Source organism: Quercus robur, chromosome 9, assembly GCF_932294415.1.
Source record: "Quercus robur chromosome 9, dhQueRobu3.1, whole genome shotgun sequence".
Taxonomy (NCBI): domain Eukaryota; kingdom Viridiplantae; phylum Streptophyta; class Magnoliopsida; order Fagales; family Fagaceae; genus Quercus; species Quercus robur.
Genome location: NC_065542.1, coordinates 12,948,721 through 13,092,528, shown reverse-complemented (window position 1 = coordinate 13,092,528; position 143,808 = coordinate 12,948,721). Strand labels below are relative to the sequence as shown.

General features: G+C 35.0%; 11 protein-coding genes and 1 long non-coding RNA gene across 21 annotated transcripts; 8 read left to right on the top strand and 4 right to left on the bottom strand.

Annotated features, from left to right (window-relative positions):
* Positions 1-26,281: 26,281 nt before the first annotated feature.
* Positions 26,282-27,038, bottom strand: LOC126699553 (uncharacterized protein PAM68-like). The gene has a single exon (XM_050397451.1). The coding sequence runs from the start codon at positions 26,992-26,994 to the stop codon at positions 26,464-26,466; it is 531 nt and encodes a 176-aa protein (XP_050253408.1). The 5' UTR covers positions 26,995-27,038; the 3' UTR covers positions 26,282-26,463.
* A 311-nt stretch (positions 27,039-27,349) lies between these two features.
* LOC126699552 (DUF21 domain-containing protein At5g52790-like) lies at positions 27,350-32,938 on the bottom strand. The gene is made up of 13 exons (XM_050397450.1): positions 32,640-32,938; positions 32,443-32,519; positions 32,283-32,366; positions 32,085-32,198; positions 31,827-31,913; positions 31,303-31,442; positions 31,131-31,218; positions 30,920-30,993; positions 29,646-29,827; positions 29,318-29,523; positions 28,667-28,713; positions 28,105-28,396; positions 27,350-27,783 (listed from the first exon to the last, which is right to left on the bottom strand). The coding sequence occupies exons 1-13, from the start codon at positions 32,818-32,820 to the stop codon at positions 27,736-27,738; spliced, it is 1,620 nt and encodes a 539-aa protein (XP_050253407.1). The 5' UTR covers positions 32,821-32,938; the 3' UTR covers positions 27,350-27,735.
* A 14,642-nt stretch (positions 32,939-47,580) lies between these two features.
* On the top strand, positions 47,581-50,944 carry LOC126699632 (DNA-directed RNA polymerase V subunit 7-like). 3 transcript variants are annotated; one of them, XM_050397573.1, is made up of 3 exons: positions 47,581-47,727; positions 49,595-49,665; positions 50,081-50,944. In XM_050397573.1, exon 3 carries the CDS (start codon positions 50,097-50,099, stop codon positions 50,625-50,627), a length of 531 nt encoding a protein of 176 aa, XP_050253530.1. In that variant the 5' UTR covers positions 47,581-47,727; positions 49,595-49,665; positions 50,081-50,096; the 3' UTR covers positions 50,628-50,944. The 3 variants fall into 3 exon arrangements, with proteins under 3 accessions (XP_050253530.1, XP_050253532.1, XP_050253531.1); XM_050397575.1 differs by having other exon boundaries at positions 47,581-47,734; positions 49,596-49,665; XM_050397574.1 differs by lacking the exon at positions 49,595-49,665 and having other exon boundaries at positions 47,581-47,734.
* Positions 50,945-52,571: 1,627 nt separating this feature from the next.
* On the top strand, positions 52,572-55,678 carry LOC126699463 (DNA-directed RNA polymerase V subunit 7-like). Its single transcript, XM_050397297.1, has 2 exons — positions 52,572-52,728; positions 54,967-55,678. Exon 2 carries the CDS (start codon positions 54,981-54,983, stop codon positions 55,509-55,511), a length of 531 nt encoding a protein of 176 aa, XP_050253254.1. The 5' UTR covers positions 52,572-52,728; positions 54,967-54,980; the 3' UTR covers positions 55,512-55,678.
* A 140-nt stretch (positions 55,679-55,818) lies between these two features.
* Positions 55,819-62,687, bottom strand: LOC126699462 (DUF21 domain-containing protein At2g14520). Its single transcript, XM_050397296.1, has 13 exons — positions 62,177-62,687; positions 61,991-62,067; positions 61,776-61,859; positions 61,560-61,673; positions 60,134-60,220; positions 59,913-60,052; positions 59,744-59,831; positions 59,319-59,392; positions 58,637-58,821; positions 58,240-58,499; positions 57,814-57,860; positions 57,446-57,701; positions 55,819-56,324 (listed from the first exon to the last, which is right to left on the bottom strand). Exons 1-13 carry the CDS (start codon positions 62,355-62,357, stop codon positions 56,277-56,279), a joined length of 1,641 nt encoding a protein of 546 aa, XP_050253253.1. The 5' UTR covers positions 62,358-62,687; the 3' UTR covers positions 55,819-56,276.
* A 9,206-nt stretch (positions 62,688-71,893) lies between these two features.
* LOC126699832 (uncharacterized) lies at positions 71,894-79,945 on the top strand. Its single transcript, XM_050397808.1, has 14 exons — positions 71,894-72,015; positions 72,955-73,106; positions 73,257-73,426; positions 73,528-73,674; positions 73,781-73,832; positions 73,950-74,124; positions 75,269-75,351; positions 75,787-75,999; positions 76,646-76,762; positions 76,987-77,143; positions 77,765-77,872; positions 78,314-78,379; positions 78,471-78,736; positions 79,503-79,945. Exons 1-14 carry the CDS (start codon positions 71,961-71,963, stop codon positions 79,596-79,598), a joined length of 1,857 nt encoding a protein of 618 aa, XP_050253765.1. The 5' UTR covers positions 71,894-71,960; the 3' UTR covers positions 79,599-79,945.
* A 1,481-nt stretch (positions 79,946-81,426) lies between these two features.
* LOC126700486 (protein SAR DEFICIENT 4-like) lies at positions 81,427-112,292 on the top strand. Its single transcript, XM_050398657.1, has 2 exons — positions 81,427-81,541; positions 111,117-112,292. The coding sequence occupies exon 2, from the start codon at positions 111,134-111,136 to the stop codon at positions 112,175-112,177; it is 1,044 nt and encodes a 347-aa protein (XP_050254614.1). The 5' UTR covers positions 81,427-81,541; positions 111,117-111,133; the 3' UTR covers positions 112,178-112,292.
* Positions 81,539-82,758, top strand: LOC126700485 (protein SAR DEFICIENT 4-like). Its single transcript, XM_050398656.1, has one exon. The coding sequence runs from the start codon at positions 81,559-81,561 to the stop codon at positions 82,600-82,602; it is 1,044 nt and encodes a 347-aa protein (XP_050254613.1). The 5' UTR covers positions 81,539-81,558; the 3' UTR covers positions 82,603-82,758.
* Positions 83,331-119,272, bottom strand: LOC126700484 (uncharacterized protein At3g49140-like). 6 transcript variants are annotated; one of them, XR_007647195.1, is made up of 12 exons: positions 119,106-119,271; positions 118,895-118,988; positions 118,500-118,725; positions 117,333-117,435; positions 117,163-117,233; positions 116,252-116,410; positions 116,010-116,135; positions 115,429-115,770; positions 114,455-114,607; positions 114,010-114,105; positions 113,029-113,206; positions 83,331-83,449 (listed from the first exon to the last, which is right to left on the bottom strand). XR_007647195.1 is itself a non-coding variant. In XM_050398654.1 (12 exons), exons 1-12 carry the CDS (start codon positions 119,179-119,181, stop codon positions 83,532-83,534), a joined length of 1,542 nt encoding a protein of 513 aa, XP_050254611.1. In that variant the 5' UTR covers positions 119,182-119,272; the 3' UTR covers positions 83,331-83,531. The 6 variants fall into 6 exon arrangements, 5 of the variants coding, with proteins under 5 accessions (XP_050254611.1, XP_050254610.1, XP_050254612.1 ...); XM_050398654.1 differs by lacking the exons at positions 113,029-113,206; positions 114,010-114,105 and adding exons at positions 84,373-84,468; positions 84,798-84,913 and having other exon boundaries at positions 83,331-83,627; positions 114,571-114,607; positions 119,106-119,272; XM_050398653.1 differs by lacking the exons at positions 113,029-113,206; positions 114,010-114,105 and adding an exon at positions 84,373-84,468 and having other exon boundaries at positions 83,331-83,627; positions 119,106-119,272.
* A 245-nt stretch (positions 119,273-119,517) lies between these two features.
* LOC126699141 (pentatricopeptide repeat-containing protein At4g21190) lies at positions 119,518-123,034 on the top strand. Of its 3 annotated transcripts, none has more exons than XM_050396777.1 (7): positions 119,518-119,694; positions 120,072-120,156; positions 120,383-120,481; positions 120,675-120,818; positions 120,911-121,123; positions 121,792-122,008; positions 122,309-123,034. In XM_050396777.1, exons 2-7 carry the CDS (start codon positions 120,073-120,075, stop codon positions 122,509-122,511), a joined length of 960 nt encoding a protein of 319 aa, XP_050252734.1. In that variant the 5' UTR covers positions 119,518-119,694; position 120,072; the 3' UTR covers positions 122,512-123,034. The 3 variants fall into 3 exon arrangements, with proteins under 3 accessions (XP_050252734.1, XP_050252732.1, XP_050252731.1); XM_050396775.1 differs by having other exon boundaries at positions 122,156-123,034; XM_050396774.1 differs by having other exon boundaries at positions 119,519-119,694; positions 121,792-123,034.
* Positions 123,035-124,783: 1,749 nt separating this feature from the next.
* LOC126700251 (uncharacterized) lies at positions 124,784-125,771 on the top strand. Its single transcript, XR_007647091.1, has 3 exons — positions 124,784-124,889; positions 125,478-125,564; positions 125,676-125,771. It is a non-coding gene; the product is annotated as an uncharacterized LOC126700251 (long non-coding RNA).
* Positions 125,772-130,681: 4,910 nt separating this feature from the next.
* LOC126698673 (uncharacterized) lies at positions 130,682-137,928 on the top strand. Its single transcript, XM_050396052.1, has 8 exons — positions 130,682-131,255; positions 131,532-131,626; positions 131,958-132,037; positions 132,710-132,751; positions 132,826-132,953; positions 133,804-133,984; positions 134,422-134,600; positions 137,070-137,928. The coding sequence occupies exons 1-8, from the start codon at positions 130,837-130,839 to the stop codon at positions 137,578-137,580; spliced, it is 1,635 nt and encodes a 544-aa protein (XP_050252009.1). The 5' UTR covers positions 130,682-130,836; the 3' UTR covers positions 137,581-137,928.
* Positions 137,929-143,808: the final 5,880 nt, after the last annotated feature.

The following is a 143,808-nucleotide window of genomic DNA, read 5'->3' as shown; positions in this document are numbered from 1 at the left end:
GGGCTACTTGATTTTGGTTGTCCGAGAACCAAAAGTTATATAAACGCTCATTTTTCGGGCCATACTTGTTTTGCATACACCCCGAGGCAACATAATTACTGTTGGAGGAGTTACACGAGGGGATCTACGGGAGTCACACCGGAGTTAGATCTTTGGCACACAGGGCCATCACTCAAGGCTACTGGTGGCCAAAAATGCAAAAGGAAGCACAAGAATATGTAAGGAAATGTGACCAATGTCAAAGGTTCGCACCAAAAATGCGCCAACCAGGAGGAGTCCTTAACCCTCTGTCCAGCCTTTGGTCGTTCGCACAATGGGGCTTAGACATTGTAGGCCCTTTCCCCAAAGCAGTAGGAAACAAGAGATACCTACTAGTTGGCACAGACTACTTCACCAAATGGGCTGAAGCTGAGCCCTTGGCAAACATCAGGGACGTGGACGCCAAGAAGTTTGTTTGGAAAAATATTGTCACCCGATTCGGAGTTGAAGTCCCTCATACCCTCATCTCAGACAACAGCCTTCAGTTTGATAGCAAATCTTTTAGGAGATACTGCTGTGACTTGGGAATTAAGAACAGATACTCTACCTCAGCTTACCCCCAAGGGAATGGACAAGCCGAGGCTGTTAACAAGGTCATAGTGAATGGACTCAAGAAGAGGTTGGATGATGCGAAGGGAAAATGGATGGAAGAGCTGTAACATGTCCTTTGGACATGCCGAACCACGCCTCGTAGATCCACTGGCGAAACCCCCTTTTCAATGACCTACGGGGCTGAAGTTGTCATTCCTTTGGAGACTGGCTTCCCAACGTTAATGACCAGCTCATTTAATCTGAGCAGCAACAATGATCTATTAGAAAAGAGCTTAGACTTCATAGAGGAAAGAAGAGAGAAAAACACCATCAAAAACTGGGAAACAGACCTGTAACAAAGCTTTAAGAGCAAATATTTAAGAATCAGTGTCCTCGAACCAATCCGAGAACGTTATTCCTTAATAAACTTCTATTATCTTTCTCTCTTTGGCATCAAAATCTATTTTTCTGTTATCTGATTCACTAAAGCCCAGTTTTCCAACCTATTCTCTACAAATTTATTGTTTTGGGCTGTTTTGGGTTTAAGTCCATATACCCATTGAGCTAGAGTCTAAACCAGGTCCTTACATTATCAATCCAGATTAATTTATCATTAAGGTTTTCCATCAATTTAAACTATAATATTCCAAATTGCTCCAACGAATTTGGATATTTATATATATATAAAAGCACAACTATTTGTTAATATTAGTCCATTATTTATAATATATTCAATCCAGATTAATTTATCATGAATTTTTTTTTTTTTTTTTTTTTAAATGAGGAAATTTATCATTAAGGTTTTCCATCAATTTAAACTATAATATTCCAAACTGCTCCAACGAATTTGGATTTCTATATATATAAAAGCATAACTATTTGTTAATATTTGTCCATCATATAATATTATCAATCCAGATTGATTTATAATTAGTTGGGTAACATTTATTATCTGATCCATTAATAATTTAATATTAATATTCTTTTATTATTTTATTATATAAAACCTAAAATGGAACATTTTGTTGATGAAATAATTATTACCTCTTATTATTTTAATGGATCATTCTATGGTAACACTTCTTTTCCCTATGTATAGTACCTATTTAATTAATTTTAAGCATTCATCTATTATATAAAATATAAATTAAATAAAACAATATTCTATATTAACAATTAGATAAGGTGAATATATATGGTACATGCTAAAAAATCTAACTCATTATTGATTTGTCAAAATAATCATCCAGTATCAAGTGACATAACATCATAAAGAATTACTCAATGTATAACTCGCATCCAACTACATTTTTTAATTAGGACAATAATATTAGAGTGAAGTTGAGAACATTGCAAATTTATTATAAATTTGTCAAAATACTCATCAAAGCATCAAGTGACATAAAGAATTAAACAAAATATTACTTACACCCAACCACATTTGTTAATTAGGACAATAATATTAGAGTGAAGTTGAGAACACTACAAATTTATTATAGATTTGTCAAAATATTTATCCAAGCATCAAGTGACATAACATCGTAAATAATTAAACAAAATATAACTCACACCCAACCACATTTGTTAATTAGGACAATAATATTAGAGTGAAGTTGAGAACACTACAAATTTATTATAGATTTGTCAAAATATTTCTCCAAGCATCAAGTGACATAACATCGTAAAGAATTAAACAAAATATAACTCACACCCAACCACATTTGTTAATTAGGACAATGATATTAGAGTGAAGTTGAGAACACTACAAATTTATTATAGATTTGTCAAAATATTTATCCAAGCATCAAGTGACATAACATCGTAAAGAATTAAACAAAATATAACTCACACCCAACCACATTTGTTAATTAGGACAATAATATTAGAGTGAAGTTGAGAATATTATCAATCAGAGATTTTACCAGTTGAGCTAATTGGAACCCACTAATAATTAGTATTTAAATTGTGAACTGTGGAGTGATTTATTTATTTATTTAAATTTTTAGGGTACTTTACTTTCAAGAAATCAATTACTGGATAATTTTATTTTTCTTTTGTAAATTTTATATTATTAACTGGATTATAAATATTTAAGATAATAATTAGTATTATTCAGCAAAAAAAAAAAAAGATAGCAATTAGTATTTAGAGTGTGGAATGTGGAGTAATTTATCTTTATCTTTATCTTTTTTTTTTCTTTTTGTATGGTACTTTACTTTTAAAAAATCAAGTATTGGGTGATTTTTTTTTTCACTTTTTTTTTTAAATTTTATATTATTATGTGGATTATAAATATTTGAGATAGTAATTAGTATTTAGAGTGTGGACTGTATAGTGATTTATTTTTATCTTTTTTTTCTTTCCTTTTCTGTTTGTATGATACTTTACTTTCAAGAAATTAAGTATTGGGTACATTTTTTTTTTTCAGTTTTTTTTTTCTTTTGTAAATTTTATATTATTAAGTAGATTATAAATATTTAAGATAATAATTAGCATTTAGAGCATGGACTGCAGAGTGATTTTTATTTTTATTTTTATTTTCTTTTTGTATGATGCTTTACTTTCAAGAAATCAAGTACTAGGTAATTTTTTTTTTCTAGTTTTTTCCTTATTTTGTAAATTTTATATTATTAAGTGAATTATAAATATTTAAGATAGTAATTAGTATTTAGATTGTGGACTGTGGAGTGATTTATCTTTTTTTTTTTTTTTTTTTTTGTATAAAACTTTACTTTCAAGAAATCAAATACTGGGTAAAAAAAACAAAATTTTTCACTTTTCTTTTTCTTTTGTAAATTTTATATTATTAAGTGTGTGGGGCCCAATAATTTATGGGTCAGGTCCACTTGCTCGTGGGGAGTCCAAAGGCCCAAGCTAAAGAAGGCTACGGCCAAAGCTCAATAACATAAAGCCCAAATGGCCCGGAGATGTTGCCGAGGACAGTTCAGTCCTCGGTAGACCCAAAATTCCACCGAGAAGAGGGGCAAAAACGGTATAGGACCAAACTGGAAAGAAGATCTAAAATATCTCGGGAAAGCTGCCCTTATTACCCTTCCTAGATAAGACTCTGCATCCAACAGAGCCGGATTCTTCGGTTTTATCAACCACCCCCAATGATTCTGGGATTAGACTGACGGGACAAATATCAGTCTTGGAAAGGTTGACCCTACACGTGGACGAAGGACAGCGAGCGTCGGCGAGTATAAAAGAGAAAGTAAGTAATCTGGCTAAGAGGGGGGGCCAAAAACAAGAAAGGAGGACCTCCCATCCTACCTCCAGGAGAAAGACTCCATGGGTGAAAACATTTTAACAACACATGACATCACAGAAAAAACCCACCGTTGGGTAACCGGGGTAAGACCTTAAGGATCCTCGGACCAAGTCCGAGGAGTTCAACCTCACAGGATGCGACGTTATAGGGCTTAAATGTTCAAACCCAACTCCCTTTTCTATATGAATTCCTTTAAAATCAAGACCGGAACATCGCCTCGTGACCAAAGGCAAGCCTTTCAAGCCCACTCTCTATAAATCATATTGTGAGGGATCTTTCATGTGCGAGCCCAACATCATTATTGGGCCGTTAAATAATCGTGTCCCTACAATTGGTGCCGTCTGTGGGAAGGCTTGCACGTTGGCACAGGTGGCGTTTGAGTCAACTCTCTAGCAAGCAGAGATTCGTGGGTTTTCCCCCATCTCCGGCGACATGCAGTTGTTGTTCCGACATAAACTTGTGCCAGGGCTTACGTCCTGTAGCGCCAACGGCACGGGCAGCTCTAGGGGCTTCCGACCTCAAGTCAGCTCTCCTCGCCATGGTCAAGGGGCTGACCTGCGAAAAAGAAAATAAGTACTCAAAAAAGTTTTGGACAGAACCAAGGCCTTGCATGGTCCTCGGACTCGAGCCTATGGGGAAACCAAGTACTCAAAAAAGTTTTAGACAGAACCAAGGCCTTGCATGGTCCTCGGACTCAAGCCTATGGGGAAACCAAGTACTCAAAAAGTTTTGGACAGAACCAAGGCCTTGCATGGTCCTCGGACTCAAGCCTATGGGGAAACCAAGTACTCAAAAAGTTTCGGACAGAACCAAGGCCTTGCATGGTCCTCGGACTCAAGCCTATGGGGAAACCAAGTACTCAAAAAAAGTTTTGGACAGAACCAAGGCCTTGCATGGTCCTCGGACTCAAGCCTATGGGGAAACCAAGTACTCAAAGAAAAAGTTTTGGACAGAACCAAGGCCTTGCATGGTCCTCGGACTCAAGCCTATAGGGAAACCAAGTACTCAAAAAGTTTTGGACAGAACTAAGGCCTTGCATGGTCCTCGGACTCAAGCCTATGGGGAAACCAAGTACTCAAAAAGTTTTGGACAGAACCAAGGCCTTGCATGGTCCTCGGACTCAAGCCTATGGGGAAACCAAGTACTTAAAAAAAAAGTTTTGGACAGAACCAAGGCTTTGCATGGTCCTCGGACTCAAGCCTATGGGGAAACCAAGTACTCAAAAAAAAAAGTTTTGGACAGAACCAAGGCCTTGCATGGTCCTCGGACTCAAGCCTATGGGGAAACCAAGTACTCAAAAAGTTTTGGAAAGAACCAAGGCCTTGCATGGTCCTCGGACTCAAGCCTATGGGGAAACCAAGTACTCAAAAAAGTTTTGGACAGAACCAAGGCCTTGCATGGTCCTCGGACTCAAGCCTATGGGGAAACCAAGTACTCAAAAAAGTTTTGGACAGAACCAAGGCCTTGCATGGTCCTCGGACTCAAGCCTATGGGGAAACCAAGTACTCAAAAGTTTTGGACAGAACCAAGGCCTTGTATGGTCCTCGGACCCAAGCCTTTGGGGAAACCAACTACTTGTAAGGAAAAACTACATTACATGGACCTTAGGATTTATCCGAGGAAAACTCTCCACTAACAATTGGGTTAGTTCCTAAATTGCGAGGATTCTCAAGTCTGCTTTCGGATCTTCAACACCAAAGGGATCGATGCAATATAGAGCAATATGTCGCCTGAAAAACAATCTGAGTGCTCTACTGCTCAGTCAACTCCTCGGATGGATTATTTAGAGATTATCATTCTCGGACGGTATTCTCGCACTTATCACAGAATATTCAATTATTACCTCGGTTAGTTTCCTAAGTTTAACTTACTATGAATTATCGCCGTAATGCCTGGTAGTGTTGGTAAATCAGAATTAGTTGGATTATGTTTCAAGATTTCCCACTCTAAGTATCATTGAAGAAACACACACATGGAGCACACCCTTTCACAAAGTAGTGTTGCAAAAAGAATAGTATTCAAAACAAGTAAATAAATTTCCCTTTTTACTAAAACAAAGAAATAGTACAGCGTACCATGAAAAGCTGGAATCAGCTTATGTCAAAGCTCACTACATAATTGAAAAGGAAGGTACAAGAGAATAAAACAAAGCCGAGGAGGCAGTACAGACGAGAGGTTGGCTTCTAAAGCTAACCACATAATCAAAAGGAAAGATACAAGAGAATAAGATAAAGCCGAGGAGGTGGCACAGAGGAGAGGTTGGCTACTGCTTCAAGACCTTGTTCTTCCTCAATGCTTTTACATGCCCATAACTCAGGCAGCAAAAGAACCCAGCTTGGGGCCTGCACCGTCGAAGAAAGGGGGCAGAAAGAGCCCAGCTTCAGGCTAGCGTAGCTGAAGAAAAGGTGCATGAAACCCAACTTGAGCCTCACACCGCTGAAAGAAAGGTGCAGGGAGTCGGAAGTTGAGGAGCCTTCACCAAAAATTTTCCTGCAACAAGGCAGAGGCGATGATGGCGAAGAATCTTTCTTCTGACACACCAAAATTCTGGCATGAACAGAACCTGCTTCGGATTTTGACTAAAAGAGGGAGAAACACCCTTTCCCCTCTGTCGAAACGGAATATTCTTTTGAATTTATGCCTCCTTTGCTCGTACCTCATTATTTTGAGTCTCAGGAGGACACGGCGCCTCTGTGGCGGAGAGAGTTCCTTTTCCCCAACCCTCGCCTCAAACATGATATACTAAGGGAGGAAACTGAAGGATTTGTGCGTAGGTAAAGCAACTTTCTCTCCTATTTATTTAAAAAGATAAGGTGGTGGCATTTAATTCATGCAGCGTCCCAAGGAACGCTACAGACAAAATGTCTCCGGCTCAATTTCCAACGCCACCTGCAACCATGAGATTAAAGGAGTCTCGTGAAGGCGCACCTCGAACACTGGGACGCCAAAAAGTACCACGTGACCAAAGACTACAGAAATACCTCTTAATTTCTGGGTCTAGTAAATTCGTGGCCCAGGCCCGTTCTGCATGGGGGCCCAGGGACTACGGCCCACGCCGAGGAGTAGCCGTTGCCGAGGACAACCTCCTGCTCGGCACCTTGTGAAATACCTGAGGAAAGGGAGAAACTGAACTATGGTCCTCGGACTCAAGCCTATGGGGAAGCCAACTACTTGGATGGCCTTGCATGGCCCTCGGACTCGAGTCTATGGGGAAACCAACTACTCAAAAAGTGTTGGACAGAACCAAGGCGTTACGAAGTCCTCGGACTCAAGCCTATTGGGACGCCAACTACTCGGATGGGGAGAGCCCTCGGCTCAAATACCGTAAAATGTTAAGGCCAATAAAAGTGTTAGGATGATGGCAGGACGCCCCACTATTCGGTAGCCTAAGGGGGCTGTTCATTTTTGCGAGTGATATGTCTTCGGATGACTACTTCCTACACCGCATAGAGCATCCAGTTCTAATCTCGGCATTGTTTCGGGTAAATATCGTTATTCACAGGTACGCATTGCTATGTCAAACAATTCTATTAAAGTTATGGTGACATCTTTTTATTAGCAAGTATTTTGGCCTTAGTTGTCATTGATTCAAATGCTATATTATTGTGCCGAGCAGCGCTTGCAAATTTGTAAAAACACAAAAATAGAACATGCGAAGTAAAATAACAACAATTTTTATTAATATGAAAAATTATTACAACGTACAAAGAGGGGCTTAAACAAGCCTATACAAAAGGTGAACTGCCGAAGTAACGATAACATCCGCAATACAAATAAGTAAACAGTCAAGTGTCTTTTAAACTCGTCTTCAAAGTCTCTCCAATCTCTGCCTCAGTATTGCTCATATTGAGAGAAGAACCTTCTTTAGAAAAAGATGAAGGAGAAGGAAGAAGAAGATGAAGGAGAAGGAAGAAGAGGATGGAGGAGATGAATGAGGAAGATGGAGGAGATGAATGAGGAAGATGGAGGACATGAATGAGGAAGATGGAGGACATGAGTAAAAGAAGGAGGAGAAGAAGAGGGAAGAGATGAAAAGAAAGAGAAATGAGCAAAAGAGGGAGAAGGAAAAGCACCAGGATGGATCTGGTGGTGGAAAGAAGAAGAAAGAGAGGCAAAAGGAGGCGCCAGTGAACGAAGAGAGGAAGAAGCAGGGGCACTTAGTCCCTGCCCCAGTCCTGACTCCTAACACACTGGTGCCATGTTAGATATGCTCATGAGAGAGTGGGTGGTACTGATGATGTGCGTCCTCGGCTCAGTCACGCCGAAAGTGTGACGTGACGAGTCCCTGCTTCGGATTTTGGCTGAAAGGAAGGCGAGACAAATCTTGAGTCTCCGCCATCCTTGCCCTGACCGAGCCATTTCGAGCTTCGTTAGAACATGGTGTTTCTGGGAGGGGAATGATTTTTTCATTGCTTACTACTATGGGGAGTGTATTTCAGGTTTAGGTATAACCAGAGAGTAAAAGTAAACTCCGGAAGGAATCTAAGGGTTTCAAATTTCGGGAGGACTAAAGGGATTCATCTGTGGGAGAAACAACTCTTGTTTCTTCTCTTTATATAGGGGACGAAGGGGAGGGTACTTAATATGTTCAGATCCCTAAGGAGATCCACCAACCAGAATATGCCCGTTCCGCTCCCCCACGCCATCAATAACCGTCAAATCCGAGAGGCCTCGTGAAGGGAAGACATTAAAGACACGCTTCGGATAACCAAACGGCATAAGCGCATCGTGAACAAATTAAGAGGAACGTCTCGTGGACCGGTACATTTCCTGGGCAGATGAAGAGTCGCCAACGTCAGTCAAAGGCTGAATTAAGTGAGCCATGATAAAGGCTCGGTATTACCAAAACCCCCCTCTCCAACCAGGAAGGCGGACAGCAGGGTTTTGAGGGGCTATTGTGGGGCCCAATAATTTATAGGTCAGGTCCACTTGCTCGTGGGGAGTCCAAAGGCCCAAGCCAAAGAAGGCTACGGCCCAAGCTCAATAACATAAAGCCCAAATGGCCCGGAGATGTTGCCGAGGATAGTTCAGTCCTCGGCAGACCCAAAATTCCACCGAGAAGAGGGGTAAAAACGGTATAGGACCAAACTGGAAAGAAGATCTAAAATATCTCGGGAAAGCTGCCCTTATTACCCTTCCCAGATAAGACTCTGCATCCAGCAGAGCCGGATTTTTCGGCTTTATTAACCACCCCCAATGATTCTGGGATTAGACTGACGGGACAAATATCAGTCTTGGAAAGGTTGACCCTACACGTGGACGAAGGACAGCGAGCGTCGGCGAGTATAAAAGAGAAAGTAAGTAATCTGGATAAGAGGGGGGGCCAAAAACAAGAAAGGAGGACCTCCCATCCTACCTCCAGGAGAAAGACTCCATGGGTGAAAACATTTTAACAACACATGACATCACAGAAAAAACCCACCGTTGGGTAACCGGGGTAAGACCTTAAGGATCCTCGGACCAAGTCCGAGGAGTTCAATCTCACAGGATGCGACGTTATAGGGCTTAAATGTTCAAACCCAACTCCCTTTTCTATATGAATTCCTTTAAAATCAAGACCGGAACATCGCCCCGTGACCAAAGGCAAGCCTTTCAAGCCCACTCTCTATAAATCATATTGTGAGGGATCTTTCATGTGTGAGCCCAACATCATTACTGGGCCGTTAAATAATCGTGTCCCTACAAAGTGGATTATAAATATTTACGATAGTAATTAGTATTTGGATTATGGACTTTGGACAATCGAGTGATGTATCTTTCTCTTTTTATTTTATTTTTTTGTATGGTACTTTAGTTTTAAGAAATTAAATACTAGGTAAATTTATTTTTTTCACTTTTTTTCTTTTGTAAATTTTATATTATTAAGTGGATTATAAATATTTAAGATAGGAATTAGTATTTATAGTGTGGAATGTGGAGTGATTTATTTTTATCTTTTTCTTTTCGTATGGTACTTTATGTTCTAGAAATCAAGTATTGGGTAAATTTTTTTTTCCACTTTTTTTTTTTCCTTTTGTAAATTTTATATTATAAAATGGATTATAAATATTTAAGATAGTAATTAGCATTTAAATTGTGGACTATAGAGTGATTTATCTTTATCTTTTTCTTTTTTTTTACAGTACTTTACTTTTAAGAAATCAAGTATTGGGTAAATTTTTTTTTTCACTTTTTTGTTTCTTTTTTTTTGTAAATTTTATATTATTAAGGGGATTATAAATATTTAAGATAGTAATTAGTATTTAGATTGTAGACTGTGGAGTGATTTATCTTTTTTTTTTTTTGTACGGTATTTTACTTTCAAGAAATCAAGTACAAGATAAATTTTGTTGTTGTTGTTTTTTTTTTTTTTTTTTTTTTTTGTAAATTTTATATTATTAAGTGGACTATAAATATTTAAAATAATAATTAGTATTTAGAGTGTGGAATGTGGAGTGATTTATCTTCATCATTTTTTTTTCTTTTTGTATAGTACTTTACTTAAAAAAAATCAAGTACTATGCAATTTTTTTTTTCACATTTTGTTTTTCATTTGTAAATTTTATATTATTATGTCGATTATAAATATTTGAGATAGTAATTAGTATTTAGAGTGGACTGTGTAGTGATTTATCTTTATCTCTATTTTTTATTATCTTTTTCTGTTTGTATGGTACTTTACTTTCAAGAAATCAAGTACTGGTTAATTTTTTTTTTTTACTTAAAAAAAAAATTATATTATTAAATGGATTATAAATATTTAAGATAATAATTAGTATTTAGAGCGTAGACTACAGAGTAATTTATCTTCTTTTTTTTTTTTTTTTGTATGGTACTTTACTTTCAAGAAATTAAGTATTGAGTATGTAAGGACTCAATTTGTAACGATCCCAAATTGGTCTTGGGTTTGTACGTTAAAGGCCCAAACAATAAAATTTGTAGAGCGTGGGCTGAAAGGCTAGGCCTTGGTCACCGGACAGTGGTTAGTCATGGTGTTCATGGTGGATGTGCAGAGGTGAACTAAGCTTGTCCGTGGATCTTGTCTGTGGATCTTGTCCATGAAGCTTAATGTTCTTATTCTTCCTTTCTTTTTCTGGCCCCCCCTTTTATGACGCATGAATCCTTACGTTATATAGCCCTTCTCAGTTGATCCTCACCTTTCATCTGTCGATCAGGCAGATACCTACTCGAGTACCTGTCCCATCAGCTGCCTCCCCCCACTTTCTGTTAGTTGCAATAACCGAAACCACACTGTTCAGGGGTCTTTTCCCATCAATGTGGCTAGGACGTTTGTTGGCGCATTCAATGCGGAGGTGACGTCTTCTCCTTGAACCAATCCCACACTGTACCCCCGTGCGTGTCCCATTCTACTTACCTTTTCTTCTGGGAGTGCTTTGGAGGCTGCCTTTGATGACATGTCGTTTTTCCCTTTTAGTCCTTGGGATGCCGAGGACATGGTCATCCTCGGCTGCATTCCTAGGTTATTTGGTATTTTAATACTTGTCCTCGGCAACTACTCTCCTCGGCGCGGGCCTTGGGCCCTAATGGAAAGTGGGCCGGGACCATAAATTCTCTGGCCCCACATTAGCCCCTCAAAATCCTGCTGTCCGGATCCTCGAACGGAGAGGAGGGTTTTGATGACATCAAGTCTCTGTCAAAGCTTGTCAATCCTTGTCATCTATCAGTTCCAGAGACTCTTCGTCTACCCGAGACACGTTCTTGGAGCCTTGGAAGGTGAAACGTGTCCTCATTAAATGCGGGCGGCCCTGTGCTTCCCACGTTTAATGGCGCGATGGTGATCTAACGGTGGAGATTTCCTTACCTTTATGGGCGGGAAAATTAATGCAGTTACTTTCGATGAAAGGTATAAATAATTTTTGGAACTGATTTGTCTCTTCACTTTTGCACTTAAGAGTTCTAGCGCACATATTCTGGGTTCAGCCAAACTTTCATCCAAATTCAAGTCTGTCTCCAGTACAAAAAGCCTGTTCGAGGAACCGTTCCTCTTTTCTGTAAGTTCTCTGCCTTCACTAACTCGTACTTTTTCTTTTCTAGGTTTATTTTTCTCTTGTTCCTCTCCTTCCCCCGTCATCCTCTGAGTTTGTTTAGTAGTTCCTAGAGATGGTTAAATTGAAAAAATTGGTTGAGACCGAAGAGGCGATGGAAAAGTTCATCGCCGACTATAAGATTCCCCCCAACGTAAGTTTGAGGCACTGCAAGGTGGGGGAGTGGCACCTTCAGAGAAGGACGGGCGAGGTAGTAATTACCATTCTCGCCTTCGTAAAGGGGGGTATGAGAATCCCCATGGGGCCGGTAATGAGGAGTTACCTTAGGCATTTCCGATTAGCTCCCACCCAGTGCGCTACCAATATGTTTAGGATTCTGGGTTGTGTGGATGCCTTGAACGAAAAAATGGGGCTAAGACTAACCCATCATGACGTAAATTGAAGCTACAATCTCCAAAATTTGAAGGGCAAATCCTACTATATGAAGACGAGAGATGATAGGGTTCGGCTAATCCAGTACCTCCCCGACTCCAACAAGGGGTTGAACAAGGACTTTCTTATCGTATCTGGGGAATGACATGATGGCCTTCCTTGCCCAATGGTGGAGGGAGAACCAGGTGGGGTATAGAGAGTAGGAGGTTACCAATCCTTTGCGCCGTTTTAGTTTGGTGTGGTTCGGTTACTAACCATGTACATGCCCCTTTTTGCAAATCCAAACGCCTTTCACCGATACTTTCATCTGGTTAACCGGGTTGATTTGGAGACTGTTCTTCAAGCGGCGGTTTTTGTAAATGACGAGGATGGTCAAGTCAGAGCTGCTCACAAAATCTTAGGATACGATCCCATCCAGAAGTCATTTGCCGACCCAAAGCACGTGATCATCGCTAACAATCCTCGGCTTCCGAAAATCACCGTAGTCGAACAAGGGTTTTTGATCTCCGAAGGATCTCTTGTCCCAGAGGGCATCCCATTGGTGGACTCTTCCCCGTCTCATCAGGCAGCGGAGGACGAAGGTGATTTGGGTCTGTCCGAGGAGGGATTTGGGGCATTTGATCAAGCTGACCCATCCGAAGATTCTTCTGGTGATCTGGGTGACCCTAACTTGTCCAAAGCGGAACTGTTGTCAGTGGGAACATCCTCCCGAGCCGAGATGGGTCTTAAGAGAAAGCCCCCGACTAGCTTATTCGACCTCATCGAGGATCAACCGGGGAAGAGTGCACAGGGAAAGCCGCAATCCAGTGCTCTAACTCCCCCACCCTAGCCCCAGTCCGTCCAGACTAGGTCCTCCTCTACTAAGTAGCAGCCACAATCTCCCCGCCCCAAACTTCCTGCTCCTCCTTAATCAGTTTTGCCTCCTCGACCGGAGCTCGTTGACTCAAAGAGAAAGAGGAGTCCCAAGGGTAAGGAACCCATGGATGGGGGAAAATCCCAATCCTCTAAGGAGAGGGACGAAACCCCGCAAGCTCAAAAACAGTTAAAGATTTGGCACCAAAGCCAGGGGAAAGGGATCGAAGCCCAATCCGCGCCAAGTGCTTGGCTTCCCGCCCCAATGCTCCACGGGGAGCCATTGCTGGAAAACGCGTCCATGAGGAACCTTGGAGACGGCGATGGCGCTTATGTGACCGACGCGTTAGGGAGGACCATGCTGCTCTATACTGATATGGAAGAGTTGAAGATTATGAGGATGTAGGAGGTTTTCCTCAGCGCGAAGAGGTACTTAGATATGGTAAGGCTCCTAAAATTTATAACTCTGTCGATTCTTGCTCCTAGATTCTTGTTCATAATGTGTTTGTTTCAATTGGCAGGCTATCCAGGCTACCTATAGGATGGAGGAAGAAGTTAAGCGGCAGAGTAAGACCGCCGAGCTTGAGCGCAGTAAACGTATAGATGCTGCGCGAACCTTCAAAATTTCTGAGTCGGACCTCGCGAAGGCTAAGGAGGACTTAAAGGAGGCAACCAGAGCCAGGGATAGTGCTGAGGCAGGCTTGACTCGTGCCCAAAAACAAGCTGAGGAACAGACGAAGCGCCTACTTGTTGCCGAGGAGATATTGGAGATTGCTAAAGAGCAGATCAACGATTTGAAAAAGAAGCTGATCGAGGCAAACAACGCTAAAGGCGTGGCGGAGTTTTTCAGGGATGAAGCCGTGAGGGCTAGGAAGAAGGCTGAATTTGCTAAAACTGAGGCCGAGACTGCTAAGGACAAGGCCGAGGAGGAGGCCAGGCCCACCTTAAAGCTCAAATCCTTGGTGTATGCAAGCTATACTACTCCCAGGTTTGGAACGAGGCCCTCAAACGAGCTGGGGTGGAGGCTTCGTCTGATTTGTGGAAGGCGGAGAGCATATTTTATCCTCCAGCCATTCGTGAGACTGCCTCCGAGGCTGTGAGCGTTCCAAAGGAGGCCGAGGCTGCTTAGTCAGAAGCTGCTCAGCCCATTGTCATTCCTGCCGAGTTGACTGAGGGAAGAGAGACTCATAAGGCGACTGAAACACCTGGAGATTTGAATCCTGAGATACCTAAAGAGGCTGCTGAGTCTACGATTAGTGCTCAGATTTCTGGTGTCAAGGAGCCAGCTATCTTTGTTCAGCCCCTACAGGCCATTCCCCTTGCTGATGTCCCCAAGAGCACCGAGACTGATCTTGCTCAGCCTTCCTAAGAAGGGGATGTCTCCCAGGCCCCTGAGGCTAGTCCTGCTCGGCCTTCCCAGGATGTGACCAAAACGAAATCGAAGAAGTAGAAGCCCTAGCCAACTTTTGTATTTATTTCTAGTTTAACTGTTAACTAGTTTCCCTTTTGTTTTGAAGACTTTAGAATTTTTTTTGTAGTTGAACTCATTGACCACATATATAAAATTCTTTTCTTCCTTTTTCCTTTAAATTACATGTTAGTTGCCCTTGCCGATATTTACTATTGTTGCGAATCTCATGGTTTTTGAACTAGTTATCTTAACATGTATGAATGGTTGTGCATATGATATATTTGGGATCACATCCCTGAATTCTAACTTACCCGCGCCCATGCGGCGTTGAACTTGTGTCTGAACATGCTCCTGGGGGGGCTAAAGGCATCATCCGAGACGCTATGTGTGTTGTTAGGCCGGGCCTGGTGTCTAGATTTTCTTTAAGTGGTTGGTTTCCCTATAGGTTTGAGTCCGAGGACCATGCAATACCTTGGTTTTGTCCAAAACTCAGATTTTCTTTAAGTAGTTGGTTTCCCTATAGGTTTGAGTCCGAGGACCATGCAATACCTTGGTTCTGTCCAAAACTTATAGTTTTTCTTTAAGTAGTTGGTTTCCCCATAGGTTTGAGTCCGAGGACCATGCAATACCTTCATTCTGTCCAAAACTTAGATTTTCTTTAAGTAGTTGGTTTCCCCATAGGTTTGAGTCCGAGGACCATGCAATACCTTGGTTCTGTCCAAAACTCAGATTTTCTTTAAGTAGTTGGTTTCCCCATAGGTTTGAGTTCGAGGACCATGCAATACCTTGGTTCTGTCCAAAACTTATAGTTTTTCTTTAAGTAGTTGGTTTCCCCATAGGTTTGAGTCCGAGGACCATGCAATACCTTAGTTCTGTCCAAAACTCAGATTTTCTTTAAGTAGTTGGTTTCCCCATAGGTTTGAGTCCGAGAACTATGCAAATCCTTGGTTCTGTCCAAAACTTATAGTTTTTCTTTGAGTAGTTGGTTTCCCCATAGGTTTGAGTCCGAGTACCATGCAATACCTTGGTTCTATCCAAAACTCAGATTTTCTTTAAGTTTCGAGGATTAGCCCCTCGGCCAAGGTGTGGGGCGTTAACCTGACATTGGAAGCCCCTGGAACTGCCAGCACTACCGGTGCTTCGAAGCATAGCCCCTAGTGGGACTTTATATCAGGGCAACAACAGTGGTCTGCTGGAAACGATGGAGGGGCTTTCGCAGACCCTTGTTTGACAGGGGCTCGATCCTACCATCGCCTGTACCAACGCACAAGCCTTTCCCACAAACGGTGCCAATTGTAAGGACTCAATTTATAACGATCCCAAATTGGTCTTGGGTTCGTACGTTAAAGGCCCAAACAATAAAATTTGTAGAGCGTGGGCTGAAAGGCTAGGCCTTGGTCACCTGACAGTGGTTAGTCATGGTGTTCATGGTGGATGCGCAGAGGTGAACTAAGCTTGTCTGTGGATCTTGTCCATGAAGCTTAATGTTCTTATTCTTCCTTTCTTTTTTTGGCCCCTTCTTTTATGGCGCATGAATCCTTACATTATATAGCCCTTCTCAGTTGATCCTCACCTTCCATCTGTCGATCAGGCAGATACCTACTCGAGTGCCTATCCCATCAGCCGCCTCCCCCCACTTTCTGTTAGTTGCAATAACCGAAACCACACTGTTTAGGGGTCTTTTCCCATCAATGTGGCTAGGACATTTGTTGGCGCATTCAATGCGGAGGTGACGTCTTCTCCTTGAACCAATCCCACACAATACCCCCGTGCGTGTCCCATTCTATTCGCCTTTTCTTCTGGGAGTGCTTTAGAGGCTGTCTTTAATGACGTGTCGTTCTTCCCTTTTAGGCTTTGGGATGCCGAGGACATGGTCATCCTCGGCTGCATTCCTAGGCTATTTGGTATTTTAATACTTGTCCTCGGCAACTACACTCCTTAGCACGGGCCTTGGGCCCTAATGGAAAGTGGGCCGGGACCACAAATTCTCTGGCCCCACAGAGTATTTTTCAATATTTTTTTTTTGTAAATTTTATATTATTAAGTGGATTATAAATATTTGAGATAGTAATTAGTATTTATATTGTAGACTGTGGAATGATTTATCTTTTTTTATATAACTTTACTTTCAAGAACTCAAGTACCAGATAATTTTTTTTTCACTTTTTTTTTTCTTTTGTAAATTTTATATTTTTAAGTGGATTATAAATATTTAAGATACTAATTAGTATTTAGAGCATGGACTGCGGAGTGATGTATTTATTTATTTATTTTTTTTGTATGGTACTTTACTTTCAAGAAATCAAGTACTAGAAATTTTTTTTTTTACTTTTTTTTTCTTTTGTAAATTTTATATTATTAAGTGAATTATAAATATTTAAGATAGTAGTTAGTATTTAGATTGTGGACTATGGAGTGATTTATCGTTTTTTTTTCTTTTTGTATAAGATTTACTTTCAAGAAATCAAGTACTGGGTAAATTTTTTTTTTTTCACTTTTCTTTTTCTTTTTAAAATTTTATATTATAAAGTGGATTATAAATATTTAAGATAATAATTAGTATTTAGATTGTGGATTGTGGACTGATTTATCTTTATCTTTTTATTTATTTTTTTGTATGGTACTTTACTTTTAAGAAATCAAATACTAGGTAAATTTTCCTTTTTTCACTTTTTTTCTTTTGTAAATTTTATATTATTAAGTGTGTAGGTTGACAATTTTTGGAGCCCAAACCCCAATCGTGTGTGAAGTTTTGATCCAAAAAGCCCAACACAATCAATATAGTAGAGTATGAGTTTAAGAACTAAGGTTAAATAAGTTAGACAAAGACTTGCATGGGATATAGGTACACATGAGCAAGAACATAAACCATTATGTTGAAAAATCTTCTAGTCCGAGGAGATTCAAAGTTATATTTATGTATACAGACCAGTACATTGGAATTTTCTTTCATGCCCCAGTCTTCTTGCCCCTCTTTTTCTATCTCCCTCTTTCTTTTGGGGGTTTCTATACATTATAAAGACCCCTCTTTGCCATCTGAGCTTTACATTTGTTAATCATCCAAGCCTCCACTTGAGCACCCATCCCATCAGACACCTCTTTCAGTTCTTTGTGAGTTGTGGTGGCCAAGGCAACACTGTTCGGGGGTCTTCTCCACATTAATACGGCCAGGCAGGTGATTGTAGTGCATTCAATGTGGTGGTGACAGTTTTGGCTGAGATATTTTGTATTTCCACCCATTTCACGTATTTAGGGGATGGGTTTCAATGGTTTGGGATGTACTTTTGCTCCGGGTTTTCAGTGTCCGAGGAGGAATTCCTCCTTGGACCTTTTTTCTTTGTCTCCCATGATAAGGCTTAAACTGTGGCTTGCTGAGCCACGTTGCCTCCTCGGACAGACCCAAGGCCCAACTCGTTATTTTGGGCCGTAACCCCCACAAAGTGGATTATAAATATTTAAGATAGTAATTAGTATTTACAGTGTGGAATGTACATTGATTTATTTTTATCCTTTTTTTTCTTTTGCTTTTTGTATAGTACTTTATGTTCCAAAAATGAAGTACGTGGTAAATTTTTTTTCCTTTTTTTTTTTTTTTTGTTGTTGTTGTTGTTAAATGTATTATAAATATTTAAGATAGTAATTAGTATTTAGATTGTGGACTATGGAGTGATTTATCTTTATCTTTATTTTTTATTTATTTTTGAACTGTACTTTACTTTCAAGAAATCAAGTATTGGGTAAATTTTTTTTTTTTCACTTTTTTTTTTCTTTTGTATATTTTATATTATTAAGTGGATTATAAATATTTAACATAATAATTAGTATTTAGATTGTGGATTGTGGAGTGATTTATCTTTATCTTTTTTTTTTAATTTTTTTTATGGTACTTTACTTTTAAGAAATCAATTACTAGGTAATTTTTTTTTCCTGTTTTTTTTCTTTTTGTAAATTTATATTATTAAGTGAATTATAAATATTTAAGATAGTAATTAGTATTTACAGAATGGAATGTGGATGGATTTATCTTCATACTTTTTTTTCTTTTTGTATGGTACTTTATGTCAAAAATCAAGTATTGGGTAAATTTTTTTTCCACATTTTTTTTTCTTTTGTAAATTTTATATTATTAAATGTATTATAAATATTTAAGATAGTAATTAGTATTTAGATTGTAGACTATAGAGTGATTTATCTTTAACTTTTTTTTATCTTTTTTTTTTTTTTTGTAGGGTACTTTACTTTCAAGAAATTAAGTACTGGATAAATTTTTTTCTTTTTTTTTTCTTTTGTATATTTATATTATTAAGTGGCTTATAAATATTTAAGATAGTAATTAGTATTTAGATTGTAGACTGTAGAGTGATTTATCTTTTTTTTTTTTTTTGTATGCTACTTTACTTTCAAGAAATCAAGTATTGAATAAATTTTGTTTTTTTTTTTTTTGTTTTATTTCCTTTGTAAATTTTATATTATTAAGTGGATTATAAATATTTAAAATAATAATTAGTATTTAGAGTGTGGAATGTAGAGTGATTTATGTTTATCATTTTTTTTCTTTTCTTTTTTATAGTACTTTACTTTCAAAAAGTCAAGAACTGTGCAATTTTTTTCACTTTTTTTTTTCTTTTGTAAATTTTATATTATTATGTTAATTATAAATATATGAGATAGTAATTAGTATTTAGAGTTTGGAAGTGATTTATCTTTTCTTTTTCTTTATTTTTCTATTTGTATGGTACTTTACTTTCAAGAAATTAAGTACTGAGTAATTTTTTTTTCACTTTTTTTTTAAAATTTTATGTTATTAAATGGATTATAAATATTTAAGATAGTAATTAGTATTTAGAGCGTGGACTGTGGAGTAATTTATCCTTTTTTTTTTCTTTTGTAAATTTTATATTATTAAGTGGATTATAAATATTTAAGATAGTAATTAGTATTTAGAATGTGGAATGTGGAGTGATTCATCTTTATCATTTTTTTTTCTATTTGTATGGTACTTTATTTTTAAGAAATAAAGTATTGGGTAATTTTTTTTTTTTCACTTTTTTTCTTTTGTAAATTTTATATTATTAAGGGGATTATAAATATGTAAGATAGTAATTAGTATTTAGAGTGTGGACTATGGAGTGATTGATCTTTTTTTTTTTTTCCTTTTCTTTTTGTATGGTACTTCACTTTCAAGAAATCAAGTACTGGGTAAATTTTTTTTTTTTCATTTTTTTTATTTGTAAATTTTATATTATTAATTGAATTATAATATTTAAGATAGTAATTAATATTTAGAGTGTGGACTGTGGAGTGATTTATTTTTTTTTTCTTTTTCTTTTTCTATGGTACTCTAGTTTCAAGAAATCAAGTACTAGGTAATTTTTTTTTTCACTTTTTTTTTTCTTTTGTAAATTTTATATTATTAAATGGATTATAAATATTTAAGTCATTTTTTAGGCCCTAAGGGTATTTCAGTCACTTTTTAGGTTACAAGGTCATTTTAGTCAAATTTTTTTTTTTTGGTTTTCAAGGTCATTTCGGTCAATTTCTAAGTTTCAAGGTCATGTGGTCATTTTTTTTGTCCTAGGGCTATTTTGGTCATTTTTTTTGGTTTCATTGTTATTTCGGTCATTTTTTAGATTTTTTAGATTTTATGGTAATTTGGTTTTTTTTTTTTTTTTTTTTTTAAGTTTCAGGGTCATTTGGTCAATTTTTTTGTTGTTGTAAGGGTATTTTGGTCATTTTTTAAGTTTCATTGTTATTTCGGTCATTTTTTGGGTTTTATAGTAATTATGGTAATTTCTTTTCTGTGTTTTAGGGCAATTCTGTTATTTTTTAGGTTCCAAGGGTATTTTAGTAAGTTTTTAGGTTACAGGGGTATTATGGTAATTGGTGAGAAAAAAAAGGGGAACGATCGAATGTGACAAAAGTACCACTGAGAGTGAGAAATGTATGGTTTAATGTGATGTTGGTATTGTTTAATGTGACAATGGAACCATCAAACGTGATAAAGTAATAAGGGGAGCACCAAATGTGACAAAAATACAGTCACATGTGATATTGGTACTGCACAATATGAGGACGACATTGTCAAATGTGAGAAGAAATTAAAGTATAACCAAATATGAAAAAAGTATGGTCAAATGTGATGTTGGTATTGCCTAATGTGAAAATAGAACCATCATTTGTGAGGAAAAAAAATTGAACCTCCAAACGTGGCAAAAGTACAGTCACATGTGATTTTGACACTGCATAATTTGAAGATGGTAACATCAAATGTTAGAAAAAAATATGAGTACAACTGAATGTGGCAAAAGTACTGTCATATGTGATGTTGGTACTGCTTAATGTGATAATGGAACCATCAAATGTGAGAAAAAAAATAAGGGAACTATTGAATGTGATAAAAATATGGTTACATGTGATGTTGGTACTACCCAAGTCCCGATATGATAATGGAACTGTCAAATGTGATTAAAAATTAAAGTACCACTGAATGTGAGAAAAGTGTGATCAAATAAGATGTTAGTACTGCTCAATGTGACATTTGAACCATTGTTGAGGGGAAAATTTTGATTGTTCCCAAATAGAATATGGGGTAGCTAAGCCGAAACTCGAAGATGGGCCCTTGAAATAAAGCTCAAAGGCTATTGGTGTGGTGTAAGTCCGCCCAAACAAGAGATAGAGACTGCATCCTAACAAGAAGACAACAATAAAACTCAATAAACACGTTAGTACTGTTAGTTTGTTATATTATTAGTCTTTTTACGGCGTCATAGTTCAAATTAGTCCTCTAGCGGTACGGTATTATCTCCAGCGGTAGGGGTGAAATTATACTTAGAGTCCAGCAGTCAATGATTAAATAAATTTAGGAAAGTGTTCACTCCTAGGGGTCCTTGTGTGTCTTGGTCAAGGGAATTTATAGTACTTTTAGCCATCATTACATCAATGTGAGAGAAAAATTCAATTGTTACAAATACATTATATCCTTCATCATAATAATAATAAACAATGATTAAAGGCTCCATAGTTACAAATAAAAGAGGAACGATAGGATGGAATGAAGGGAGAGAAAGATCCCCAGCTCAGTGCAGCAAGTATTAAACTAATATTCTGGTGAGTGTATAATAATAAGGCATGAATGAGGTGAATGTGGGCTATTTTGAGTGAGTGAGATGGGATTAACACTGAGATTGAAGTTTTTTGTGAGTAATGGGCCGTTTGTGTCTAGTTGAAGGACATTTTTGAGCTGTGGTTGTGTAGAGGGGTGAGAAGAATATCTGAAATTAGATGAGTGTAGGCTGAAGATGATTAGTGGTGAGTTTAAGAAAAGCTAAACCACGAGCAAAGTAGTAAACAAACTAAGGGTTTCAAAGGGAGGCTGTCCTGGTCAGTTATGGGACGTTTATGGAGTAGGAAGGTGTAAGCAAGGTGGTGAATGTTGGTATTATGATGACTATAGGTTGAGAAAGGTTGTGAGTGAGCTCAAGAGAGCTTGGGGAAGTTTGAAGAAAGCAAATAGGGATTGAGTTTCTGTAGAGTGTAGTCAATGATAGAAATTTTTTTAGAGAGGCTTCCTCCTCCTTGTGGGCTGAGGTGTGTTATGTTTTTATAATGAAGCTTCTGAGAAGCATTGATTGACAAGAATCCAAAAACGCATAACTCATCAGGGGTGATGAATCAAGGTTTAACTTTCTTGATCAGAAGTAGGAAAATCCATTTTAGGGGGTTGGCTTGCTTCTTTGGGTAATGATGAGATTTTAGAGTTTTTTGCATTAAATGCCAATATTTTCGGGCTGAGCTTAATTATTGTGTATCAAGAGCGAATCCTAATGCTGCAACTGAGATTTGGACTCCCAAAAAGTAAGATTTCAACACCCCAAGCCAGGTGTCAAGCTATAGTCTACTTCAGGGGGTTCCGCTGGAAATCCCTTTATGCCTTCCAAACCACATGTTCCCAATTTTTCCCCTTTAGGATTCATGGGCTTGGTACATGAATTACGTCTTGAATGTTTTTAACATTTATAGCATCAATTTGTTAAAGTTTGGTTTCAGCTCCCCTTCCGCTGGAGGTGCAGTCTTGAGGAAGATGATGGAGTCCCTTCATCCTTTTGACTTCAGCTGATATGACAGCTCTTGGGCACTGTTCACGTCTGGCAGAGGGTGACAGAAAATTGATGAGACAGCCCTTAGTCCATTCTCAAAGGCTTGGTTCCCTTGTATGAGTATCTAGTTGCTCTTTTTGGTTAGGAATGAACAAGGGCTGGTTGCCCACTTTCAAGCCTCTTGTTGGGGGACCTTTTTGGGCTAGAACTCTTCTCCATTTCAACACTTTTAATTGGGCCACATGGCCCTTTCTTTGCTTGGGCTTGTTCCCTACTTCATGAGATTCTTGAGCCTACAAAATGGGCATTAAAAACATGCTTTGCCATGAGTTTTTTACTCATCATGGGCTTTAGTTGTTAGTAGAAATAAAATGAATCTATGAGATTTTATGATAGATTTTGGGTATTAATTTTCATGGGCTTTAAATAACAACTTGTATAGTTTCTCTATAGATAATCATAATGGACATGTAGGATGACTAATTACCATGAGTTTTGGTAATAAATATTATGAATGTTGTGATGTAAGATAAATAGTGACCATTAGTTCTTATATAAATTCCATGGGTTTATATTATGGTTGAAATAAATAAATGTCATAGGTCCAAAATAAATAATCATAACTTTCCATGGGCTTTTATATTAGTAACACAAATTCATAATTCTCCATGGGCTTGATATATGTTTGCCATGGGTTTTTGGAAAAATGAATAGTGTTACGTAACATAAATACTTACCATGGATTTATAATAAGGTATGAAATAAATAAATATTATGGGTTTAAAATAAATCATAACTTTCCATGGGTTTTTATATTAGTAACACAAATTCATAATTCTCCATGGGCTTGATGTATGTTTGCCATGGGTTTTAGAAAAATGAATAGTGTCATGTAACATAAATGGTTACCATGGGTTTTATAAGATAGACTTCATAGGCTTGTAATATTGTAGTAATAGGTTTGAGAACTTAAAACATTGTTGATCATTGGACTTTCAAGTGAAATAATTATGATATAGTATTTTGCCAAGTATTAATAACCTTGGGCTTTTGATAGAATAGTGCCAAGTAGTTAGCTTGAGTTTTTAAATATTGCCAGCGAGAACTAGGCTTTAATATTGCCAATGAAAATTGGGCTTTTTTGTGATGTTTTATATCATAACTCAATTTTAGATAATGAGATATGAAACATTTGTGATTAACATAATAATAGAGCAAAAATATTTGGAAAAACCAAATAACTTATTAGTGGTGTTTGAAAATAAATAGGTGGTACTCAAATAAAATTAGGTATTAAAAAAAAAAAAAGTATCCTAACAACCATCAAATGTAAGGGAAAAAAAAAAGGAACTACCGAATGTGACAAAACTACAGTCACATGTGATATTAGTATTACACAATTTGAGGATAGTACTATCAAATGTGAGAAAAAGATACGAGGACAATCGAATGTGGTAAAAGTGTGGTAAAATGTGATGTTCTACCGCTTAATGTGACAATAGAATCATCAAATGTGAGAAAAAAAATAAGAAAACTATTGAATGTGATAAAAGTACAGTCACATGTGATGTTAGTACTACCCAATGTGACAATGGAATTGTCAAATGTGAGAAAAAAATTAAAGTACCACCGAATGTAAGAAAAGTACGATCAAGTGTGATGTTGGTACTGCCTAATGTGACAATGGAACCATCAAATATGAGAAAAAAAAAAAGGAACCACCAAATGTGACAAAAGTACAGTCATATGTAATGTTGGTACTGCACAATGTGAGAATGGTACCATTAAATGTGAGAAAAAAATAAGGGAACCATAGAATGTGATAAAAGTATAGTCACATATGATGTTGGTACTGTACAATGTGAGGATGGTATCATCAAATGTGAGAAAAAAAACAAGGCAACCATCAAATGTAACAAAAGTACAGTCAGATGTGATGTTAGTATTATACAATGTGAAGATGGTACTATCAAATGTGATGTTTTGGTAACCTGGTATATCAGGTTGCCTACTAGTGGGTATTGTACCCCAAAAAAAAGGGGTACGGTAGAATTACCCTAAATAAAATAATATTTTATATTAACAATTAGATAAGGTGAATATGGTACATACTTAAAAAATGTAATTCATTATAGATTTGTCAAAATACTCATTCAGGTATCAAGTGCCATACTTCCTTAAAAAAAAAAAAAAAAAAAAAAAAAAAAAAAAAAAAAGAGGTATCAAATGACATAACATCATAAAGAATTAATTACACAATGTATAATTCACACCTAACTACATTTGTTAATTATGACAATATTAATATTAGAGTGAAGTTGAGAATACTACAAATTTATTATAGATTTGTCAAAATATTCATCCAAGTATCAAGTGACATAACATCTTAAAGAATTAAACAAAATATAACTCACACCCAACCATGTCTGTTAATAAGGACAATAATATTAGAGTGAAGTTGTGAACACTACAAATTTATTACAGATATGTCAAAATATTAATCCAAATATCAAGGGACATAACATCATAAAGAATTAAACAAAAGATAACTCACACCCAACTACATTTGTTAATTAGGACAATAATATTAGAGTGATGTCAAGAATACTACAAATTTATCATAGATTTGTTAAAATATTCATCCAAGTATCAAGTAACATAACATCATAAAGAATTAAACAAAATATAACTCACACTCAACCACATTTGTTAATTAGGACAATAATATTAGAGTGAAGTTGAGAATATTACAAAATCTACTACATAAAACTTATGAATTGATGTGTCATGGATAACAAAAAGTAATTCACTTATTTATTCATTATTTTATTAAAGTAGTGATGATCACATTCATTCCACATAAATTTATAATTTTTTTTTTAATAAAAATGATATGTCCACAATACTTTCACAAAAAATCTTAGGTGGCAAATTGTTACTGGCTATTACTAGTGGAGCAAAAAGAAATTTCAGTGGTGAATTCAAATTATAGTTGTCACATGCCTATCTTTATAGTTGGTTTCTTAATTTTTGCTTGCCTCAAACTTTAGATCTTTTTCCTGTTCACATGTAAGACATAAGTGATATGTGGTACTAAGCATTAGTATTGGTGGTGCTAAAAAGCCATATTACTCTTTTTAGTACTACCAATACTAAAAAACATGTTGCAATGCTTTTTAATAGAGTCCTTCTAGTGCCACAAAAAGTTGCACAAGACTTATTCTTTTTAGTATTGTGTTGTTGGTGGTGGTGGTGGTTGTTTATTGTAATAGATATATTATTTTATTGTATTGTTTATATTATTTTATTATGTTAAATGTTAAAATAAAACCACTGATGTTGGGTGTTTTGTAAAGTGAGGTAGTAAAATAGATAGAATAGTTTTTTGTAGTGCCAAATTTCTAAATTTTTGGCACTACCAATGCTAATGCTCGGATAAGTTAGTAAAATTAGCTAAATTTTCCACTACCACTCAAATATGGTTAGAAGACATCCATAGTGATGCTACTCATCTTCTAAGGCTTGATTGAAGTTTCTATTGATTCAATAAAAGAATTATCTGGTTTTTCAGAAAATAAAAATAAAAATTCGTAACAGTCTATCACCTAATTTATTGTAATCTTGTTGTGAAAATATTGTTTACGCAGCATTTTTTTTAACAATAAAATTTATAATAGCTTTATCATTTTATAAATATAGCATTGCTTCAAGGTATATTTCATACAGCAGCCTAAAATAATAAAATAAAATAAAAAAGAAAAAAAAAAAAAGAAAAGAAAAGAAAAGAGAGGCCTCCAATGAAATCTGTAATTTTGATAAGGTGTAAGGGACCTATCATGCTCACCATTATTGGCTCTCATCGTCCTCCTTCCACACCTCAACCCAATTCTTTTGAGCTTGTTCGAACCCAAGAATCGATCCTTTCTTCTCTGGATCCCAACTTGAAGACAGTGACCCATATGCAATTCCCATAGTTGAAGCCCCGAAAGTTATCAATGTTGTCATGAAAGGTACCCATCGTGGCACATCCCACAAATTTTGCTCCTTCATCGAACCAAAAACTTTCAACAATGCCAAACCCAACGCCATTGGCAACCCCACAAAGGCCAAAATTCTCCCTATAATTCTGTAAACCACGACTTCTGGAAGTTCTTCTTCGTCATAATTGTTATTGTTTTTTTTGGACTCTTTAATAGTCTCTTTTGTGGTGACCGGTGCATTACCAGTAAAGCCTTTGGCATGTGGTCGAGTTGTGATTGTGGAATGGTTTAGTTTTTGCAAGGTTGTGGGGTTGAGGGTTGTTGGGCTTTTGGGCTTCCATGGAGGAGGATTTGAAAGGTAGAGTGGGGTTTGTGATGAAAAGATGAGGGTTTTCATGGCTTCTTTATGCTATGAATATTTTCCATTACACAATATGTTTGTATCTACTTATTATTGCTAGATATCTTATCCAAAAATAAGTGAATGGTGCTGGCTTGGCTGTGTGTGATGAGATATTTTGTTCCTTTCTTGGAAGATTTTTCAAGTCCTATTTCTATTTTCTATATATCTCTAGCAGATAGATACATTTGTCCCCTTGGGAAGCATAATTTGTTGGAAAAGTTTTTCTAGATGGATATGAAATTGTAGAAATTGAATTTTGACAGTCCATGAGATGAGAGGCTTTACCACCACAACAATTGACTAACAATGCTAACAAAAAGTTATAATAATAATAATCTTCTTTCCAAACTCAGTGAAGCAATAAATTGTGATTAATATAACATCACTTTTATAAGAGTCTTCTATTAAAATTGTCTTTACTCTAACACCAATCATAGCATATTAATTGAACAGTTGTATCTCATTAGACTTATTTGTACTTGGACAGTTTTGGTAATCTAACTTAAAAATTATGTTGATAGACATTTTCAGTTAACATGACAGGGCGTACTTGCCCTCTACATATTTGGACACAAATGTTCTCTCTCTCTCTCTCTCTCTCTCTCTTTTGAAAACACAAATATTGCCTTACTTTGGACTAAGAAAGTCTTCTTCGTAGGTGATAAATGTTTCCCGTGTACAAGTTTAGCATATTATCTTTTATTAAACACCAAACACATTGAAGCTTTTGGAACTCTATGGACCATCAGGCTGCCTCAGCTTCTCATATAATTTCTTTGAAACCTGTCCAAAGGTTAAATTAGTATTCACTGTATAGAAACTAGCAAAATATTTCTTTGAAAAGTAAAAAAAAAAAAAAGCCTCAATTTTCATTTTTCAGATGAAACGACAGGTACCACGGGTCCACAACTCTGTTAGCTGCTTTACGGAATAAGTATGTTCAAGTAGTTCATAAATTTATAAACAAAGCAAGCATAACTAGATGAAATATGTCAAGCCATGATCACTAACAATTTGTGTACTGTTTTCTATATTTACAAGAAAATGATAACAGTGTTGCAAAAGATAAGAAGCATATATTTATATTGAAATGCTTGGATGTACCTTATGCAAGGATGGTGAGTAGCGAGCACCGCCTGCATATATTGGTGAATAATTTGGCATGACCTTTTCAGGGGAAGCAGATAGAGTTGGTCTTATAGATGGAGAAAATTGAAGATATGGGGAAATTGGTGATTTCAGTATAGGACTATGGTTATTTGAAGATAGAGGAGTATGATAATACGAATGAAATGGGGATGCCACGGGAGTCTGCCATTGAAAATGAGAAGCCGATGCTGCTGCTGCAGGAGATCTTAATGGTGATATTCTTGAAGGTAGCGTGTTGATGTGAATTCTGTTCCAGAGATAGACAGTGCGAAAACATGTTAATGAAGATCATCAGATTAATGATAGTTAGGAAAATGCTATCAATTCTACGACAAACGCTAACATACTAATGTGATAATTTGTGTCCTTAGAACATCTGTTAACTTATCCCTTAATAAATTTCATAATGCTTTTTTGTCTTAAAAGTTGACACATCAATTTATAAATTATATGTGATAAATTTAAAAGTGTACTCATGATAGCTATTGCTAATACAGTAAATGAAAGTAATCATTACTTCTTGTGATCATCCACATATTCATCTGTCTCATCTAGAATTTCCTCCTACAGAACCAAAAACTAAATATTAGCGATCAGACAGACAGTGCATATAAACACATGAACATAAGTGAGAGAAAGAGTGGTTAAATTTAACTCTATTTTTTTATTTATTTTGGTAAGAAAAAAAAAGCGGCATCAGTGATGCTTAAACTAAAACCAATAAAAGCTTCCCATTTAGGATTTTATGTGAAATTGTTATGAATATATATTCATGTATGTATATGTATAACAGTATGAAAGGTGTTGGCCGAATGGACCGAAACATCAAATTGATTCATTAACACTACTAAGTTGGACTGGAGGGGTAAATTGTGTCCAATTTTAATTAACCAGTAGGAACAATTTTTCAGGAGGAGGTGGATGCATGTATTGGAAAAAAGGAAAAGAAAACTTACCATCCTGAAACTTTTAGAAAATTTTCAATCCGTACTCATATAATTACAGAGAACATGGCCTATGCACATATTTTAATTAAATATAGTACTAATTTCCTCAACTGAAAACATTTTTAAGATTTGTATTCTACAATATTTCTAGATAGATAGCTGATAGCTCAACTTAATAGCAGCAGTGTTTTACTTCTTGTCAGACTATATAAAAGATGAACCTGTAGCAGCTCCTCCATAACATCCTCCAATGTAATGATACCAATGGCCTCTTCATCTAAATTTGGCAGAGATCCCGAATCTTCATTTAAAATTTTTCCATCTCCTCGCTTCCATTTTTTTGAATGTGGGCTTAAACTATTGCTGAGCTTCATGACATTATCTAATGTTGGCATTTGAATTTCGGGGTCACTGTGCTGATCGATTCCTGAAAATAAGTAATGATAGAACTTCCATTATTTTCTTATAAGTTCCCATTTCATAAATTCCACATATAATTGACATTTATAGTTAATAAATACATACTCAAAAGTTTCAATTTGATCTTACCTTTTATAACTAAATGTCTTTGACTAGAATTTAAATTCATGTTTAACTGGATCATGCTAGGATTGGCTTCCTTTTCTGGGTTCTCCATACCTTCCTTCTTACTTTTTATAACAACAGCTATGTGACTGTGACCCTTTTGGAATTCATTCAATAATTCATATAGAGGTAAACAATCATATATCCTGTCACAAATTTCAAATTATGTCAGTGATGGTATAATTCATAAACAATCTGTCAGTTTGAACTTTGCCTTTTTTTATGTCAGTGATGGCATCAACAATCATAATTCACTACAAGATTTTAAAAATAATTATGTTACATTTAGAGTCCGTTTGAGAATAATTTATTTAGTTGAAACTGAAAACTTTTGCTGAAAGTACTGTAAATAAAAATAAAAATTAGCTGAAATAATACAGTGAAACTCATGAATAGTACCAAAAAGTACAATAAGACCCATAAATGGTAGTAAAAATAAACTAAATAGTAAAATAAGCTGATTTTAAACTATAATCCCAAATTAAACCGTAGTGTATCATGTATATTACATTTAGCACATGTAATTTTCCTTACTTCCACTCTCTCATTCTCTCTAGATTTAGCATATTGTGATATCATTTGTTGAATTTTTAATTCACATAAGATTAATGTAGAGGGAGGTTATGTTTAAGTTACACCTTAATATTAAATTTAGTTAATTTTATATCACTAAATAATTTTTCATTAGATTTTTTTTTTTTTGAGAAGAAATTTTTCATTAGATGAGTTTGACAAATCTAACGTAAGACTACGTTGTCTTTTCGTACTATCCTTACACAATATCAAAATTATAAAAACATGGTAAATAACTCTCTCGTTTATAAAATATCTAATTTTAGATATTTTTGTATTTTAAAATTATATATATTTATATATAATTATATAATCTATATCTAATAAATATTGCAAAACTATAAGCTTGGTGAAAAGTTTATATCTTTTTAACTTTTACTCAACAAATAAGTTATATTATCTATAAATATGTTCATGCTTATACAGACACGAATATAAACATAGGAGCCCAAATGGTATTTTCTTACATCTATTTATAAATATAATTATATCACTATGGACAATTAAAAAATTTTCAAAATAATTTGGGGCTTCTACATGTGGCCCCGCCATTGCTAACTAGGAATTCTCCTGATAACAAGATCTTTAATGGGAGTTTCATCTTCATGGAGGAATTTGAAGCCCAAAAAATATTGAAACAAAATTCAATGATAAAAGTTACAAACCTAGGAATTCTCCTGATAATAAGATCTTTAATGGGGGTTTCATCTTCTGAGCGGAACTTGATCAAATTTTTTACCTATAACAAAAAATTAAGTCATTAATTGCAAATGAACACAAATTAAGTAAAGGGTGTTAGATATACAGTACTATTACTAATGATCAAAATTCAAATTCTAAATTTACACGAGTATAGAAATTAAAGTTGGTGCTCACCAAAATAAATCCAATGATATTTATGGGGATTTTAGAGTAGATGGGTACACGACTATGTCCTTCGCTCAATATTAGTCCCATTGTTTGCCTAGGTATATAATAAAATTGAATTGAGATTTAATTTGATATAATCATCAAACGGAGAAGAATATGAGAGAGGAGCATAGCATACTCATCAAGTTTCGAATTTATGTCAAGCGAAAATATGTCAGATATGGGTGTCATGGCATCTTTGGCAGTTTTCTGTGTCATATCCAAAGCTCCAGTAATAATGGCAGTTTCATCATCCGTTAATTCTCCACCTTTCCCTGCCTAAAAATAAATTAAGTAACAATCAATTTTTAAATTTCCATGCTCCTAAAGATATATATGATAATTTTTTTTTTTATTTGATAGTTAGGGGATGAGGGATTTAATTATAAATGTCTTTATTGAAAACACTAAAAAATGTAAATTAGTTAAGCTACAAGCTCTTAGCCAATTTAGCTTGTTTAGGAATGTGAACAACTCTTAAGCCAATTTAGCTTAATTCAAAAACTCTTTCAAACAAAATAATTATCATCTTAAAGGAAGTGTTTTCAAGACATCTCAAAGTCATGTTATTTTCTGATCATTATCAATTTCCTTAACACTTCATGATCGAATTGCACATAATTTGCAATTGATACAAGCTGAATGAATATCAGACACACTAACCTTATATCCATGCATATCTACCAATGTTTTAAGCTCAGCCCGTCCAAGAAGTGCGGAATGCCCTTCACCAAGAAGCCAATCCAAGAGCTGCTACATGAAGAAACCTCGAGTTATATTGTTAACAAACAATGCCCTTTTACCTTTTAAAGACATTATTTTTCTTATATTACTTAGATCAAGCATATAATCTTTGTCAATTTTCACTGAAGGAGACAATAAGAATCTTTCTCTTGGTATATATATAGAGATGAAAATTACCTTACTAATGGGATAAGATATAGGAAGGAGGACTAAGACAAGCAACCGAACTAGGAATGAGAGTTTTGCACCAACACTTAGCCCATACCTTGAACACAAAGCTTGAGGAATAATCTGCAAAGTAGCAGGTATTTGATCTAATTTAGCAATCAACAACCAATCCACTTTCCAAAATAGATAGTCTGTCTAAGAAATTACCTCGCCGAAAGCTAGTATAAGGGTGACTGATACCAAAATAGCACCCCAAGCAGGAAGAAGTCCATCGACGAAAATGGGCAGGGCCTTGTTTTACATGCATTTCAAATTAATAGGTATAAAGATGAAGAAATAGAGAATTATATCACAAGTATATAGCTACCTCCATTGCCAATGAATTGCTTATGAGTAGGGTACATAGGAGCAAGTGATGGTTCTTAACGATTGGTAAAATTTTCTCTGCAACCAAGTATAGGAGAAATGATATTAGCAATGTTAAAATTGAGTTTAATTGCTCTAGAAAAAGAATCAATTAAGGGAAACGTGCGAGGACCAATGGAGTTGTGAAAAATGTTTGACCTGCATTCTTCCTATCTTGGGGCTGACCAGCCTTGGCGAGGACCTCAAGATCAACAAGGCTAATAGACAGGAGTCCCAAGGTAAGGCCTGACATGAGTCCAGCAAAACACACAAGAACCACACATATGACTAGATACACCCAGAACATTGGCTCACAACATTGAACATCATTTGCAGCCATTTTGTTTTAGCAAGGTGTACTATGATAGGAATCGTTTAGATACAACTTTAAAAAAGAAAGTTTTAGTGAAGCATATAGATAGAAAATAGTTGGGTTTGGATGAAGAGTAAAAGCTCCATCTTTGGATATAAATATAATGAAAAAGCAATAATAGTTATATACTGTGTGACATAATGTAAAATCGTATTTTTAAAACACGATTTTATAATTATAATTGAAATCATGTTTATTTCATTTGAAGTGTGTATGACAGTGTATAACTTAGCATATATAACAATAATTAGTGATAATTAAATTAGGGTGTTTAGAAATTTGACCATAAAAGCGTCACCAGGCACACCAGACCAAATAACTAAGATCCAACCGCCACACGTACTTTGTCTCTAGCAAAAAGCCGTGCTAGCTGACTGCATGCTGATTAATTGAATATTTCTTCTGGCAACTGGTAAACGTAATTGTCATTTACAAATGACTACATTTATAAAATAAGAAATCTCATCAAAGTGGCAAACAATTGAATAGGATTAGCTAGAGAATAAGAATAGTATTAGTTATTCTTATACTGTACAAGTATAAGTGCTTGTGGAGTGTGGAAGGTAAAGGTCGAGGTTCAAGTCTTCAGGGGGAGCTTCACACACATATACACTTAGATTAAGTTAGAGTAGAAATTCTATCTTGTATCAAAAAAAGAATAGTATTAGCTAGGTATTTGACTTCTTTTCTTTTTGTTATCTTTTTGCACTTTTCTTGTTTTTCTTAGTAAATTAGCAGAGATTTTATTTCAAGAAACTGTAAATCATTACATCTGTATCAAAACACGAAAAAAAAAAATGGAGGTGCGTCATCATTTCATACATCATGGATCACAAGCATGAAGGTGAAGTATCACACTTGGCTTATGTTAAAAGCCTTAGCTTTATAAACAAATCCCACACCTGCCAACTTTCAACTTAGACATTTCTTGTTGATATAACTAATAATAAACCTCTTTTATATGTTAAAATTGAGGCTTTAAAAAAACTCTACACTAAAAAATAGAGATAAAAAAAGGAATATTAAGTTAAAATAAATATAATTATAGAATAGCATTAAAATAACATTTAATAAAGTTGTACTTTATGTCTATCTAACAAATAGAAATTTACATAAGTTATACCTTTTTTCCCGAGGTAATGTGCAAAACAGCAATGTAAAAGAATTGTATATAGTTAGTTAGGCAGCGTTTGAAACAATAAAGGAAAGTAGCATCTCGAGTTTTAGAAACTCGAGATCCATACTAGAAAAAGGCCACATAGATCTCGAGTCTTTAAGACTCGAGTTTCATGCGAAAAAAATTTCACCTATAGTGGCGTTTTTAAGCCTTTCAGTGACGTTTTAAAGCCCTATAGCGGCGTTTTCCTAAAAAATTTTCGTAAGTACAGATTTATGGAGTCCTATAGTGGCGTTTTTAAGCCCTATAGTGGCGTTTTTAAAACTCGATTTTCAGCTTAATTTTTTCCCACTTTAAACTAATCCGCTTACAAATCAAGACTTAAAAACTCGATTTTTATCTTGGAACTCGAGTTTTAGACACTCGAGATGCTAGTTTTCAACATTGTTTTGAAACGTGACAATTAACTAAATTTTTTTAATATTTATTGTTATTTAGAAAAAAAATTCCTTTTTTCCCCCTTCAATTACATAATACAAATTTACATAGTTGTACTTGATATTTTTCTAACAACTAAAAACCTTTCCATTAATAAGTAATTATGACTTTGAAAAAAAAAAGATGATATGTGAAAAAGACTCCCAATAAATATAATATAATGCATACACTATTTTATATTGTTTTTGGCATTTAAATATCACTTAGTGTTCATGTGAATGACTTGTTATTTTTTAATTTGGTTTCATATAAATTCCCCCCACCCCCAAGCCAAATTTGGCTTCACCATTTCCATTGTCTCCTTCAATGGAAAACCCACAGGATCAACTTTGAATGAATTTCTTATAATAAAATAAGTTACAATATATTCTTGAGACCCTAATGGCCTGTTTGGATGGAGGGGGAAGGAGGAGAGTGGAAATGAGTAGAGTAATGTTGGTTAAAAATAAGCTAATTTTGTATTAAATCTACTATACTCCCTCTCTCTCTATCCAAACAGACCATAACTCTAGATTCTTTTTAGTCTTAAGTCTCAACACTCAAAAACATTCCCTAGAGAAAACCCAATTATTTTTTCATTCCTTATGTATGTCTCATGGCTAAAGAAGTTCTTGTTGTTTTCTTTACTCTCACACAAGCACATGTTGCATTCTCACTATGCTACATAAATCCAAACCTCACAAATTTTCCTTGATATATGTACTTTAACAATATATTTGTTGTCTTCCAAAAAAAAAAAAACAATTTATTGTTGAGAAAACTAAAACATTGTTGATATATGTGCTTTACCATTTGCATCGTTTTGGTATTAGAGCATTAGCATGAATTTTGTTGTATATTACGTACCCCTCAAAATCTCCTCAAACTTTTTTTCCTCTCACCTCTAAAAAAAATCCAAATAAAATTCATTAAACTCTTCCCATCCCCTTCTCGGCCCCCTCTTCTCCCTCTATCCAAAAACATGGCTATAAATTAACTTTACTAGTAATAAAGTTAATTTTTCGTCGTCTGGAAAAACCTCGTAACTAACCATGTCACATTATAAATTTGAGGCAATTAATTACCGAAGCCAAGACTAGCATTTAGATTTTAGAGCCATAAGGGTAGGAAATGAACATGAAATTAACATCATAATATCAACGAAACCGCTCCTCTTCATTAATCTTATGATGCTTCTCAAAGAAGGACAATGGTGACGGAATTAATTACCATTTTTGCATTTCCAGTTTTCTTATGTATATAGCTCATATTCTGATTTGCCATTTTAATTAGTTCCACTCTTCAAGAATATGTTTCTAGTACCTAATTGTAGTAGGTTATTGAGAGGATGCTGTGATGGATATGCTTCATAATATCCATCATATAAAAAATGGAAGTCCGGTGGAGCAGTTAAAACGTACTGGACCATGCATGCATAAGCACCTGACACCGCTAGTGTTTTCTTCCTGGATCCTTGCAGCTAGTGAAGTGGCAAATAAAGCTTCTGAGTCAAAAGAAGTTCATTGATAATCAAAGGCCTACTTACTATAGGTTTGGGTATAATAATATTCTATTAACCACTCATTATTTATAACTATACCATCCAATACTTCAACAAAAAGCATGCTATAGAGATGGAAAGAAAATGAATTTAAAAGTCACAAAACCAGATGCAGTGAAATAAATGGGTGGCATCGTATCCATGATTAAAAAATTCTGATGTCAGGGTTGGAATCCATATTTGGTAGCTCAAGACATGAACAAACCTAATTTGGTAAACCTCTGTTGTTGTTGTTGTCTGGAAACCCTTTTACTATATTGATGAGTCCATAAAAATTATTAAGGTTGTCCATCTTAATGGATGGTCTTTGCGTCATTAGTTGGCCATCAAAGATAGATAAGTAACCACCCCACACATTCAATAACGATCATCAAAGGCCTTAAACCCTCTCATCAAGACAAAGAACGTTACAATTAGGGTAATAATCACCCTCATTTATGTCCAACGGCTACCTAAATCACCTATAAAAGGGACAATTTGTCCATTCGCTAAGATATGTCAAAAAACTACTACAAAACACTGTCTATATACACAATATATGGGTTGGTACTAACTTAAGCATCGGAGACTCCCCCACCGGGCATAACCCGGTGGTCTCTTCGATCAGTCCCTCCTTTATTTTGCAGGTCCTACAAGATTGTCTAATGCTCCGGATTTGACAAGTAACCCAACTGACGATTTTGGCATCATCAGTTTGGCACCGTCTGTGGGGAAGCGATTTGCCATTGAGCTCTTCCTACGACAAAGGGTCACTCACTTCAAACTCATAGACGATGATGCTAGAACCCGTATCCAAGAGAAACAGAGCATACAATTGGATTTGCAGTGAAGAGGAGATCAAAAGGCTAAGCCTTCTTTATTTCAAGATCCAATAAAGCAAACCCATTTAGCAATTTCGTCTTCAAAGAACAAAACCTCAAAATTTCCATCAAATCACCCAAAGGTGGCTCGCTGTGAGGCTCAGACTGAACATGAGACAGACACGGACTTTGGAAGAACATGACAGGCCTCAACGACATGGCCCAACTCTTGGGTCTTGAGGTAAGATGAGTCGTTTCTCATCCTGTCAAATGGTTTTATCACATGTTGTTAAATGACCTAAAAGCCTAAAAACACAATAACCTCTTCTAATGCTTTATAAACATAAAAAGGAGTTTATTATGTTAAATATTCTTTTGCTGAAAATAGAGAGATAATTGTAGGTGGTCATGTAATTTTCGGCCACCCAAGTCAAAAGCTATGATGAAATTACCGTCAAAGAGCTTTTCTTTCTTAGTTTCACTCTTCCCTATTGTTTTAATTTGCATGAAAGGTGAAGTCAAATTTCATTAAAACGTAATTACCTTACCAAAATTATGATCTTAAATATAGGCATTAAAAAAGAAAGGTAATGAATACCTTGATTGTTATAAGCTGCACACTTCAAAGAAGATTAGTGACTAAGAAGTCAAACCGGTCTCTTTGAGATCCTTGCCATTAAATCCGAATATAATTATATATTAAGGCCTAATTGATATCCTAATTATAGCCAAAAAAAGGGTTTTACACCTTTACTATATTTCCTATTATAACACGAGGAGATCATTTGTGTCTCTTTATAGCATTAAACAATTGGTATACTGATAGTATCTTGGTTGATATTCATACATTATACCATTAACTATGGCTTTTTATTTCACTACTTTCAAAGATAATAAATCATAGTTTTCAATGTTAGAGAAAGTTGAAGCCAAAATTTTGTCTTACCAAAATTATATTATAATTTTAGAGTTTAGACACTAAAGAGGCTAAAGTCAGATTCTACTATCTTACCAAATTTAAAAACACTAAATTTGGAAATAAGACAAAATCCAATGAGCCCGGCTGGGCCAAACCTAATCAGTATTAGGTAGGTAGAAGCCAACGATAATGAATATTCTATTTTTCTGCTACAACTGCATCTTGTGAAAACTGTCATGATTTATGTATGATTTACGTATGTTTGGAAAAAATGTTATATATACATGTCCAAGAAAACTAATCTTGTAGCAGTCATCTATGAGATTGAAAACATTCACAAAAGAGATGGATAAAAAATAAAGTTGACTGCAAAACCACATATGGTGACGATATGCGATCTAGAGACGATGAACAGTTGTTAAAGAGAACTTGACAAGAAGAACCTACCAAAAAGGAGATCAAAGATGGAAACTTTCTCTTCAAACCGGTATATTGCCTGGTATGTTATCTAATAATTTCAATTTGATTGCTTATGATTAATAAATCTAGGTCGTCCATCTATTAGAAGATAGGGGAACCCTGAAGCTAGCCCATATGCATGACTCATAAGTCATAAGGCTAAATGGGTAATAAGATGAATGGGCAATATGCCCATGCACCATATCCACCAATAGCATGTGTCATCATGTACCTCTCATACATGTTTAATTTAATATTAATTCCTATGTCAATTCAAAGGATTAGTAAACAAGCAATTGACTAAGATATATTGAAACCATATAAAGAAAAAATACAGGAGATAATATTTCAGTTACGAATTAAAATCCCTGATTATCTTCTTTACATGGTGAATAAATCTACCTAGAAACCCGTCAATTATATTGTCGGCTAAGGTTATGAATTTATGGTGCTTAAGTATTGTAATTAAGGACCACTTAAGGTAAAGGCTCTCAGCCTCCATTATTTTTATCAAATTTAAGTATCTTAATTTTCGTTATTAAAGATGGTAAAAGTCAAATTTAATTAATTGCTTTACCAAATATCAAAATCTCGATCTGGACATTTAATAGCATGGAACCAGATTTTATTAGGATTGAAATCCATCTAACAAGAAATTCTTGTTCCCTTTAAATTTGGAACTTGACATGCCAAGATTATATCTTTTGGCATATGCACGTGCACAGCTAAATTGGTTATATGTGTGAGAAGTTATTTTCTTTTTGATCAACAATATGACATATGTTATACACTAGTGGATGCAAGTAGTGGAACTATGGAAGGAATAATTCTCAACAGAATTGTTTTTAGTAGAAATCCTATAAGCACATAAATGATTACCAAATTCATGCATTATGATCATGAGCATATACATTCTGCTTTGACTTTGAGAATGAACATGCTTCGAATTGTCATCATACAATTTGCTCTCAAAATAGTATTAGATTTTATCCATATGAATTCTTTAAATGAAAAAGATATCAATAGTAGGAGACATCATTGTTCACATAGCTCATGATATAACATGTTGTACCAAAATCTTTGTCTACATATGCATATGGGGTTTTGAGTTTTCCTCCTGTATACTTGTCTGCTTATCGAACATGCTTTAACAATTGATGCATAAATCCACTACATGGTTTCATGAAAACTTTTGTGGTCTCTATATATTTGAGCATCATACTTTCACAAATTGAGCCATTATTTTAGTGCTCAGTATGAATTAAATTACATTTTCTTTATGTTATGCACATGCATATTTGTGTTATGCAAACATGCTAAGGTATACTATGCTAAAGACTATGTTATGGACGCATCAATCGCCCATAAGCCACAACAAATTTTATATATTTGTGGTTAATAACATTTGTGATTTCTTGCTTGACAATGTTGCTCCAAGCTTAATGTTTTACGCAGCAAGAATACATGTAGTACAACAACTAGACTAGAGTATCTAGACTATCTTGATTGTACATATACTCTCAAGTCTACAGGATTAAGAATGAGAATTCATTAAGAAGAGCTTGCTAAAAAGGAGATCAGAGGTATGTGACATGATAGCATCATACCACTCCATCTCTATCTATATATAATTGTTGACACTGCTACAAGGTAATTTTGTACCAAGGCCAAAAATCATGGAAAAGCCTAGAATCTTTCCATAGCATCATGAATATTTCCTTCTTTAAAAAAAAAAAATGCTATATCAATATGCTATATGTTTGATACATAATTGTTATATCAGTATGCTATATGTTTGATACATAATGACTCACACAATGATATATAAGAGACATGGTGTTAAAAATTTAGCTTGAATATTTATTGAATGTGAAAGTATGATGATAGATCATGTATCAAGCATAAGTACTCTTTTTAAATTGTAGTATATGCATAACCAATTAGGCATGTGTTCGGAAGAATCTTATCTTATGCACATGCCAATCTTGACCCTAATGGAATCACCCCTTAAAACAAACTGGAGCAAAGGCAAAACGCCCTATAAAATCTTACCAGTGGTCTCTTTACTCATATGACAAGTGTTTAATGAAACACTTTGCAAGTACATGTATAAATTGCAGAATGACAGGACTTTAGACAGTTGATCATAACAGTCAAGTGAATAGCCCGAGAAGAATAAGAAAAGAAATTGGCCAACTAGGCCACTGTCTCAACAAAGAGACAAAAAGCAAGGGTCATTTCACTTGTTGCCATGCATCAAACGATAAAGGAAGTAATAATAGAAGCCCCTAGGGTAGTCTCCGTCCCTAAAGGAAGGAAATATAACCGCGAACAGTCAACATGCCCTAGTCCTTGCACCTTCAAAAGAATGAAGCAAAAAAGATCCAAGCCTCAAACATGAAAGTAGCATGTTAAGCTTAACAAAAGAGATCTTAAAGCTTATCAAGAAGGCTACAACAATGAAAAGATCAAGGTATGTACATAATAGTATCATAATTTAAGGTCTCTTGTCGAGGTAACTCAGTTATTTCTTTCTTTTTATTTAGCCATGCCAAATATTATCTTATTAGAATTAAGTGCATATCAAGCTTGCATGATTATCTACAAATATGTACATATAAATCATGTTGAAAACATTGCTATAAAATTGTTACAATTATCATAGCTAATATGACTGTATTATTAGTAGCATATGTTCCATCGTCATGAATCTGAGAAATTCTATTAAGTCTCCTAGATTTTAAATGTTAGATTATCGTATGGTCATGAGTTTAAGTCTCAATAAATTCCTGCTATCTTCGTCAACTCACCAAAACTTTTTTAAATTGCTTTCAAAATTATATACGATGCAAGCACCTAACAAAGCCCAGTTTAAAACAAGCCTATAGTCAAATAGCTTCAATTTTTATATATCACAGAATACTTCTCTATGATTCATATGGAATGCATTTCGTTAACTGACATCCATAATTGTATAGCAAGTAATTGCATATTTGTACATTGTCATTCCTAACAAAATGCAACTAGCATTAGTGAAGTGACTTAAGCGTACAATTAAAGAAGAAGGAAGAGGAAATTGCTATTACAAACAGCAATGACCATAGTCGTCAAAGCACGCAAAAAAAAAAGGGTTCCAATCATGATAGACCACTCCTATAGTCGTCAACAAATGAAAACTGCCTTTTCCATGTTTGAACGGGGGCAACAACGTGGCCTAGTTTTTACATCTTCAAAAAATTGAAGCAAAAGAGATCTAGGCCTTAGACATGAAGTATCATGTTGAGCATAAAAAATCTTGAAAAGAGAAGAGCTCGTCATCTTAAAAATGGAAGAGCTTGTCGAGAAGATCCCAGCAATAAAAAGATTGAGGTTTGTGACAAAATAATGTCGTCATTTAAGGTAACACATTTATCTGTCTCTTTTATATTCGTCTATAAAAATTTACACCTAGTAAGGTTTCATGCAAAAATGTATGTACTACTAGATAGATCACAAAAGAGGTAAAACTCTAGGATTACAAGAAAATAAGAAAAAGGCCCACCTAGGCCATTGGTGACTTATTATTCATGTATGAATTGTTCTAAAATTCTTGTTTAACCAAGTCCTGGCAAGTGCATGTGCTACTTAATGCAGATATTAACATGACCTCAAGAAGGTCCAAAACGACATAGCATCAAGGAATCTTTCCAGCAAAAAGTGATGAGATTCCGCCAAGACGGATGTAAATCACTAACGAAGCATAAGTGACAAGATTCCTTAAATGGATGTAAGTCACCAAAGAATGGCTAAGTGATAAGATTCCGCCAAGACGGATGTAAATCACTGACAAAGCCAAAATGACAAGATTCCTTAAATGGATGTAAGTCACCAAAGAATGGCTAATTGATAAGATTTCGCCAAGACGGATGTAAATCACTGACAAAGCCAAAGTGACAAGATTCCTTAAATGGATGTAAGTCACCAAAGAATGGTTAAGTGATAAGATTCCGCCAAGGCGGATGTAAATCACTGACGAAGCCTAAGTGATAAGATTCCTTAAATGGATGTAAGTCACCAAAGAATGGCTAAGTGATAAGATTCCGCCAAGACGGATGTAAATCACTGACGAAGCCTAAGTGACAAGATTCCTTAAATGGATGTAAGTCAAAAAAAAAAAAAAAAAAAAGGGAGAAGATTCCGCTAGGCCGATGTAAATCGCTGATGAAGTCTAAATGACAAAGCTCTGTAACTGGATGTAAGTCACCTAAAAGTAGCTAAGTGACTAAATACCCTTAGACGAGTGTAAGCAAACAAGGATTCTCACACAAACGCAAGTCACAGGCAAATCAAGAATATTAAACGTGACAACCAAAAAATGAATGAAAGAAAAAGCATTGAAGCGATAAAAAATGGTCGTCCAAAGAAATCACCTCTCTCTTTAGCAGTGATAAAAAATGGTCGTCCAAAGAAATTAGCTCACTTTCAGGATCAAGCTATAATCCCTCGAACGTCCAAGAAGACCTTTAAAAGGTAGATACTAAGAAGTCGTCACAAAAATACTACTACTCTTGAAGGAGAAAGTAGTTGAAGATAAAGAAGTCTAAATCTAGACAAGTCGAGAATATTCCCAAAGTCTGACTAGCACAAAGCAAAATCAGACTTGGGAATGGGGGGCAATTGATGAGTCCATAAAAATTATTAAGGTTGTCCATCTTAATGGACGGTCTTTGCGTCATTAGTTGGCCATCAAAGATAGATGAGTAACCACTCCACACATTCAATAACGATCATCAAAGGCCTTAAACCCTCTCATCAAGACAAAGAACGTTACAATTAGGGTAATAATCACCCTCATTTATGTCCAACGGCTACCTAAATCACCTATAAAAGGGACAATTTGTCCATTCGCTAAGGTATGTCAAAAAACTACTACAAAACACTGTCTATATACACAATATATGGGTTGGTACTAACTTAAGTATCGGAGGCTCCCCCACCGGGCATAACCCGGTGGTCTCTTCGATCAGTCCTTCCTTTATTTTGCAGGTCCTACAAGATTGTCTAATGCTCCGGATTTGACAAGTAACCCAACTGACGATTTTGGCATCATCATATATATAAAAGTAGGGGTGTGTGGGGGTCGAATTGGGCGGGTAAATGCCAATTTTTCTATCCAATTTGTCACTAGCGGGTTGGGAAAATTCCAATCTGCTACCAACCCACCAAAGTTTAAATCTGGCGGATTGGTTACAAATTTTGGTGGTTTCAACTCGGCGGATTAGGTGGGTTGGGCGGGTTGATGTTAACAATATTTTTTAAAAAAAAATTATCACAAACTACAATTTTTTATTAAATAATCTCAAAATATAACTAATGCACAAAAAAAAACTAAATGTAGATTTCAATGAATAATCTCAATTCTAACATAAACATAGGGTCAATGAAAAATAGATATATCATCTCTAGCAAAAGTAGGCTCTACCTCACAACTTAAGAAATTAAAAAAGAGTAGACTCTGCCTTACAACTTAGGAAAATTAAATCAATAACTCAAAGTCTTAACATTTCCAAGACAATTTTATAACTAGTAATATCTATTACAATTATCTAAATAACTTAATAATAAATCTTGTAATATATTCTGAAAATTATTGAATCTTTTGCTAATGTCATAGATAGAGTATAAAATTAAAATTTATTATTATTTTTTTAAAATTTTAGTTATTTAATTATATCTATCGCTAGTTGTTATTCTTCTCCTTTGGAATTATCTATGTTTTCAATTTTTTGTACTTTTTTTTTATTAATCATGCCATCCATTTGGTTTTTTTTTTTTTTTTTTTTTTTTTGTGTGTAAAATAGAAATATATGTTCATTTACTTGAAAAATAAAATAAAATTTGATGATTTTTGTTTTGTTTTGCGAAATCTCTAAAGTCATGTGGGAATTTTCTTTTAAAGTTACAATCTTGTAGTTTGATTTATAAAACTAGTTGGCCAAATATTTAAACAAAAAATGTATGTATTTTTTTGTAAAATAGAAATATATGTTCATTTACTTGAAAAATAAAATAAAATTTGATGATTTTTGTTTTGTTTTGCGAAATCTCTAAAGTCATGTGTGAATTTTCTTTTAAAGTTACAATCTTGTAGTTTGATTTATAAAACTAGTTGGCCAAATATTTAAACAAAAAATATATGTATTTTGGCTTTAAAAACAAAACAGTATAGTCATGAAAATATAAACATGAGCATAACTATAAACATAAATATAAACCTATATAATAATAATAATAATAACAACAACAACAACGAGATTTTTAATTTTTTTTTAAACATCAATTCTTGATTTTAAATATATAATACATATAAAATATAAAGGACAAACTAAATCAAAACATTGATGTCATTGTAATTTTATTGATCATCTCAATCACAAATAAGTTATTTTTATTTCTTGCTATTTCTTTTATTAAGAGTTATATTTTGATAACTATCATAACAATAATTTAATAAATCAAGTGTAATGAGTTAATATTGTTAATATATTAATCATTGAAAACATAAATTAATTAAAAATTTCCTTTGTAGAAGCAATCCTTGGATTCTCAACATTGAGATGTATGCAATAGCATATTGTGGATTTGAGGGCAATTTTATTGTTATATCAAATTTAGGTGCTTGATCTTCTTTTTAGTGTATTTTTTTTTTTTCAGTGAATGAAGTTTTTTTAGTATATGTGGTACATTCCTTGCCACTGATGGATATTTTACTTATAGTTTATAAGCGGTTCCTATTGAATTCCTAAAACAACCTTCTAACTAGTTAAGGAACTCAACACTTAAATGATTTAGAATGTAATGATTGAGAAAATGCACTATTTGCTAATAAAGCAAGTCATTTTAATTAATCAACTTCACATTTGCAAGCTCTTCACTTCATTATCAAAACGTTATACAATCATACTCTTCACTTCATTATCAAAACGTTATAGAATCATAAACGTCATAGAATCATACTCTTCACTTCATTATCAAAACATCATAGAATCATACTCTTCACTTCATTATCAAAACGTCATACAATCATATATTTAATTTGACTTTTTGTGTTCATTAAAAAAAAAAAAAAAAAAAAAAAGACTTTTGTTTGTCCAATTAATAGTTATGATTGTTCCTCATTGTCATTGTTTCTAATTGTAAATTTTTACTAATCATGCCATCCATTTGGATTTTTCCATAATACAGAAATTTAGATCTACTTTATCTACCAAGAGAAAATTGTTAAAAATAAAAAGCGAAAGTTGATAGTTCTTTCTATCAATATATACATGTAAATTTGTTAGTTTTACTTGCCAATATATGATGCTCTTTCATGTAGGTGCTTTTGTGAAAACTCTGAAGTCATATACATACATTTCTTTCATGGTTAATTAACATCCTATACTTTGATTCATAATAATATTTGGCCAAATAGTTAGACAAAAAAATTATGTATGCTACCTTAAAACAAAACAATATAAACATAAACATAAACATAAACATAATCATCAACATAAACATTTGAATGGACCTGATTTGAGATCCTAGCCCAAGCTATGAATGGACTTAGGCCCAAGAAGCCCAAAACAATAAATTTGTAGAGAAATGGGTTGGAAAACTGGGCTCTAATGAATTAGACTAACTAGAAAATAGGTTTAAAGGAGAAAAAGATGTGAATGAGCAGGTTTATAATGAAGAAAATCATCCTCGGCGAAGTCTGAGGAGATCTGTTCTTATGTATTTCTTTCAAGTTTGATTACAAAGTCAGTTCTAGATGCTACGGTAATTTTCCCTCTCTTTTTTCGATCCCCTTATCTCACTGCCTCCTTCTTCTTTTATACTGTCTTTTCTTTTCGTCTCCACCTTCCACGTGCATACCAGACGGTCGATGTGGATACTTGTCCCATCAGCACTCCCCATAAGTTCTTATGTTGTAAGGCTGAAATCCACTATTTAGGCATTACCTCCACATTAATGCAGCTAGAAAATTAGCTGCAGTGCTTTTAATGCGAAGGCAGCAACTTTCTCCTAAGATATTTTAAAACTTCTCCTAGTTTGATTTCACTGCAAAACACATCTGCACCAACAAAACTTCCTGAAATGTTACCTGGGATGACAGATAACCCCTTCAAACCTTGGCATAGGTTAGCCAAGGATGTGCTAATCCTCGGCCCATCCCCTTGAGCTGTTGTGATCGAGACTGATCTCTCTACTTACTATTGTAGACTCTTTTGACAAAGATATCACTTCCTCGGACAAACCCTCGTCCTCAGATTAGGCCACAAGCTCAATATATAAACAGATAAAGAACTTTTGGGCTTAATATCCCTACAACATTAATATAAAAGAATATATAAATCAAATAATGAGATTTTTAGTTTTACATTGATCATTGTTTGGTTTTAAGCATATGTAATGTGTACAGTACAAAGATCCATTTGGGCCTTGAATTCTGACCTAGCAGCGTGGCCCATGACCCCAATCTCTTTCTACCCAAAACCCTAGTTTGAACCCACACAAATTGCAGGCCCAAGTTTTGTTACCTGGTCCTTACTTGGCAAACCGTTCCCGAACAATGAAAAAAGAATAATGTCCAGACACACCATCCATAGCATGCCCGGCAGCGCCCAGGGAACACTGTTGCCGGGCATGCCTGTTGGAGTTGGAATCAAGTTCCAAGGCCACTTTCACCACATTCCACTCCCACCTAACCATCCACTTACAATTGATGATATTAGACCCCCAATTGCACTAACTATGGCAGTAATCATGATCTCTCCACTAATCTAGAGTTACAAATATGAGAAGTAGGGGAAAGGAAATGGTTGTTGAAAGGTTCTCAAGAAAACAGAAAGTAGAGAAAAAGAGTGATTCAGAGAGAGACAGAGAGGCAGCTTCATTGAGTCTCTGTGCCGAGAACAACCCAAAGTAGGAAATCCTAAACCTATATTACAAATAAGTTGTGAGCCCAAGTGAGGTCAGGCCCAACAGCATCATTTCAAGCGCGCACATAATGCAAATAAAATAAGTTTAATGTTGAATTGGTAACAAATTTAAGCATTAACTTAATTCAAATTATTAGAAGTAGACGATATAGGTTGAAACTTTATTAAAAAAAAAAAAAAAAAAAAAAAGTAAAATATACATACCATTATTGACAAATTAATAATAAATAATAACTACCACTTCCACTACCATAGTACCATGTATTGTTGAAAGAGTCAATTCTATGACAGGCTAAATCAGTGTACAGAAGTTGCTATTAGGCCCATTAAATTTGTCCTCAATAATGGGCCTTTTTTTTTTTTTTTTTTAACACTGGTTCAGTCTCAACAAATAACAAAATCAAAAGATAAAAACAAAAGCAAAAGACCCATTTTAGTCTTCGGCCCAAAAAAAAAAAAAAACCCCTCAAGAAGTCGAAGGACAAAGAGCCTTCCTCAACTTCTCTCCATTACCAATTTCTCCAACTCATACGCACAGAACACTCTCACCTCTGCACCTTTTTCCTCTGTACCCACAACCACAAGGTAATTTTCTCTTTTCATTTATATATTTTTCAAAGCAAGACCACTTAGAGGTTTTTTTTTTTTTTTTTTAAATTTTTTATGTTCGTGATTTGTGAATTTCTCTATTGGGTATTTGAACCTTGAACTACAACATTGATTACATTGTTGTTTCGATTATTCCCTGTAATCTTATGCAAATTCGTTCCTTTTTTATGTGAAATTGTTTTATGTCATATGCATTTGCATGGGTAAGCATTCATTCACTAAGAAAGGCCATAATGCCAATGTTAAAATATGCTATGAGTTTGAGGCTTTTGGGGAAGTTGAAGTGTTTTAATTTAGGTTCGGTTGCGAATAAATTCTGCACTTTTAAATGTTTAGAGAAAATCGGTCTTCAAAATCCAGCTCAATGCGTGAGTTACACGCTTGTACCAAAACATTTTAGTTTTTTTCTTAGTGGGTTGAGACTGAAATTTTCCTTTGCTGGAAGGTGTTTTTTTTTTTTTTTTGGTAGACAAAGTTCAGTGTTTTTCTGGGTTTTATGGGTATTTAAAAGAAATGAAAGCTTTGTTTGAGATATTCTAACGGGAGTGATGAGTAGTGCTTAGGGCTGTAAATAAACTGAGTTGTTTATGGTGAACTTGGGCTTAGCTTGGGAAAAAGCTTCTTTATGTTTGCTTATTTACCAAATGAGTCAAACTCAAGCTCAGGTTTAGGATGGACTATTAAAAGAGTCAAGCTCCAACATTATAATGTGTTTGTGAACAAACTCATATGTGTGAGGCTTGATTCGCGCATACATAATATTATGTTTTACATGCATAAATGTGTAGAAATATACTTCTATAGACTTGAGATTTGATTGTGTATGTTTGTAAAATATTCATAAGATATATATATTTGACAACATAAGCTCCCACATTATGTTAATTTGTTAAGCTTTTCAAAATTAATTCAAATAAAAGCTATATGCTGCCACCATACCACCTACACCACGAACAAAGTTTCTCTCCAAACTAGTTTGGAGAGAAACTTTTCAAACTTCTCATATATCTATTTTTTTTTGTATGAATTTTGAAAATCTAACCGTTGAATTTCATGTTCCTTATGTTCTTAACATGCATATCAAATTTTGTTCAAATTAGATATTATTTACTATTTGATCAATAAACTTATTTTTTATACACAATTTTAGATAATAAAAATTTGAAATTTTAACATTTGTTTGATGAGATAGCAATTGATCTTTGATCTTCTTGAAATTTTACATGCATAAAGAATATAATAAGAACATGCAATCTAACGGTTAGATTTTCAAAATTCACACTCAATATAGAGATATATGAGGAGTTTGTAGAGTTTCTCTCCAAACTAGTTTGGAGAGAAACTTTGTTCCCTACACCACCTGGCTGGCTCTTCTACTACATTGCAGAGTTATTATCATAACTATTATCCTATGAGGCCATGACCCTTTTCATAGGATGGAAATCACTTCTCATGAAGAAGAATTCACTCGTTAGAATCTCACATCCACCCTCCCATTGCGGCCAAAATTCCTGAGAAAAACATCACTTTGTCATAGTAAATCACTGGCATCACCCGCATGGCAGTGCCACTCTGTAACAGCACCACACTACAATATATAAATACAGGCATACATACATACATATATATATATATATATTTGATAGGAAATCTTGATTCATTCAACTGAAATTGAAGTACATCAAGGTTTAAATACAATACCAGAACACTAGGTATAGTCACTTTGGAGAAGGTGTTGCACAAAATGAGGGGCGACACCTTTCCAAACCTGAGAAATACCTTTACATTTAGCAAACTTAGCTAGTTCATGTGCTACCCTGTTGTATTCCCTTTTCAGATGACTAACCTTCCAACTGCTGAAGGATTCGAGGAGGCTCCTGATCCACACTACAATTATGACCATAGAGGTTATTTCTTACCAATTCTGTTGTACCACTTTTTAACATCATCACTAATACCATGTCCCTGTTTAAGCTGTTGTAAAATACTACTGTTTGTGCTTCCGTTTATACAATGCTGTAATTGATAACATGGTATATGATTTTTTAAAATGGTTTATAACATGTTTTATGATACATGAGATTCACAAATATTTGCAGAATTTTGTTTTTAATCTTGTTTGTTTGCTTCAAATCGTGATGTGTACAATAAAATCTTCAGAATTTTGAATACATTGGTTTCTTTCAGTTGATTGTATTGGTAACCCTCTCAACCATTAATTTCATTTACATGACTGACTTCTCAGAATGAGGACACCTTCACTAAATTTATATTGATTTAGCATCCTCATAGCTACTGTATTATTCTTTTGATTTATGACAGGTGTAAGGAAAACAAAATGTATCTGAAAGTACAGTTGCCCTGGAATGTTATAATCCCTGCTGAAAACCTGGATGCAAAAGGATTGATGCTCCAACGGTCAATTATTGTACGCCTGATGGAGAACTTTGCTACCAGAAAGGCCACCAAGGACCTTGGATATTTTCTTGCTGTGACTACTCTGGAGAGCATAGGAGAGGGTAGAGTCAGACAGCACACTGGAGATGTACTGTTTCCAGTCGTTTTTAGCTGCATCACCTTCAAGCTGTTCAGAGGAGAGATTTTAGAGGGTGTTGTCCACAAGGTGCTGAAGCACGGGGTCTTCTTGAGATGTGGGCCTGTAGAAAACATTTATCTCTCATATCTGAAAATGCCAGATTACCGGTATGTGCCTGGGGAGAATCCAGTCTTCTTAAGTGACAAGCTGTCGAAGATTGAAAAAGAAGTTGTGATCCGTTTCATTGTGATTGGAACGAAGTGGCTGGAGGTAGAGAGAGAATTTCAAGCATTGGTCAGTTTGGAGGGCGATTATCTTGGGCCAATTTCTTAGTGTTAGTGATACTCCCTTTGCATGTGTTTGGTTATAACCAAGTATCTGGCATGTTAATATATGGTTCCATTAGTGGCTGTGCAAATGTGTTGTTAGTTAGCAGGGGCCTTTCTTTGTTAGTGATGGTCTTTTGACCACAGAAGTGCCAGTTTTCACATTGTTTCTTTGATGCGAACCAAGGCTAACTTCTTGTTAAGTCTTGACAGGTCTGTGCTGTGTTTTGTTTGAAGTTTGAACCAATAACACCATTTTTCCATCAAGGACCTGCTACTTGCAGTTGCAGGCATGGAAACTTTATTATTCCCTTTTGTCAGCAACCCTTCGGTATATGTCCAACTGTGGGCGTTAGCTACTGTCTGTCTTCAAGTGTACGAACTGTGGGCGTTAGCTACTGTCTGTCTTCAAGTGTACGGTCACAGGCTTCGGCCATATGATAATAAACCTTTAGCTTTAGCCCCAAAAATACCAGTATGAACTATGAACTATAAAAGGTTAAACTTCAAACTTCTTGGTACCCCGTCCTTTTTATTTTTTATTTTTATAATAAGTCACGATTTCATTAAATAAAAAGAAAACAAACATCCCTCCTCACCTCCTCTAAAACAACAGGAGAATAAGAGTGCTTATTACAACAAAAAAGGCCTATTAGCAGCAGAAAATTCAGACAGTACAGCATGACCATATACATTAGGAGAAACAATCATTGCATGAAAACCTTCTTCTTCTTCTTCTTCTTTTTATAGGTAAGAATAATTTTTATTATTATTATTATAAAAAAAAAATACTACTCCATTCACAGGGGGCATGAAACGTAATATTTACACAAGATCGTGTCAAATCTGAAGTTTTATGTTGGTCTTTGTTTTCAAATTGAAAAAATGTTATTCAATATGAAGGTTACTAGACAAGATGGAATATAATTTCTCAGCTAAATTATACAAGGAGGCTGAGAAAATAAATTTTGATGCTACCATAAGAGAAAATAAATTTTGATGCTACCATAAGAGAAAATAAAACATCAATTGCGGTGGTGCGCAAAGACAATCATGGCAGAGTTGTTTTGACTTGGACTGACATTTTGGACCCGAGAAGCCCCTTGTGGGGTGAAGTTAAAGCGGCCGACTCAGTGGTAAACCAAGCAGTTGAAGTTGGGCTCAAAATAGTGATAATAAAAGGTGATGCTTGGAGTGTTATTGCTTCGCTTAAAGACAAAAAGTCATCCTCCTCTCAATGGACTATTGATGTAATATTGCAGAATATTTTAGCTCTTTGTAATCTGTCTGATGATGTTTCCTTTTCTTTTGTGAAGAGGGGGGGAAATTCCTCAACTCATTTGTTAGCCTTTTGGGTTGCTTTTTGTAACAACTCTGGGCTTGTCTTCATCTCCATCTCTGATCTGTCCTTGTTAGTGGCTCAAGCTTTGGAGAGAGATGGGCAAAGCCCATGAGTTCTTTGTTGTACCGGCTTCCTTTTGTGAAACAAAGATGTTTATTCAACCGGAAAAAAAAAAAAAAAAAAGGAAGCTGGGGAATCTAATTAGTACACTTTTTCTTCTTTCCGCGAACAGCAGAAAAGTTTAAATTGAAAATTAATTACAACATGCAACAGTTCGCAACCATACAAATTAATTCATCATGAAATGGTTTGGAATTGATTCTAGAGTGCTATAAATTTAAAACGACATCTTAACGAAACAGTTTCAAGAAAATGGAAAGAGGTCCACTACAAAACATCTTCAACATAATTTAACTACGGAAACAGGCAAAATGAACAACATCTTGTGATTGAGATAGCACATCGATTAGATTTTGGTCTAAAAAAATGGGCTTCAGTCTCAACAAATAACAAAGTGAGGCCCAAGTTCATTTTGCTCTTCGGCCCATTAAGTCAAAGAATGTAAGAACAAAGACCTGAGGTGTAAATAACTAAACATAATTTTTTATACTATTTTTTATATCATATTTTAAAGAGAGTAAAAAAACCTCTCTCATTTTCTCTGTTTCGCACACTCCCACTTTCTTCTCATTGTCTAATTCAGCTAATTTTTTACAACGCCATTAGAGCTGCCTTTGTTCCTTCTGTGTTCTTCTTCACCCCAAAAGTGAGTTCTTTTTTCAATTTTATTTTTCGTTTGTTCTAAAGCTTGTGAAGTTGTTTCATATTTGATTGAGTTTACTGAGTCTTATATGAAATTAGTATCTGGGTATGTTGGTGCGACCTCAAAGATTAAGCTTTGAGAACCTGTGAGTGAACCAAGTGATTCTTTGTCCTCGATTCTGTCAAAAAGCATGTAGAAAGAAATGTCTTTCTTTTTTCTTTTTTTGCTGCTTTCGATTTTGTCGTTTCAAATTGTTCCATGTAATCTTATACAAGTTAGTTCCTTTTGTATGTGAAAGAGTTTTATATAGCATGCATTTACATGTGTAAGTTTCCATTTATTAAAAATGGCCATAATGTCAATGTTAAAATATTTGCTATGTGTTTGAAACTTCAAGGGCTTGAGGCTTTTGGGGAAGTTGAACTTTTTAAAGTTAGGTTCAGTAGTGAATAAAGTCTGCATTTTTATATGTTTAGAGCAAGTGGGTCTTCGAAATCCAGTTCAATGAGTGAGTTACATGCTTGTATCAAAACATTTTAGTTTTTTTTTTCTTACTGGGTTGAGACTGAAATTTTTCTTTGCTGGTTTTATTTTCTGCAATTTTAAATAACCCTTGAGAAAATATCTTATTAGCTTGGAGTTGGAATGGGGTTCTTTTTTAGTAGACAAAGTTTTGTATTTTTCTGGTTTTCATGGGTGTTTTAAAGAAATGAAAGCTTTGTTTGAGGTATTTTAATGAGAGTCATGAGTAGTCCTTAGTGCTCTTTGGCTCGGGAAAAAGCTTCTTTATGTTTGTTAATTTATCAAACGAGGCAAACTCAAGCTTGGTTTTAGGTTTGGCCATTAAAAAATCCAAGCTTAGGACTTGAAGCTCTCTCTTCCAGTCTTTGTTTGAGTGGACAAATGCTTAGTAAGTTTTTACTTTTTCTTCTTTGCCTGAGTTGCTAGATAGCTGTACTTTCCATGCTTCATATTTTGTCTTTTGATGGGTCCTTAGCACACTGCCTATGTGCTCTGGTTTTTTGTATTCTTTCATCTTTTTTGGAATGATGCATTATTTACTTATAAATAAAAATAAAAATCCAAGCTCAAATATTATAATGTGTTCATGAACAAACTCATGAGTATGAGACTTGATTTGAGTATATGTAATGCTATATTTTATATGTTTAAATGTATATAAATATATTTATATATACTTGAGATTGGATTGTGCAAGTTTGTAAATAAGTTCATAAAATATCAGATTAATACTGTATATTGTTTTTTTTTTATAATATAAATAGTCCATTTGCAGTAAAAATTCCATACAGTTTTTGACTATACAATGTTGTGAATCTTATTTTTATAAGTTCTTAAGTGAAAATCATTCCATCTTAACTCAAATGATATAATTTCAGCTATAATTTAGTTATTAATTATTAGCATATATGGGTTAACGGTTAAAAGAATTTCATTTCCCATGAGGACATAGGATGGGGTTCTTTTCTCATGAAGTGGAAGTCATCAGTATGAATCTCACATTCCCCCTCCCATTGGGGCCAAATTCACTGATAAAAACATCACCATTGTTATAAGAATAAGTAAATCACCAGCATCATCCACATGGCAGTGCCTCACTTGAACAAAACCACACTACAATTATGACCATAGATGTTATCTCTTACTAATTCTGTTGTACCACTTGTTTACTGCTCCACCTCATTCACATCACCACCACCACCACCATGTTGCCCTGTTTAAGCTGCTGTATATAGTAGCCATTGTGTGCTTCTATTCATAAAATGCTGAAAAACTCAAATAATTGATAACATGTTAGATGATTTTTTTAATTTGTTTATAACATGTTATATGATACATGTTGGCAAGTCCCTGTATTTTTAATTAGTTTTGCTGATTTTTCTCATTGTTGTGTAAACCGCTGCATGGTAAATGTTGTAGCTTTTCTGTTCTCTCTAAAATCCACTGTTTTTACTTCAATGGAAAACTTCAAAAAAGAAGAAGTTATATGATAATTAGGTTCTCAAATATTTGCGGAATTTTGTTTTTACTATTGTTTGTTTGCTTATGATCTTGTGAATTTTTTAATACAATGGTTTCTTTTAGATATTCTATGGTCCATCCTCGCAACTGTTTATTTAATTTAGATGACTGACTTCTCAGAAGATGGGGAGACTTTACAAAATTTAAATGGAGTTATCATACTGATGCTTATCTTATTATCCTTTTGGTTTATGACAGGTGTAGAAAAAAAAATGTTTCTCAAAGTACAGTTGCCCTGGAATGTGATAATCCCTGCTGAAAATCTGGATGCAAAAGGATTGATGCTCCAGCGGGCAATTACTGTACGCCTGATGGAGAACTTTGCTACTAGAAAGGCCACTAAGGATCTTGGATATTTTCTTGCTGTCACTACTCTGGAGAGCATAGGAGAGGGTAGAGTTAGACAGCACACTGGAGATGTACTGTTTCCGGTTGTTTTTAGCTGCATCACCTTCAAGCTTTTCCGAGGAGATGTTCTAGAAGGCGTTGTCCACAAGGTGCTGAAGCATGGGGTCTTCTTGAGATGTGGACCTGTGGAAAATATTTATCTCTCTTGTCTGAAAATGCCAGATTACAAGTATGTGACTGGGGAGAATCCTGTCTTCTTGAATGACAAGCTGTCAAAGATTGAAAAAGATGTTGCGATCCGTTTCATTGTGATTGGAACGAAGTGGCTGGAGGTAGAAAGGGAGTTTCAAGCATTGGTCAGTTTGGAGGGTGATTATCTAGGGCCAATTTCTTAGTGTTGGTGATACTCCCTTTGCATGTGTTTGGTTTATACCTTTAACTATGTGAACCTTGTTGATGTTTTCTTAGCTACTACTTAAGTACTTCAATTAACCATTTCGAACTTTGGTAACCAAGTATCTGGCATGTTAATATAATGTTATCAACCTGTGCTTTTCATCCATTAGCAGGTATCCAAATGTTTTGTTATTTTGTTAGCAGGGACGTTTTTCGTCAGTGCGGTCTTCTGTTGCAACATTTTTGGCCACAAAAGTGGCAGTTTTTACCTTGTTTCCTTGACGCAAACAAAGGCCAACTTGCTGTTAACACTTGACCGGTCTGTGCTACGTATTCTTTGAACCAATAATACAATTTTTCCATCAAGTACCTGCTACTTGGAGACATGGTACTGCTCTCATTAGAGAGAAGATTTATGGATTATGGTTCAATCCATCAAGGTTTGGGATTTATGAATATAACAATCCTTGATCTATTATTTTAAAAATTATATATTTCTACAAGAAAATCCCTGTATATCTTTCTTGAAATTCCATTGCTTTGACACCGCATGTATCAGGATGTCGTTTACAACCACACCAATACCTTACTCTACAACTGTTGTACAGTATGAACTTTCCGATATATGAATATACATGCGATTAAATTAAATATGCATCAAAAAAACAAAAGGGGGGAGAGAGAGAGAGAGAGTCCTTGGAGTTTGGATGCTGCAAACCTATCTAATTGATGCTATTTGACACCAACTCGTTCATCTAGGAGCTTTATGAATTGCCAGTGCGTAACAGTTTCTCATATAACTTTCTCGACACCTACAAAGAAGTTCATAATGTATAAGTTAAATTCATGAGGGTTGAAAAATCTTGTTTTAACCCCATAGTTAATTATGAAGCAGATCTAGGAATTAATTATCAATTCAATTTTTGTTGTTGAGTAATAATTAATTTAGTCAATCACAATTATAGCAATTTAAACAATAATGAAATCACCAAATCACCAAATCTGTAAAAAAAAAACAATAAGATATGCAGACAACATAACATATATGGTGATGAAAATCGAACGTCTTCAAAGGAAAAACCACTATGAGGGTGAGACACCCCAATTAAGGCATTCACTATAAAAGGAGTTACAATATGATGATCGACTCACTGTTGCAACCTACAACAACTTTGGAACGTCCAAATTTCTTCTACATGAAGCCCTTCATGAATGACCTGTCCATGTTAATAAACAGAATCTTTGACCAACTCCAAGGCAACTCCTCTAAGATTGATATTGTAATGAACTTCATTAGTCATAGTTTCAAACTCTTTGATCACAAGATATGGATACAACTCGAAGGAATATACTCTTCTGAACTCAGGAGTATATAGGGATGGAAGCTTTGCTTTTCTCTTTGTTTTGCTCTCTGTTTCTACCTCTCCAGCCACAGAATTATAGAATAATAAGCCCTTATAAAGGCGCTGTGTGTAGGGTTTAAAAACACAACACACTGATTTTAAGAAATAAAACATGTCATTGTGTCTATGATTTTTAATCGATCAAATAATAGTCGAAATCCTTGTTTTGATCGATCAAATTTGATCAAATGTCTGTCTAAATATATACCTTATGTAGGATTCATTGTAATCATCATTGAACATAGTAAAGATGTAGCTATCTAGACCTTTTACTACGGATGTAAGCTGTTATGCCAAACTACGTTGATCCCTATATTCTCTTATTCTCCTTGCTTCTGCTCTCTTCTCTACATCAATTTTATATCTTCTTTAGATTTTAACATCCATGAAGAGGATATGAATTCGAATCCCCCTCCCCCACTTTTTGTTTTTTTAAGGGAGAAAAGAAATCTTAAACATCATTCAGTCAATGGTGCTAAAATGTTCTCATTAAAAAGACATTAAAATTTTAAATTTAAATAAGGACATACTCGATGGGAGGATGGCGAGCTACGAACAAGGCCTGCAGATCCGGCTGGAGAATTTGGTATAGATCTTCTAGGGGAGGCATATAGTATTGGTCTCACTAGCGGTGGCTGTATATATGGGGAAACGGGTGAACGAAGTATAGGAGTGTATGAAGAAAGTGGAGATGGCTCTGGTGTTCTCCAATAAAGATGAGAAACAGAAGATCTTCTGGGAGACCTCGATGATGATCTTCTTGAAGATCTCAGGTTGATTCTAATCCTGGAAAAAGATAACATAAACTAAATATCAAAGACATTTCAAAATCAACAAAATGGTATGGAATACAACAGCATATATGACAAAAAGTAATGGCCATTAGTCCATTACTCACTTGTTGTGGACATCAACATATTCATCAGTTTCATCCAGTATATCTCCCTTCAATACATAAAAAAAAAAATATTAGCTTTCTATATAATAAGGGAAAAAAAGGATTTATTACAAATAGGAATGTAAATTTAAATTTAATGTTTTCAAAAGCTGAAATTCATAGAGTAGATCAAGGGGCTTATGTCCAATTGAGGAAGATAATATACCATATAAGAGCACTACGTGACCCAAAAGGTCAAACTAATGAATTTAAATCCAATTATGTTATATTAATCACTCATTCTTTTTTTTTATCATCTAACATGAGACTCCAGTAATCAACTAATCACACCACTCACATACGTTAATATTCCATCATGTGCAACCGATATCAAAATTATAAGTTAACCAAACTTAAGGAGAATCAACGAAAACTCGCATATTCAACCTGTAGCAGTTCCTCCAAAACATCTTCCATTGTGATGATTCCAACGACTTCCTCATCCAAGTTGCTTGGGAGATCTAAGTTTTCATACAAAATTTTTTTACTTCCTTGCTCCCATTTTTTATTTTGTGAATTTAAATCTTTGGCTAATTCCTTGGCATTCTTTAGTGTTGAACCATGATCATCTGCATCACTAGAGTACAAAGGGGATGAATTTGTGGAGATACTCAAACGCTCTTTCTGTTCAAGTGTAGAATAAAATCCTGTGAAATCCAGAGCCATAACCTTAGACACCATGGCAGTATTCTTTGCCCATGAATTTGACATATCTAATAAAAAAAATAGTGAAAAATATATTATCAAGAAAACTCTGTAATTCTTTGTCACCATGCAGTGTTACCTTTCCTCTCTCCTTGCATTTGATTCGATTTTGGATTAATGTTAATATCCAACACGGTATGGTTGCTTACTGCACTATTCTCAGTGTCTTTGACATCCTTCTTACACTTAACAACAACAGCCATATGGCTATGACCCTTCTGGAATTGATTCAGTATATCATATAGTGGCCAGTTGTCATATACCCTGTCATAGAAGATATATCAAGATTCATGCATTATTGGCCTCGAAAACAATAGCAAGGTCAAATGAATATGAAAATTGTTAGAGTTGTTGTTTAGTGATTGAGAAAGAGAAAAGAGAATAGCTAAAGTAAGAATTTAATGTGGTTTGGCCTGAAGACCTATGTTCAAAGTGAAAAACCTTCACATATACATCTTTACTATGTGATTTGTAAACTCCTGGGATTAGTTTTTCCATTTTACAAGTATATGGGTCTACAATGGGTTTAGCCGTTTAGGTCTCTTTGGCCTTAATATCTTGAGCAAAAATAAATGTGCAAGATGCTAATTGTCACATACCATCTCGTATGGCTTTTCGTTACAAATTTTAGAAAGAAGATTAACCCTTTTACAAATTATTTTTATAATTTTTTTAAGTAAAACGGTAGAACAATAGTTAGCTATGGTGTTGAAACTTACATTAGAATGAAAATAGCCAAAATGAAAAAGAAATTATCTTACTTAGGTATTCTCCTGATAGTCATATATTTAACTGGAGTTTCATCTTCAGGGCGGCAGAAGATCAAATTCTTAACCTATGACCAAATGAGAAAAAGATGCAATTTGGTTACATGTGATAAATATGTAATTGTCTCAAAAACTTAAATTGCTAGGAAATGATAATTTTTATTATTTAACTATAATTATAACACTCTCCCTCATGAGTGGATGCAGTCTTCCCCCACCCCCACAATGAGCAGGGCTCAACTTGTAAGATTTTTACAAAATTGGATAAGGTTAATAATTATCAAATTTATGCATTAAAAAAAAATGATTTTTCGAATCTTAATTTGATAACGGCTGTTGGGTAAATATGCATAGTCCATATGTGTTATTAACTCAATTCTATAAATTCTGCAGTACCATTTAGTTCCTAAGCTGCTTACCAGAATGAGGCCAATGATGTTTTTTGGGCTTCCCGAGTAGACAGGTATTCGACTGTGACCTTTGCTCAATACTAAGCCCATTGTATGCCTAAGGATAGAGGAAAGCCGAATTGTAATAATAGAAAAGAATGATATTAATATCACTCAAAGATAGAAGGTAGGCACATACATGTCAATTTTTGAATTTATGTCTAGACAAAAGGTTTCAGCAATGGGTGTCATAGCATCTTTAGCCATCTTCTGTGTTAAATCTAAAGCACCAGTAATAATAGTAGTTTCATGATGTGACAACTCTCCTCCTTTCCCTGCCTAACATTGAATATCAGCATGTCAAATTGTAACTCTCTCTGCTACCACTCAATCATATTGAATAGAGTACAAGAAGCAAACCTTATATGCATGCAAACCGACCAATGTCTTTAGCTCTGCTCGTCTATAAAGTGCAGAATGCCCTTTGCCGAGGAGCCAATCCAACAGCTGCAATAAAAGATCCCAAACAAATTGTGAAACCAAATTCCCAATTGTCAAGCTAAACATAAAGGCAAAGTGCCTAGACAATTTTTCTCTCTTATGTTGGCATTCCTTAACTAGTTCAAAATTTTACTTTCAGTCAAAATGTTCCTCTAGTTACATTTATATTTTGATGCGCATATTTGGCCTATGTCGTTTCTAATAAGATGTATCTGCATTGCTAATTAATGTCATTTAGGTGACTGGTGGCTCAAAAACCACAATACTGAAGCTGTTTAATTATTTGATCAATGTGTTTGCACTGTTTGGCTGTGGTTATGAGTTTGAAGTTCGAACCCAATATGTCTTAATGCACCTGAAATCCATTTCAAACCCTTGGTTGCTGTCACAACTCACAAGTCAATCAGTACTTCAGCCTTATGGTGCTTCTAGTGTGTTTAGTCTGGCTTCTTTGGTGGAGTTTATTAGTTTATTTGCTTACATACAGCTTTTTAGAATCTTATTCTTCTAAGTACAAAATCAACAAAAAACTATTCCAAACTCACACTCATTCATAAGATAAATTAAGCAACGCTCTTCTGTTCTTGTTAAAATGGATTTGATTCTTAAAAAAATTAAATCAACATTCTCTATTCTTGGAAGCATGGTAGATAAAGAGAAACTATAGTGGAAGTCAGAATTAAGGAGATGGGAGTTTCAATGGTTTGGCAATTTGTGGAAGTTTGTGAAGCCAATGTAATAGACATCACGGAATATAGCAATAGGCTGGTGATTTGTTTTAGAACTTTTTGAATATTGGCTATTAGTGAGTTTGCATATTTTTATTAGATTAAGCTAGGATGGTAAACTACAAGTAAGAAAGAGACATTTTCTTAGATTAGTAGGTCAGCTGTTGCGTTTGACTTATCAATAGGTGGAACAGGTTTGGCTTCATACTGAATATTATTGGCTAAAATGCATCTTTCTTTTACTTTTAGGTGATAAGTCTTTTGTAAGTCTCGTCTCTTTTGTTTTGGATTGTAGCATAGATTGGTTGTCTTTCATGTATTTTATACGAAATTTCACCATCCAGTAAACTGAGAGAGATTTCATGATTTAGATTGAATATAACAAATCTAAAATTGTATAACATAACATGATGCATACTATAATACTTATCTCAAAGCGCCCGTCGGACTAATTGCACTCCACTACCGATCATCCTCCACTAGTTCCTAGTGTGATAATTTAGAACTAACTCTTATTTTAATTACTGATGTCAATGGTCGGTATATCATAGCAAATCATGAGTGCAGCCAAGGAAAATAATAAAACATTTAGGTGAGATATCTATCATTTAAATTACCTTACTAATCGGATATGATATGGGAAAGAAGATCGTTAGAAGGAACCGGACAAAGACAGACATTTTTGCTCCAAGACTTAGTCCATATCTGGAACAGACAGCTTGAGGGACGATCTATGAAAAAAATTATTCATATAAGGAATACATAAAATAATTTGATAGCACCATCTATGTCTTTGAGTTTCAACAATTAATGTTTGGAAATACAGACTTTACCTCTGCACATGCAAGTACAAGAGTAACCGATAGAAGAACGGCAGCCCAAGATGGAAGCATTGAATCCAGAAAAATGGGCAGTGCCTTAAAAAACGACAAATTAATAATATTTGCAGTTAATACAGATTCAAAATCTTACTGTTAGAATAATGGTTAAATGATTAAACGTATATTTTTTTTAACTGAAGTTTTTGGAACTAATTTTTCACATATACCTCCATAGCCAATGATTTTCCCAGAAGGAGGGTGCACAAAAGCAAATGCTCATTCTTAACAAGTGGCAGTATCTTTGCTGCAAATCAATTAGCATAAGAAAAGAGAATCAACAAACATTGATAAAATTTTCTTAGTATAGTTGAAGGAAAATGCATAGACGTAGAGAAATATAATTAAATGCCAACCTGCATATTTCTGGTCTCGTGGCCGACCAGCCTTAGTGAAGACCTCAAGTTCAACTTGGCTGAAAGACAAGAGTCCTAGTGCAAGTCCGGATGTGATACCAGCAAATAACACAAGCAGCACACATATAATTAGGAACATCCAAAACTCAAGCGCACAACAAAGCACACTATCCTCTCTCATTTTCTTGTTGGATGAAAAATGTGTGGCAATGAATAAGGGCAAAGAGATTGGCTTTAAATAGAAGTGGGATTTAACAGACAAAGAGCAAAGGCTTTGTGTTTTGGAAAATGTAAATGAAGATATATATATATATATATATATATATAGAGGGTGTTCAGAACGAAAAACAAAGTCTCAGCTGCTGAATAGCTAGCTGCTTTTCTCTACAGATTCTAAGGAGAGAATCACTCATGTTTATTAATCATGGAATAACAAAAAGGAATATCCATGTTTAAATGATAGAAATTAAAGTAAAACAATCGAAAAAAAGTAAACTTTAGATCATCAAGAACTTTGATTGATAGTGAAAAAAGGGGGGGGGGGGGGGGGGGGGGGGGGGTTGGTTTTTAGTTACAATACACATAATACTCTCAAAATTTCAAATAATGGACAGTCCGAGACACCCACTAAAGGCAAAAAGATGACCATATGTATGATGGAATCATGGAAATGAACCTTCTACGTGCCTTCACTGTTGTGAAACCGTGTGGTAGATAGCTCATGCATAAATAAACACGTAGGTGTGATTGGGGTAGCTCATATCTGGGTTCGCAGTTACAAGCAATGCAGTCCCAAGTAGAAACTCCACCCCAAGAACAAGGGTCCCATTTGAACTTTCACATGAAAAGCTTTTTGTTCTTGGGGGTAGTAAAAAACATGTCCAGCCAAAAAAGAGAGTAAAAGATGAGTAATAATTGTGCAACTTGATGATGAGAAGTTCTCTGATTGGGTTGATTGGTCAGTGGGATATAGTAAGAAACGCAGAAAAGTTAATTTTCAAAATGACCTCTTGGTAGATTTATTATTGTATAAACCATTTGATTTTATATATCTAACATCTATCTTGGGGCACTCAATAATTGCGGCGCCTCAAGGAACCAGCAGTATCATTTGGGATTTGGCAAAGAAAATGTCACCACTGTCATCACTACTTTTAACAAACAAAAAAAAAAGCCAGCACACAAGGCCTAAAACCTTTATTTATTTATTTATTTTTTGGTGAACCAAGGCCTAAAACCTTGTTAAATAGTAAGTATTGATAGCGATAAAGGTTCATATGTGTCCAGGCATTTTTTTGGCCGAAGTTCCTTTTTAAAAAAAATATATATATATAATAAGTCAATGGACGAGTAAGACCAAATACCTAGGCCACAATTTTTTTTTTCGAACGAAATGACTTCTTTAAGATTTTTCTTTTCTTTATCTTTTTCTTGGAAAAAGGGTAAATAAACATGTTTTAGACCTTGAAATCTAAGTCAGTAGACGAACAGGCCACATGTCTCATTTTCTCTTTATGGACACAAAAGGACTATTTTGTGACTAATTATACATTTAAGTCTTGAGCCGCAATTCAACAAACAAACAAGAGCAAGCTGATTTGGCTTGCTTTAGTTAATAAAGTTCATGTCTTTCATTCTCAAAAAAAAAAAAAAATAATAATAAATAAATAAGGAAAAGAGAGCAAGGCCCTTTTAGGCTATAGGATTTATAATTTATTTCTTTGACACGGACTGTTTGGAAGGCCTGGAGATCCTACTCAACCACAGGCAACACATGTTAGATATTATATGACCATTTAAAAATAAGAGTGTAAGTTGGGGTGTCTATGGGTCCGATTGAGTATAGTTTTTGCTCAACTTGTACTCAACCTGATCAAATCAGGTGGAGGAAACTTCAACTCGTGGTCAATTTAAAAGAAGCAGCAGATTGCATGGATTTGGCTCTTCATAGGTAGTTGGTGTATTGGTTAACATTGGTAATTGGATAGCTAACAGTGAGAAGAGGCAATAAAATGCTCAGAATGACGAAGATCCAATGAAGATTTCGCCAGATCCGGAAAGGATCTTGCCAAATCTGGTAGATCTCGTTGGATTTAGCTTTCTTCATCGGTTGGATCGGGTGGGTCAGTTTCTAGAGAAAGAAACCCACCACTTGACTTGCTATTATCGAATTTTGAAGGTGGGGACCTGTTCTAGACTGCCATAGTCACCAGATCGTATTGAGTCCAATTCGAGTCCGATCAAATCCTTTAAGTGGATTGGGTTTGGTGGGTTTGTGAACACCCTTACGTGTAAGGCTAACTGAAATCATGTGACCAAATGACAGGGGAGCTCGCGACCGAAGCCCCAGTGAATAGCGACCGTAACTATAACGATCCTAAGGTAGCGAAATTCCTTGTCGGGTAAGTTCCAACCTGTATGAAAGGCGTAACAAACTAGGCATTGTCTCAGAGAAAGACTCGGTGAATTCAAACTCAAGAGAAAAGTTAAAGGAGGGTTGGGTAGGTCGTTAAGGGAGTGTTTTTTGAGTGAATGATATATATGTTATGCTTTAGTAAGGACAAAAGATGTTACACACATGAAAAAATAACTAAAATTGTGATTTGAAATTATGAGTTGCCAACATTTCGTTAACACTTTCAATACGGTAGCACCACTTAAGTTTAGGTGATTATTAAATAAAAAAAAATTATTTTTTGTTTTAGGAGGGGGCGGGCATGGATGTAAGCTAGCTAGTTGGTTATTTCTATACATTCTTGAGGTCTTTTTGAACCAGCTTAATTCTTGAGGGAGGATTAAATGTAATTTTTAAAATTTTAAACTTAAAATTTAATTTTGTATATTATAAAATAATTATATATATATATATATATATATATAGGGTTGGGTTCAAATTACACTTAGTGTAACTCTAAGCAATGTTATACCACCCAATAACTTATTAATGAATTTATATTTTGAAAATTCCACTGTTAGATTACATATTCTATATATTCTAAACATGCATGTCAATTTTCATATCAATTAAATGTTATTTACCATTCGATCCATAAACTCATTTTTTATGCATTATTTTAAATTACAAAAACTTGAATTTATACAATTGATAAATGACATAACTATTGATTTTTTATCATCTTAAAATTTTTCAAGCATAGAGAATATACAAAGATAATATAATCTAACAGTCGATTTGTTAAAATTCACATCCAATTAAAAAATATTAATTGGTGTAATATTGCTTACAGTTACACCGAGTGTAACTTAAACTCAACCCATATATATATATATATATAATAAAGAAAAAGTTGTGGGGTTAGGCGGCCATGGCCTCCTTGGACTTTTAATGGCTCTGTCCCCGCTGGCTCTCAGGTTACGACTTTGACATTGATGTAGAACAAGTTTTTTTGAGAGGCTAATGACTTCCAAAAAAAAATCTCACTTGATTATTAAATATTTCTCCATAGGCAACTTATTGATATTGCTTGCAACATAATTTTAAAGTTTTTATCTTAAGCAAAGATAGATGGATTAAAAAAAAAATAATAATAAAAAAAAAAAAAAAAAAAAAAAAAAAGACTTGATGGAAGATATGATACTGAGCAGATATGATTATGTGGCACTTTACGTATGGCGTCTCATGCAGAGCTATTAATGCATTCAAAAAAATGACTTGGTCATGAATAAAGTATGATAGACAATGATTTTCCATGCAGTTTACATCAAATGGAAGAGTCCATGCATCATAAAAAATGACTCCGGTCTATCAACGAGGACTTGCATTTTTAATTAGGACCACGTGTTTTCATAAACTAACCCTTTAGATAATCACACATTGCACGTTTTCGCTGCTAGATTTCATCAGCGCTGATGAAACCTAGCAGAGAAAACATGCATATATGCAGGCAATATATGTACGAGAAACAAACAGTTCTATAAGTAGCAGAAAAACTCTATCATTTTCATCAGTCATGTTTGTATATCTTTAGATTTTTAATATTTAATCTGAATCATTAAATGATTTATGTTCCAAAGTAATTATCTGAATCGAGCTGGGGGAACCAGGCAGTGGCGCATTTGACCATGTGAAGATTATGTTATTACTCTTTTTGCTTCGATTCTCTTTGACTCTTGAGGGTTTGAACCTTAATATGAGCTTTTGTTCGTAAAAGCTTAAGCAAGCTCAAATTGTTCGAATTTAAAAGTTTGCACATAAAATATTGATATAAATCACTATAAAATAAAACCGGTAAGATATCTTTTTCCTTTTTATACCATAGGAAAACCCGTTACTATTGATTATTGTTAATGATTTGTCCACTAACTCATAACCGATCACCTTAATAAGAAACCCTTTGTTTGGTGCTACCGAATTTTGACCTTTCCCAACAAAACATAAAAGAAATAGTCACCAACTTTTTTTCCCATGCATTAGGTGAGAGAGAGAGAGAGGGATTCGAACGTAACTCAAGTTCTCCTCCAACTTTTGATACTAACATGCATGTAACATCCTAAGTTCGAACTTGTCCAATAACCTCGTGCCTGACTATATTAGAATTTAGAAGTAGGAATTCCTTCACATACGAGAGGAGTTTTAAAATCGTTGTTCTTGAGGGAAGTGCAAGCTGTATTGATGGAACTTTTGGAGTGCCTTGTACTCTATTTAATTAATATAACTCATTATTACATGAGAATAGAGAACACCATATTAGTTGTTTATAATTATTTTACTTGCAAAAATATAAAAATATTTACTCATTTTTTAATCAATTTTTAAACAAATTGAAATGGATTCTATTTGCGTTGACTCTGCTTAACTTATTTATTAAGCGTGTTACATGAGTTATATAGTATCAACTCACTTAATAAACAAGTTACGTTAAAGTTAAGAAATTTTGACATGGTTAATTATTAAATGAATCATGTTTAAATTAATCTATATAGTCAAGTTCCTTTACCTAAACACGGTATGAATATGACCTACTAACATGAATTGCAAATTGACTTAAAGCACCATATCAACATAAATGAGTTTTTCTACAAAGCACAATCAAATGTAATAATATGCTATGCGGTTTCAAATAGAGTATAAGAAGCCAACCTCATTTGCATGCAAATCAACCAATGTCTTCAGCTCTGCTCATTTGAAAAGTGAATAATGCCCTTTCCCAAAGGACCAATCCAAGAGCCGCCACAATAAGAATTTCAAAAATATACTGTGAAAGAAAAATTCCCCATTGTCAAGCAAAACATAGTAGCAAAGTGCCTCAAGAATTTACACTCTTTTAAGTATCATTGTTATCCCTTACTTAACTTGCTTCAAAAACTTGGTCTAAAAATTACTCCTTTTATCATTGAGCTAAGCATATTTATTCATCCAAAAGAAAATACAAATCGAGCTAAGCATGTCCTGGATTCCCCCACGACTAGGCCAATATTGAGTCATTCAGTTAACATATATCACATACATACATGAGTAAGAAACAGGATTTGCACTTTTTTTTGCACCTCATTCAGTTTGACTTGTCATTATGTTTGTATCAATTAGATAATAGCTGTTGGATTGGATGGTGAAGCCAATGCTTAACTATTCTATATTCTTCCCTAATTACAAGAGGTTGGTCCCAACCCTCTCCTCCCCAAATTCTGTGTGTGAGTACGAGCAGTCTATGTGATTTGGTATCTGTGAGTGTGCTGAAGCTTGGCACTATTGTGGTATCCTAAAGGGATATACATGTACTCCATTAAAGTTCCATAAGCCTGCCACTGACTGGCTCTTGCATCATGCCATTTCAGTTGTATCAATGATTTTGTATTGCTTTTTTACTCGTTTTATATAAGATCAACAGCATTGAGAATTTTAATTTCCAACTCATTCACCCATCAATTACATATTTGGAAGAATGTGTGGCATGAATCAAAAAAATGTTAAATATGATGCAAGTTATAAGAGACATAGCAATTACCTTACTGATTGGATATGATATGGGGAAGAAGAGAAACAGAAGCAGGCTAACAAGGGCAGCAAATTTTGCACCGAGACTTAGCGCATAACGTGAAGACAAAGCTTGGGGGATGATCTAGAGAAAATAAATAGAATAAACAGCCTAATAATCGTGTCTTATTTTGTTTCAATAATAAGCTACACTTGGCAATACAAACTTTACCTCTACAAATGCAAGTACAAGGGGCGCTGACATAAGAATAGCAGCCCAAGGCAGTAGAATTGTGTCCATGAAAATTGGTAGTGCCTTCAATAACACAACATTTAGAACCAATTTACTTTAGAATATAGACTTCATAATGTGTGTGCATGTGCGTGTATATATGTGTGACATACCTCTAGTGCCAGCGATTTCCCAATGAGGAGGGTACATAAAAGTAAATGTTGGTTCTTGACAATTGGCATAATCTTTGCTGCAAATCAACAAGCAGTTGATAAAGCTTTAGATTCTTAGAAGATGAATTGAAGGACCACATCATTGATTTCATAATGTAGTAACAATTAAACAACCTGCATTCTTCTGTGCTTGTTTCTCGCCGGCCTTGATGATGACCTCGAGATCAACTTGGTTGAAGGACAAGACTCCTAAAGCAAGGCCAGATGTGATACCGTCAAATAACAAAAGGAGAAAGCATATGAATAGAAACATCCAAAACATGGCTCATCATCCTCTCTCATTGTGAACTACTAATTTCAATAACAAGATTGAAGTGCAAAAAAAGAAGAAGAAGAAAAGATTATAATGTTATAGGCAATTCAACATGTGTGCGAATTATGGATGAAGCTGATGAACATTGCATATGAAGGTAGCAGACATTGAATCTTCACACTCAAAAAGTCCAATATCCAAGTTTTGTCTCTATTAATTCTAAAGAGACAAGTTGATCTAGTACCTGAAGAATTGGAAATGGGGACAGGGAATTTCATGTTTGAATGGTAAACATTAAAAAAAATGAAAATTACTCTCTAACGACCGTTATTGATTGTTGGGGACTTTGAGGGGCTTCTGCTTTTTTATAATAAGGACAACAACCAATGAACCCCAACTTGTGGGGAAAATGGTCCATGTGGAGAATTGTCTCCCTTGGCCTACCTAGGATAAACTCTGCTAGCCTCTCTACAAACCACAAAAGGACTGTGAAAACCAATTTTCCACACCTGAAAGATCACTGGGACAGTTGCCTCTCCCTCAAACAATAGTAAAAATAAAATGTTATCTCAAGATATGTTATATTTCAGTTTCATTCTTGAACTATCTATTGTTTTGTTTTTGTAGTTTTTTTGTTGATAGAATCTACCGTTTTAAGTTATGAATATTTAAAATTATTTCTCTATAACTACTCTGAAAAGAGAAAGTAAATAAAAACTTTCATTTTAGACTTTTTTTTAAGCAATAAAAAGAATCTTTAACTTTTTTTTTTTCCAATAATCTTTAACCGTACTAATTTCCATAAATTCCAACATCTATGATGAGGAAAACTCACAACCTTATTAACTAGGAAGAAAGAGAAAGATTAGATTCAAGTTTAACCTTATGAAATTCTATACAATATTAAAGCACATCATAACCATTAAACTAGATTATTTCTATATGACTTTCACATGCTTGAAAAATATCAAGGCAATGGAAGATGAATAACTATCTAAAGTATAAAGATACATTTACATTAACTCAGTTTTCTCTCTAGAACACAAGGATAGTAAGTGGATCAATAGTGAAAACGTACCTTGGTTGGATGAGGCTTGGTGTAAAGAGTTTAGAGTGGGTCTACTTGTTAGATGCCACTAACATTGTCGGAGATGTATGAATTTAGTGGGGAGAGTGGAGCAAATTTCGTGGAATTCACCCCATGTTTCGAGATGAGGATTAGTGGTCTAACCATTTTGAGGTTATGCAAAACACTCAGAAATTTACTAAGTGCTTATTAGTGTCCATACTTTCTCGTGGTATAGACGACCAAGTTCCCCTTAGATGGCAAGATTCTCCTTGGACGACAAGTGATATGTTTGGACGTCCATATTTTAAGCTTGTGGTGTATATTTCTCTTTTCTCCTTTCTGAAGGTTACTTTGGACGTTGTTGGTCTTGGATAACCACTATGACGAATAACACTTACTGTTGATCACCATCAATATATATATATTAAATTGAATTTCAGCCCAAACAAAAATAAATTAAGTGTGCGTTTGGGAAGCGTTGTGTTTGTGCATTTTGTTGAAAAAAATGTGGGTCTCACAGCACTGTTTATGGACTCATAAAAGTCATCCAAACACAGATTTCAATATAAATTTAGATCCCACAGTACTATTCACATATTTAAAAATTATTTTATTACAGTATTTTCAGCAATAAGTTTTTAGTTTTTAGCAAATAAGCAATATCCAAACACACCTTTAGAGCACCCACAGTAGATGTGGGATATGTGCTAAATGTTAAAAATTTAGCACATATCCCACACCAAGCACAAAAATCAGCCTCCCATCAGCCATGGTATATGTGCTAAAATTATACCACTTATGTCCGTACCGTTGCAAATTTGCAACGGTACGGACAGATGTGGTATAACTGAATAATGTTTTATATTCGCTTCTCTCTCCTCTCACTTCTGGTCTGAGCTCTTGATTTCTTCTCTCTCTCTCTCTTCTCCCATCATACCCAAGCTTCCCTCAACAGCTCAACAGAGAAGAACAAATGACACTCCGATCGGATCAGCTCAACAGAGAAGAACAAATGACACTCCGATCGGATCCAAGGAGAAGCAGATAATCTTCATGGGCGAGGCCCCTCCGCCGTCTTCATCGCCATCGTCATCACCGTCGGAGGCGCGAACGGCATGGGCGAGGCCGCTCCGATCGGATCATCGCCATCGTCATCGCCGTCGAAGGCGCAAGCGGAATGGGCGAGGCCACTCCGATCATCCACATCGTCATCGCCGTCCACTCCGATCATCCACATCGTCATCCCCATCGTCATCGCCGCTCCGATCTCGCCGATCTCTCTCTCTCTCTTTTGGTGGTTGGTTGTTTTGATTATTGCTGGTTGGCTGACTTTGGTTGATGGTGGTAGGTTGATCAGGTTGTGGTTGTGAGATTTGGGTTGATATTGGTGTTTGAGTTTGGGTTGATCGGTTGGCTGATTTTGGTGTTTGTCTGAGTTTTGTTTGTTTGTTTTTTTTTTTTTTTTTTTTTTTGGGTAGCAGTGGCTGATATTGGTGGTCGGTGGTTGATCTGTGGGGGTGGCCGGTGGTTGTGGGCTGTGGCGGTTGTGGGTTGTTGTTGCCGTTGCTGTTGTTGTTGTTTTTTTTTTTTTTTTTGGAAAGTGAATAATATATTATTTTAATATGTAGTAAATATTATTTTAATGTATAGAATTAGATTATAAAACATCTGATAAATGAGATGTTGTAAAATAATGTGGTAAAATAATAAAGTAGGTGTTTGATGTTGTAAAATGGCATAATATTTACACTATCTGCTACGGATGCTCTAAGGGCCCATTTGGTATGGTAGTTTAAGCAACACTTTTTAGTTTTAAATATTACACATATTTTAATTATTTAACACATTTTTTCATCCACATATATTTTTAAAAAATACAAATAATCTTACTGAACAAAGGTTACCAAACGGGCTGAAATATCCCCCAAAAAAAAAAAACATTTCAAAAAGTCAAATTCCCGCGCTCTGAAAGAAGGCAAAAAGCTGATTAAAAAAAAATGGAAAAAAAGAAAGAAGGCAAAAAGCACTCATTCGGGAAAAAGAGAAAATATCAGCTAAGAGCATGGACGACGTTGATCGATTGTTCGAGTGCTTCAAGTGCGGCGTCTCTCCTCCCCGTAAGCTCTCTCTCTCTCTCTCTCTCTCTCTCTCTCTCGTCTGAGAAAACATAACAAATTTTTCACATTTATCGTTTTCCTACACTTTCTCGCCATCCAAACAGTGCGTTAAGTTAGTTTTGTTTTATTGTATTCTCTGTTTACTTACAATGTTAGATTAGGGGGTTTGATCTATATTTATCTCACCAAATTGAGTGTATATCATTGATTACTTACAAGTTACAAGGATCTTAATTATCTGATTTCAAGAATGATTGAAATTTATAAGATTTAAGAATGATTGTAATTTCTGAGTCACACTGTGGCTTCAATGCTAGGGTTTGGGGCAATTATTATGTTTCTAAGGTTTAGGGTTGGAGGACATTGATTTTAATTAGCGGTGATAAAGTTCATTATGTTGGATTTCTCTATGTTGGTGTCAACTGGGCATTATATATGTGTGTGTGCGTGCTTGTGTATTTATTTATGCATGTACATAGGACATTCGTATTAGTATGTTATGATTAGCCATATGTACTGAATTGAGTTGGTTGATATTTATTGGTAATTTGATTTATATAAGTTGGGAATGAAAGAGGGTTGTAGTTACCAGAAGCACTCAAATTTTGTGTCCAGTCCTTGCACCTCTTGGAATTTTCACGGCTGTGTTGTCTTAATGCGTGCTGCTGTTCGAACTTTACAATTTTGTCTAAAATTCAATATCCTTATGGTTTGTTCGGATTGAGGGAGAGGAAGTGGGAGTGGAGGGGAGTAGAGTAGAGTTGGCTAGAAATTAGCCTATTTCCGGCCAACTTTACTCTATTCCCTCTCAATCCCCTCCACTCCCTCTCAATCCAAATGGGCCCTCAGGGATTTCAGTTTCTGCGATTTCATGATAATTATTTCCTTGGGTGACTCGTTCTAATGATTGTGAGAAATTTGTTGGTGCTTCTGTTTCAGAATCTGCTTTTAGAGAAAGAAAAAGAAGAAAGAACAAATTGAAGCATGGGAGTTCAACCCAAGAGGTCTCTACATCTCCTGGCATTCCCTCTTCGGGATCAGCTGGACAAAGACCAAAAAAAGCAAAAGATATACAGCTCTCCATTGAGAAAGTATGTATTTTGCATTGCTTTCATTTCATGCTTTAATGGTTAATGCTGAAAGTGCAGTCCTTTTGTACTGGTTTGTTGAAAACTAATGCTCTGATGTTTGTTCTACTGCTTGGATCACTAAATTATATATTTATTTGTTTATTGCTTCAGTTTGATACAGCAACAATTAAAGCCAACAAAAATAATCCTGGGAAGCAGTTCTCTCCTATTGTATTCTATGGGTCTCCTAATGGTGTGCCCCCAAAGAGACCATCCAGTTTGTTGCAATTGTTACATCAAATACGTGTTGATCTGAGTGAACAAAATAAATTGAGCTCGAGGTATTTGTGTGATCCTATTCTTCCCTTCAATTGGTGCCTTTCTTATACTATAATTTTTAGTTTCTTACCCTATGACTTGACCCTGGTCCTTTGTTTTTAAGGAAGGAAATATGGGCTACATTTCCTAGGCAGGATGAAGCAATGAAGTTTGCCAAACGGCACATGCAGGTTCGGGTTTTTAGTTATCAAGATCACTTTTCTGGACAACGAAGGTTCCTTGTCTCTACATATAAGGAATTCTGGCAAAGGTTGTCTTTACTATTTTTGTTTCCCCTCGTAATTATTTGCACCTAGTAACTATTTGAGGTTCTTTCCTTCTCATAGTGTTTCTACTGCTGTTTTGCTCAATTTCAGGTACAAAAATATGGATTCCAAATTCCGTCATCATTATGAAGTGATTCAGGAGGTAACAACCCTATGAGAAATAGTGTAGTACTTTACTTATCAAAAAAAAAAAAGGTGTGAGAATTTGTGAACGAATTTTCTGTCATGTCCAAAAGTTTGTAACCTATTCTTCTTCCAGGGTTTACCATGCCACCTTTACTTTGATTTAGAGTTTAGTAAGAGAGTGAATGCAGAAAACAATGGAGATGAAATGGTTGATCTCCTGATATCAGTCATTTTTGAAGCCTTACTTGATAAATACTCCATTCAAGGAAACCTAGAATGGATAGTAGAGCTCGATTCCTCCACTGAAGGTAAGTTTTTCTAGCACATGCTAGAGTCCCTAATTGTCTTTGTGTGATGTCCTTCATTGATGTAGTTTATGAAATTTAGTCAGTAACATTATAATGTACAATTTAATCTGATTAATTTTGATTGATACAATTTCTGAATTGCTCACAAACTAGTTATCCTTTCTTCTTCGTCATTTCTTTGCATGATGAGTTGTAGCCAGCAACTCTAAATCAAGCTCTCATTCTGGATTGAGATATAAATTTGGGTTGAGTTCTGAATTATTTGTTTTCGTTTTAATTGGGACGTGATGAGAACAATATTTTTGGTCTAATTGGAGTCATTTAATTAATAAAGATATGGTAGAATATAAATTGTGACAAAATTTTGCATTGTTGTTTTATTGTTATTCTTGACAAAGCCAATATATGCCATATCTTTTGCAAGAATATTTTGTGAGTGCTAATATTGTTTTCCTTTTTCTGAACAACAGTCACAGTTGCTTTTTTTTTTTTTTTTTTTTCATGATTTTTTTATGTGAGGAAATTTTGCTGTTGAACATCTATCTTGAAAGTCTTAGAGCGTGTTTCCTTCTTTATTGAACCAGTATCAACCATGGAAGAGACTTGAAATTGACATTAACTACTGAATAAGTTGCAGGTGTATATCCTAATGGTTACCCATGATGTTAAAACATCGCTTCTTTTCCCTTACATCTACAACATTTTCTTTTCCCCTACATCTAGGGTGTTAAAAACAACATTTTCTTTTCCCCTACATATAAAGTTTTAAAAATTGGTAGTATTCAGCCTGTGATTTCTTCCTCTCCTGTTATAATTATTAATCTGTTTACTGCAGCAAGTTTTAAGTTGTTGAAGAACCAAACAAACACTTCCATATGTTTTTGGAGTTAGCATTTATTAAGCAAAAAGTGAATAGCTTGGACCACCAGGTGTCTAGTCCATTCCTTGCCCTGTGCATGTGTGTTCATGTGTGTGTGTGTGTGTGTGAGAGAGAGAGAGAGAGCAATTTTCCAAGGAAAAGTTATAGTTGTATGGTCAATGTGTCTCATATAGGTCTTTGATTATTTATAAGATGTAAAGTATTCTGTATTGCATTTAATTTATCATGAACTTTGTAGATGATAGTTAAGATTCTTGTGTGCAGAAAAGTTCTCTCGCCATTTAATTATTCGCATACCAAAGACTGCTTTCAAGGACAACTCACATGCAGGTGCATTTGTTGCTGAGGTACGCCTCCATGAGAAGCATATCAACATTTTATCTAACAGTGATTGAGATGCATTATTTTTGTTGCTAATTAAAGATGAAATTAAGTATATATTCTTGTTAAAATTATAAATTTTTGTTGCATCTTTCAATATTAACTGTTAATTTTAATTAACCTAGGAAATATAAAGTTAATATATAATTTAGTTATGATGTCTTTATCATGAAGTCTCTTTTTTGACTTTTTGTTTTGTAACATGAGTATATATAACACTCCAGCTCCACCCACATATGGGTGGGTGGGTGGGTGGAGAGTTATATATCCCTGTGATTCAAAATACCACCACCTCTTTTTTGTTAGCCCGCTAGAATAGAATCTGCTTGAGTTACTAGAATCTTTTGTTCTCTTTTTGTAGAAATATCATTTCTTGTCACTATATGATGACATATTATCAGATATGCTCTCGGATTTTAAGTGCAAGGAAGAGTGATGAAAGATTTGAGAAATTTTTTGTGAGGAAAGATTCAACGTCCACCGAACCATCGAGCCAACTTTTCGTGGACACTGCTGTCTATTCTAGAAATCGTTGCTTTCGTTTAGCTCTATCATCAAAGGCAGGGAAGAATTCTGTTCTTTTACCTATGGGGCGATTCAAATGTAAGGACATGGTATGATATCTTCTTACTGAAGAACAATTTTTGAATGTATAATCTAAAAGTAAGCAATGTTATTCTCTCATTGCATTATTTATTATTATTGTTTTATATATATATATATATATATATAAAGCAATGCAGGAGCTATTCAGATGCTTCCTCTCATTAACAATGGGTGTACATTAGCTTTCCTCTAAGAAAAAAGTTCGGTTACTCTGCATGTGAGTGGCATCTAGTTTTAGGTTTTCAGCCTCAACTGTGGCACCATGCTATTATGCACTCTTATGGTATTCAAAAAGGAAAAAAAAAAGGTTTCTCTTTGATGGCTTGGCTTCATTAATTTTATGTAGGTTCAGGTTTGTTTGTGACCAGTAAGCAAGATAAGCTTAATACTTATATCACTCGTACTGGTATTGGTTAAAAATTTATCTGTGCTTATTCCTTTAAATTTTAAAATATCATGTGCTGTTGCTAAGTTTCATTGCTAGGAAGATTTGGATGAACACTTGATGTATAGGATCATGTATCACCAAGTGAATCCTTACAATAATATCCATTATTATAATAAACATACCTGTCTTTTGAGTGGTTTTTTGGTATGCCTTATTCATTGTCTGTTAGCATGTGGTAATTAATCTTTTATGTCATGAAAGAACAGTGTGAGGAAGAGATGTTCATGGCATCATTGATCTGCAATATGGATGCTGACTGTGAGAAGCTTTTAGTCTGCAAAATGGAGTTAGATTGTGTCAAAACCCTGCTCTTTGATACTGAGGTAGTTTTGGACTCTGCATCTTTCATTGTGAAAATACACTAGAATGTTAGATATGTCTCATGATGCCTTTAAGGTTTTTCTTTATTATTTATTTATTTAATTCATGGGTTTTACATGTCTGAATCTACTGTGAAGATGAAGTAATAAACCATCTTTGGTTTGTGAAGTAGGTAGTTGTATTGAAAATAGATCTATTTTACAACTGGAATTCCTTCTTTCTGCAGGAGAATCATAATATTGGAAATTATTACAGTGCCCCTCAAGAATTTGCATTGAGTGCTTGCACAAGAGATCTTACAACAACATACTTCCTGGGGAAGTCACCATTTCCAGCTCTAGACAAATTTGTAGAATTCATTGCCTCCATTGGCAATGTCTCAGGTGCTACTGCTGGTTTGATACTATACTTTTAAGTTTCAATGAAGTAAAAGCACTCGATTTTTTTTTTAATATTCGGAATTTTATTTGCCTTGCTTAAAGCTTGATTGGGTCAGGAACTGTTTTAATAAGTTTATACATGGCTTTGAGATGATTCTCATTCAATATGATATATTTTTAGACTTGGGTTTGCTTGAGATATCTGTCTGCACAAGTAATAGTACTGAGCTTCTGTCTGTCTTATCTCTCGCTAAATTCACCCTTTTAACAGAAAGATTCTTTGCATTTAATCCTAAGAATTTTTAGATGGTCTCACTCCTGCAGTCACTGTCATTCAAGTAGTTTTTTATTTTTTATTTTAATTATAGTTTTGTGTATTATCAGCTTCATTTAAGGAATGAGGTTTCTTATCCAAAAATTAAAAATAAAGAACAAAGAATGAGGATAAATTGATTCAGCTTTTAATTGGTCTATCCTTTGAATGATTGAAAGAAAATTAATGTATTAAAATTTCTTTTTTCCCTGTTTTTTGCCTTCACAACTCAGTGACAAAACAATGTATGTACATAATGCTGCCCTCTATATTTTGTTTATCACCTTGTTGATATTGTGATGTAATTATAGGAAAAATACGGAGCTGGTTTTGGTTCTCAGAATACGGACTGATGGTCTACAGCATGTCAAGAAATAGATACTGTGAGCGAATTGGTAGACAGCATAAAAGCAATCATGGTAATTTTCTTTTTTCTTTTTTAATTTCTGCATCTGCTACCTATCATTAAACAGTCCTTACTCTTTGTCCTTTCTTCTCAATTGATTCTTGGCCTATTTATATCAATTTGTTTTGAAGACCCCTTTTTTTATCTGTACTTGACTTGGATCCACATCCCATCAAAGCTCTTGCTCTTTTGGTCATACTGATTATCTGCTTGCAAGAAGAATTCCTTTATTTTTATTTATTTATTTATTTTATGACGTGGAACCTCACCAAGGCAAGGCCCTTTGGACCCACCCCAGGGGAGTAAGCCACGGATATATGACTCCACCCACTAAAATACTTGAATTTTTATTTATTTATTTTTGCAGTAAACAAATATTGTTCCATTTTTTTCAATCTTATAGTTAATGTTTGAGGCATAGATACTAATGTGCATCAATGTTTTATTGGTTCAGTGATGTACATTGTTGACTTAAGAAGGGCTGTTTATTATCAGAAATGTTATGATCCTGACTGCAGAGGTGCGTAAGAGTATTTTCCTTTAAAGTTATCAACTTCAATATCCCCTTAATGCATGATTGATCATTTAACAAAGGGTATTGATGGCTTCAGGTTACCGATCTCCCTTACGACCAATCCCGATTGATGTCATTCCTGATCCTTTGGTTTTCTTTGATTCTGATCAGACAATTAATCATGGTGTTTCAAGAGTTAATAACCTCAACCATCAATTTGTTGATAGTGATGAGGAACATGCTTTGCTTTACAATGATGAAAACATTACAGACAACTGCAGTAAAGATTCTTGGTGGGTTGAAGCCATAAGAGTTGCAGATGATATTGAAAATAAGAAAAATACAGTAGAGCTTAGCAACATGGTTAGTATATTTATGATGCTTATACATATTAGATTTGTTGCACTTTCCTACTGCCATCTTCGATGTCAAAACAGCTATAGGATATGTGTTTTTCTTTTTTGGTTTACTGTGGTAGTAGAACCTCTGACCCCACCCATTGCTATGCCTGTAGTATGTTAATGAGTTTTGATTAAACTGACACTTGCTCTTCCCATAAGAATAGGATGGAGAGTGAAGTCATGTGTTCAAAATGCATGATCACAAGTGATTGTGTTACTTAGCAATAAACAAAGAAAAAGAAAAAAGGTCAAACCATTTAAGCATGAGATAAATGAAAATGATGAAGTAAAAAATGTGCTTAGTGTTAGAAGTTCAAGGAAATAACTCCCATTCCCACCCCTTCCTGTCTTCCCCTTACCAAAAACTAGGAGCTTCATGTTTTAAATTTAGTTAATAGTGAGTGCAGCTTTTTGTATGGGTTGGATGTGCATGTTTTGAGAAACAAATGGTTTATTCAAGGCAAAATTATTGGTGCATCGTGCATACCCCCATTCAACAGCATCAATGCAGTGTTTTTTGAATTTGTGGTTTGAAGTGCATATTTTTCTCATCCAATAACCAGACCATTGAGTAGTAAATGCTCTTGGATGGTAGGACCTTGAAATTGTTAGAAATACAACTGACACAAAGCATAATGCATCTTCAAGCTTGCAAGAATTTGAACTATTGAACCCATGCAATCTTCACTTTTTTCTCTTGTAACCTTATCAATTTTTCTTTTTGCCAGGAGGAGAGAATTAACGATGAAGATGAGGAATGGTGGGTAGCTGTAGAAAGTACTGCATCCCAGGCCGAATTGAACCATTTCAACTGTGCAGGTTAGGGCAGTTGGTTGATAAACATTCTGGCCATGTATACCAATACAGATGCATTCTCTCTTGAACAAAAGATTTTACCGACTTCTGGCAACTCAACTAGAACAAGTGCTGCATTACCATTTAAACTGCAAGCCACGTTGGTATTCTACTATCTGGTGATCTTGCATGGAAGAATCGGTTTGGAGATCATTTCGCTTGGAATCTGATTGTTATGGGGAAAAGCAAAAATGTAATCCACATACATTATCAATATTTGGAAATTATATTGGTTCTTGCGAAATGATTGTATATATGTATATTTGGAAGATATTTTTTTAAATAAAAATTTTTACCACTGGCTATGAGAACAAAATGGTATCTTTAAACATTTGCTTAACTAACATTCTTATACTTTTAGTTCAGATTGCAGAAACTTTAATACATAAGAAGGCAAGCTCAAGTCGAATGGAGTCTTTGATTTGATGCCACAAGTTAGAAGGTTAATTATGCAGTAGATAATGACGATTCTCCAGCAAAGTTAGATCGCACTCAGCTAATCAAAGGACCATGCTCAAGTCCTAAAGGACTAAGTGGCCCCATTCTTATATTAGGTTCCATATGAAATATATTATTTATTTATTTATTTATTTTTTTCCCTTTGGGAAATACATGTCTTTAGCTTTTACTACAATCTTTCTTCTTCTTGGGTAAGCTTAAGGATATAGGTTTAAACAAGATCTTGTTTTTAAATTTTGGGATATAATTTGATAATTAATCAATAGATGTTGTACGGTCCACGGCTATTTGGCCTGCATTGAGCTTATGACACGTATCCTAAATGGGCCCATCTTGCGCTGCTTATTAACCAAGCACCTAGCCCACTCCCTAGATGGGCCTGGTTCAAGCTCCCGACCCTAACCAAATAGCTTCTAATATACTAAGGTCAAGGGATAATGCCTTGAGAAAATCCGCTTGCCAAGCAATTATTGGTGCTTGGTGCAAGTTTTAAGAGTCATTTTAGTCACGAATAGTGGGTCCTATCTAGTTAGGAATATAGTACAGAGAGACTCAACATGAGAAAGTGAAACCACCCTCTTATTATGACGATTTTACTAAGGGAAGTCTATAAATAAAGATCAATGGGAAGGGGGTTGGGAAAAATTGGGGAGAGTGTCACGAAAGTGGTAAGGAAAAACAAATCCCAAGAAGAACGAAATCTTGCTTAGCTTTTGCTAAGAAAGGTCATGTTCACTAAATCACTTTGATAAGAGGAGAGTTATAAGGGAAGTAGTCTAGGATTCATGGTCCTCTCCTTCAGAAGCTGCAACACCACCTTTGGGACCTCCCATTGTTAGATATTCCTAACCCCCAACATAAATAAATTGGGCCACTCAACCTAAAGCCTTCTAAGAATTAAACTTGTTGGAATCTCTTATGTGGTCCTAAAGCCTTCTAATACTCTTAGAAATGTTTAATTCTTTTTATTTTTATTTTTATTTTTTTGGTTGCTAAGTTTTAGAAATGTTTAATTCAAACCATATTCCCATTTACCATGAGTCCATGACTTCATTATACCATTAACAACTTCATATGTAATGAATTTATTATTTGAATTGAATTGTATTGTATTTATAGATATGGGTTTAATTTGAAACTTCTAAAAATATAAGTTTAATTTGAAACCAATTTTAAAGTCTTTATTTTTATTTTTTGAGAACAAACCAATTCTAAAATATAAAGTGTAAGTCTAAAATATAATTCATATTTTTATCCCCTCCTCGGTAAAAGACTACGAGGGTTTTATATATATATATATATATATATATATATATAACTCTCAAGACTCACAAGTCTCGGTATTTGTCTAAATTATGCATTTGTTTTTTTTCCGACCTCTGTACATGACAATACAGACAGCCTAGTCTTCGTCTCCCTCATTAAGTTCCTCCTCTCTCACCCAAACCAAAACCTTCCCAGCTCTCATCAATGGCTTCAATACCCAATCCAGTTGACAATGAAAATCCCAACAAAAACGATACAAATCCCAATAACACGAACACCATTCCCATCTTCATCTCCACTGAGTCTTTGCACACCATCCTGTCTCACCAATCTCTAATAGATCACTTGCAATCATCTCTCCCTGCAGCCTCGTCCACCCTCCAAACCCCAATTCGCCAAAGCTACTCCGTTTCACAATCCTCCTCTCTCCTTCTCATGCCTTCTTGGTCCTCATCCCCTTCTCTCCCCTACGTAGGTGTCAAGCTCGTCACCTATTTCCCTCAAAACTCCACGCTGAACTTGCCGGGAGTGCATGCGAGTTACGTGCTCTTCAGCTCTGTAACTGGGCAAACTTTGGCTTCCATGGATGGCACTGTGTTGACCCTTTATAGAACCTCCTGTGTCTCTGGCTTAGCCTCTAAGATTTTGGCTAGAAATGACAGTGAAACGCTTGTGATGATTGGTGCTGGTGCTATGGCACCCCATTTGATCAAAGCACATCTTTCGGCTAGACCCAGTTTGCGAAGGGTGATCATTTGGAACAGAACAATAGAAAAGGCAAGAAAATTGGCCGAGGAAATGGGTGAAAATGCTGGGTTTGATGGGGTGTGTTTTGAGAGTAATGAGTATTTGGAGGAAATTGTTGGATTGGGAGATATTGTGAGCTGTGCAACGAATTCGGAAACACCAGTTGTGAAGGGCGAGAGGTTGAAGGCAGGGGCTCATTTGGATTTGGTTGGATCCTTCAAGCACTCGATGATGGAGTGTGACGACGAAGCAATAAGGAGAGGGAAGGTGTTTGTGGATAATGAGGCTGCATTGGTTGAAGCTGGAGAATTGGTGGGTGCTTTTGAGAGAAGGGTAATCGAAAAGGGAGATATTGGAGGAAATTTGGTAGAGTTGATTAAAGGAGAAAAGGTTGGCAGAAGAAGTTCAGAAGAGATAACAGTATTTAAGTCTGTTGGCTCTGCAATTGTTGACATTCTTGCAGCACAATTGGTTTATGAAACTTATATTGGAAAGCAGTAACTTGTCAATTTTCTTTCTCGCACATCTTGATTTTGTTAATTGTAACATTTCTATGTGTCTTTCTCGCACATTTTGTTTTTTTTTAATAATTTTAACATTTCTATTCTGTCTAATTTCGATGCCTATGTTATACCATTTGCACAAGTCTTTGTGATATTAATCCACGCCCTACTTAGTCATGTAGACTAAACCTCTTAGTCAAAGATATGCTAAACTACAGTACATTTAATACACGATTTTGCACCTTTTTAGAGAGACATCTGCAAATTTCGGTTGAACTTATGCTTTGGTGATCATTCATTCTGTTCTTATAGAAAAGACACAGAATTTATTAAGTTCATATTATTCTATCACTTGATTCCTAAGATGGTTCTATCACACTGCTGTAAGTTCAACTCAAACAAGTTGCTCATCAATATTACAATCTGCAAACTCTCTTCATTATTGCTCGACTATATTAATAGTGAAAAGAGAGTTTCAAACAAAAAGTTTTTGATAAATTACCGATTATCCCAAAACCATAAGTTTCAAAATTCAACATTTCTGAACTTGGGATAATGTTTGGCTAATTTTTTCTAGCGAGACAGATTGGTTAAAGAAAAATACTGATGTGATGGGCATGATGATAAAATAAACAGTACACATGATAGAAATTAGAAAAGCTCATGAGAAAGCAAGCAATGATGCTCCCATAGAAACTAAATAGCCCGAGTAATAGAGCAAGTATGGATGAGTAATAGTAGAGATGCTTGATAAAAAATTTGAATTTCTGTAACATTAGTTGCAAATAACAATTACATAAGCTGGTGACTGTCTATGGATTTTTTCTTTTTCTGTCACCCTTGACCTTTTCCATTCAAATCTTGACCAAGAGAGTACAAAAACCATCTAGAATTAAACTGGAATATGCTATTTGTCAATATTAGCACTCATTTTGGTGTTTGTTTCATCATTTGTGGCTTGTGGTGGATCCTAGGGAATAGTAGATCATTAAGCTGTCTCTCAGCACTGTACTCTGAAGGGGCCTGCAAAGATAAGTTGGTTAAGGCAAAGGCTTGTTGGCAATAGAAGATTACTTTCTAACAAGGATATGTTTGTACATCAAAGATAGTTCCAAAAAAAAAAGAAAAAAAAAGAAAAAGGAAAAAGAAAGAAAGAAAGAAAGATATATATATATATTCGCAACTTAACCAAAAAGATATGACCATGTATAGACGGAGGCAACAGTGCAAGAATATGACATGGATTGTTTTTAGACATGAGAAAGCAATCCTAAGGGTGTGAATTTTGACTGGTTATTGTTGCAGTCCACCTAAACTAGTTAACACACAAAATACAAGAAAGAATACCTTTAACTTACTAATAGCTAAATACAACTAGCGCACTACTAAGTGATTGAACATTTTACCTCCTCTTCCAAAAAAAAGGAGAAGATACCAATTATTTCAAGGACTGTTGACTACTTTAGAAGAACACTATAATGCATCTTGATTGAATACTTCCGAAATATCTTTGGGATCAATTAAACAAGGTAGTGCACTATATTCTGCCTGATTTATATAAGTAAATTTCTAGAACTCAAACTGTGATTCAGTGAACCAGACATCAAAAAGCCCTCAATGAGAAGGATAAGGTAGTAATTGGAGGTGAAAAGGCATAGCATGAATAAAAAATGCATATACGCAGATATGTACATTCATAAATACACACACACATATTCATACATATATATATAAGAATTAACTTCTAGCTGAAGAATAACTGCCATACCCGTGTATTAAATGCAAACCGCAATGTTTGTACTTGTGTTCCTGAACAAACCTTTACGTCAAACCCGAGGGAATCTACACCAATAAGTGCTGCCTCCTGTAATGATTGCAATGAATTATCTACAGCAGCGTCTAAAAAACCTCAACACATACACATAAGGTCGCAGCATACATGTAATATGCATGAAAGGCGGCTGCAGAAAGGATTTTTCACACATGGTACTATTGTTTCTCTCACTCATATGATCATGAACACATTCAATAATGTGAACGCCTTTCCCTATCATACCTAATCAACATTTTGGATACCATTGTGTTTTAAAGTGCTTAAAAAATGGACCAGTTGCACATCACGTACTTGCACAGATCATTTGGCCACATATAAATGTCCCAGGAACTCAAATTACAAAATTTTTTATAAGTTACCTCCACTTGAATACCCTTACATCTCCAACAAAGAGATTTGAGGGCCTGTATGGTCTTTTCTCCACCAGCTTTTAGACGAGATATAATTTTGGCTGCTGAGTGTGCAATAGCATCAGGTTTTCACGAAGTCTTCTACCTCAACAACAGTCTGTGGAGGAGTAACAAAAGAATAATATTATTGAAAATAAAATTTGAATTTTTAACAAGCACAGAGAGGTGCATGAAACATATGAATTGTCATGTCATGATGCATTCATGTTACAGAAATTACTATTTCACAGTTGACAAATAAAACCGGCCCATCCCTATTTAGGTCCTTTATATGTGCTTAAATAATTTTATTTTAATCTCCATATGCTCACTTGTTAGTATTTTTATAAGTAAACCATGAAGACATTGATAATTTAAGCCAACTGGTTCACATGAAAAGATGTCTCCCAATCAATAAACTATTTTTCTTTTTCTTTTTTAGTTTTTAGGGTATGAGCGGCCACAAACCAAAATATTCAGTATTAACCCAGGGGGTTGGCCGAGTTGGTTGGGCTCTTAGTCTCAAAGTACTTGTACTGGGCTCGACTAGGTGTGCTCCCTAGTTCGAGTCCTGCTACCTGCACTTTGAAAATAATTTCCTGGGCCAGTGCTTTACCCCTTCGTGGGCCCACCCGGTATGAACAGTGATTAGTCTATGGTTGAAAGCCTTGAGAAAACACTGTGGAAACCCAAAAAAAAAAAAATCAGTATTTAAGGCAGTGCAGAGGAGAATATTGTTATTCAATTAAGGTAGACAGTTGTGTAAGGTTGAATTTAATCAACCATCTTGTTGGCTTTATTCCGTACCAAATTTGCTTATATTTCAGTAATTAATAACCCTGTATTTAGGTGAGATTGTTAAAAGGGTAGTGAGTGAGATAGTATGAAGAAATGCTCAAGAGTGTGCAAGAAAACAGAGACTCGTGACTGGATCTTGCGGGTGACTCGCGGCTGCAAGCCGCTAAAAGCAGCATACGTGCCAGGCATGCTAGAAGTTGAAGCGTCATGCTAGCTGGAGCACTACAGGACAAAATAGGACAACTGGCCGTTCTGTTATCTTGTGGCTGGATCTCGCGACTCAGTTAAGCCGCGAGGACAAGCCGCGAGCCAGCTCTGTTTTGAAAAACATGACTCTTCACATTCCATTCTCACCCCAGTATAAATACCCCTTATACCCACGAAAGAAAGAAAGCTTCCAAAGAGAATTTTGAGAGAGAAACCCTAGAGTTATACAAGATTGATTCATTCACAATCTTCACATAAGAGACTATTCAAATTCCTCAACTCTCTTCTTCTCCATTGTTAAATCCTTGAGAGGCTTTTTGCCAAAACCTTTTCTCACCATATCCATTACTGTGAGAGGGCTGTTTAGTGTTCTAGGAAGCAGTTAGGAAGGAACCAATCTATATTGGTTGATGCTATGGTCAAGTAGCAGAATCCGGGAAGCTAGAAAAGAAATAGGTTCGGCACAACCTCGTTAGAGCAAGAAGCCTAGAGGGCTTAGGTACACTGGGTAGATTAGGCTTGGAGGGTCTATTGCTGTTCATGTATCCCAACTACATTTTTTAGTGGATTACTTACCGCTTGGAGGGCGGCGGAGAGGTTTTATGCCGAGGGCTTCAGTTTCCTCTTCGATAACACATCGTGTGTTGTCCTTGTGTTTGTATCTTCCTTCCCTTAATCTTTGCCTTTTATTTTCTGCTGTGGATGTGATTTTTATTGGCTTAGATTGTTTACCAATTCTGTTTATAGCTTGTGTTCATTTTCTGCACACTAGTTGTTTGTCATAAAGCTTGAATTGGTTATTTTGTAATTGGGGGTCTAAACGTTCAAGGGTATTTTATACACTATTTGAACTTTCAAGTTGAAATTCTTTTAATTAAAATGGTCTTAGCAATAGTAGTGGTAATAGTGACAATACAAACTATACAGTGCATGAATCTAGGACTTCTCCTGATTAGATTGCGTGAAGCATGGAAGGAACTTGCTTAAAAAAATTGCCTTTGTGATTACTTAAACAAACTTAATATGATAATTCTACCCACAATTGTATTTGTTCCTCAGTCCCTCTGTAATTACTTTAAACAAGCTTAATTTGATAATTCTACCACCAATTATATTTGTTGCTAAGCATTTAAATAAGTAACCAAGATCAAACAAATTGTGTTTTCCAATGCATGTCAAGGATGACATCATTGACATGTTTCAATCTATAAAGAAATTTACTAGCAACCACACAATGTCAAAACACACCTAAAAACCCATTAAACATACAGGGATTTCCATGTGAGGAGAACAGATGAATTCTAATCATCTCCCACCTGTAAAATGAATTCCCATTTACAGGGGTTTCATCCTTCTCAGGTTCAATTTTGAAGGTAGAGACCTGTTCTAGATTGCCACAGTCACCAGATTGGATTGAGTCCAATTCGAGTTCGGTCAAATCCTTCGAGTAGGTTGGGTTCGGTGGGTCTGTTGACACCCCTACGTATAAGGCTAATTGAAATCATATGCAACACAATACAACTCATTGCCCAAACTCTTGATGAATTCAAACTCAAGAGAAAAGTAAAAGGAGGATTGATTTGGTAGGTAGCTTTTTTTTTTTTTTTTTAGATAAGGATTTGGTAGGTAGTTAAGGTAGTGTTTTTTGAGTGAATGATATACATACACACACACACACACATATATATATATATATATATATATATATATATATATTAGTAAGGACAAAAGATGTTACACTAACTAAAATTGTGATTTGAAGTAATGAGTTGCCAACATTTCGTTAATACTTTTAATACGGTGGCACCACTTAAGTTTATGTTTTTTTTTTTTTTTTGATAATCTTAAGTTTAGGTAATTATTAAATAAATAAAAAATTATTTTTGTTTTAGGAGGAGGCATAAATGTAAGAGCATCCACAGCAGTGAAGTTATTTTTTTAGTTATTTGGCACCACAAAAAACTATTTTACTATTTTACCCACTCATTTTGCAAAACATTCAGTAGCAATAGATTTGTTTTAGTTTTCAGCACAATAAAATAATATAAACATTATAATAAAATATTATATCTATTACATTATTTTATTAATTTCTTTCTTTCTCTTTCTCAAAAAAAAAAACTTTCTTTTTCTCTAGGCGTAAATGCTCTTTTCGTCCCTACATTTTGGGGTCATTTCTATTTTAGTCCCTACATTTCTATTTTACCACTTTTAGTCCCTAATCCAATTAATGCTTGTTATTTTAGTCTTTTCCGTCAACCAACAGACGGAAATGTCTAACGTGGCCAACAAACTGATTAAAATATTAATAAAAATCCACCATGGCTCTCGTCACCCATGCCACATGGGTTTCCCGCCCCTTTATTCACATGTGACCCTCATGTGACCCTCACTACCCCTCAAATCAGTACTAGAAACCCAAAATCGGTCCACCTTCCCCCAAACCAAATTAGTCCACCTTCTCTCCCGATTTGAGATAGCCATCAAATCACCATAGTAGACAAACAAACCACCATCGCAGACAAACAAACCCAAAAATTTATACACCTAAACCTATTTTTCTTGGAATAGCAGAGAAAAGAAAAGCAGTGAGATCTCTATCTCTGTGAGATAGAGACCAAACACACAGGTATTAGCTCTCTCTCTCTGTGTATGTCCTTATATATAGCTAGCTTTATATTATGCGTAGGGGCCACAATGTTGCTTTTGTATATTCATTGTTTGGGTTTTGACTTTATTATGTTTGTTTAGTTACTTTTGACTGTTTGTTGGTCCTTGTCTGGGTATGTGTTTCTTGGTGGCTTCCAATGTGTTTCTTAGTGGGACAAAATGCTTATGACATTGCTGTTTAGTATGTGTTTGTTTGTGCTTTCCAACGTGGTGCCTCTACTCCCCTGTTGAAGATAATGTGCATTACCATATTATATAATTCAAAACAGCTAAGATGGATTGTGGAATGATAAGTGCTGAGTTGGTAAATAATTAATATGAGATATTTTGTTAACTAATGAGTTCTGTTTTTAAATGTAGTCAATATTATTTAACTAATAACTAATGAGTGCTGTTTTGTTAACTAATGGTTTATATGTGTTTTGCATGCAGCATGAGTGAGTTATTTAGTTTGTCTGTGTATCATGGTGGGTATTTTATTGATAACCCTCGAAAATATGTGGGAGGTAAAGTGGATATAGTGGACAATTGTGACCCTAATAGGTGGTCCAAGACAGAGATGGAGGGTATATGCAGGGAGTTTGGGTACACCTCTGTGAGCAGGATTTGGTATAAAATGCCTGGTAGTGATCTAGAGAGAGCTAATTTCCATTTGATAGTTGATGATGATGATGCCATGTTTATGACAAATTTAGTGATTGGTCATGAAGAAATTCATGTGTTTTTAGAGCACTCTGTGGATAATCCTATACTAGTGGATGAAGGTGAGCATGTTGGGGCAGATGTGCAGCCATTGGCAGTGGAGCAAAACCTTTTAGGATGTGGCAGTAATGATGAAGGTAGTGACAATAGTAATTCTGGTAGTGAAGATTATAACAGTAATAATGAGGATAATAATGAGGATCACATTGAAGTAGATGCTGAACAAGCCTACTCTAGGAGAGAAAGTAACACACCAATGGTTGAGGATGTTGATAATGATGATGTTGTTGAGGTTGATGTTGTAGAGGTGTATTCTAGGAGAGCAGGTAAGGAACCTATGACTCAGCACCCATCTGAGGACAAGGATGTAGTTGATAGCAGTGACAGTGGAGGAGGTGATGGTGAAGGAAGTGGCCTAGAGGATGAAGATATAGTGAATCTTGATGAGAGGGAGTTTGTGGAGGACAGTAGTGATTGTTGGGATGGTTCTGATGAGGATGTTACTGAACCAGTACAAATGGGTGCTGGTGTAATAAACTCTGATTATGAGAGTGAGGAGTTGCACAGTCTTGAGGAATCATCATCTGATGATGATATTGGGGATGATACTGATGATAGCTCTAAGGATGAACTGAAAACACCTGTGGGAAAGGGAAGGGGACAAAAAAGGACCTTCCTAGTGTTTAAGCCAGTTGCTAAGGTTGAACATATCAAATTTGAGAAAGATATGTTCACAACACCTAAGCAATTCAAAGAAGCTATAACTGATTATGCAATTCATGGTGGCTGAGGGATTAGGTTTGCAACAAATGATTTGCAGAGGGTAAGAGCAGTTTGCCAGGAAAACTGCAAGTTTGTGGCATATCTAGCAAAGCTGCCAAGAAAGAAAAGCTACCAATTAAGAACACTGAACCTGGAACACACATGCACTAGGAGTTATAAGAATCCAAGGTGCACTTCTTCATACATTGGGAGGAAGTTGATGAAGAGGGTGAGAAGACAACCTAACATGAAACTAAAAGACATCCAAGATGATGTATATGAAAAGTTTACACTAAACATAACTCCGGGAAAAGCCAGTAGGGCTAGGGAGAAGGCAAGAGAATATGTTGATGGGGCTTACACACAGCAGTACAATCAACTTTGGGAGTATTGTGAAGGGTTGAGGAGGGCTAGCCCTAGCAGTACCATACTTATGAAGGTACACACCTTCAATGAAGGTGATTTGGCTGCTGAGATGGACTTGATCTGTGGGGTTCCATATTTTGAGAGGTTGTACATGTGCCTGGAGGGTTGCAAGAAAGGGTTTATGGCTAACTGCAGGCCAATAATTGGTTTGGATGCCTGCCACTTGAAGACTAAGTCAGGTGGGCAATTAATGACATCAGTTGCTAGAGACCCTAATGAAGAGTACTTCCCACTTGTGTATGCTGTAATGGAGGCTAAAACTAAAGACTCCTGGACATGGTTCATAAATTTGCTACTTGTAGACATAGGTCAGAACACAAGATGGACATTTATATCAGACCAGCAGAAGGTATGTATGTTTATTACCATATCTATATGCATTACCATATTGGATGTATAGAGTTACTAACAACACAATTGTTGTTGTTGTAATCACAGGGGTTGGTGCAGACCTTCATTGATAATTGGCCACAATATGAGCATAGGATCTGCTGTAGACACCTCTACAATAATCTCAGGAAGAATCATCCGGTGTTCTGATCAGAGAGTTGTTTTGGAAAGCAGCCAAAGCTACTTATAAAGCTGAGTTTGATAAGCTGATGGATGAATTTAAGGGAATTGATGAGGATGCACACAATTGGTTGCAAGATCATTCAACCACCAAATGGGCCAGACACATGTTCAGTGAGGATGGGTTGAGTGATACAGTACTGAACAACATGTGTGAGAGTTTTAACAGTAGGATTCCGAAGTTTAGATCTAAGCCTATAATTACTATGGTATGAATCTAAGCCTTTGAGTAATAGTTAGTCAGATACATTATTTGATACATTGTTTGATTAACATCTTGTGTGTGATTGTAGCTGGAGTCCATTAGGTTATATCTTATGACCAGGTTTCAAGATAACAGATAAAATATCAAGAAAGTGGAATCAGAGATATGCCCTAAAGTGCTTAAGAGGTTGCATAGGGAAAAGACTGCAAGCAGCAGGTGGCTTGCTTGTTAGGCAGGTCATACACAGTTTGAGGTTAAAAATGGACTGCAAAGCTTCACTGTGGACATGGAAAAAAGACATTGTAGTTGCAGGAAATGGGATACAATTGGCATACCATGTGCCCATGCAATTTCCTGCATATTCTTCAATAGGTAAGATGCTGAGCAGTATGTGCATAGGAATTTTCATGTCTTCACATATAAGGCCTGTTATGAGCCAGTAATTGCACCTATCAATGGGCAGAATATGTGGAGGCCCAGTGGTGTCCAACCTATTCAGTCTCCTATCAAAAGAAGACCACCTAACAGGCCCAAGAAGAAAAGGACAAGGGAGGCTGGTGAACCAGCAAGTAGGAGAGTTGGTATCTCCAAATAGTGTAGGACCTGTGGTAAAATAGGACACAATAAAAGAAGTTACAAGGGTCAGATTGGAGGAAATTCTTCCCTACCAAGCACCACAAACAGAACCAATACAGCCAAAAAGGTAACATTTTACCATATCTGTCAAGCAAATGTGTGAGAGTTTTTACACATTACATGTCAATAAATGTGGATTTCTTGTTTGTAGACCAGCAGATGCAAAAACTATTCCAACATCAATCAGCCAACAGGACAAGCTCAAGCTCAACCAAGCTCAGCCACCCCATTTGCACCACCTCAGCCATCTATATCATCCCAGTCCACCATGCACACCTTCACTCCTGGTGCACCACCTCAGCCATTGCCACCATTCCAGTCCATCATGCACACCTTCACTCCTTGTGCATTTCCTCAGCCATGGACAATCTCTTCCAAGCCATGTACAATATACCAGACCAACATGCACTTCTCATCCAGCCCAAGTGCACCATACCAAACCAGCATGCACTTCTCATCCAGCCCAAGTGCACCATACCAAACCAACATGCACAGCACTGCCACACCTTTTCCACCACCCTAGTCCAGCATGCACAGCACTGCCACACCTTTTCCACCACCCTAGTCCAGCATGCACAGCTCCAGTCCAAGTGCACACCAGACCCCCACAGGATCATCCAATCCAATTGCACCACCCAACTTAGGCAGCAGTCCAATTCCAAGACTGAGGAGGAAAAGGATGGTCACATCAAAGACCCTGAATGCTTCCAAGAATGCATCTAGATACATGGGGGCTATCAAGTTTGCTGGGAGTCAGTCATCAACGCATGCTCTAAGAAAAAATGAATAGCTTGTTGTTTTATATCTTTTGAGGAATGGCTTGTGCTTTGTATAATTATAGCCAAGCCCTTATTTTGTACAATTGGTACTAGTTAAACAATGCCCTGTAGTTTGGGTTAAGATTGGTAGTTGAACAATGCCCTTTTGTTATTTAAACATACTTTTGCTTTTTTTAATGATAACTATGTTTGGGTTAAGTTTGGCAATATGTTAATTAAGATGTTTGGATTTCAAGATTGAGTTTGTTGTTTCCTTCTGTCTTGTTTTATATGTGTAGTATAGTGCTTTCTTGGAATATGTTATCTGTTAATACCAGTTTTATTTGTTGCATGCACTTGGAAATCTGCTACTTGGTTCAACAGGGACATTTCCAATCCACACATCCACACATTGAATTGAATAAGAAAGATATTCATTTATTTCTCAACAGAAAGAGTACAAAATAAGCAGCAGATGTGTGTCATTGCTAATAACTAATCCTACCAAAATAGAGCACATTGCCAACCCTCCATACATAAACACTGCAACCCTACATGCACTACCAAGCACAGCAACCCACATAAGTTATTTCCACCCCCTACCTAAGCAAACATAGAATTGCAAATATCACCACTAACAATGCCATAACTACAACTAAAAACTTCTCTCTCTTCTTGCAATCTGAAAGCTCAGCCTCAAGTTTGATGATCCTTTGCCTTTGCTGTGGGATAAGCACCTTACCACGTTCACATATCTCATCATCACGCCATTGGAAGAACCTACACTTTCGTCCCACCTGAAACACAGATGATGCTCTGAAAAATGAAAAATGGAAATCCATAAACTATTGTAGCAACAATTTGAAACAACATACTGAAATTAACTAAAACTCTCTCAAAAAATTTCCTAAAATTGACTTACCCAGTAGTTTGGACAACCATAGAACCTTCTGCCAAGGTTGTCTTCAGTCCACACCACAACTAGGACAGATTTTTTATTACAGTAGCACGTCATTGGTGCTCTCCTCCTCACACTGGAACTTATTGAACAACTTGCTTCCATTGGGCTTTGAAGATTGTTTGTTTTGATCGTGGTTTTGGGAGATGAGGATTAGCTATGTGGGTGGAGGTCGAAGCTCGAATTTTGGGAATTTTGGGTTTCTAGTACTGATTTGGGGGGTAGTGAAGGTCAAGTGTGAATAAAGGGGCGGGAAACCCATGTGGCATGGGTGACAAGAGCCACGGTGGATTTTTATTAATATTTTAATCAGTCTGTTAGCCATGTCAGCCATTTCCATCTGTTGGCTGACGGAAATGACTAAAATAACAAACGTTAATTAGATTAGGGACTAAAAGTGGTAAAATAGAAATGTAGGGACCAAAATAGAAATGACCTCAAAATGTAGGGACTAAAAGAACATTTACGCCTTTTCTCTATCTTTGTGCGTGTTGTGCTCCACTCTCTGCTCTCACTTCTCACTTCTCATTTCTCTCATCTCCACTCTCCACCCTCACTTCTCTCTATCTCGTCACCGCTCTCTCCTTCCCACCCATCACCATCACGAAACCTTCCTCGCTGGCGCTAGAGACAAAATCGTCAAAGCTCTAAAGGATCTTATGGGTTAGGGGTTGAGTCGGCGCGGGTTTGTGGATTGTGCTATGGCCAGAGACGAACTCATCGAAGCTCGCCTTCCTCGCCAGCGTGGGTTTGTGGGTTGTGCCATGGGTTTGTGATCTTTCTCTCTACTCTAACTGATCTGCCATGAGTTTGTGATTTGTGATGTGGGTTTGTGTTTTGTATTGGTTGTGGATGCACAGGTTTGTGGTGGATCGCTTATTGCAGGTGGTGGTAGTGGTGGTGGACGTTTTGTCATTGGCGGTGGTGGTGGGTCGTTGGGATGGGTTTAATGCATTAATTCCTGGATAAGATAAACCGGACTAGTGCTTTGTAACTTTTTTTTTGAAAGTGTAATTCATTAATAAATTAAAGATATCTATTAAAGAACTTGTGCCAATTTCATGAATCATTTCAATAGGAGCTAATCTACCATGAGAATCATAGAACATGAACTCCATTTAAATTTCAATAGCATGAACTATAACTTTTTAACATTACCTGTAACAGTTCCTCCATTACATCTTTCATTGTAATGATTCCAACGACCTCCTCATTCGAATTACCTAGATGAGACTCTACATTTTCATGTAAAACATTTCCATCTCCTTGTTCCCTTCGTTTATACTGTGATGCCAAATTTTCATCTTGCTTGATGACATTTGCCATTCTAGCACTAAAGTAATCTGTGTCAATTGAAAAAAGAGAAGATGAATCTGTGGAGGTACTTAGATACCCTTTCTCGTCAATTGGACATACTCCTGTAAAATGCAGATTCACAACCTTCAGATCGTAGGTAATTCTTTTTTTCCATGAATTTGACTATGGCACTAATTTAAAAAAAAAAAAAAAAAAAAAAAAAAACCTACAACTAATGTAAATATGACACTAGTTTTACCTCTATGATCTGCTGGCATTGAACATGTATGGGCGTTTATAGTAAGCATGCTAGGGTTGCTAATTGAACAATTTTCTGGGGTTTTAGCATCCTCATTGCTCTTAATGATAGCCATGTGGCCGTGACCCTTCTGGAATAAGTTCAGTACATCATGTAGTGGTCAATTGTCATATTCCCTATTATAGAAGATAATACAATGTTATCCCATTGTTAGGCAAAGAAACATAGCACAAACATTGAACAAAAATTTGTAATGTTTTAAAAAATTACAAATAATTTTAATAATAAATAGCATGTTATGTTGTTAGCTTCAACTTTAGCATCAAATACTGTGAAATGTGAAAGAAATTCTTATACCTAGGAATACTCCTGATTGCCATATATTTGATTGGCATTTCATCTTCAGAGTGGCAGAAGATCAAAGTCTTAACCTATATCCCAAAAAATAAAATAAAAGGTATTTGCAAATATACAACACCAAAGATATTGCAGTATTAAATGACTGTCCTAGATTTAAGCATCATCTGAGCATTGTTTTTTTTCTCCATTATACTTGAAACAATTAACAACTTGGAAATCTTCCTGTAAGTGCTTTCACACTACTTACTATTCCTTTAAAAGGTATACAAATTTACCAATTCATATAACCAGTAATGATGGTTCATATAGATTAATATTCTGCACAAGTGTGAAGTAAGCAATAAGAGATATGGAAAGCTTTGAGTCAAGTATGTGATGTCCTTGCAAGAAAGTAACTCAGACCTATCAGTTGATAGTAAACTCTAGTTCCTGAGTTCCTTACCAGAATGAGGCCTACAATATTTGTAGGATATCCAGAGCATATAGGTATATGGCTGTGACCTTTGCTCATCATTAAGCCCATTAATGCCAAATGATGAAGATGAATTGCGATTCTAAGCAACAAGAGGTATAAAGCAAATGCAATAATAAGTTAGAGATGAACAGAGGGGCATATATGTTGAGTTTGCAATTTATATCCAAAGAAAAGGTCTCAGATATAGGTGTCAGGGCATCTTTAGCAGTCTATTATGTTAAATCCAGAGCACCAGTAATAATAGAAGTTTCATGATGTGACAACTCTCCACCTCTCCTTGCCTAATAATGGATAATAGCATATCTACAATGAAGTGACTCAAGAATTTACACTCTTTTAAGTATCATTGTTATCCCTTACTTTACTTGCTTCAAAAACTTGGTCTAAAAATTACTCCTTTTATTATCGAGCTAAGCATATTTATTCATCCCGAAGAAAATACAAATCAAGCTAAGCATGTCCTGGATTCCCCCATGACTAGGCCAATATTGAACCATTTAGTTAACATATATCACATACATTAGTAAGAAACAGGATTTGCACTTTTTTTTGCACCTCATTCAGTTTGACTTGTCATTATGTTTATATCGATTAGATCATAGCAATTGAATTGGATGGTGAAGCCAATACTTAACAGTTCTATATTCTTCCCTAATTACAAGAGGTTGGTCCCAACTCTCTCCTCCTCAAATTCTTTGTGTGTGAGTAGGAGCAGTCTATGTGATCTAGTATTTGTGTGTGCACTGAAGCTTGAAACTACTGTGGTATCCTATTGTCAAATGTTAAAGAAGATTCTTATGGTGGAGGACAAAGGAGAAGTAGTCTTGTATAACTTAAGTGCTCAAAAAATTAAGAATCTTCGAGTTAGAGGGCTTCCAAGCTTGTTTGTAGCTTCATAGATTATGGTTTATGAGGAGAGTCTAGTGTCAATTATGGGTTGAAATGTCAATTATCTCAAATTTGTCATGCCCTAGATCCGTAATTATTTGTATAACATAGGTAAAGACACATGCATCTTTCAATAAGTAATACACCTTGTCAGTGTTCCATAGAAAGATGACATCTTGTAAGGATTATCTTTAAAATCTTTAAAATTTCAATTCTCTCTTCCATGTTCAGTCTTTAGAATATGTTAATGGAAACCTAAATTATGTGAATAACTTTGTTTGTTGTCTACAATTTGTACTGTGAAAATCCATTTTAGTTGAGAGAGATCGTGTTGGATAAAGATTGGGGTGTGGCATGTGGATTTACACCTAGAAAACATGTACACGACATGCTTCATCAGTAGCTGTTTCCCCCTTTGGCCTTTTAACTTCTCCTAGTGCTTCTTTTCAATGTTTTTTGCCTATCGAGTATGAGTTAAAGTCCACTCATCAAGCCACATATATAAATTTTTTTTTTTAGAGAAATTAATGATAGACTTTATTGATTAAATATCACGGTGTACAATTAGGAAGAGAAAAGAAGGGCATTTTTCAAACCAAGAATAGGTTTCCTCTTTCTCTTTGGCAAAAGAAAAAGAATGAAAACTTTCACAAATTAAATTAATGTCTTCAAGTATCCATGCAACCTTAAGAGGGCAGACTTTATCAAAATTGAGATGATCCACAAGTTCACCAAATGTACTTTATGCAATAATGTCAAGGAAATAATTGCTTTGACAGAAAATTAAAGCCTTCCTCGTAACAACAGCAATAATTCACAGAGCATTTGAAGCTTTATCTATTCGCTCACAAGTAGCAGCCATAACTTCTCCTTTGTGGTTTCGGATTAGCAAACATATGCCAAATGTATGAGCAAATTTGGTTGAGAGATAGCCACATTGAGTATTGAGTTTGAAAGTATAATCCGATGGAGGTGGGGACCATTTAACCGGCGTTGAAGTCTAGGAAAAGACATTTTTCTTATTGGCTTCCATGAATTCCAGAGTGTAGAGAGAAGCCAATAAGCCAGTAATAAAAAGAAACAAAATGTAGTTTTGTAAATATTCCCAACTCTTAACCTAAAAACAAAATGTAGTTTTGTAAATAAAAAAGTGTGTAAGGGCATTATAAAATAGACAAATTTCAAGAAAGTTTATTTTATGCCAAAGTCTACCGTCCTACGTGATATCTGCCCCCTCTATAGCTCTATGCCACTTCTTACTTTTACTTCCTTTATAAAAATTGTTACACATACATCCTGTTACACACATTATTGCACGCCTTTTACTTTTTAAACTAAAATTGTAAGTTGAATATGTGTTTTTAAAACTTGATTTATCTTCAACTTATTAAGTTATTATTTTAATTAAAAAATGTGTATAAATAGTGTATATGTATCAAAGTGTGAGTGACAAACACTACCCTTTTTTTTTCTTTTTTCTTTTTTTTTTAATTTTCAGTTCTCGTATCATTCATTCTCTTTCACAGTCCATTCAACGCTACAAAAAATTCCTCTTCTTTCTCTTTCTTCTTTGTTTTCAGTGCTATTTTAGTTTAATTTCTATTTACTTATCTTATGATTTATGATTTTTTTTTTTTTACTATAGTTATCTAATTTAGTTGAATTTAAATTCTATTTATTTTATGGTTTCTTATGGTGATTTAATTATATTTAATTTCTATGAATAGAATTTATTGTAATTGTAAATATAGTCTAGTTTGTTATATATTGATATTTAATTTCTACAAATGTTATGGATTTATGATTTTTCATAAGAATTAGAGAAACACTTGATAAAAATTGACCTTACGATGCTTGATCGGGTGTTTAGGTTGTTAGTATTTTTAAGTGTTGATAAAAATTACACTAATAATAAAATAACAACAATCTTGCATATTATATACGAGTTATGACTTACTTTGGGTTTAAGATTTTTTTTCTTTTAAAACTAATGCACAAAGACATGTATGTATATATGTATGTCATGGGTTTGAGTTTTTCTTGAATTACAAATCAATATGATAGTTTTACTTTGGCCCCCACAAACAAAACTTCTTGCTTACACCCCTGCTAAAGGTTGCTGCTAGAGTGGCAAGTGCAAGGGAACTAGCTCATCCATGGGAACCAGACCTGCACGTCCATGTCCCATAGGAAATGGGGGCCACATTTTGAAGAGACTCCAATTGAATAGTTAATATAACATATATAGACACCAACTGACCCAAAAGACTTAAGTTTATGAATTTGAGTCTAACTATGTTATATTAACCAATCTCTCTTGTCGTTTTTATTTAACGTGACACTTCATTCCCACGTGTTTACCCAACATCTCCCATTTTGTAGCTATTAGCTTATTATTTGTAACAACATTTTTGTCTTCCCTGCATCAACTCTATGCGAACTGCAATGGCACTGCTTGGTTACATATGTACAAGTATAATTATGATGATTCCAGAAATCTCACAAGATGCCTGGATGTGGTCCATGTGGACTATGAGCTTTGTGTCCTATTCAAATTTAAATGTGAAGATATTTCTTTGGGTGAATGCAATTTGCAAAAAACAATATTTGGGATGCATGCAGAGGTGAACGAGGGTTATTGAGAACTTAATGATATGACCAACTAAATTTCATACTTTTGTTAAAAAATATTGTTTTATCTAGATAAATTGAGTATTATTAAATAATATATGAAGAGGGTACCTACTTATTAAAAAAAAAAAAAAAGTTACCTTAACAGTTTGTGTGTTATGTAAAACATTAGAATTAGTTATTATTTATTATATTGCTTGACTAACACTTCGAACTGTTTTCAAATTTCAACATGTTGGCAATTTTGTTTGCACAAATACGATTTTGTTTGTATTGGACGCATCAGAGATGGATTATGAACACTGGTTGGCAATTTGGCATTTGCTTGAAGTCATATCTTTAATTTAAAAGCAAATCTTTGAATTAAATTACATGATTTGACTTGAGCTTGCACAAGATGAACTTTCTGAATAGAATTTTCACTTCTGATTTTTGTGGCTTTAAATTGTACGATGAAGTTACACTTTGGACTTGATAAACTTGTTGAGTTTTAATTTACAAGGTAGGTGGTGAGCAATTTAAATTGGACTTTGAAAACCACAGCGTACGTAGGAGTGACCAGAGTTTTGTGAGTTTTGCATTTGATCTAGCCATGCTACACTGAGATATAACTTTTCAAAATTATAATTAAATATCCAGATAATTCTAAGCATTAGTTCAACTAGTTAAGGAGACTAAAATTATCACAGGTCCTTTTCCTTGGAACTAAGAAAAATTGTCCTTTTTTTTTTCTTAGAAACAGAAAAATTGTCTTAAAAAAAGCAAAAACCTAGCTAATCCTGTTTCTGTGAACCCATAACTAATGTAAGGGATGATTTCATATGTGCGTATTCAAATGATTTTATCTAAAAGATAATTCTTAATTCTTTTTTGGGTTCATGCATGGATGATGGAGTACGTTTTAATATTTTTATGGGCTGGCTTGAACTCAATCCACACTCCACAATATGGAAAAAAACTAGTTTTGTCCCAATCACCAGCGAAGATAATTTTCACTATGGTCTTTCTCGTCAATTTTCACTTGGAAAAACCAACTGCTTAGAATTTTAGAGCTTTAATCATCGGTCATTATATATGATTTACATGCATAATTGGCGATCCTTTTTAACATATAGATTGTCCAATAACTATTATTACTTGTTAGATTCAAGTTGATACAGAGGACCACCAATTATGCATGTAAATCTAGTGTTGCATAAACCTATTACTTTTTTTTAATAATAAAAAAATAAATAAAAAATAAAAATAAAAAAACTTATTGCAACAAGATTTTCAACGTAAATCGTTGCAATATATGGAATTTATTGCAACGAAAATCTAGTGTTGCATAAATCTATTACCTCGGAGTTTAATGCAACGGCTTGCATCAACTTTTTTGTCGTTGCAATAACACCTATTACAACGACATTAGTTGTTATTGCAACGACTTTTTTTTGTTGTATTCAGTCCTTTTTCTTGTAGTGTAAGCAATACACTTATACAAGCACATAAATATGCAAGAGTTTATCTAAAAACTTACCAAGTTAATGTCTAGAGTGCCTACAGGGCAAATTATCTTCTGGTTTTTGGTGGAGTCACTTGGCCACAGACCATGTATGGTGAAGTTTATAGGAGACGGGATTGTGCAATGTGATAGGCCATTGCAATAGGTTGGTGGCCAATGTAGGACAAGTTGGAAGTAATCAAAAGCAAAAGAAGCAGGGACAAATAGAGAGAGAGGAGAAACAAAACAATGAACTACATTTTTTTTTTCTTAAAGCAAATATCTGATCAATCTCTTCGGACTGAGGTCTATTTATAGGCAGCCTTCCATATTGTTAAATCTCAGGTTTACACATTTTCACATCAAGTTGTGGGTTGGTCTGTACACGACAAAATCTTAATTAATTAACCTAACCCATTAATTCAAGCTTAGCCAAAGAAGGCATGGTGAATAAATGTTCATGGAGCCCATCAATTAAGTTTCACTTGTAAATAGGATTACTTGTTGATCAAAACTATTTAAATAAATCTTTAAAGAGTCGAGAGACATCTTCAAAATTTGCTTTGAATTGATGTAGTGAAGTATTTTCTTTAAAGCAAGAAACAAGCATAAAACATCACAGTACTACGACAGAACAACAGGACCTGTTCTGTAACAGCAACCTTCTTTTAAAGTGGGATAAACACGCCATTAGTACTAGTTGGGCAAAGTTTATTCCTATAAAGAAACAAAGTTTGTGGACAATCAATGAAATTCTGTGCTAAATTGTCAACGCAGATGCTGATTTCCAGAAGTATGTTTGCTTTATTGCACCACGAGCGTGGTTTAAATCCAGTTTTGCTCGTAATTGTTGCAGAGATATTTACTTTTGATGGTGTAATGTTTGATTCGGCCAAATAACGGAGCAGATCTACCGAGTTTTTTAGTTCTAGGGTGGTCTTAAAATACGAGAATGTATCTAACAGTTTCTCAGAGCACATTCCGTGCGCCTCCCATTCATGGCTCCAAAACCGTTTATCATCCCCATTCAAATTAGGCCACTCACGTTGCAACTCGCTCATCAATGGTGTGATCTGCAATACTCATATCAAATCACAAATGTTCAATAATGATTTTTTTTTAGTACAAATAATCAATACACTTATACAAGCACATAAATATGCAAGAGTTTATCTAAAACCTATTGCAACGAGATTTTCAAAGTAAATCGTTGCAATATATGGAATTTATTGCAACGAAAATCTAGTGTTGCGTAAACCTATTACCTTGGAGTTTATTACAACGGCTTGCATCAATTTTTTTGTCGTTGCAATAACACCTATTACAATGACATTAGTTGTTATTGCAATGACTTTTTTTGTTGTATTAAGTCCTTTTTCTTGTAGCGTAAGCAATACACTTATACAAGCACATAAATATGCAAGAGTTTATCTAAAAACTTACCAAGTTAATGTCTAGAGTGCCTACAGGGCAAATTATCTTCTGGTTTTTAGTGGAGTCACTTGGCCACAGACCATGTATGGTGAAGTTTATAGGAGACGGGATTGTGCAATGTGATAGGCCATTGCAATAGGTTGGTGGCCACTGTAGGACGAGTTGGAAGTAATCAAAAGCAAAAGAAGCAGGGACAAATAGAGAGAGAGAAGAGAAACAAAACAATGAACCTCATTTTTTTTCTTAAAGCAAATATATCAATCTCTTCAGACTAAGGAGGTTTACACATTCTGATATATATATAGGGTTGTGTTAACGGGCACCGCACGGTACCCGTTAAGCACATATATATATATATATATATATATATATATATATTGTGTGTGTGGGGGGGGGGGGGGGTGTATTTAATTCGGCATGCTTAAAATTCCAAACACCTCATTTCTCATGTCGAAGGATACAATGACATAGTAATCCTTTGCAATACCAGGGGCCATACCAGACCAATGATAAACTCCATTCAAGTATATTTCACGAAATCGACCAGGAAAATTGATATGAGAAACGGTATCACAGTCGACTTGTCTCCAAGAATTAGTACTTAGGGTGTAAACCTCAACATGTGTATGCATAATCACGTTAGGGTCCCAGTTATATGTGACTGTGTAGCCAGGATTGTTCCAATAGGAGAGAATTGTAATTACCTTGAAGTCATTAGAATTGGAATCATAACCAAATGCAGATCCAACATCTTCGTAGTCAACATTAGATGGAAAGTGGATAGGAAGTGATGGAAGCACCTTGAATTCTCTGATTGTCGGATTCCATAAGGCGAAGTCATGGATCTGATTATGTTCAACATAATATTTCAGACAAATTATGCCGTTGATACAAGATCCCACGAATTCCTCGTATTTCTAGAAGAATAATCAACATTACAGCTCAACTGGTGCTTTTTTGTGTTTCTAATAAAGACATTTGAAATCCTAATTTTTGTTCAACTATTAAATTATTAATAAACAAAGTATAATAAGAAAAACAAAATATATAATATTTACATTATTAGTGTAATTTAATTATTTAGTCTAAAGTCAGCCGTACCTTAGTGGAATTTATGACATGTAATTTTTAATCAATTTCTTTGACATGAAAAAATTGAATGCTATTTATTAAGAATCAAGACTTTTGCCATAAAAAGGTTAGAGTTCTCAATAATTCAAGTGAAAAGAATTAAACAAATACAATTGATTTCTCCCAACCAAAGAGTGGTCATGGGTAACCTTAAAGGGTTTGACCTAATGGTAATGGTTTTTAAGATTACATAAAATCAATAAGGTTCGATCGATCGGATTCAAAATCTCTAACCAGCAACTTATGGCCACCCTCAAGGGATTACAAAGGGCCAATCTCCTTTGTAATACATGGTTTGATGGGTTGCAGGGATACATATACCCAATAGAATAGTTAAATATTTAGAGCTTCAAACACCCTCTTTCTATTTAAAAAAAGTCGTAGGTCAATTTGGGTTAGGTAAATTTCAATTGATATGAACCCACTATCGATCACTCGAACCAACACAATTGGACTACAGAAGCCGCCACTTAACATGAATCGAGAAGTTAATCAAAACCATCCTTGAGTGTGCCCTTCGGGTGATCAGTTGGCTCATGAGGTTTAGGGCCTTAGGTAGACAGTTTAGGCCTACCCCTTTTTTTTAAAAAAAAAAATATTTAAAAAAGAAAACTATCTGAATATCTAACTTATGGTGCTTGCTGCTGCTTGTTAAGTCTTGTTACTTTTTTTTAAACAAGATAAATATTTTGGGATGAGACAGTTCTCTTTTCACAATACATTTTTCAAACGTGGGTAGAAAATGAAATGGAGAACGACAAATAGATAAAAAGGGAGAGAGGTTTTTTTTTTTTTTTTAATTTTAATAGTTTTTCAGCATAATTATTGTATTTATTGAATTTCTCTCCTTAGTGAAAATTACTAAATTAGTCCTCAAGCTTGGCTACAACCATAATCCCAAAATAATCTATAAGATAATAAGGCTATATAACAACTCCTTTCTCTCTCTTTTTGACTGAACACCACTCCTTTCTTTGAAGTCTTGTGTAAATAAAATTTTACATTACATTATATATATATATATATATATATATATATATATATATATACACTATGTCATATTGGATTAGACACATTACAATATGGTTGAAAAATCCAAATGTGCTTCTAATAAAAGTAAGAAAACCAACCAACAATTATATCATTTATACAAGTAATTAATAAAAGGGAAATGTTTTATTGCATACAGGGGTATGTGGTAGCAAAAAGAAGGGGATAGGGTCATGTGTAATGCACATGACCAGATAGACCCTAGACCCAAATCTCTTTCTTTTTGCTGTCACATACCCCTGTATGCAGCAACAATTGCTACATACAAGTATGTAGCAAAACCTTTTCCTTAATAAAATTTCATGGCATTTCCATGACATTAGGATACAAACAACAAAGCCTCCTCCCTCATTGTTAGCCGTTATAACTTATAACTATTAACTTATAGATGTTTCTTTAAAAAAAAAATAATAATAATAATAATAAAATAAAATAAAACTTATGTAGGAAAAAAAAAAAAAAAAGACAAAAAAATTCAACTGGGGGAATATAATTTCATACTATCATCGCTCATTTGTTACTTTCAATAATCATCTTCCACCTCTCACATACACAGTGATTGTTTATATTATCCTTACTCTAATATTTATTGTTGTTAATTTTCCAGTACCTTCTTATTACGCTTTCTTTATTCATGTGTGGAATTATAAATGGACAGAACATGACATCAAAAAGATCAACACACTAGACAAAATCACCAAAAAAAAAAAAAATTCAATAATATTTGAGCACCAAAATTCGGTGGTTACATAAAATATAGACACTTTACCCAACAATGACATGAAACCCATCCCTCCCTTATCTAAAAAATTGAATGATATATCAAAAGAATTACTCCCTCCGTCCCAATTTATTTGTCCTGTTTGAAAAGTCAAATATTTTAAAGGAACATCATTTATTGTCTTGTCTATCTTTTAAAAATGTATAAGTTTCCAAAACTACCCTTAAATAAATTTATCAAAAAATTGAATTAGTAAATTAATAGGGGTAAAATAGGAACATTAGTAAATTAATGACTTTTATTTTTAGAAACAGGACAATATTTTGAAATATTTCAAAATGGAATAGATGACAAACATAGTGGGACGATGGGAGTAATTTATTTCGCCTAACAAATTTCTATTTCGTGCAATACTACCCTCTTTCACTTTCTTTCACATTGAATGTCCTCCTAGTATGTGTGCTGGTGAGTAAGATACACCATCAATAATGACTCACCATCACATCACCATGGCCAACTTTTTGAAACTATGTATTTGAATATAAATTCAACAAGTTGTGTATATATTTGTGTTTTTTGACATATGTATTGAAATGAAGTATTTCGAATTTTTCTCATTTTATGCATATCTTTAATTTGTTAGTATAGTACCTAAATATTGTTTTTGAATTGCAAAACAGGTTAATAAAAAATTATTATTTAAAAAATGATTTATTTATTTTTAATTAAAAAAAATTTAATAAAAAAATAACCTATTGCAACGTGATTTTCAAAGTAAATCGTTGCAATATATAAATCGTTGCAATATATGAAATTTATTGTAACGAAAATCTAGTGTTGCATAAACCTATTGCTTTTTTTTAATAATAATAATAATTAAAAAAAAAAAAAAAAAAAAACTCTATTGCAACGAGATTTTCAAAGTAAATCGTTGCAATATATGGAATTTATTGCAACGAAAATCTAGTGTTGCATAAATCTATTACCTCAGAGTTTATTACAACGGCCTGCATCAACTTTTTTGTCATTGCAATAACACCTATTACAACGACATTAGTTGTTATTGCAACGACTTTTTTTGTTGTATTAAGTCATTTTTCTTGTAGTGTAAGCAATACACTTATACAAGCACATAAATATGCAAGAGTTTATCTAAAAACTTACCAAGTTAATGTCTAGAGTGCCTACAGGGCAAATTATCTTCTGGTTTTTGGTGGAGTCACTTGGCCACAGACCATGTATAGTGAAGTTTATAGGAGACGGGATTGTGCAGTGTGATTGGCCATTGTAATAGGTTGGTGGCCACTGTAGGACAAGTTGGAAGTAATCAAAAGCAAAAGAAGCAGGGACAAATAGAGAGAGAGAGAGAGAGAGAAGAGAAACAAAACAATGAACCTCATTTTTTTTTCTTAAAGCAAATATCTGATCAATCTCTTCGGAATGAGGTCTATTTATAGGCAGCCTTCCATACTGTGAAATCTCAGGTTTACACCAAAATTCAATGGTTACATAAAATATAGACACTTTACCCAACAATGACATGAAACCCATCCCTCTCTTATCTAAAAAATTGAATGATATATCAAAAGAATTACTCCTTTCGTCCCACTTTATTTGTCCTGTTTGAAAAGTCAAATATTTTAAGGAACATCGTTTATTATCTTGTCTACCTTTTAAAAATGTATAAGTTTTCAAAACTACCCTTAAATAAATTTATCAAAAAATTGAATTAGTAAATTAATAGGGGTATAATAGGAACATTAGTAAATTAATTACTTTTATTTTTAGAAACAGGACAATATTTTGGGATATTTCAAAATGAAATAGAGGACAAACAAAGTGGGACGGTTAGAGTAATTTATTTCACCTAACAAATTTCTATTTCGTGCAGTACTACTCTCTTTCACTTTCTTTCACATTGAATGTCCTCCTAGTATCTGTGCTGTTGAGTAAGATACACCATCAATAATGACTCACCATCACATCACCATGGCCAACTTTATGTGGGCCCTATCCAAGTCACATGGCCCATAATAAGAACAAAACCAATATGGGGCCCACTACCTTTAACACCATCCTTGTATATTATAATACTAGTATATTATAAAAGTTAGATCCCTCAAAATGGTTGATACGCAAAATAGTGATACATGTCTCATTTTCAATGTAAAAATCAATTACACATCTCAAACGCCACATAGTAGACAACTATTGGTATATGTCACTTCTTAAACATCACATGGAAAACAACTATTGACACGTGTCAATCATTTTGCTATGTGTCACCAATAAAAAAAATTAGATCCCTAAATTGGTGGATACACAAAATGATGACATGTGTCTCATTCTTAATGCAAAAAACAATTACACATCCCCAACACCACGTGGTAAACAAGTGCATGTCACTTCTCAAATGCCACGTAGCAGACAACTATGGGCATGTGTCCATCTTTTTGCTACGTGTCACCAATAAATAAAGAAACTTAAATTGCACTATCAATTGCACCATTTTATTACATTTCAAAAAAGTAAAAATTCCCGCTTTCTGAAAGAAGGCAAAAAGCACTCATTCGGGAAAAAATAGAAAATATCAGCTAAGAGCATGGACGACGTCGACGTTGATCGATTGTTCGAGTGCTTCAAGTGCGGCGTCTCTCCTCCCCATAAGCTCTCTCTCTCTCTCTCTCTCTCTCTCTCTCTCTCTCTCTCTCTCTCTCTCTCTCTCGTCTGAGAAAACATAACAAATTTTCACATTTATCGTTTTCCAACACTTTCTCGCCAACCAAACAGTGTGTTAAGTTAGTTTTATTTGTTGTTTTCATTCGCTCTGTTCACTTGCAATGCTAGATTAGGGGTTTGATCTATCTTTGTCTCACAAAATTGAGTGTTTATCATTGATTACTTACAAGTTACAAGGTTCTTAATTATTTGATTTCAAGAATGATTGTAATTTATAAGATTTAAGGACGATTGTAATTTCTGAGTCACACTGTGGCTTCAATGCTAGGGTTGGGGAAATTATTATGTTTCTAAGGTTTAGGGTTGGAGGACATTGATTTTAATTAGCGGAGATAAAGTTCATTATGTTGGATTTCTCTATGTTGGTGTCAATTGGGCATTATATATGGGTGTGTGCTCACGCGAGTGTATGTATTTATGTATGTACATATGACATTTATATTAGTATGCTGTGATTAGCCTTATATACTGACTTGAAGTGGTTGATATGTATTGGTAATTTGATGTATATAAGTTGGGAATGAAAGTCAGTTGTAGTTACTAGAAGCACTCAAATTTTATGTCCAGTCCTTGCACCTTTTGGAATTTTCACGGCTATGTTGTCTTAACGCGTGCTGCTGTTCGAACTTCACAATTTTGTCTAAAATTCAATATCCTTATGGTCCATTCGGATTGAGGGAAAGGAAGTGGGAGTGGAGGGAAGCAAAGTAGAGTTGGCCAAAAATTAGCATATTTTCGGCCAACTTTACTCTACTCCCCTTCACTCCCTCTCAGTCCAAATGAGCCCTCAAGGATTTTAGTTTCTACGATTTTATGACAATTATTTCCTTGGGTGACTCATTCTCATGATTGTGAGAAATTTGTTGGTACTTCTGTTTCAGAATTTGCTTTTAGAGAAAGAAAAAGAAGAAAGAACAAATTGAAGCATGGGAGTTCAACCCAAGAGGCCTCTACATCTCCTGGCATTCCATCTTCAGGATCAGCTGGACAAAGACCAAAAAAAGCAAAAGATGTGCAACTCTCCATTGAGAAAGTATATACTATGCATTGCTTTCATTTCATGCTTTAATGGTGAATGCTGAAAGTGCTGTCCTTTTGTACTGGTTTGTTGAAAACTAATGCTCTGATGTTTGTTCTACTACTCGGATAACTAAATTATATATATAACGATGAAGATGAGGAATGGTGGGTAGCTATAGTAAGTACTGCATCCCAGGCCGAATTGAACCATTTCAACTGTGCAGGTTAGGGCAGTTGGTTGATAAACATTCTGGCCATATTGTATACCAATGCAGATGCATTCTCTCTTGAACAAAAGATTTTAGCGACTTCTGGCAACTCAACTAGAACAAGTGCTGCATTACCATTTAAATTGCAAGCCACGTTGGTATTCTACTATCTGGTGATCTTGCATGGAAGAATCGGTTTGTAGATCATTTCGCTTGGAATCTGATTGTTATGGGGAAAAGCAAAAATGTAATCCGCATACATTATCAATATTTGGAAATTATATTGGTTCTTGCGAAATGATTGTATATACGTATATTTGGAAGATATTTTTTTAAATAAAAATTTTTACAACTGGCTATGAGAACAAAATGGTATCTTTTAAACATTTGCTTAACTAACATTCTTATACTTTAATACATAAGAAGGCAAGCTCAAGTTGAATGGAGTCTTTGATTTGATGCCACAAGTTAGAAGGTTAGTTATGCAGTTGATAATTACGATTTTCCAGCAAAGTTAGATCGCACTCAGCTAATCAAAGGACCATGCTCAAGTCCTAAAATGACTAAGTGGCCCCATTCTTATATTAGGTTCCATATGAAATACATTGTTTATTTATTTATTTTTTCCCCTTGGGAAATACATGTCTTTTAGCTTTTACTACAATCTTTCTTCTTCTTGGGTAAGCTTAAGGATATAGGTTTAAACAAGATCTTGTTTTTAAATTTTGGGATATAATTTGATAATTAATCAAAAGATGTTGTACGGTCCACGGCTATTTGGCTTGCACTGTACTTATGACATGTATCCTAAATGGGCCCATCTTGCGCTGCTTACTAACCAAGCACCTAGCCCACTCTCTAGATGGGCCTGGTTCGAGCTCCTGGCCCTAACCAAATAGCTTCTAATATATTGAGGTCCAGGAATAATGCCTTGAGAAAATCTACTAGCCGAGCAATTATTGGTGCTTGGTGCAAGTTCTAAGAGAGTCATTTTAGTCATGAATAGTGGGTCCTACCTAGATAGGAATATAGTACAGAGGGACTCATCAACATAAGAAAGTGAAACCACCATCTCATTATAACGATCTCACTAAGGGAAGTCTATAAAGAAAGATCAATGGGAAGGGGGTTGGGGGTTGGGAAAAATTGGGGAGAGTGTCACGAAAGTGGTAAGGAAAAACAGATCCCAAGAAGAACGAAATCTTGCTCAGCTTTTGCTAAGAAAGGTCACGTTCACTGAATCACTTTGATCAGAGGAGAGTTATAAGGGAAGTAGTCTAGGATTCATGGTCCTCTCCTTCAGAAGCTGCAACACCACCTTTGAGACCTCCCATTGTTGGATATTCCGAACCCCCAACATAAATAAATTTGGCCACTCAACCTAAAGCCTTCTAAGAATTAAACTTGTTGGAATCTCTTATGTGGTCCTAAAGCCTTCTAATACTCTTAGAAATGTTTAATTCTTTTTATTTTTATTTTTTTGGTTGCTAAGTTTTAGAAATGTTTAATTCAAACCATATTCCCATTTACCATGAGTCCATGACTTCATTATCCCATTAACAACTTCATCTGTAATGAATTTATTATTTGAATTGAATTGTATTTAAAGATATGGGTTTAATTTGAAACTTCTAAAAATACAAGTTTAATTTTAAACCAATTCTAAAGTCTTTATTTTTATTTTTTGAGAATAAACCAATTCTAAAATTTGAAGTCTAAGTCTAAAATATAATTCATATTTTTATCCCCTCCATATATATAACTCTCAAGACTAACAAGACTCGTTCTTTGTCTAAATTATCCTTTTGTTTTTTTTTTTTCCGACCTCTGTACATGACAATACAGACAGCCTAGTCTTCGTCTCCCTCAGTAAGTTCCTCCTCTCTCACCCAAACCAAAACCTACCCAGCTCTCATCAATGGCTTCCGTACCCAATCCACTCAACAATGAAAATCCCAACAAAAACGATACAAATCCCAATAACACGAACACCATTCCCATCTTCATCTCCACTGAGTCTTTGCACGCCATCCTCTCTCACCCAACTCTAATAGATCACTTGCAATCATCTCTCCCTGCAGCCTCGTCCACCCTCCAAACCCCAATTCGCCAAAGCTACTCCGTTTCACAATCCTCCTCTCTCCTTCTCATGCCTTCTTGGTCCTCATCCCCTTCTCTCCCCTACGTAGGTGTCAAGCTCGTCACCTACTTTCCTCAAAACTCCACGCTGAACTTGCCGGGAGTGCATGCGAGTTACGTGCTCTTCAGCTCTGTAACTGGGCAAACTTTGGCTTCCATGGATGGCACTGTGTTGACCCTTTATAGAACCTCGTGTGTCTCTGGCTTAGCCTCTAAGATTTTGGCTAGAAATGACAGTGAAACGCTTGTGATGATTGGTGCTGGTGCTATGGCACCCCATTTGATCAAAGCACATCTTTCGGCTAGACCCAGTTTGCGAAGGGTGATCATTTGGAACAGAACAATAGAAAAGGCAAGAAAATTGGCCGAGGAAATGAGTGAAAATGCTGGGTTTGATGGGGTGTGTTTTGAGAGTAATGAGTGTTTGGAGGAAATTGTTGGATTGGGAGATATTGTGAGCTGTGCAACGAATTCGGAAACACCAGTTGTTAAGGGCGAGAGGTTGAAGGCAGGGGCTCATTTGGATTTGGTTGGATCCTTCAAGCACTCGATGATGGAGTGTGACGACGAAGCAATAAGGAGAGGAAGAGTGTTTGTGGATAATGAGGCTGCATTGGTGGAAGCTGGAGAATTGGTGGGTGCTTTTGAGAGAAGGGTAATCGAAAAGGGAGATATTGGAGGAAATTTGGTAGAGTTGATTAAAGGAGAAAAGGTTGGCAGAAGAAGTTCAGAAGAGATAACAGTATTTAAGTCTGTTGGCTCTGCAATTGTTGACATTCTTGCAGCACAATTGGTTTATGAAACTTATATTGGAAAGCAGTAACTTGTCAATTTGTTTTCTTTCTCGCACATTTTGATTTTGTTAATTGTAACATTTCTATGTGTCTTTCTAGCACATTTTGTTTTTTTAATAATTTTAACATTTCTATTCTGTCTAATTTCTATGCCTATGTTATACCATTTGCACAAGTCTTTGTGATATTAATCCACGCCCTACTTTGTCATGTAGACTAAACCTCTTAGACAAAGATATGCTAAACTACAGTACAGTTAATACACGATTTTGCACCTTTTTAGAGAGACATCTGCAAATTTCGGTTGGACTTATGCTTTGGTGATCATTCATTCTGTTTTTATAGGAAAAGACACAGAATTTATTAAGTTCATATTATTCTATCACTTGATTCCTAAGATGGTTCTATCACACTGCTGTAAGTTCAACTCAAACAAGTTGCTCATCAATATTACAATCTGCAAACTCTCTTCATTATTGCTTGACTATATTAATAGTGAAAAGAGAGTTTCAAACAAAGAAGTTTTTGATAAATTACCGATTATCCCAAAACCATAAGTTTCAAAATTCAACATTTCTGAACTTGGGATAATGTTTAGCTAATTTTTTCTAGCGAGACAAATTGGTTAAAGAAAAATACTGATGTGATGGGCATGATGATAAAATAAACAGTACACATGATAGAAATTAGAAAAGCTCATGAGAAAGCAAGCAATGATGCTCCCATAGAAACTAAATAGCCCGAGTAATAGAGCAAGTATGGATGAGTAATAGTAGAGATGCTTGATAAAAAATTTGAATTTCTGTAACATTAGTTGCAAATAACAATTACATAATCTGGTGACTGTCTATGGATTTTTTCTTTTTCTGTCACCCTTGACCTTTTCCATTCAAATCTTGACCAAGAGAGTACAAAAACCATCCAGAATTAAACTGGAATATGCTATTTGTCAATATTAGCACTCATTTTGGTGTTTGTTTCATCATTTGTGGCTTGTGGTGGATCCTAGGGAATAGTAGATCATTAAGCTGTCTCTCAGCACTGTACTCTGAAGGGGCCTGCAAAGATAAGTTGGTTAAAGCAAAGGCTTATTGGCAATAGAAGATTACTTTCTAACTAGGATACGTTTGTACATCAAAGATAGTTCCCAAAAAAAAAAAAAAAAAAAAAGGAAAAAAGAAAGAAAGAAAGATAGAAATATATATATAGGAGGAATTCGCAACTAAACCAAAAAGATATGACCATGTATAGACAGAGGCAACAGTGCAAGAATATGACATGGATTGTTGTTAGACATGAGACAGCAATCCTAACGGTGTGAATTTTGACTGGTTATTGTTGCAGTCCACCTAAACTAGTTAACTCACAAAATACAAGAAAGAATACCTTTAACTTACTAATAGCTAAATACAACTAGCGCACTACTAAGTGATTGAACATTTTACCTCCACTTCCAAAAAAAAGGAGAAGATACCAATTATTTCAAGGAGTGTTGACTACTTTAGAAGAACACTATAATGCAATCTTGATTGAATACTTCTGAAATATCTTTAGGATCAATTGAACAAGGTAGTGCACTATATTCTGGCTGAAATTTCAAGAATTTTTTTATTTTATTATATATATATATATATAAAAGTAAATTTCAAGAACTCAAACTGTGATTCAGTGAACCAGACATCAAAAAGCCCTCAATGACAAGGATAAGGTGGTGGTTGGAGGTGAAAAGGATCAGCATGAATAAAAAATGCACATATGCAGATATGTACATTCACAAACACACACACACACACACACACACACACTTATTCATACATATATATATAAGATTTAACTTCTAGCTGAAGGATAACTGCCATACCCGTGTATGAAATGCAAACCGCAATGTTTGTACTTGTGTTCCTGAACAAACCTTTAAGTCAAACCCAAGGGAATCTACACCAATAAGTGCTGCCTCCTGTAACGATTGCAATGAGGAGTAATTATCTACAGCAGCGTCTAAAAAACCTCAACACATACACATAAGATCGCAGCATACATGAAATATGCGTCAAAGGCGGCTGGAGAAAGGATTTTTCACACATGGTAGTATTGTTTCTCTCACTCATATGATCATGAACAGATTCAATAATGTGAACCAACTATTCAATTGGCCTTTCCCTATCATACCTAATCAACATTTTGGATGCCATTGTGTTTTAAAGTTCTTAAAAAATGGACCAGTTGCACATCATGTACTTGCACAGATCATTTGGCCACATATAAATGTCCCAGGAACTCAAATTACAAATTTTTTTATAAGTTACCTCCACTTGAATGCCCTTACATCTCCAACAAAGAGATTTGAGGGCCTGTATGGTCTTTTCTCCACCAGCTTTTAGACGAGATATAATTTTGGCTGCTGAGTGTGCAATAGCATCAGGTTGAGCTTTCACGAAGTCTTCTACCTCAACAACAGTCTGTGGAGGAGTAACAAAAGAATAATTTTATTGAAAATAAAATTTGAATTTTTAACAAGCACAGAGAGGTGCATAAAACATATGAATTGTCATGTCATGATGCATTCATGTTACAGAAATTACTATTTCACAGTTGACAAATAAAACGCATACCTATTTAGGTCCTTTATATGTGCTTAAATAATTTTATTTTAATCTCCATATGCTCACTTGTTAGTATTTTTATAAGTAAACCATGAAGACATTGATAATTTAAGCCAACTTGTTCACATGAAAAGATGTCTCCCAATCAATAAACTACTTTTCTTTTTCTTTTTCTTTTTTAGTTTTTAGGGTATGAGCGGCCACAAACCAAAACATTCTGTATTTAAGGCACTGCAGAGGAGAATGTTGTTATTCAATTAAGGTATTCTGTTGAAATTCTTTTAATTAAAATGGTCTTAGCAATAGTAGTGGTAATAGTGACAATACGGACTATACAGTGCATGAATCTAGGACTTCTCCTGATCAGATTGTGTGTAGCATGGAGGGGACTTGCTTAAACAAATTGCCTCTGTGATTACTTAAACAAGCTTAATATGATAATTCCACCCACATTGTATTTGTTGCTCAGTCCCTCTGTAATTACTTAAATAAGCTTAATATGATAATCTACCACCAATTATATTTGTTGCTAAGCATTTAAACAAGTAACCAAGATCAAACAAATTGTGTTTTCCAATGCATGTCAAGGATGACATCATTGACATGTTTCAATCTATAAAGAAATTTACCAGCAACCACACAATGTCAAAACACACCTAAAAACCCATTAAACATACCGGATGTCCATGTGAGGAGAACAGCTGAATTCTAATCATCTCCAACCTGTAAAATGTAGTCCCATTCACAGGGATTTCATCCTTCTCAGGTTCCTCAGCCTGGTTTGAACCATCTTCAGATGATCCAGATTCAGTTCTGTAACCATTAATCATACCAAGATCTTCTGGTTTGTCTTCTACAATTTTCCCAGCCTGATTTATGTCAGCATTACTGGACTGATGGTCAGATAGATGTTTTTGAATGACAGATTGTTCTTCAATAAAGGCAGGTCTTAGAAGGCCTTGGATAGCAAGACTAGCTGAAGGCTCCTCCATCCAGTCTATAGGATCATCTGAAGCAACCTAACCAATTAAAAATAAGTTTACAAGACCAGCTATGTCCATGGGCCATGTTAAAATGGCAACATTATGATTCATATACACTAAAAGTGGGTATTTAAAACCCAGTGTAGCAATTCTGCATATTGATCAGCTGTGATTGGGGGGGTGTGGGGCAAGGGAGGAACTCAATTCAATTGTATCCTTCCAGAGCGCTTGCACATTAACCCATCACAAATAAAAAATTTACAATGAAATGTTACCTCAGTCAGCTTACTGGCAAAATGCATTGGATGAGAAGAACGCATAGTCTCCAACTTTGCCCAGTCTGCGAGTGTCTCATCAGAATCATACTGGTCGTCTTCATCATCATGAACAGAAACCCAGTCCTGCAAAGAATGATCTAATATATGATGGAGTATTTTTTGAGAGCAAAAATTCTCACAATTGAGAAGCTAAACATAATGTGAACAATTCGTCAAAGCAAAAAAGAATATAATCAGACCGTATCATAATCTTCATCTTCAACGGTATCCTCATCATCCTCATCTTCAGTATCACTATCCTCATCTTCAATTTCCTCAATTCCAAAATCAATTTCTAATGGATCTGATAACTCCATGTCACTGAGCATTTCCATAGTATCCAAGCCTATAATGACTTGCTGCATTTTATGTTAAAACACATAAGCCCGGAACAAGCTCTAAACAAGAAATGTTCAATTGAGCTATTGTTTCTTATCATATGGTGAGGAATGTGAAGTGCAGCAGCAATACTTATAGATAAAAGAAGTTTTTTAAAAATAAAAATAAAAAGAAAAAAGGAAAAAGAAGAAGACCTATGAATTAACTCCTCAAGATGGTGGACAAGATTTGTGAGTATCATCAAAATGTTTGGCCATATGCAACAAAGACCAATGAATTAACTCCTCAAAGGAGGCGATTGATGTCAACAGTATATAGTCAAAGGAATGTACAAAAACATGATCATCTATATTTCAACTAGCAAAATAATTTAGATGGCACAATTATGATAAGAATATTAAGAAATATCCAACCCAAGTTATTGGGTTTTAAGTCTTTATTGCACACAATGGACAAGTTATATCTATTCTTAATTGCGCACAGGAGCACGACAGATTGTCAACAGTGTTGTCAAATGAGTGAGCAAAACACGTCAATGCATGCACAACACACATGCACATGCACTCAAACATGCAAACGCATGCACACACAGGCACACACAGAAATAGAGAGACAGAGAGAGAAAGAGAGCAACTAAGGAAAAATTAAGAAAACCATGCGTCTGCAATAGTAAGTTTTGTTACATCTATAATAGGAAAACCATTTTCATACTTGTATCAAATCATATATTCATGCAAATATATGTGCATGTTTTCCAGGACACATTCCATACCACAAAGTTGTTATCTGAAGTTAGGGATTGGAAAGCACTGTTGTCATCATTGTTCACTTGAAAGTAGATATCTGCAACACCAGAGCACATTGGCAGTTTTAAGATGAGGATGTCAAGCCCAATTATAATGTGTAATTATGTCAATGGCAAACATCAAATTCTTGGCTTACTTCCATGTTCATCAGTAACGTAAGGCAACTCAGGCAAGATGATATTCTCATGAACTTCGCCATTGATCATACTGGAAAATGTAAGTGTCGCTTTGCTGTTTACCTGAATGTGACACACTATGGGCAATATTAATAGTTATGCAAAACTGGCTGGAAATTAGAAAGAACGGCAATTCAAATTCCAGAATTGTCAGAACACCAGGATGCAACCACAAGAAATACTATGAAAGTCTTACTTCAGATGTTTGGTCATGGATAGTTATTACCAATTCTTTGCTTCTTTTACCTAACCTTCTCTAGGAAAAGAGGAAGGTAATAGTTGCTATTACAACTCACCTCAAGATGGACATTGCTTAAAGCTGGACGATAATCTAGTACAAAAGAGCTGAACTTTGGCAAATATCATCACTTTCCTTCTCTTATGTGATTTTCTATATAGATATTCCAAACATCATTGATGATTGACATCTATGGTGAATCGGGACAGGATTTCTATTTCTAAAAATTTATATCAGCTACCCCCCACTCCTTCAGATATGAGACTTGCAAACCTTTCTGCTCAAAATAATTTCACAACCATCGTTAACATAAATGCTTGCTATAGAGCTCTAGCTTATATGGTCATACAAATATATTTGGATACCGCTTATTTTGCTGAAACTGAAAAATTATTGCTGAAAGTACGGTAGATAAAAGTAAAAATTAGTTGAAATAGTACAGGAAGACCCATAAATAGTACTAAAAATGTAGTGAGACCCATGAATAGTAGCAAAAATAAGCTGAATAGTGAAATAATTTTCATTTATAATCCCAATCCAAACGCACGCCTAGGGTTTGAAAATTTTTTGTTAAAAGTGCTATAGATAAAAGTAAAAATTAAATAGTACAATAAGACTCATAAATAGTATTAAAAAGTGCAGGAGCCCATGAATAGAACAAAAAAAAAAAGCTAAATAATAAAATAAGTTGGCTTTTTAATTTAAAGCCAAACGCACACCTAATGGGTTTTGAATCCACAACCTCACTGTCTACTTATTCTTGCGACAAGAGGAAGTACTAATTGAGCCAGAGCTCATTGGCTACATAGTTAAAACAACATATATTTGCACTACAAGTCATTTTTGAAAGTTGTTTCAACTGATCAACAAAGTAATCGCGATGTAATACCTCAATAATTGTCCTACTACTTTCTGCAGCTGTAAGCCTAGCGTCTCCACGATTCTCCGGTGTCAACTCAGCAATGTCTTCATACGGATGGTACTGTGACCCCCCATTCTGCTTTTTAGGGTCCCGAGTCGAGCCCAAATGCTCTGCAGTTGCTCGAATTCTATTGTTCTTTACAAGAGCATTTCTTCTCGTCATGTAACCACCTCTTAATCGTCGATTTCTATTCCTGTATATCAATCCTAACACACATTACTGCTTCATTCTAACATCTACAACTCCTAATAGCTTAGTTGAAAACTTGAAAATGCATTCATTTCCTTCCTTATATTCTAAATTGTTTCAAAATAACTTCAAAGATACTAAAAGCTCTATAAATTCAAGTTTAGCTTAACTACCACGGAGAATCGAAACCGCCGCCAGGGTGAGAAAGCCGGTAAGAGGTGACGTGGACTCCGTTCACATCCTCCGAGCTCCACATTGAACGACAATCTACAATTAAAGAAACAAATTGTTCAAAAAAATATATATATACAAATACCAATACGCTATCCTCCTTTTGGCAACCGAGAAAATGCGAGAAAAAGTGAGAGAAAGAGAGAGAGTTACAGGGTAAGGCGGTGGAGGAGCAGACATTTGCGCCGGCGGGGAATCGTACGGCCATGGCTGATTCGATCATCATCATCGTTTCTCTTTTCTCTCTTTCTGTCGAAGTGTGAGATCCACAAGCATTTGCTTCTTCTGAGTCTAAAGGAACTTGTTTTGTGAGGATGAGGCATGTGGTAATGATTTTCTGAGACGAGAGTAGGTGAAAACTTTTAAAATGGACACGTGTTGATATATGAGTGGTTAGTGTACAGTTTAAATTTGCTTAATTACTTGACTGTCCTTGGAAATTTAACGAAAGGACGAAAAAACATGTACTTTTACTTAGATTACACCGTGGTAGCGTGGTGCTTGTCTTATTTTTTGTGCCTCTCAGAGAATTATACCGTTATGACTTATTGTTATTCTCTATTCATCAAAACGCACCGCTTTTTATCAGTGAGACAAAAAAAGGAAAGATATTATTTCTCTCTGTTTGGATGTGTAGAAACTGAGAGAAAATTCTTTACAGAGGCAAAGAAAATATCTTCCAGCAACGCACACCTCTCTCCGAGGACTCAACCACCAACTCGCTCTTCTCCACTTCGACCCGGTAACTCTCTCTCTCTCTCTCTCTGTGGCTCTTTGTGTAAAATTTTCAAATATTTTGTGGAGAAAAATTAAATATGAAAATAAATTATATTTCGAAGCTTTACAAAAAAAAGAGTTTGTTATCTAGAGCTGAGAATATTGGTCTTTTCTTAAGTTGAGAGATTCGCATTCAAGCGAAACTGCTGGGTTTCAATCTTATTGCTTTTGAATATATCTGTGCTTAAATTTTCTTGCTTTTCAAAGCGAAGTTTTTGTTTGGTTTAATTTAGCTTTGAAAAGCAAGAAAATAATACCTGATATTTTGGTGAACTTGCTCTATGCTGGCTCAATTTTAAGTGAACTTTTGGATTTTACAACCTATCTTTTATGGTTTATCAGGATGCTTACATTGACATACTCTCCGCCATTCATAATAAAAAGACTGGAATCCATTAAAATAGGCAGGACTTCGAGCAGTGTCGTGGTAAGTTTCTTCGATTAGAATTGCAGCCATGTTATGTTTATATGTGAAAAAAAGCTGTATATATCATGACATGTTTCCAACTATAGCAATCTTTTAGTGATACAAATTGAGTCTCTATTTTACATGGGAATTTTTTTTTTTATGCTATCTGTTATTTCTTGGCAATCAAACTTAGATAATATTATTTTTAACATACAAAAATGTTGGGGAAAAAAAAAAAATTCAGGTATGTGCTGCAAAAGGTCCAAGACCAAGATATCCTCGAGTTTGGAAAACAAGACAGAGAATTGGAACTATTTCCAAGTCTGCAAAGCTCGTTGAATGTGTAGGCATTGCGTTTTATTTTTCCTAATTTGGTTTATACAGCATATGTGAGTTTGTTCTATAGAAAAATGTTGACTTGCCCATTTGGCAGTGCTAATTGTTTCAGCATTTTAAGGACACTTTGTGGACAAATATATTTATTGTACCATTTCACTCTCTTGAGATGGTCATTATAGGTCTATGTTTCTATGTAGATTAATAAATTGTCAAATGTCAAAGAGGAAGTTTATGGGGCTCTTGATTCCTTCATTGCCTGGGATTTAGAGTTCCCTTTAATTACGGTGAAGAAGGCATTGAAGACTCTTGAGGATCAAAGAGAATGGAAGAGAATAATTCAGGTTTTTTTTTAAAATTTTGGCAGACTTTTTCTTTCTTCTTCTAATTAATGGTTTCCAATTATCATATCAAGCCAATTAAATATGGGTTGTAGGTGACGAAGTGGATGTTGAGCAAAGGACAAGGAAGAACAATGGGAAGCTATTTCACATTACTAAATGCCTTAGCAGAGGATGAGAGACTTGATGAGGTTGAAGAGCTTTGGACAAAAATATTTACAGAGAACTTAGACAGCACACCTCGAGTTTTCTTTGATAAAATGATTTCTATTTACCATAAAAGGGGCATTCATGAGAAGATGTTTGAGGTAATGCTATGCCATCTCTTTTTAATATCCATTGTTTTATATCATGTGCTCCAATCATATGGTATGTGTTACAACCTTCATATTATAGACATGCTTACAGTGTGAGTATGGATTCACTATTAAAAGATCATATTGTCATTAGTGTCAATCCCATAAGATCTATCTTCCAATTTTTTCTCAGGTTAACACCATATGTTTACTTAACTTGATAGTCAAATGAATCTTAGAAAATGAACTCCAAACTTGTGTACAATTTTCTTTCTATGTACAAGTGCTAGATTTCATAGTTCAAAAGTCTATATACATATCCATCAAGAAGTTTTACCATTGGAACATCTAAACTATTTGATAATAGGCATGTATCTTCACTGTATTTGATCAGTAATCTGTCAAAACTATTACATTATCCTATGATCGCTGATTCAGCAAGCTACCTTTTCATCTTTTTTAGAGTCTAATTAACTGCATCTCTGTATTTGTTATGCCAATTTCAGTCTTCTTGTTTTATTTCCTACTACTGATCGATATGGTGTTTTTTTAAAAATAAATACCTGATCAATATAGTGTTTTAACAGCACCAAACATCATTTTCCCTTTTGTTATTTTGATTCTGAAATTCTTGTGTATAGCACAAGAGTAGTTTGTAATATGCATATTTTCTACTGTAGATATTTGCTGACATGGAAGAGCTTGGTATCCGACCAACTGTTCCAATTGTTACAATGGTTGGGAATGTCTTCAAGGAGCTGGGTATGATGGACAAATACAAGAAACTGAAGAAGAAATATCCCCCACCAAAATGGGAATATCGATACATCAAAGGAAAACGTGTTAAAATTCGAGCTAAGGATCTTCGAGCAATTGATGGTTCTAATAAAGATGCAGGTAAGCATGAGGAGACTTACCAGACTTCCAATGATATGCATGAGGAAACTGACACAAGTTCAGATGAACTCGATATTGAAGCTAATGATCCTAGCAAGGATGTAATTAGGCATACTGACCAGACTCCAATTGATGGTTCTAATAAAGATGCAGGTAAGCATGAGGAGACTTACCAGACTTCCAATGATATGCATGAGGAAGCTGACACAAGTTCAGATGAACTCGATATTGAAGCTAATGATCCTAGCAAGGATGTAATTAGGCATACTGACCAGACTCCAATTGATGGTTCTAATAAAGATGCAGGTAAGCATGAGGAGACTTACCAGACTTCCAATGATATGCATGAGGAAGCTGACACAAGTTCAGATGAACTCGATATTGAAGCTAATGATCCTAGCAAGGATGTAATTAGGCATACTGACCAGACTCCAAATGAATTTTATGAGGAATCCGAAACAAATTCTGAAGAACTCGAAATTGAAGCCAACATTTCTTCTTAACCAGCCAGAGGTGTGACATTCATATTCATTGATATGCTCATTTCTTACAAGTTGTTAGGGACTTAAGGTTGCTACGAGCTTTCTGGTGTTTCTGTTTTATTCATCTGAACAAAAGGCTGCTAGAAAAGTTGAAAGTTGTGATGTCACTTGGAGTGTAATCCAAGATATAGTGTTGGCACACATTGAATTTATGCTGCCTGGCCTTCCTGGATAGTTGCAATGATGAAGCCAAAGGCATGTTATGTTGTCTTTGTTTTCTCTGTCCTGTTGGGTGACCAATCTTGGAGTGTATCTGGAGAAGATAACACTGTTATGGCCACTGCAAAACAATTTTTGTTGCTTTATTCTGGGAATTTTTTGAAAGAAGATGTGGTAGGAAGTACTCATAGAAGCTTGGAAATTTTTTCCCTCACTTTCTTCGCTTTTTCCCCCCGGTATGTGGATGTAAATTTATCATTTATGTCTGAAACAACTTCAAGAAAGAATGGCTTAATGAGATTGCATGGACATGATTAGTGAAAAATTCTTCCTAAGACATTTTGATCTGTAAATACATACTGTGAGCCTGTGACATACTTTCTACTCGTGAACTGGTTATCTCAACATCTGAAAGCTAGAACTTCAAAAATATTATACAAACTAAAAATACAAAATCAGAGAAGCTGTTCTACAAAGTAAACAGGTTTCAGGATCATCATTCACCAATAAGTCAACAATCTCTAGTGGCAACTGAAAGATTCTATCCCACGAAGTGCAAAATAGAGGCCAAAGAATAAAGACCTCACAGCATGGGCCCTATACTTGCCTGCATATGGCACTAAATTTCCACATGTACATCTGAAGGCCAAAGAGCTGATCTGAGTTTAAAACTTGCATGGAGAAACAATTATTAGTCGTCATTCTTCCAATTTCTCCTCCCATATGCCCACTGAATACCAATTAAGCGGAAATTTTATATTAGGTTCTTTGACATTCCACCACAAATAAAGTTGTTTAAAATTACTAGCAAGAGATCATATCTGAGGGATTCAACAATTCTAAGACTGCACACATTTTGCACTATTTCAGTTCGTCATTAAAATTATGCTGATATCAGTTGAGTTGCATTTGTGAGTTATATAATTCAAGCAAGTTCTAATGTGTTCCACGAGTTGGCTATTGGATTGGAAGCTGCATTTGTGCTTGGTCTTCGCGAAATTGTTAAGTATGGCTCATGGTTGCTCCAAAAATAAGAGTTGCCCAAGTGTTCTAACAGATGAATGTTTTGACACTGGTAAAGCTTATGCCATAATCGAGATTACACACTGACCGTAAAACTTAAAAAATACAAATAATCATAATTTATAAGATACAAGGGTTACATGGCAATAATTTACAAGACTTAGAAAACATATTTAACAGTGTTGCATCATAAGGATTACATGCGTATACAAGAAGTACACTTGATTACCCTACTTGATCCCACAAGTGGCATGTGTATATTATGTTAGTTTGAGCTGACTTTAATGGGACATTGCGAAATGTTGTTGAAGACTCCACTACTTGTTCCGTTAATTTAACCGTGAGGCTTCTAATATATTTGATTTGATAATTCCATTGATAGATTGGAACAATTCTCCCATGGATTTTCCAGGCTTATCACGCCTCGAAAAGGTTTTCTAAGCCCTTGCTTTTGAGAAACAATGTGGACAAGTTCTATAGATTGTTTAATCCTGTCAGGAAAAATAAATAAATGAGACATTAATATCAAGATGCTAATCAACAAGGTTTACTATTCCCTGCCGAGTATACAGTAATAAATGAGACAATTTAAAGTTTAAGCCTAGCATTGTAGGTTTACTACTTCCTGCTCAGTATACAGTTATGTAAATAAAACTCTGGCTTGGTGTGATTGAAATGAGCAGATTTTTGACAGTTATACATAATTTGAGTTACTTAACTGATGAGTGTCTGTGGCTAATTTTTATCAGAAACATCTCCCCTAAGAGGCTTCAACAAAATTTTCATGTTATCTGCGCGGATGGAGGGGACTTGATATGTTGTGATAACTTTCCTTCCACATTTCATATAGATTGCATGCGTTTGGAGGTAAGCAATTTCTTTCACAGATAACACGGAAATTTTTTTTCTACATAAATTGTTGTTTTCTTTCAAAAAATTTGTATGTATTTGAACTTTTTAGTACACCTAAAGATGATGGGCTTCTTAGCTTCTTTGAAGGCTTTTATTTATTTTAATTCTGAAGTGACAAATCCTAACTTGTGCTTGTTGCAGATCACTGGTAATGCTATCTTGAAGTCGAGGTAGATCTTAATAGGCCATTGACTCTAGTCAGGTCGCCTACCATAAAATTATTTTGTTGGAAGAGCTGCAAGGAGGTATGTTCATGTTCTCTACAAATTTTTATTTGAGAATGTCTAATTTCTTTGAGTCATATGGTTTAGTGTAGCAAAAAGAAGCAGGAAAAATTATGTTGCCAATTTCATTTTTGAAGTATTGTTGAAAGGATTCTGACATAAGTTCTGCCAAAGATTTTTGAGCACTTAGAATATAATAATTGGAGTAAGAAATGAGCTAGGAGTAAGATTCTCAAGGTCTCTAATCCGCCAAAAAAATCTACTGTCAGCTCCACATATTGATAATTTGCATCGGCTTGTAGAATCTAACTGCAAGATTGTTATTGTGTGGGAAATGATGAATGAATCTTTTGATCCAATCATAGACTGTCACACTAAGGAAAATTTGATTCAAAGTGTCACATACAATCAAGTGTAAGAAACCCTTTGAATTCATTCTTAGATAACTATAACGTACTACATCTTATACAGTAACAGTGCTGCCTCTTATCAACATGTTCTGTCATTTACTTCTTGAAAAAATTATTTGTTCAATTTTATTTTTCACATAATCTATAGTCGAAATTCAAGAAACAACAATCTAATACCTCAAAATTCCTTTATTTTCAGATCAAATTTGACTCGGATAAACTTTCAATGTTTTTATATGGCTATTCTTGAGAAGGACGATGAAATCATCTCTGCAGCATCTCTGAGGTATGTCCATAATCTGTGAGATATCTTTCTTTGTGTGCTTGCAAGCCTATATACATGGAGCTTAAGAAAATAACCCTTTAAAACTAAAATGATTTCCTCATGGTTCTACAGAAAACATGGGACAAAGATTGTGGAGATTCCCTTTGTTACAACACATGAAAAATATAGGCATCAAGGGAGGTGGTGAAAGCTTCTGCTTGTGGTTGAATCTGTAAGTTGTTGAATAAGGTTCTCTAGTGCTTGTGAATACTAAATATATTTCAAATATGAGTGTAAGAAATAGAAGAAACTAAGTGGAAAATGTTTTTGAAAACATAGGAACAGAAGGATGTGTCACTCAAAAATGGTTTAAAACACAGGAACATACTAAATATATTTCAATTATGAATATTAGAAAGAGCTGGTTGTTTAAAACTTGCATGGAGAAACAATTATTAGTCATTATTCTTCAATTTCCCCCCCTTTATGCCAAATGCATAGCAATTGGGGGACAATTGGATATTAAGTTCTTTGACATTCTACCACAAATGATTTTGTTAAAAATTACTAGCAAGAGATCAATTCTAAGACTGCACACTTATGCACTAGTTTAGTTCTACGTCGAAACTTGAAATTATACTGACATCAGTTGAGTTGCATTTGTGATAGGTATATAATTCAAGCAAGTTCTTTCGTTTTCCACAAGTGGCACTCAGGTCCAGGTGCATTTGGCCTCCCTTCTCTAAATTAATAAGCAGCGCTCATGGTTGCTCAAAAAATAAGCAGTGGGTAAGTGCTGCAACAGATGAATATTTTGACACTGGCAAAGCTTATGCCATAAGAGAGATTACATGCTGATAAAAAATAACTTCAAATAATACTCATTTAGAAGATACAAGGGTTATATGCCAATAATTTACAAGACTTAGAAAACATATTTAACAGAGTTGCATCATTAGGATTACATGGTTATACAAGAAGTACACTTGATCCCCCTACTTGATCCCACAAATGGCAAGTGCATATTATGTTAAATTGAGCTGACTTCAATGAGACATGATGAAATGTTGTTGAAGACTCCACCATTCCTTGAATTTAACCATACTAATGATACATTGTGAAATGTTGTTGAAGACTCCACCATAAGTTCTACCAAAGATTTTGAGCACTTGGATAGAATAATCAAAGTAAGAAATGAGCTAGGAGGAGGATTCTCTTGGTCTCTAATCTGCAAACAGATCCAATGTTGGCTCCACATATCGATAATTTGCATCAGCTTGAGCTTGTAGAATCTAACTGCAAGATTGCTGTTGTGTGGGAATGATGAATGAATCTTTTGATCCAATCATTGACCGTCACACTAAGGGAAATGTGATTCAAAGAATCATACTGTCATATACAATCAAGGGTAAGAAACTTTTTTTGTAGTTAAATGTAGCATTAAAAGAAATAAAATAAAATAAAAAATGACCTAGCCAAGGACATACCATCTTCGGCAGGCAATGAATTGAATGAATGCCTTTCTTTCTCCATCCACATGCTGAAAAACATATATAGTTAGATTATTAGTAGTTCATGGTTGATTTTCTGATTCAAGAAATGCACAAAAGAACGAGAATGCCATAAGACTGAAACCTCCCATATCCTGTTTGGTTGTTGATACTTGAGATAGGAGGTAATGAAATTATGAAATGCCCATTTTTAATTATTTTTTGCCAAATGGAGAAACTATATGTCTATGTGATCTTAGATGAAAAGTAGTTTGCTTCAGTCATTCCCTTGCAATTATCTGGTAGTACTAGTAGTAATGGGCTTACACAGTCCACCCCATCCATTGATATCAGTGTTAACCTCACAAGTAATGTTGGGTGCCCACCAGAGGTTATATTGAAGACAGAGTAGCAGAGGTACAGAAATTAATATTTACAGCTTAGGCCTGAGGCTGCTATTGCTAAGAACAAAAAAATTAGCATCTAGAGCCCATTTACCTAAAACTTGGGGTTTAGAAAGGTTCACATTTGTTTGTGACTAGTGAGCAAGATGTTTTTGGGTGCCCAGTAAAACTAACATCAACACTCATCCATTTTATCAGTATATCTTTGAGACCTAAGAAAGCAACAAACTTATCAAACAAATTTCTCAACTTTTGTAAGAGCATGGTTCATGAATTAAGTATAAAAATGCATCACTAATATTATTTTGCAAGACCAAAAGTAGTAGCAGGTAAAACATCTGAAATTAAATTTGGACCATATCTAGCAAATTAAAAACTACAAAAAATAAAAATAAAAAATACAATGAGAGAGAGAGATGAGTGACAATAAAAATATAAATTAAACTTGCCATTAAGTTTATTTTTATTGTTGCACATGGTTGAATTCTTGGCTGGTAAATCGCTGATCCGATCTCAATATCCTACAAAATTCTTTCAGGAATTGTTCTGAAAATTTGCTCCTAAAGGAGATTAGGGGAGTAATATGCCAAGGAAACATTGAGATACATTATGTGGTGGATACTGGAGAAGAGGACTACTCTGTAATGGGTACTTAAGCACAAATTCCTTGGGGTTGGTGTATGAAGTATCACACACGTAAATATGCAAATTCAGTAACTCACTAAATGGAAAATTTGCAAACTTGGAAGTTGGAAGGATTAAATTAGTTCACTTTGTATCCAAAACTGCATGGATACTCCTTTATTTGGTTTCCAAATATAACTGGACTGTAATCTCATGCTCATTTGCATAATGTCAAATTACATTTGGAAAATGGATGGTACACGTACAGATGCATAATTATTTTACAATTATATGCGTACATTTTATATGCGTACATTAGAGTGTGTAATCCAGGAATTTTTAAAAAATAATAATAATGAATTTGCTCATCTGTGCAAGCTGCATTTTGATTTGAAATTTTATTTAATTGAAATTAAGTCTTACAAAATTTTCATATTAAGTGATGTAGATATTTTCCTTAGCAAATAACTTGAGACATGAGTATCCTTTTTTTTTTTTAAAACACAGTAGTCGTAGTCGACCCACACGATACTTGAGAATAAATAATTATTTTGCATTATAATGTAATGTATAATTTCTTCTCTAAATTTTTTTGAAGATAATTTGTCCTCCCTAAAAATTAAACAATTTCTATTTGATCCAATCAGGTCTACTTCGGTACAATTCAGTCCACTCATTCAATTTCAATCCCCTTCAGTTCATTTTAGACTAATTGAGTCTTAAATTTATTCTTTTTATAGGTTTTCTTTTCAAGTTTAGCTCAAAAATCTTTTTTTTTCTTCATTTTTGGGTTGAAAATTATGAAATTTTATTATATTTGGGCTAAACTCTTTAGTTTTGAGTTAAAAAATAGAAAGAAAAATACTAAAATGGACATTAGAAATTAGAATATATGAACCCTAAAAATGCAATAAAAATGATAAATATTCAAAATTCTTATTCAGTCCACATTGGTTCTATTCAGTCTGTTCTATCCTCTTTAGTCCAATTCAGTCCACTTGGTCCTATTTAGTCCATTTTTTCCACTAAAGTTCTATTCGGCCCATTCTGTCTTATTCAGTCCACTTCGGTCTAATTCAGTCCACATTGGCTCTATTTGGTCTAAATTGGTCCTATTCGGTCCACTTCAGTTCTATTCGGTCTACTTTGGTCCTATTCCGTCCAATACCTACTTTGGTTCTATTTGGTCCTAATCAGTCCACATTGGTCCTATTCGGACCATTCTGTCCACTTTGATCTGCTTCAGTGCTATTCTGGCTATTCAGTCCACCTTAGTCTTATTCGGTCCATTTTGTCTACTTTGGTTCTATTCAGTTTATTTAGTCCACTTCGGTCATATTCAGTCCACATTGCTTCTATTCGGTCTAATTTGGTCCAGTCTGACCATTTCGGTCTAATTCAGTCTATTCTGTCCACTTCAGTTTTATTTGGTCCATTCATTATTATTTGGTTTATTCGGTCCACTTGTTCCTATTCAGTTCTATTATCTCCATTTTGTCCACTTTATTCCATTTGGTCCATTTCAATCCATTCAAATCACTTCGGCTCTTTTAAAAAATTATAACACACGTTTTATACAGACTCTTGGGGCTTGTTTAGTAGGAGGAATTTTGTTTTTGTATTTAAAATAATATGAAAATGATTTTCAAAAAATTGAAATTTAAACTAGTTTTTAGATAATAATTTTTACATTATATGTGTTTCGCTCCCACTTTTAAAAACAATTTTCAAAATACTAAAAACAAAAAAAAAAAATGATGTTTGAGAGACAATTTCTATTTTTGATATATTTTTATTAAAAAGTTTACAAAAAGTAACATGTTTTTTTATTTTTTTATTTTTTTTAATAATGATAAGGGGATAGAGCTCATGTATTTTTTTTTTTTTTTTTTTTTTTGGGATAATGATAAGTTTCAAATTTGGAGCATGAGATTTTTTCTTTTTATGATAAAGATAAGCTCCTTAATTTAAGAGATAGAAGAGTTTGGACAAAGCTGTGGGGTTCATTATTTTCATTTTATTTACAACTATGCCATTTAAAAAGTTTTCAGTATCTTGAAAACACCATCTTAGCTGTTTTCAAAATCCTGGTCTGAATAAAAAATATATGATACAATTTTTTGAAAACTATATTTAGAGAACATAAGTCAAACAATATATTCAAGTGTGGAACCCACCATTTTATGTTTTGCAAAACAAAAAACTATATTCAAATTATCTTACCAAACAGGCCTTTGATTTCCCAAATCCTAAATAATATTTAGGAAGGATAAGAAAATGTATTTATTATACTAATGGGGTATTCTAGAATTTTATGGTTAAAAATAAAAACTCAAGAGTTCAAAAAAGAGATCGGCAAGAATCTTGTAGTTCAAAGAAAACACCTCCAAATATTTTAAATTGAAACATCGGATATTCAAATCACCACAATCTTTTATTGTAATTATTGAATTCATCAAAAATATATAGATAAATAAGAGAAACCGACCGGTGCCAATGAAATACTGCAAGAGCATTGGGTACTTCGTTTTCCTAAACCATGTCTAGGAAGGACAAAAAGTTTTGAAACCAAGTAGGATAGGATTTTGCTTTAAAAATTTAATTAAAACAACGGGTCACACTCTCACCACAGGCACAAACCCACTTGCCTTGCTGGTTGCTACAGCACCACCACCCAGAGCTCTGAAAAAAAAAAATCCAAAACCTGATTGAAGAAAGAACAGAACACAATAGATAAGAGTCATAGACAGACACACGCCCAAAATCCCAAAACCCATGGCTTCCCCAACCGAGCCCATATCCCACTTCCTCCACTCCGCCACATCCAATCTCCTCTCCATCTTCACCCCCAAAACGACGTCGTCGTCGTCCTCCTCCCTAACCACCTCCAAAATCTGCGTCCCTTTGGTCCACCCTATCCCTATGCACTCCTTACACTTCGACTCCTCAGACTCAATTTCCAATTCCAATTCCAATTCCAATTCAAAATCCTCCGCCATCAACGCCGTCCAATCTGCCGACTCCGGCACCTCCTCCACCTTCCCATCAACGGTCAGGATTTCCAGCTTCAACTCCAACGGCAGGTCCGCCAGCGGGCCCGCCTTCGTCGGCCAGGTCTTCAGTATGTGTGACCTTTCTGGGACCGGCCTTATGGCCGTCTCCACCCACTTCGACATCCCTTTCATCTCCAAAAGGTACACACACCTCTCTTTTCACTCCTCTTTTTTTCTTTTTTTCTTTTTTAGTACAAGAGACTTTACCATAACCGCGCTTAAAATAGCATTGTGCATAGCATAGCTAACTTGAATATATTTGATAAATTGAATGGTACTTGGGCTCGGGATTTAGTGGGAAAAAAGGTCCAGTGGGGATGGATAGTTCATGGCTTAAAATCTTTGAACCTTTTTTTTTTTTTTTTTTTTTTAAGAAAGGAAGAAAAATAATTTGAGCTGATTCTCTTTGATATGTAGAACACCTGAGTGGCTTAAGAAAATGTTTGCGACGGTTACTAAGAGCGAAAGAAATGGTCCTGTATTCCGCTTTTTTATGGATTTAGGCGATGCAGGTATGTTTTAATAATTAATGGTAGCTATTTTTTATTTTTCTGTTATTTCGTCATTCTGCCTTCTGTGGTACCAGTTATATTGTATTCAACTTGATTAGTGATTACAGATATTTGGCATGTTTCTACAAATATCACCACATTGTTAGTTTTTCGTAATTTAATTGGATCACTTTGATTCTGAAGGTGCCTGATGCTTGCGAATTTGAATCTAGTCATTTCTGTTATCGTCGGATTTGAATTTTCATTTTTCTCTCCTATGTTTCTTGACTTAATTCTTTCCCATTTTCTTAACAATAAATTATTTCTTATTAGAGATTTCTTTCTGTTCTAGTGTCATATGTTAGAAGGTTGAATATTCCAAGTGGTGTGGTGGGTGCCTGTCGTCTTGATTTAGCATACGAACACTTCAAGGTACTTGCTCATTTGCTTTGAATGAACTAACTATGTTTACGTAATGTATTTTTCCAATCGGAGTGTCAAATGAAAATCTGTATTTATTGGCCTGTTGTTATTCCTATTTGTTCTTTTTTTGTTTTTCCTACCAGCACATGTGTTTGTGTCTCTATATTCACATTTATATAAATATACACCTGCTGGAATATTTTTCACCTGCACCAAGTGAGTTTCATGATATCACTGTTTGGAACCTTGATAATGCTGCAAACTTCTTATGTTGCCTTTTGACAGAAACTTGGTTCTTAAATTTATCAAAATTGTGGAACAAGACTTATGTTTCCAATCCAAATGGTTGGACCAAGGCTTTGTTGTTTTGAATCTGTTCTTTCTTGAAGATTATTTGTGTGTGTTCTATAGAGTGCATATAAATGAGTCAGACCAAAGATGTGGCAATAGTGAGTTTAAATTTTCAACGTAAGTCTTTAGACATAGCTTGTTGTGTTGAATTTCATTTTATGATCTTTTTTTTATAGATACGATAGGATTTGAACCAATGGCGTCTACTTCATGATGATTGCTCTTTACCCTCAGGCCAAGACACCAATGGGTTTCTTTTTGGTGTAGAATTTCATATTGTGGTCTTCTTCTGGATTAGCTCTTTAAAAATTTTCACTGTGTGCTATGCAGGAAAAGCCTCATTTGTTCCAGTTTGTTCCAAATGAAAAGCAGGTATTATACGGAATTCATGTATTGTTACAAAGTAGCATTTATCATTCCGTCTTTAAACTTTGCTATTTCTGCAGGTCAAGGCTGCAAACAAGCTTTTGAAGACAATCCCACAGAATGGAGGAAGCAAAAAGGTTGATGGTGTTCCAGTTTTTAGTGCTCAGAACTTGGATATTGCAATAGCAACAATAGATGGGATTAAGTGGTAAGTTCTGCCATCTACGAGCCCATTATGTAGTTTAGATTATTTCTTGTTCAATTTTTTATTTCTGAAAATTTTGATTATCTCTTGTTCATTTTGTTTAATAAAATAGTAGTGCTACCTATCAAAATAAAATAAAATAGTAGCGTTTGTTCAATTGATATAACGTAAATATCTATTCTTTTCATAGAATTGACAAATTGTCCCAGTATTTTGATGGATAAAGTTAATCCCACCTTAGTTCTCCCCTTCCCCCACCCTCTTTATTATTACAGGTGTAAATGGAAATACTGATTGTTCTTTTTATTGTCTGATTGTCCTTGGCATAATTACTTGGGAAAATTATACTTTTCCACCCTCAACTTTCACCTCAATTACAATGCCCCCCCCCCCCCCCCCCCCCCCCTAAACTATCAATTTGCTTGATTGACCCAACTTTGAGAGAATTGTCACAATAGACCCCTTACTCTCAAAATTGAGAATTAAATTCAACAAAAAATGTGGTTTTACAATGCAGCCAATGAGAGTAATTTTGTAATTACACCTAATTTTTGTCCAATTTAACACCCAATCTAGATAGCTGGGGGCGCATTGATACAATTCTTTAAAAGTGGGGTGTCAATTGAGCAAATTAATAGTTTTTTTTTTTTTTTTTTGGGGTGGGGGGGGGGGGGGGGGGTGGCATTGTAAATGGAGTGAATTTTAGGCTTGAAAAGTGTAATTTACTGTATTTACTTTACATAAGGATAACTTCAAGATATCTGTTTTTTAGGCTAGCTTTTCTATTGCATCATTATTTCTGTAGGTTCCTCTGTATTTTTGAATCTCTAATGTTTCGATGTTTCTTCATCAGGTATACTCCCTACTTCTTTGACAAAAACATGCTTGATAACATTCTTGAAGAATCTGTTGATCAACATTTCCATTCTTTAATTCAAACTCGGCACATGCAGCGCCGACGGGATGTTGTTGATGACAACTTGGCTGCAGAAGTGATTGAAGAGATTGGTGATAACCTGTGGGAGCCTCCAGAGGTACAAAATCCTTTGGTCTGGTACTACTTGTTGGAATAGCATCAAATCTCAAAAAAAGTAGTGGTAAACATATTGGCAGGGAGATCCGTAAATCTTGTGGTCATTCTATGACTATTTTGTTTCACGAACTTTGTGACTAATGAATGATTGCAGTAATTATATTACTTATCCCAAAAAAAGTTATAATCACTTTATGTGATAGCTATTTCAGTTATTGTTGTAGGTTTATATTTGGTTATGTATGCTCAACACATATGGTTGCCAGAAGTGACCCAGACTTGCTTTGAAATAGAAATTATATTTGAATGAAAAAAGATATAAAATGAACGAGGGGAAGGGGATGTTTGTTTTGGGGGGGGTGGGGGGCGCGGAGTTGAGCATAGAGTCATCATGTAAAGCTAGAACTTATCTTTTTCTTTATTGTGGCATATTAATAGGTCCAAGAACTGCTGGATGAGATGGGCCATCCTGGAATTCCTTTAAGTGTTATTTCAAAGGCTGCAGAAATGCAGCTCCTTTATGCAGTTGACAAAGTGATCCTTGGTAACAGGTGGCTGCGGAGAGCCACAGGCATACAACCAAAGTTTCCATATATGGTTGACTCTTTTGAGAAAAGGTATGTCTATTCCCATTCTTTGGCTTCACCTATTGCTTATGAATGTTTATTGTGTGAGATAATTGTATAAACTTACTCCTTGAAGGCCATTGTTTTAATGATAGAGATTATATGTAGATCATGCAGAATTAACCACTCAATTTGCCCTGCTAATAGATTCTAAATGCTTATATTTAGCTGATTAAATAACCTAGAGCATTAACTCCAAGGGGTTGGTCTAGTGGTTCCCATGGCCTTATGAGACCTATGAGGTCCCAGGTTCAAAACTTCTAAATAGCATCTTGGGCCACCCCAAGGTATTTTTCCTTGTAATTACCAAGTGTGCTTGGGACAAGGGAATTACTTACTCCTGGGGAAGTTACATGCTCAAAAAGCTCAAGACACTCACGTTAGAAGGGGGAAAAAGCACAAACATACAAACATCAACAACACTAGAGCATTTGACCTTTTGCGTCCTTAGATGAGCTCAAGAAGGTGCTGGAAAATAAATTCTAGTATTGGGACCCACTTTCAGGGACTTCCTTCTTTAGTCACTTAATCAGCACCCTTCATCTTGTGCATACAAAGCAATAGTATGTCTTTTGATTGCATATATTATTAGAAATTTCTGAAAATCGAAGATTACATAACAGCAGGAATTTTCTTGATTGCAGTTCTGTTATTGCTTTCTATTGACCTTTATTATTGAATTTACAGTTTTTTCTTCTATAAAATCATTTTAACACCATTTTAATGGAGTCTGAAGTAACTGCTATAAAGCACCGGCACGGTAAAAATCCTAGTGAGTTCATGTTTGACATGGACAAACACATCTAAGATATTGCATGTGTCTGTGGGGTGTTCCACAAAAAAATTAGCCTTTTAGTTTAGAAATGGTCAAGACATTGTGGGGACACAATTGCAACGTGACCACAAAAATATATATAAGCTAAATAGATTTTGATCACTAGGCACAGTCAATGCTATCTATCAACCCAGGTCTGCTCTCTCTCCCTCTCTCTTTGTTGATCTGGTCTCTAGCCACTTGATCGACCATTTAGAACTCTTCCACCTCAAATCAATGCTTCGATTGGCTGCTGCTGAAAGCTCTTTAGTGGTTTATCTTTCGACCAGCTATGCCTCTCTCTCTCTCCCGGACAGGTTCAGCTGCCCAAAGTTCATCATATTTCAGTTTCTCCACTCACTTTTGAGTTTTGACCAATATTTAATGTTATCTTTTCCTTTTTTTTTGGATTGGGGGGGGGGGGGGGGGAGGGGAATTATCGTTTTAAACCGTATTGTTTAGGGGTGTAATAAATTAAATCTTATAGTTTCAAAGGTAACAGATTAAACGTTGAAGTTTTGAAAAGGTTTAATTTGAGATTGAGGTCTAATTTGAGGGAAGAATTTGAGGAGGGGGGGGGTTCAGCTGTACAATGTTGTTTGACTTAAATGGGTTGAGGTTTTATTCGTTATTTTGGAAACTATATGGTTTAATTTGTTACGTTTGAAACTACAAGGTTTAATTTTTTACATGCCCTAAACAATTGGGTTTAAAATGAAATTATCCATGTTTTACAACTTTATTATTTAAAATTATAAACTTATTTCCCTGAAGAGAGAGAAACATATCAATTGTAATTTTTTTTTCTTTCTTTTTTAACTTCTTTGTTATGTTATTGTATGCCATCAGAATCCTTTTGTTTTTTTTTTTTTAAGAATTTTTATTATTAAGAAAAAATGACAAAAAGTTTTTATAATTAAAAAATTCCATTGGTATTAAAGAAAATTCTAGTTTACTCTTAAAAAAAAATGTTTACTCTTAAAAAAACTCTAGTTTTTAATGGCTTCTAAAAATTTGCCACAAATGTATAGCTCAATTGGTATCCCATGGTATTTCCAATAAAGACATCCAGGATTCAAATCCCTCCACCCCCAACAATTGGTGTATAAAAAAAAAAAAAAAAAAAAAAGGCTACTGAAAGTTTGACTACTAAAAATCACTTTAGGGGTATATATGTACCTCCTTTGTAATCAATTATTGCTTGTAAATTAATTATAGGTATGTTTTCAGACATTTTAATGGTTACTAATTATTTTCCAAACTTAATTATCAAAAATAAAAAATTTCTCAAACTTAAAATAAACATATAATATGCTTAAAAATGTGTAACATACCTAAAATATATAATTATCATTTCATTAATAGCTGTGCCCCTGCCATGCATCCAAATTTTTCAATAATCGTCGTGTCTCATGTCAGTTTCCTTGTCTGTGTTTATATTAACTGGCTAAAAACTGTTCCAACTTCCAACTATGCTGTCTGTTCTGCAAAGATTTGTTTTTTTTGGGCAATGCTCTGTCTATTTTACCCATTGGCACGGCTAAACTTCTGTGCAACTGTGACTTTTAGATTCATTTTATCATGTAGCACCAGATTCTGCAACTCTTGAGTACCTTTATGGCAACTTTTTCATTGTTTTGTTGCAGAAGTGCAGCTTCTGTTCTGAGAGCATATGAATCAAGTGGCTGTCTTCCCAACTCTGAAATGGAAAATGATGGTAAAGATTCTCAACACCAAGGGACGTCAGAGCTTGCATTAAAAGATAATATTCAAGAAAACCAAGGACATAATCCTGATTTCAGGTTACCTTTTGGAGATTTGTTTAGTCATTTCTGGTCCAAGAAGTCATGCCAAACAGAAGAATCCTCAAGGGAATGTATAACTCAAAACCTACAGCCAAATCCGTTTCTTCCAAAGATTACAATGGTTGGAATCTCAACTGGGGAGGCAGGACAGATGAGCAAAGCCAGTTTAAAGAAGACAATGGAGGATCTAACAAAAGAGTTGGAGCAGACAGAGCAGGGAAGTGCCACAGGTAGTAGTAATGAGTTCAAAAATGGAGACAGGGATCCACTATTTGTGGCAAATGTGGGAGATTACTATTCTGGCTTGGCAAGGACTGGTTCAGCACGTTGGGTTCGTGGTAGAAACAATTAAATGGACTGCTTGAGGAGATAAAATTGATTTTATTGGAGTTAATTGTGAATATTTATTTCTTGAGCAAATACTCCCATACCAAAAAGGAAGGCAAGGAAAAAAATGGTTAATATGGTATCCATTCATCATATTTCTTGCTTGGATGCCAGCTTCTCGGGCGGCTGCATTCACATTTTGCCATCTAGTCAATGTGTAGAGTGACTAAATAGATACTAATTTTCATCTGGTAAAAATACTAGTAAATTGTTAGATGTTTGTATAACAGAGTATTAATATTTATGTATCTGCTGTTCTTATGGCCATGGTGAGCATTCATGGTCATGAATATAAGCGAGGTATTTTTTGGAAGATTAGGATTAATTGTATTATAATGTGTTTGTTAAAGTTGAGTGACTAGCTTGACCTTTTACTGTTTTACCTTCTTTTCAAAGTTGTTCGTAGACTCTTTCTTCCTCCAAATAAGAGTTGTTGGAGTTGTTCATAGACTGTATTCCTTTCCCTCCATCCAAACATAGGGTATATCTCTACCATGTTACATTGAGCTGGATATTATTGCTGTTTATTAGAAGCTTAAATGAGCTAGAATTGATCGTTTTGACTTGTGCTTGGGCATGTCAAAAATAGGTTTTGCTCCAATTTTTTCTGAGATGAAAGTGCCCCCAAGTTTTTGGTTTCTTAACCAATAGTATAATGAGGGCAACAATTGTCATCTTCTCTATCACCAAAATTTATTTTCTGCAGGTCGCTCTTACAAATCATGGCCCAATCTAATTTACAGACTCCACTTGATTGTTTTCTTTGGTCTTCTAAACGCCATTGCTAAGCTCAATTTAGCAGCGTACACAAAAAAAAGACAGGACAACAGCCCCAAACCCCCCCCCCCCCCCCCCCCCCCCCCCCAACACAAAACAAAAAAGTAATAAATTAAACACTAAAGATTCAAAAAATTATCAAATTAAAACTTCAGCTCATATTACTTATTAAGCGTTAAACACAATGTGATTCCACTCTAATGGTTTGAGATTTAATTGGTTACATTTTGAAACCTAAAGATTTTAATTTGTTACTCCTAAAATTATAGGGTTTTAGTTTGATACTCTCTAAACTATAAATTTCAAATGTGAGTTTCTCCTAGATTATCTTCAAATTTTATGTTATTGGACCAATTGGCTAGTTGACGCTAAATTCAATCTACCCATAATGATCCATAATAATTAGTTTTAGAGGTGTCCATGGGTCGAGTTGAAGGTTTGAAAGGTTTTTTTAAACATAATCTAACTTTGTCGAGTTGAGAAATTCTCAACCCACCCCATGGTTGGATTGGGTTGAGTTAGGTTGACGAGTTGGGCTATAATGTTCCATGTATTGTAAAATTGGGCTTTCATTTATTATTCAAACACTTTTTTCCTATAAATTATTGCAATTATTATAATATATACCTAAATTATATTCAAATTTCCAAATTCATTGAAACTAATTCTCAAAATTTTAAAATAAAATAAAATAAGTTTCATAAAGTACACTTATATACATGTGTGAGTGGGGGAGATTGGGTTGAAAAAACTATCAACTTAAACCGGACTCAACCCGAGGCTTAAAAAAGGAATCCAACCCAAAATCAAATTTGAAACATCAGGTCAAGTTGATTTCTTCGGATTGATGGGATGCATTCACACTCATAATGATAATGTTGAAATTTTCCTTAGGAAACATTATGTAATGTTGTAGCATTGAGCTTTCACTTAAATTGGATTGTGAGATCAGTAGATTCACTACAACAACTTGACTGGAAGTGGAAGGTGCGCAACACCATGTGCCATGTGGGGGACTAGAAGGTTTTCCATTTCTGGTAACAAATTTTGTGACTAATTGATGATGTAAGTAAGAAGCATAAACAAAGACCAATAATGTCTCTCAAGAAGTGAACTACTACTGATACTGCTACAACAAAGAAAACAAATCATGAGCAAGAAGACAGTTTTCTTGGTGACGGTAGCAATAGTTCTATCTAGAACTACGTGATAGTTAGTGGTACTGATAGTTTCTTGGTGCTTTTCGGGTGCCCTCCATGTGTGGCCCTCCCACTAAAAAGGTGGGGGGAGTCCCCCCCTCTCTCAAGTCTCAACATATTTGATGAGAAAGGAAGATGTATCCAGATAGTTTGTACAAAATGGATAAAAATAAAGTACTAAAACAAAAGAGAGAGAGTGCTTGAATGAGTTGGGACAACATGGATTTCTTTTATGACCATTCAGATGTCCTCCTGCCAAACCCATACAACCCCGTCCCCCCCTCTCGATGTTGTCAAACCCACCTCCCCCCCCCCCCCCCCCCCTCTCTCTCTCTCTCTCTCTCTCTCTCAATTGGAAGATCACATGATGATGACAAATTGTTGACAATCATAGCTTCTATCTCTTTTAAGCCAGACATTAAGGCATAAAGCTATTCATCATCTCTATTTCTAGCAAAAAAAAATTAAGACCATGTAAAAAGTAAAAAGTAAAACTTTTACTACATTTGTCCACATATCAGATGGTGAGTAGTAGAGAAACAATTGTGGGTCTATGTAAAAAGAATAAGAAGTTAATCACAATCTGTCATGTAAAATAATAATTGTAGTAAAAATTATGGTTTTTATTTTTATTTTTTTATATGGTACCAAAATTACTCATATTTTTGTCTAAAATTATCAAAGAGAAAACATGCCTAAGTTTATTGCCCAACGACTCTTTCTTTTTCCCTCAGCCTTTGCTCTCTTCTCTTTCCTTTCTCATTTCTCTTTTTTGTCTTTATTCACTCATGTGCTTTTGTTTGTGCTTGGTGGTTTAGTGATTATGGTCCGGCGATTGTAGTCAAGAGGCACAGTGGTGGTTCGGCGATTGTAGTCATGAGGCACGGTGGTGATGTGGGTCTAATTTGGTGGGTTTCGTGGGCTGATTTGGTGGGTTTCACGGGCTGATTTGGTGGGTCTCGGTGGTGATTGTGGTCCTACGGTTCGTGGGTTTGATTTGGTGGGTGAGTGGGTCGGTGCTAGTGGGTCTTGGATGTTTGTATCGGAGGTCCCTCGGCGATGGTGATGATGAGTCTCGGTGGTGTTATTGATGGGTTAGTGGCATGGTGGTTGTTGATGGGTTGATGAGAAGTGGAAGAGGAAATGGGGCAACAGTGGATGTATTTTTGTTTTTTTGGCTGGGGCTGGATTGTTGGGTTGCTGGGTTTGATTGTTGGGGTGATGGTGTTGTGGGTTTTTTTTTTTTGCTACTATGGTTTGTGGTTGTGGCCGATGGTGGTTCAAACTCAGGCTGCAAGACTGGTGGCTTGTGTTGAGCTTTGAAGCTCCGGCCATGGAGGTTGTGGGTTTGATTCAAAGATGGAGAGATCAGGTGAGGAGAGAAAAGAAAGAGAGGGAGAGAGGCTAGGCTTAATGTTTTTGCAAGAAAAGAAAAAAAAAAAAAAAAAAGTGACGTGGCGGGTTAGGATTGGCTGGCGTAAAACCTGTGTTTTACGCAGCTCCTGACCCAATGTTTTCTCATTATAAAATTCAAAAAAAAAAAAAAAAAAAAAGGGTTTAGTCTAGCTATTTATTTATAATGAACTAGTCATGAGGAGAGTTTTAGCATATAAGTTTTTGGGTTTGAGAGATATAATCCTTTTATACTAGAATTTCTATCTTGTAAAAATAAAAAAAAAAAGAATTACATAAAATTCGTGATCAAGTAAAAGTAAATGATATAAAACAATGATTAAGAATAATTTCTTTCACAATTAATAATATCCTATAAATATTTTTGACGTTGTCCAAACTTACCAATCGAGTTGAAAATGTGCCTATTTAAGAGTATCTCATGTACTTAGTGTATGCATATTTCTTATCAAATTGTATGGATCTTACTTCTGTGTGAATCCTATACATTATGAGAATAATAATGTATATATTAGATATATCATGATGAGATAATTATGGTCCTCTAAGCAAATCCTAGGGCTTTGAATAAAAATTGGTAGCCTACACCTAGAGAGAGAGTTTTTGGGTGTAGGCTTTTTGTTTGACAAAACCGACCGACCAACAAAAGATGAAAAGGCATGAATATTGAATAATAATCAATCAAAGATCTTATTCTCTAAACTAAAATTTTGGACCCTCCCTAAGGAAAGAACAAGAGTTGCATGCATCAGAGGTGGTAGTGGTGGTCCCTAATTTATATATATTTTAGTATATAATGTCCTTTTAATCCACACATCTTGCTTCATTATTTCAATAAAGATTATTTTTTTTTTTTTGGCATATAAGTCTAATTATCAATGTACCATGGGCCCATCTCCTCTCTCACAAATTCACAATCCATAAATCACGACTCAAGAATAGATTAACAATCAATTTTAGGAAAATTTTTATTAAAAATTGAAAAAACTATCAAAAAGTTGTAAAAAATAAATTATATTACCGCATACCCTTGACATGATAATCACTCCACGAGTATAAGTGTTTGTGGGGTGTGAGGGGTAAGGGTTAAGATTCAAGTTTCTAGGAGGGAGTTTTACACACATATACACTTAAATTATGCTAGAATAGAATTCTATTTGAGAGAAAAAAAAATGGAATTGTGTTAATTTTATTTTTCTCATCTTAACATAATCCATAAATGAAATTAAAATTAAAATTAAAAAAAAATTCTAACCTTTTAGCCTAATTTCTAGAAGCATTCTTGTTAGTTGTTTCCTCTCTTTTTAGCCTCTCTTATTCTCTCCTTATTCCTTCTTCTACTTTTTCCCTCTTGTGCTTTTGTTTGGGAAACCCGGTATTGGAGAACCTCTATATAATAAGTCATAAATAGTGCTATTGGTCTCTAGTCTCTACATCCTTTAAATAAGGTATGAGAATTATATATTGGTAGAAAATTTTAATTGACTAAATAAAAAAACATCTCCATATTATTTGGGGTTAGTGTCATATTTCTTTAAATGTGCTTTTTTTTTTTTTTAATCCCAAAAATAACTTCTTTCATCCATTTATACTATAATTTTGTGGGTAATCCTGCTGTCAATATTTTTTTCCTTAACTAATAAATACAGTCAAGAAAGTAAGGGTGGTGATTGGAATAATTTTGGCAACCATCATTATTGCTTCTTCTGCCTTTATAATACTCCGTTTTGACTTAGATTTGCTCATAAATCATAATCAAGTCTTTGATGCTAAACACTTCTTGTTAGTCCGAGTTGCTACCCAATTTTCGAGTCTCCTCAAATAAACCGTGTGTTATAGACAAACAAGATTGATTTGTTCCCATAAGCCCATCAGTGGCGACTCCAGGAATTTTGTTTAAGGTGTTCCTTAGGAAGCATAAATTACATAATCCTTTTTTTTTTTTTTTAGCCTTTAGGTAATTAGGTTTGTTTCAATATTATTAATTTCATTCCGTTCTGGCCAGAAAATATCATGCCGGTAAACAAACCAGAACAGTAACCCACCCTATTCCACTTCAGAAAAAATTTCGGATCATTCCGGTCTATTTCAGGTATTTCAAGGTGTTTCGGTAAATACCAGCCGAAATTCAAGATTCGGCCGGTATGAAGTTTGTGCTTAAAAAAAAAAAATTTGCTCTTAAAACTAGAATAAATTTGCATTCTGTAAACCAAAAAACCTCAAAAGGAAAAAAAAAATGAAAAGAAAAGAAATGAACAAAGGTACCTATACAACTAAAAAAAAAATCGTATTGAGAAATTTAAAACTCAAAACTTGAGAAGAGGCAATGCTGCACTGGTATTGGTAGAAGACACAGACGAACAAGGAGGAAGGCAAAACGTAGATGTAACAGTGTAGATGAAGATGTGATAAAATTTAAAAGTATGAAGTGTAAAAATTAAGAAGACAGAAGACGTGTGTGGTTAAATATAAATCAGAAAAAATAATTAAAAATGAGAAGTAAGTAATATATGTCTGGTGAGAAAAAATAATATTGTAATAAAAAATAATAAAAGATTGAAAATTGTGTTGTACTGGGCAGTGTGTTGAGTCGAAGAAATCAAGCCACTGCCCAACCTATAGTAGTTTTATTATAATTTTTTTTTTTCAAATTTTAGTTCAATTTTTTTTTTTTTTTTGAGTTTTTCATTTTTGCTTGAAAGACTCCAATATTTTTTTTAATGAACTCAAAACGATAGAAAATTTTATTGAAACGAAATAGAATACAAGTAAAAGACTGGGCATTAAGCTCAAATTTCTTTTTT

Coding starts and splice junctions, on each gene's coding strand:
- LOC126699463 (XM_050397297.1), top strand. CDS start 54,981: ATGTTTCTCAAAGTACAGTTGCCCTGGAATGTGATAATCCCTGCTGAA.
- LOC126699832 (XM_050397808.1), top strand. CDS start 71,961: ATGGACGACGTTGATCGATTGTTCGAGTGCTTCAAGTGCGGCGTCTCT. Junction 73,675..73,780: donor TATAAGGAATTCTGGCAAAG/GTTGTCTTTACT, acceptor GCTCAATTTCAG/GTACAAAAATATGGATTCCA. Junction 77,144..77,764: donor CTCCATTGGCAATGTCTCAG/GTGCTACTGCTG, acceptor ATGTAATTATAG/GAAAAATACGGAGCTGGTTT.
- LOC126699632 (XM_050397573.1), top strand. CDS start 50,097: ATGTATCTGAAAGTACAGTTGCCCTGGAATGTTATAATCCCTGCTGAA.
- LOC126699553 (XM_050397451.1), bottom strand. CDS start 26,994: ATGAAAACCCTCATCTTTTCATCACAAACCCCACTCTACCTTTCAAAT.
- LOC126699141 (XM_050396774.1), top strand. CDS start 120,073: ATGCTTACATTGACATACTCTCCGCCATTCATAATAAAAAGACTGGAA. Junction 120,157..120,382: donor GGACTTCGAGCAGTGTCGTG/GTAAGTTTCTTC, acceptor AAAAAAATTCAG/GTATGTGCTGCAAAAGGTCC. Junction 121,124..121,791: donor TTCATGAGAAGATGTTTGAG/GTAATGCTATGC, acceptor TTTCTACTGTAG/ATATTTGCTGACATGGAAGA.
- LOC126700485 (XM_050398656.1), top strand. CDS start 81,559: ATGGCTTCAATACCCAATCCAGTTGACAATGAAAATCCCAACAAAAAC.
- LOC126698673 (XM_050396052.1), top strand. CDS start 130,837: ATGGCTTCCCCAACCGAGCCCATATCCCACTTCCTCCACTCCGCCACA. Junction 132,038..132,709: donor TAGCATACGAACACTTCAAG/GTACTTGCTCAT, acceptor TGTGCTATGCAG/GAAAAGCCTCATTTGTTCCA. Junction 132,954..133,803: donor ACAATAGATGGGATTAAGTG/GTAAGTTCTGCC, acceptor TTTCTTCATCAG/GTATACTCCCTACTTCTTTG.
- LOC126700484 (XM_050398653.1), bottom strand. CDS start 119,181: ATGATGATGATCGAATCAGCCATGGCCGTACGATTCCCCGCCGGCGCA. Junction 114,608..115,428: donor TCTCCTCACATGGACATCCG/GTATGTTTAATG, acceptor ACTCCTCCACAG/ACTGTTGTTGAGGTAGAAGA. Junction 84,469..114,454: donor GTAAGGGCATTCAAGTGGAG/GTAACTTATAAA, acceptor CAATCATTACAG/GAGGCAGCACTTATTGGTGT.
- LOC126699552 (XM_050397450.1), bottom strand. CDS start 32,820: ATGGCTGCAAATGATGTTCAATGTTGTGAGCCAATGTTCTGGGTGTAT. Junction 32,520..32,639: donor CCAAGATAGGAAGAATGCAG/GTCAAACATTTT, acceptor ACTTGGTTGCAG/AGAAAATTTTACCAATCGTT. Junction 32,367..32,442: donor GCAATTCATTGGCAATGGAG/GTAGCTATATAC, acceptor ATGTAAAACAAG/GCCCTGCCCATTTTCGTCGA.
- LOC126700486 (XM_050398657.1), top strand. CDS start 111,134: ATGGCTTCCGTACCCAATCCACTCAACAATGAAAATCCCAACAAAAAC.
- LOC126699462 (XM_050397296.1), bottom strand. CDS start 62,357: ATGAGAGAGGATAGTGTGCTTTGTTGTGCGCTTGAGTTTTGGATGTTC. Junction 57,861..58,239: donor TTTTGGAGGAACTGCTACAG/GTTGAATATGCG, acceptor TATGTATTGAAG/GGAGATATACTGGATGAAAC. Junction 57,702..57,813: donor TATGTTGATGTCCACAACAA/GTGAGTAATGGA, acceptor ATCTTTTTCCAG/GATTAGAATCAACCTGAGAT.